Genomic DNA, 144,179 nt, shown 5'->3' with positions numbered 1-144,179 from the left:
CCCTTTCATTACCTGAAATTATCCTGTTTATTTGTTTTTGTTTTGGTTTGTGTTTTTTTGGCTGCATTAGGTCTTCATTGCTGCGCACGGGCTTTCTCTAGTTGGGGCAAGCAGGGGCTACTCTTTGTTGCAGTGCACGGGCTTCTCATTGCGGTGGCTTCTCTTGTTGCAGAGCACAGGCTCTAGGTGTGTGAGCTTCAGTAGTTGCGGCACATGGGCTCAGTAGTTGTGGAACACGGGCTTAGTTGCTCCGTGGCACGTGGGATCTTCCCGGACCAGGGCTCGAAACCGTGTCCCCTGCATTGGCGGACAGATTCTTAACTACTGCACCACCAGGGAAGTCTCTGTTTATTTGTTTGCTTCTTGGTTATCTGTCTCTCCTCGTGAGAATCCACTGGTCCATCTGCTCCTGCTGTGTTAATGCCTGGAACAGTGGGGCACCTACAATTTCCTTCCATTTGTTGGGTCAGGCCTTCTGCATGCCCCTCCTTGGGTCTGACCTCCAAGTGTGAACACTCTTCATCAGCCCCCTTGCCTGTCATCTTATGTTAAACATTAAATAATGTAGAAGCCAGAGGTAGGGTCTGCTTAAATAGGTGCTCATTAAAATGTGTGTTCATAGGTAAAAGCACTTGCCTTTTCACTCACACCCTTTGACACTGGTTTATAATATAGTTACATAGAAGTCTCAGTCTTTAAAGAAGGATTAATTGACTTATGAATTCTGAATTCTGAAGTATGTTTCATCTTGTTTTCTAAATTTATGCTACTTCTCGGGGCTTTCCTGGTGGCGCAGTGGTTAAGAATCTGCCTGCCAATGTAGGGGACATGGGTTCGAGCCCTGGTCCGGGAAGATTCCACATGCTGTAGAGCAACTAAGCCCGTGCGCCACAACTACTGAACCCGTGCTCTAGAGCCCGCGAGCCACGACTACTGAGCCCATGTGCTGTAACTACTGAAGCCTGTGCACCTAGAGTCCGTGCTCCGCAACAAGAGAAACCACCACAATGAGAAGCCCGTGCACCACAAGGAAGAGTAGCCCCTGCTCGCCGCAACTAGAGAAAGCCCGCGCATAGCAACGAAGACCCAACGCAGCCAAAAGTAAATAAATAAATAAAGTAATTAATATTTTTAAAAATAAATTTATGCTACTTCTCAATGACACAAGAAGGCAAGTAGACAAACACGTCCCTTTTTAGCCAGAGACCAACAGAAACTCATCTATAGTTGAGCGGACTGGGTTTTTTACTCATTGCAGTGGGGAAGGACGCACACCATGGAGAATCAAGGGCATGTCGTTAAGAGGGTGTGAGAAAGGAATGACAGGATTTGGGCTTGTGTTCAGCACTATCAGGGAGAGTTTGTGGGAGGGTAGTTTTGCATCACATTGGATGCTGTCAGGAAATGGGGAAATTCTATGGTTGGGTATCTTAATAATTCTTATCTAGAAGGTAGAAAGAACAGAGGAGGCTAGAGCTGTGATTGGTAAAGAAACAGCCTCCACTCATTAGCCAGGACAGGGAGATGTTGGTCATTTTTGTCTAAGCAACGTGGTGGGTACACAGAAGTATCTGTCAAATGAAAGACTGTGACCTTTCTATCACCAAGGGGTCCTGACATGTCTCCCCCTGCCCAGAAGTCCTCTCTGTGCATCCTCCGACAGGTCAGGGCCCAGCCCAGGGCTGGTTGGTGGTTAGTCTCCCTGTTTCTGGGTTCCTACCTTACCTGCTTCTTTCCCAAAGGGCCAGTGGCTGGAGCCTCACAGGTGGGCCCCCAGAATATGTGATTACCTGGATCCTATTTCCAGAGACTTTGTGGCAGCTGCTGACTCTTAGTATGACCAGTAAGAATAAAGAAGAAATTGACAGAGAAAGAAAAATAAAGCTTAGATGATTATTGTGAACAAGACAAAGTGAAGGAGAAAAGGAGTCTATTTACTGTATCAGTGAATAGTGATCGGAAAATTAGATGCGCAAACTCCTGAAAATGACTGGAGATACCTTAACATTCTATAAAGCGGGTCATTAGGCAGTGTGTATTGAATTGGTTTCCTTATAAATACATTCTGAAGTCATGAGTGTTAGAATATAAAACCGAAAACAAACCATGTTGTTGACTCTGCTGGAAGGAATTTGACCTAGGTTATAAAAACTGTCAGAACGGGCTAGTACTACATACTCCCCAAAGTATGTCATTTTCTTTGCTCTTCCCACTTAGGTGAATATTTAAAATCAGGTTGATTGTTTTATTTCTTTACTTGCTCATTTCCATTGTGTCTTAGCTTGGGTTCTGCAGAAAGAAGAGGCTGAATAAAAGTCTTATTTATGTATGAGGATCTTATTGGGGAGTGTGATCCCAGGGAAAGGAGGAAGGTTGTATTATTGAGTTGCTGGCAGCAGTGGTCACTGATTCCTTAATCATGTGGGACCACCTGAGGAGCCATATGAAATACATCTCAGAACTGTCCATCAGGGGAAGAAAGGGGAAAGGATTGTCCGTTAACTTCTGTTGCCTGTAGATCATAGGTTTGTCCTGTAAGTTGTTAACTCTCCCATCTTCCAGATTGGAGATGTGCAGGCACCATGGGTTCCTGAGGCATCCCACTCTGTAGTGTCAACAAAGAGATTCTGGCTTGGGTGGTGAGAGTTTTGAGGTATAGGTGAAACAAGCTAAGCTGTCCCAGAGCTGGTGCCCCTGTGCAGGCTGAAATAAGAGATAAGTGAGGTGGAGGGGATCCAAAATGGTAAATAAGAGATGATGAAGCAGTGACACCACACCCGGTTATTTTTGGGGTCAATATAGCGATAGAGAATGAAAATATTTAGACATTGGCTTCAGCCTTGGTTTGGAATTTTTCCTAGTAGAGATCTTAGTAGAGGATGGTCTTCTCAATATAACTGTTCCAAGCTAGGAAAGAGAATACAAAGCTTCAGTTGTATGAAGATTTACCAGCAGGCCTCACTTTTGAATGCCATCCAGTAGTGCTTTGCAAGGCATGTATTCTCCCCAAGAGATCCTATCTATACTCTGGATATCTGTATGATTCCCAACTCTATATTTCCATCTCAGCCTCTCTTCTGAGATGAGGGTCCATTTATTTTATTACCTTTAAGAATTCTTCCAATAAGAATTTCCAGTATAACCTGCCCAAGACAGAAATCAACACTGAAATCTTCCCCTCTTGCCTTCTCAGTCTTACAGGGTCAGAAAACTGGGTGGGAGTCACCTCTCACTCTTCCCTTTCCTCCTCATGGCCACCAGCTGTGAAACCCTGTCAACTCCACCTCCTTCTAATCTTCCAGTCTGTCCTCTCTTTTCTGTTCACTGGGGTGGCTTAGTTCAGGCCTTCATCTCCTCTTGCCTGGGTTGCAGCCACAAAAGACCTCCTAACTTGTTTCTCTGCCTCTGGTCTTCTCTTCTGCCAATCCTTGGAGAAGACTTCACTGACTGCCCAGAGACTAGGGGATGACATGAGAAGTCAGTGGTCTGGTGATTCTCAACCTACAAAATAAAGAAGTTGTCTAGGTGGGACCTGAGGCTTTTCTATCAATTAACAAAATTGCTCTTCCCATTTTGGACTCCAAGTCCATCAGCAAGTATTATGGGATTCCCGCTCCTCTTCCTGGCCATGGTTTACCCACCTGTAATCTTCCGGGAGCTGGGCTCTTAGACACTCAGTACTGTTCTTAATCTCCCACAAGCAAGTGTTTATGACATGCTGCAGCTGTGGCTGCATTTATGTATTCAGTGGTTGGAGGTCTGGGGGTGACTTTGGACCTACAACACAGAATCTTCACACAAATACCACAGGAAGGTGCATGTCAAGAAGACAGTCACTTTCCAGCAGGGTCTTCCTGACTCATAACCCAGCCTTGGTTTCCTGTCTCGCTTGCTGGTTAGGGAGAAAAAAAAGATGATTTTTGTCAGACTCCCTGGGAGAAGAGGGAAAATTTAATTGAGTGCCTTTTGGAAACCATTGTTTGAAAGTTAGAAAACTGCTGACCTAGAATAGCCCTGTACTTTATAACATATAAACTATCCACTAATGTTGTAGTAATAAAGATTTCCCATGGGCCAGCTCTGTTCAGTCTCGTGAGAGGCATTGTGACAGACTTAAAACATGTAAGATATATCCCTCTCAAAATGTAGGAGGCAACCTATATGCATGGACCATTAATACAAGGTCAGAGAACCAAGTGCTGGATTGTATGGGGCAGAGATGGAGGCTGTTAGAGAAGATTTTACAACATCCTGAAGATCCAAGAATGGAAAAAAATCTATGAAGGAACCACCTGGGCCTTATATTGTATTTTAGAACTGCAGCTCACAACATATCCAGTGTATTTGTTTGGTTTTCATAAAATAGTATGAGAACATATTTGACTTGATTGGGGTTTCACTGAAAGTTTGTAAGGCACCTTTTCTTTTAATTCTAGTTACTGGTTATTTTTCTGTGATGATGAAACATGGGTATGAAGAGAGAAAAATTCAATCATCTGTCTGTTTTTTGCTTACTTTGTAGGATTGAATTTTAAACTGTTCTTTTAAACGTTGGCAGCACGCAGACTGAAACATGGCAAATGATAAGAGATTCTAATCACAGTTAATGAAAGCTGTAAGGAAATAATCATGGACGTGTTGCCTTCTGTCAGTGTTTACTGTATGACATGAAGATTAATTTTATTTTAATTAGGATCGTCACTGTGGCCGCCATTTCTTTAATGAATGCCAGGTTTAATCCATTACTTACTTCACAGCTGTGAATGGGTTCCATTCTTTGTTAATATTTGCATACTCCAGAGGTCAGATTTTTTTCTTTCTTTATGGAAGAGGAATTTTTCCTTTTGTTTCATGTTTAGGATATTTAACTTGTTGGCTCTGAACTGAACAGAAATAACAGTTATGATTGCTGCTTCTCAAGCTGAATGGACTCATTTGACTCAGGGTAAAACTTTCCAACATTTAACAAAAGTAATTTATTCTTAAGACATACCTTAGATGATTCCTTCAGTTGGGACAAACTCAACACATCTGTTATGGGCTGAATTGTGTCCCCACAAATTCTAATGTTGAAGCCTTAATCCTCAGTAGTTCAAAATGTGAAAATCTAGAGATAGACTTTAAAGAGGTTATTAAGTTAAAACGAGGCCATTAGGCTTAGCTTTTATCCAACCTGACTGGTGTCCTTGTAGGAAGAGGAAATTTGGGTACACAAAGAGACACCAGGGATGGGCACAGAGGAAAGACCATGTGAGGACCAGTGAGAAGGCAGCCATCTGTAAGCCAAGGAGAAAGGCCTCAGGAAAAATCAAACCTACTGACACCTTGATCTTGGACTTCTACCCTCCATAACTGTGAGAAAATGAATTCCTATTGTGTAAGCCATCCAATCTTTGGTATGGCAGCCCTAGCAAACTCATACAAGCTAATGCAACATCCAAAGCCAAATTTATTATTTCCCTGTTCAAAGCCATTCATTCTGCAGCAGAGTCATCTACTGCTCACTGAATATCCATGTAATTCCACCTGAAAGACCTGCCCACCCACAGTCAGGAGGGGCCGTACACTAGCTCTGGCCTGTGGGCATCTACAGTCTTATCCCCTGTCCCAGTGACCAAGGAGGCTACTGTTCCACATGATGGGGTTTCCATCAAGTCCCTGGGAGACTGAACGGAGCAAAACCTCGCCCCCTCCAATGGAGGGTATGTCTCCTAGGTGAGAAATAATTCATTACTGTATTAAGCCTGGGATTTGGAGGGTGTAGTTTGTTTCTTCAGCTTAACTTTATCATGAGCAGTACCATCCCCAACCTCTTAGTTCACCAGGAAGTGTAAACTTAGCCACATAATTGCACTCATCATTTCATAGTTTCACATCTGTCTGATTATTAGTCCTTTCCATTCTATCCTTGCAACATCCCACAGACCTGCCTCTCCTTTCCATTCACAGAGCTGCCATAGTTATCTCCCTAAACAAATGATAACAATGATGATAGTGATGATTATGATGATGATGGAGGAACATTGCTCCAGGCACTCTCCTAGTGCTTTACATACATGAAGTCCTTTATTCTCATAACCTATGAAGTAGGTACTATTATCATCCCCTTTTTCCAATGAAGAAATTGAGATACAGGGGGTTTAAGTAACTTGTTCAAGTTCACACAGCTAGTAAGCATTGGCAGATTTGAGCTTGGTAATATGGTTTCCATTGCTTTCAAGTAGTGTCATGGCATTAACAACCCTTCCAGTTCTAGTCCCAGCGTACCCTCTTCATCTCTTCTCCCATCAAGGACAACCCTCTACTCCTGACCACTTCCAACCCTTCACTCCAGTTACAGTCTAGATTATTTCTGTTCTCTAAACAAACCCTGCATTTGCCAACCTCTGTTTCATTGCTCAAACTCTTCTATCTGAATTGCTCTACTATCCATTCTCTTTCCCCATTGGTCCTGCCTATCAACATCTTGTGTATCCTGCAATGCCCCATTTGTTTGCCACCTCTTCTGGGGAGCCTTCCTTAAGTCATCTTCATTCAGCACTCCCACAATCCTTTGCCTCTACTTCCCTGCAGGCACTCATGTTTCACTTACTTATGTGTGTCTATTTTTCTCTCTAAAGTATAAGCTCCCTGAACACTGGGACCGTGTTTTCTTCGTCTTTAGATCTCCTCTGCAAGCAATGAGCACAGTACACACACACACACACACACACACACACACACACAATCTTTGGGTTGTAAAATTTTTTTTTAATTAATTTATTTTATTTATTTATGTTTGGCTGTGTTGGGTCTTCGTTGCTGCGCGTGGGCTTTCTCTAGTTGCGGCGAGTGGGGGCTACTCTTCGTTGCGGTGCATGGGCTTCTCATTGCGGTGGCTTCTCTTGCTGCAGAGCATGGGCTCTAGGCGCACGGGCTTCAGTAGTTGTGCCCCGTGGGCTCAGTAGTTGTGGCTCGTGGGCTCTAGAGCACAGGCTCAGTAGCTGTGGCGCACAGGCTTCGTTGCTCTGTGGCATGTAGCATCTTCTCGGACCAGGGCTCGAACCCGTGTCCCCTGCATTGGCAGGAGAATTCTTAACCACTGGGAAGCCCTGGGTTATAAATCTTGAATGCAATTAAGAGAAAGGAAAGTTTCCTCGAATGCTTTGCTACTTAACCAAAGATGATAATGTTACCCCTGTCACTGTGTCCACCGTGGCTTAGGATCCCCAATCACAGCGTGATGTGTTAACATCAAAGCATTTTGCCTCATCCTCTGTCTGTGCTCCTTTCTCTGAGGTCGATGCTGTCAGTTCTCATCTGTGTCACGTTAGCAAATTGTCCCTTTGATCTTTATATTAGAACTGAATTTCACTGGGTTTCAATGATTTCTTAGCTTTGATTTATTGATTAAGAGCAGTCTTTTATCCTGGTGGCACTTTTCAAGCACGTGGTAATATAGGTTCCAGTGAGCTGCAAGGAAAGAGAAGAATAGTGCTCCTGCCACTTTTCTTCCCCGCAGGTCTCACCTTGGAGCGTTTCATGAAGCCCTTTGTCCTCTTCTCTCAGGGGTGGGCAGAAAGTTGAAAGGAAAGTGGAGTTCAGTCACGTCTGCCACAAGTATTTCTGGTTCAAATGCAGGACAGATTGGAGACTTGAATGCAATTGAATTTTCTGAGGATTTCAGTTCTCATTTTCCCCAAGAATGTATTGGTGTCTGTCGTCTTTACATTGACATGAATTTTCCCTGGTATGGCGGCTAGTCCCCAAGATGGCCTCCAGCGATCCTTACCTCGTGCTAGCCATGCTATTGTCTTGTCCCCTCCCACACAAAATAGGGGAGCATTCCTATGTAAACAGTGGGCTATTGCAGAAGGGATGGGGTGTGTCTTCCAACACTAAACTATAAAAGTCATTGTGGCTTCCGCCGTGAGGCTATGGAGAGGTCCGTGTGGCAGTGAATGGGGCCTCGTGCCAACAGCCGGCACCAACGACAGCCGTGTGAGTGAATCATCTTGAAGGAGATGCTCTATCCTCAGCCAAGCCTTGGGATGTTTGCAGCCCCAGCTTTAACTCATGAGGGACTGGAGCTGGCTCAGCCCAGCCAAGCTGCTCCCCAAGTCCTGACCTACAGAATCTACGTGAGATGATAAATGTTTATATTTGCTTTAAGCCGCCTAGCTTGGAGGTAATTGGTTGTGCAGCAATAAACAATATACATGGCACATGAAATTTCATTTTCCTGGTTCTTTGAGAGTCCACTATCTCATGTTTTCAGTTCTAATAATATTTTTGGCGATATATAGAGTATGATTCTGTCGTTGAAGTGAAAGTCAGTTGTATAAAGAAAACCCACCGTGGTTTGGTCAAATGCTCAACATAGGGAGATTGCCTGTTTCCTGCTTCGGTTGCGCCTGGACCCCTAGAATGGCCCCAAGACATGCTCCCCTTACTTGTTTCGCCCCCCAAGCTCCTCTGCTACCTGCTCCTGGTCCCCTTGACCATTCTCACAGGTGCATTACCACTGCCATCAGGACTCAGAGGCATCCATCAACACCCAGGGCAACCTGGACCTCCAAGCTCCTTCCATCTGCCAGCATCCCCACTACTCTGATGGGGATGCCGTGACTTTGAACTTTGTGAAATATTTTCTTCGTCAACCCCAGAAGGAGAGACGGCATGCTGAGACAAGGATGCAAGCGCATAATCACAGAAGAGGCCAGATCTTCTTCTGGCAACTGGAAGAAAGAGCTGAAGGCACTGAAGTCTGCATTTCACGGGGGGAGAGAACGTGAGTCATTCATTACTTCAACAGAACAAACCAGCCCCAGACACAGGTGACCCCTTTACCTTTATGAGCAAGTAAAACCACCAAAGGTAACTTGCACAAGACGGAGCCTCAGCTACCCACATGACAGCATACCTCTTTGCCAAAGACACCTGGAGACAGCCACAACTGGAGTCCAGTCATGGGCTTGAAAAAAGGTGGCCTTGCCCACTCCCGTCGGTTTCAGAAGGGGCCTCCGGCTGTCTGGGGCTCTCTACACTGCCTGCCTGAGACACTGAACACTTCCCCCTCCTCCCCATCTTCCTCCCTCTACCCTCCTCCTTCTCTATCCTCTTCCACACGGGCACAATGATAAAGTCCATCTTTACCATTCTAAACAGTGCGTTTAAGGCACTTCATTATTTAATGGAAATTCTGCATTGCTTTACAGGCCAGGAGTATGGAAAACATTTGTAAAATTCTGTAAGGATGAATCCTCAAAACTGAAGCAAATATATATTAAGTGTGTACATGTTTCCTGTAAAATGTTTAAGAACACAAGTCATCTCTAACAAATATTTGCCGCAGATCCATACAATTTAGAGAGAAGTGAAAGTTAAAATCTACATGGTTAATGTATTCGGTGCTCAAAGCCACACTGGATAATTTAGGCAAGAAAATATACTTCATCTACTTTGATTACATCTGCAAGACACTGTAGCTGCCAAATTTTCAATTGGCTCCATATCTCACGGATAGATTTTTTGGAAAGATATTCTCAATTCCTGCTTTAGGGACACACACAACACTTGCCACTGCCCACATCAAATCACTTAGGGTTTTAATCTACTGATGCTCATGCTCTGAACAGGTCAAACCTGGCTAAGTGCCCATTGACAGTGGGCTTGGTGGCCCGAGGCAATCCTGACAATTTAGCGAAGCCCCCGGGGCCTAAGGAACGACAGATGATTCTGGTCCTTTCAGGCCTCTTTGGAAGCTCAGGCCTTTCCTGAGGATCACGGTCAATTCCAGGTCTGCCTGTGAGGGCAGGGTCAGCTGTTTGCCCCTCCAGCTCCTGCCCTCTCGTGCCCCCTTGCCCAGGGCTGGCCCACTCAGACCGGCTCCAGGTAACACAGCACATTCCGGGATGGAATGGTGTCCGACTGCCTTTTCCTAGTCACAGTGTCACTCAGGTGCTTTACGCGGTTCTCCCCCACCACCCCACCCCTAGCCAACAAGAACTATTGCGTTACTGAAACTTCCTGGGAACGTGGAATTCATCAAACAGAAACCCACAAAGAGAAGTATGAGCAAATTCTACAAGTGTTTGCTCCCTTCAGGGCTGCCAGGGCAGGAAAGCACTTTGTGATTCTTGCCCTCGGAGAGACGCTGGGGGCCGCCCAGCCAGCTGCCCCTAAATCACAATCATGAGTCTCGTGTGGAAATGTCTGGAAGGGAATGCTGTTCTCCAGGAGGACAATCCATTAACCAGGGCCAGAAGGCCATTATCGTGAGCAGTGCTCCGATGAGGCTGGGCACCAGCCTGGCCAGCTCTGCGGTGGGGGGCTTGTGTCATGGTCTCCCTCCTACGGGCCTCTCTCCCCTGCCACGTCCTCTCCAGTTTCCTCGTCCTCTCCTCTCATTGTCCCTGTTCCACTGGCCACACCCTTCTCACCACTGGCCCCCAACTACCAGGCCAGCTGACTTCATCTCAGGCCAGCCTCCCCTGCCCTGTAAGACACCCCAGGCTTCATCTCCTCACCTTCTCCTCCAGGCCTGTAATCTGATAAGGTCCTGCCCACTCATGCCCCAGTCAGAGACCACGGCACCTTCCAAAGCCTTCTCTGCTTTTGAGGGAGCACGCATACATCCTACGGTGCTCTGTGCACACGAGTGTAACACTCACACCTCTGTAATGCAGTGGTGACCATCCAGGGAGAAAGCGCAGCCTAAAGGAGGGGACATTGCAGTTTTCTTAAATTTTTATTTAGTTGTCAACATTTTAGAATTAGGAGAATTCACATTTAAAAAATTGTATTTCTAGATTCTTTTGAAAAATCGAAGACGTGGCCATATGGGTCCTGAGTAGATCCTGGGGGACTGAGGAATGTACATGAATTTAATATGCAAATGAGGCTGCTGTACTCCCTTCCCAGGGCCCTGAGGGCTGCGGGTCGGGGAAGGTCTTGCTGGTGGGGAAGAGGTGCCACCAGGTCCCTGGGTAATTAGTGCCTGGTGAGAATTTGCAGGAATTCAGAGTCAGGATTCTCTGCTCAGAACCTGTGTGTCTGGAATCAAAAGAAGGTAAGTGACAAACTTGCACCTGAATAAACACGGTTTCACAATGATGCTGATGTCAATACTTCTAACCAATCAGAGGCTGTATTGCTCAGGAAGATCCTCAGAGGTCAAGGAAAATCAGCTCTGGGGAGGTGGAGGGTGGGTATGGGTGGTGGGCTGGAGCTCAGGACTGGCTTCAGGGACTGTGACCTGTGCAGTCACACAGGGCCCGTGCTTGGAAGGGCTGCACGGTTGGTTTAATACTCTGTGGATGTTGTCTTGAAATTAATGATAATATTTGAACCAGGGTCCCACAGTTTCACTTTCACTAAGCCATCTCCCCAAATTACATAGCCAGTCCCTGCAGAGCTTAACCAAAACAGGAACCCCACCTCACCAAGGGGATATTTTTCAGATAAGATGTTTTAAAGAGACTTGAAATGTTGATGGATGCCCGTAGCTCTGGTGTTCTGAGCAGAGAGTGATTTCGTGTAATACTGGGCTAATCAGTGAAAATAGAGAATCCAGTCAATAGATGATAGGGCTTCCCGGAGACTGCGGGAACAAGTTAACACACTGTTACACGAGCAGAAGACTACTGCTGTTTCAACGAGGGTGAAGTTAACATCTTCTCTGCTGTAAGAAATTTTGCAGACTGTTGGATGGGTGGACCCAAGACAGCTAGGACCACATGTGGAGTAATGGTGGTGTGAAGCTACAATGCCTCACAGCCTTCACGTGCAAGTAAATGCTTTGGAAACCTCTGGAGAGTAATCTACTTGGTGTCATGGTATGAAGGCGGGTTGGAAAAGAATTTCCAGACATAAGGCAGAATGTAAAGAAGACAGAATTTATTAGAGGGAAGGGTCGCTGCCAGAACAGAGGGCCGACTTCCTAGTAGTCTGGGAGAGTCGAGCCCAAACATGGGCTGTTTAGCAGTTTTTATAACCAGAAAACAAAGGAATGGTCCGAGGTGAAAATTTCGTTTACTGATTGATTGAAGCACATATACCTTCCTTCTGTAGGGTGGGAGTGGGACAGGGCAGACGCCTTTCCTTATTTGGGACAGGTCCCGTGGCCCAGGTGGGCGTCGCCCAGGTGGGCTCAGGAATTTCATAACCATCGCAACTTGGTGGGGAGGGCAAGTAAGTGTCCGGTAGCGGGTGTAACGCTGACCCTTTTTCAGGCAGGGTTGTCCTTTGTCCTTGAAGCCCCACTGTCCTTGGAGCAGCACACTGGGGGTTGCTACTTTCCTTCCTATGGAGTGCGCATAAATATCAGGATACCGCAGCATTAACTCAACCGAACTATTTCAGAATTTAAACCTCCCAAATGGAATATTTCTGCAAGTGTATTATATTAGAGTCTTTTGTTAAATATGCTAGTTCATACATAGTCCTTATAGCAATTAAAAAGTGAATTGAGGGAATTCCCTGGAGGTCCAGTGGTTGGGACTCGGTGCTTCCACTGCAGGGAGCCCGGGTTTGATCCCTGGTTGGGGAACTAAGATCCTGCAAGCCATGTGGTGAGGCCAAATAAAAAAAAGTGAGGGGCCTCCCTGGTGGCGCAGTGGTTGAGAGTCCGCCTGCCGATGCAGGGGATACGGGTTCGTGCCCCGGTCTGGGAGGATCCCATATGCCGCGGAGCGGCTGGGCCCGTGAGCCATGGCCGCTGAGCCTGTGCGTCCGGAGCCTGTGCTCCGCAACGGGAGAGGCCACAACAGTGAGAGGCCCGCGTACAGCAAAAAAAAAAAAAAAAAAAAAAAAAAAAAGTGAGTTGCTAAGTTGTTATGGGTTGAGTTGTGTCCTCTCCAAGGCATTTGTTGAAGTCCTAACCCCCCGTATCTCAGAATGTGATCTTATTTAGAAATAGGGTCATTTTGGATGTAATTAGTTAAGATGAGGTCACACTGGAGTTGGTGGACCCTTAATCTAATGTGACTGGTGTCCTTATAAGAAGAGGAGAGGACACAGACACACAGGTGAGGCAGCCATGTGATAACGATGAAGGCAGAGGTGAAGGGCTACAGCTGCTGGACGGCGAATGTCAAGGCTTGGCGGTCATCCCAGCACTGGGGAGAGGCCCGGAACGCTGCTTCCCTGCAGATGGCACAGGGCCTGTGGCTCTTGATTTTGGACTCTCCTCTGGAACTGTGAGAGAATACCTTTCTGTTGTTTCAAGCCACCCAGTTTGTGGTATTTTTTTTACAGCAGCCCTAGGAAACTAACCTAGAATATATAGGTATTCTTCAATTATATATTTTTTCTTTTTGGGTAAATCTAGTTCTTCCTAGATATCTAGATTTAGAATTTTAAAAAAAGAGGCACTCCATGTTTTTTGATATCTGGATCTCATTCTAAGCTCCACAAATGTTGGCCTCATAAGTAAACGTCGGTATTTTTAGTGTGTGCTATACTGCTGTACTATAATACTAAGAGGTGATTCTAGTCTATGGGTATCACATTAAAATAAGTAGCTGTCATGAATGAGTGTGTAACTATTACAGTGAATATGCAGGAATCCTCAAATGTAATCACAGGTAGCGGCATTTTTTCTCTCCTTGTCCTTAAGTTTCCCTGTGGGCCTGGTCCTGTCTTTGTTCAAGGTGAAAGAACTAGAAGCTTTTCTGTGTATTTGCAGTTTTTCTGGTCACTTTCAGTTAACCAGTCCCAACCTGGTAATTAGTATGCTCAGGTTGGTATAATATAAAAGCTTGAACTTTCTCTAAAGCTTCCTTCCTTCCTGTTCATCCATCCAGGATTAATATGTGAGCACAGAATGAACTTCTGTAGTGGTGGAGCCGGTACACATTTTGGGCCTTTGCCATAGCAGTGAGCTACTCTAACGAACACACTCTGCGTTAGTGGTACAGAAGCAGGTGCAGAAGCGAAGCGTGCAGCTCACAGGCCAGATGGAAATAAGTGCCACATAAAATCCATGCATGATATTTATTTCCCAGAAAAGTGAATGCACTGATTAAAGTTTTTCTGAATCGCTTCAAGATATCATTTAATGCTAGTAAAGATAGGCTAACTAGCTACAGTCTGGGATGTGTCCTGGGGGTGGTCTAAGGAGTCTATAAATAAACATGATCCAGGTATTACCTTGGCCACATCAGGTAAATGATCCTCACCAGCAAAACTCCCTCATTCCCATTCTAATTTCTCACGTGCACTCAGAAAATTTACTAAAACCTCCAGGAGTTTGGCAAAAGGAAGTCATGAGTCTTGACCTTGCAAACGAATGATCGCTGCTGTCCTCTTGCTCGTCTGTTTAAAATTTAATTTCAATTCTGGCTATTCTAACCATGTCCAGGGGGAATTGTGACATCGGGAGAAAGAGCTATTTAAGCAAACAAATAGTTCAGCTTTTAAAATAGGCTAAAGGAATTTATTTACAAACACTAGCATTCCTCCTTCAGAAGACAAGCCAGAACTCTAGGTCCTACCCAATGAACACACCGTGATTCACACCTTGGTCATAGGGTGTTATATCTGAAAGGATTCTCTATACCTGCCTGACTCGGGGGAGAGAGAGTTGAGTAAGTGAGCGCTTCCGGAGCCTGAACAGCGCTTTATGGAGGAGGCTGTGCAGTGTCCGAATCTCAGGTTTGGAGGAACGTGAGTGGGCCGTGACCCGGAAGAGCTTTCCCGGTAGCGGCTCAGTGGTGCTTCTTCGTCTCAGTGTGATGGCCAGACGTGGCACTCGCATGCAGTGGCTACTTCATAAATGTTTGCTGGAGGAACGACTCCTAATGAGAGGCTGCACTGTGTAGGGGGCTACACTGGCTGGCTCTTCCCCTTACTCGCTGTGTGACTTCGGCAAGTTACTTAGCCTCTCTGTTTCCATTGCCTCATCGGCCAAGTGATGAGTCGTGAGGATTAAACAGTTAGTAGATGTAAAAGAAGTGATTATGATAGTAGTTGGCATTTAGTAGGGTTATGTAAGTGTTGCTGTTGTTAATTACAGTAGAAGTATGAATATTGTCCTTGAACATTGACTTTCAGGATGTTGAAGTGGTTCTCAGCATTTCTCTCTTAATAAGCTCAGTAGAAGAGTATAGAAGCGTTACAGCATATCAAGATGATATTTTCATGTCCAAATAGCATTTGGTATGTAAATATCTTTATTTTTTTTAAAAAAATTAACATATGTAGTCACGTACTTATTCATTCAACTTACTGTTTGCTAATCCCCTGCCAGGTACTAGGGAAGCCAAGCTAGTACCGTAAGCCAGATCATTCTTTGTTTTTCTTCTGAGATTTTATCATCTAAATCCTGTTGGTTAAAAACCATTTTTTCCCAGTCTCACAAAATTTCCGAAACTACTTTGACTTTATATCTTAAATATTTGCACTTACATAAGCTGGTCCTGTCTTGCAGGACCCTTTTTCCTCATTCTTCGGCTTACTAACAAAGCTTCCATTAATGAAGAAATCAACTGACATTCAGTGTATTTGTATAACAATGAATAAGTCCACTTTTGAAAAAAGATCAGATTTATTTGAAACACATATTTGAAAAAAGTTCTAAATGTGTTATTTTGTATTCATTTCCCTATTTTCCCCCATGAAGTGAAAAACAGATAATGTTTCAACATAGTAGGAGAGTGGGGGATTGTGGGAGCTGATAACTAGAATGTGGGTGCCGAGGCTCTGAGTCCTGGGTGGTGCCTCCAGCAAGGCTGGCAGTAGGCTGACATGAGGTGTCACTCCTTCTTCTAGGTATGGACAACACTAGTGCCTGATGGTGATCTCCCTTGTAGAGCCTGGACACCGTCTCACAGCCCAAGTCCAAGAAGAGCACTAAGTGGCCCCCCAGAAGCAATATGAGCTGCCATTTGAGATGAAACGTATTTTCACCCCGAGTCTGCAGGAGACTGTGGTTAGCAGCCAGGTACACACTTAAGGCACTGTATTAGTACCTAGCATTGGGGTAACACAGTACTACAAACTGAGTGGCTTAGACAACAGAAATGTATTCTCTCCCAGTTCTGGAGGCTCCAAGTCCAACCATCAAGGTGTGGCAGGGCCATGCTCTCCCTGAAGGCTCTGGGCGAGGATGCTTCCTTGCCTCTTCTAGCTTCTGGTGGTTCCTGGCATTCCTTGGTTTTATAGGTGCAATCCTGAGATCTTTGCCTGTGTCCTCACATGACGTTCTCTGGCTCTCTTCACACTGTCTTCCTCTGTGTATGTCTGTGCCCTGTGTCTCTTTTCCTCGTAGAAGGACACCAATCATGTTGGACTAGGGGCCCACACTACTTCAGTATGATTTCATCCATTACCTCTGCAATGATCTTATTTCCAAATTAAGTCACATTTGAGGTTTTAAGAAGGATGAGAATTTGGGGGGTGGGGACACTATTCAACCTAGTACAGGCTCTTTGCCTTCTGTCATTATCACACAGCCAGTTTATCCCCATCAGTAGTTGCTGCCTTGGTCCTGGAGGATAAGAAACTGGGCTGGCTGTGGGAGAGAGGAGTGGGACACACGACAGAAGAAAGGCCGTGAGAGGCTCTGTCTGCCAGCAAAGGGTAGCGATGGCGAACAGGGCACTTGGAATATGCACCTGGGGAAGGTGGGGACCTGAAAACTAGGAAAAGGGACACATTTCCTCCACTCACAGCTTGCTTCACAGCTGAAACCGACCCACAACAGCATATCCCAGGATTAGCAACTGCAGACGGCCCAGCTAACCCCCCATGGGTGGGGTCCGGGTTGTTCCTTGCCCAGCCTGACTGATTTTACAGGACAAAATAGGGGATACAGCACAGTTGGTAAGTTAGATTCGACCCTGTTTCCCAGAAAGCCTCCACATTTCTTGGTTCACTAGAATCATGAATTTACTAGAAGTTTTATTTTCGAAAATGATGGCGGCAGTCACAATCGCAGTGTACTGCAACATCTATGGTAACAGATTTGGAAGTACCTTGAGGCTTACCTTCATTTATTATGCTCTGCAGCAGTTCTGGGCTTTTCTGTACAGAACCTCTTTCTAAGGGTTCAGACAGCCAAAGGGCATCTGTGGAATTTTTAATAATTTTCTCTTTCTGTGGGTTGGGCAGTGGAGACAGAGGAGGGTAATGTCACTTATTACTTATGCTATAGCTTATTGCCTTGCAGTCTGTACAAGGACATTATGCACACTTACTGCTTGCATAGTTTTCTGGGCTGTAACATTTTGCTGTACCATGACATACAATGTTATAATTTGGTCTGTTTTTCAAACATGATGTATGCAACATAGTGCAATACATTTTTCTGTTATCTTAAATATGAAAGCTGGAAAGAAATACCATTCTCTACTTCTTCAACATATTATGTTTCCTAGGATCAACATAATTCTCTACCTAGCGTTCTGACAGACCATACTCCTTCAGTTTAAAATTTTTTTTCCAGTTAGGGAATTAGATTTCTTGGTGATATGATCAATTTACTTATTTATACAATTATACAACTATACCTGATCCTTTTATTATTCTATAATTGAGATGTTTTTGTCTGTCCATAAAGATCCACTCTTTTTATATTTCAAAACCGTTGCCAAGTTGCTTCACCAGTTTTGAAATGCACAATGAAATTCACACTGTGACTGAACAGCCATTTCTATAGAAAGTGACATATTTGGTTAAGCACTTATGGAGGATTGGTGATGATGATTCTGAGGTTTTTGTGAAGCAAAGCCAGAGAGAATAGTTAAGAGTGGGAAAGAACGGAAGAAGGCTGAGAACGGAAGGCAGTGTTAGGAGAGTCCGACTGTTATACTTAAGATTGTCCCCAGATGGTCCTGGGTGGTGGCCCTCCTCCCCAGCTGCACAGTGGATTCACCTGGGAACTTTTAGCACAATCTCCAGGGCTAACCCCCAGAGACTTTGACTTAATTGGTGTGGGGTGGACCAGCATCAGATTTGCATCCCATGTGTCAGGGAACAGGGGGGTGCACATCTAGCAGACGCCATGTAGAACTGCCAATTGATTTCAGAATATCTCAGTTCTCAGAGTAGAGAAGGGGAAAGGAAAAACCGCCTTCGCCATTTAAAAACAAAACTTGGCGACTCCAAATTTGGAACCGGACTAGAGATCTCTGTGTGGAGTGGGCTTATGGTCCTGTGAGGCTTCCTGTCCCCTGAGGCTCTGTCACAATGACCCTGGGCTCCACCAAGCCAAGCTCCAATGGAAGAAAAAGGGATGCTGCGTGTCTATAACTCCATGGCTCTGCCCTAAGCTCACAACCCTGCCCTAAAGATCCTGCACAGAATTGAGAGGAGGCTGGAACTTTCAGGTGGGATCTTACTAATGACCAGTGCAGCAGATAAAAAATAAGATCCCAGCTCCACTACCTACAAAACCTCAGGGTGGAGGGAGGGGTCACTTCAACTCTCACAGCTTGGTTTCTTTATCTTTCAAATGAGTGGAATCATCAGCCTTGAAGGTAGGTTGTCTGCAGCGTTGGGGGCCGGAACTTAATGAGACAGCGTTTATAATAAAGCGTCTGACACGTAACAGGTGTCCGTGATGGGGAGCTTTGGGTGTTATAAGACCCAAACTACCGTAAACCTGCGTCATCTGCTCCAGGTAAGACTAGCTCAGGACCTGCCAACCTGGTTGTGGGCCCACTTCCCTGTGGAGGACACCTACAGGCATAGTTAAGTTTAGACATCTCCACACGGTCTAATCACAAAGCCAGTGAAAAATCACTTCTCCCGCCTTCCTCTGCAGCACCTAAGGAGTTCGCCTTCTTAGAAGGACCTTCTACCTCTCCACTGGAAATTGACACTGGGAATGTCAGGCCCTTCATGGACACCCAGCCCCCTTTTCCCTGGGATGGAGCCCATTGTAACACAACGCAACACAACACACAGTACGACACAACACAGTGCAGTGACCCCAACAGTCCTGAGAGACATACAGGAACAGGGATATGGGTTTCTAAAAGGAAGGATTCTCACGCCATCCTCCGCAGCACGTGGCAGGCAGAGTGCGGAGGCCAGGCAGCCTCCTCAGAGGTGAACATCTTTCTGGGTCACTAGGATCAGCTCTCTTTTTAACAAAGATTTGCAGAGGAGGCAATTAAAACCAGCACCTCATTCTCTCAAGCTGGAGGGCAATGCCCCCTTATTATTGCGTCATTACAGCTAGCAGAGTTGATAAGTCATTCATAAAGACAACACAGGACCTTTAGAGTCTTTTGGGGGGCAGTCCCTCAGTGGGTGCCTGCTGATGAACTGTTCTGTTTCCGGGCCGTGGCGAGACAAGTGCAGAATGTGAGAGTGGATGTTTAGAAAGTTTTAGAGACATTTGACATCGTCATGGGACCAGCACAGACTGGTGTCAGAGGACAGGGTTTGGAGCAGTCTGAGTGCTGTCAGACTTGCTTGGTGACACAGCTGCCGATTAGTTGTGTCCTGCAGGACCACGCCTCGGTCCACGATGACCTGGTCCACAGATGGCCTGGGGTGGTGGCCTTTAGAATCATTCCTACTTTTGCAGATGGGAAAACAACCGCTCAGCTGAAGGCAGAGTCAGGTAAGAGGGGAGTTGGAATCACAATTTGATTTCACACCTGATTCTTTAGCCACTGTCTCCTAACAGCCTCAAACCAACAAGGTGTTGAAAAGCTGAAACTAAATACTGGCGAAAAAGGTGTGTGGGACCTTGGGAGAGCAGAGTGACAGTTATTTCCTTTGTCTACTATGGAAACTAAGTAAAAACCCAGGAGCGTCTCTGTAGAGGGGAGAAGTATGATTTCCTTTGATTTAAAAGAACAACCAGGGGCTTCCCTGATGGCGCAGTGGTTGAGAGTCCACCTGCCGATGCAGTGGACATGGGTTCGTGCCCCGGTCCGGGAAGATCCCACATGCCACGGAGCGGCTGGGCCCGTGAGCCATGGCCGCTGAGCCTGCACGTCCTGAGCCTGTGCTCCGCAACGGGAGAGGCCACAACAGTGAGAGACCCGCATACCGCAAAAAAAAAAAAAAAAAAGAAATAAAAGAACAACCACCTCCAGATTGAGCCTATACTGAGGAGAGATGAGAGAGACCTGTATTTCTGTGTATTTATATTGGAGAATCAAGAAAAAAAAGGTGTAAAAGTGTACAGCCGGAAGTGGAGATTAGTTGTACTCATTCCCTATTTCAGGGCACCTACCATGTCGTAAGCACTGTTCGTGGTGCTGAGAATATAAACCCCAATTAGCCACGCCACGTCCACGTCTTCGGGAGTTTACCATCTAGTGGAAGGGACACATGACTTAGACTCCTTCTGTGGACAATGAGACGCCTAGTGCTACGACGGTTTTAGGAAGTGGAGAAAGTGAACAGTGGAGTCCCTGCCCTCATGAAATTTACATTCCGGCGGGAGGGTGAGTCTGTTAACAAAGACATATATGCTCTTCAAGTAGTCTTAAGCATGAGAAGGAGGAAGAAAGAGATCGAGGGGAGGGAGGGTGCAGAGAGAAGGCCTGCTGAGGAGGTGACACCGGAGCAGAGACTCGATCACAAAAAAGGCTTGATGGGTGATGTGACAGATGGTGTCCAACGGGCAAACATGAGAGCAACACCTCGCTGAGACCAAGGAGGTCTCGGAGAGTTTAGTCCAGGAGGTGAGACCCGGAGATGATCCCGGAGGGGGTGAGGGGTCAGCCTGGCACCATAGGGAGCCGGGAAGGGGGTTGTCGGCACAGGTAAAAGTAGCGGGAGGGTTCTGTGTTTGGGAACTCCACGTTCAGTGAGGAATTGGGCGGAGTGAGATGTGTATGGGCGTTCGGGTGGGATGGGGAGTGTTTGAACAGACGCTGGAGCAGAAAGCAAGGGCCAGAGCAAGAAAAGCCTGTGTGCAATGCTACGTTGTTTGGACTTCAGCCTGAAGGGAATGGGCAATAGGGAGGGAATTTTAAGCATAGGATATTGATCACATTTGCTTTCAGAAATCTCCCTGTGGGAGTAGTATAGAGAATGCTTGGAAGGGGGCATGAAGACAAAGTAGGAGAGCATGGGAGAAGCCCACAGGACAGTGTGGGGACCAGAGGAGGAAGCAGGTTTGAGATCCAGACAAACCTGGGACCATTAGGACTTGCTTATTAATTGGACATGGTGGATAAGAGACTGAGGTAGATGGTTCTCAAGTTTCTAGATTGAGCAGAGAAGTGAGTGAATGGTGCTAAACAGTCCTGGCAAAGGGAAGCTAGGAGGTGAAGCAGGTCCGGCCTGGGAAGATGATGATTTCATTTTGAATGTGTTAATTTGAGGTGACTTCAAGGCATCCACGTGGAGGTGCCAACCTCCACGTGGATGCAGTGGGTATAGGTGTTTACCTAAGCCAGCAGTGGGTATAGGTGTGTACCTCCATTTATTGGAACTTGTCAATGGGAACGCTAACTGAATCGTGCTGGGTAATGATTGGAGCAGGTTCCCTACGGAGATTTTTTTTTTTTTTTTTTGCGGTACGCGGGCCTCTCACTGTTGTGGCCTCTCCCATTGCGGAGCACAGGCTCCGGACACGCAGGCTCAGCGGCCATGGCTCACGGGCCCAGCCGCTCTGCGGCATGTGGGATCTTCCCTGACCTGGGCACAAACCCGCGTCCCCTGCATCGGCAGGCGGACTCTCAACCACTGCACCACCAGGGAAGCCCTCTACAGAGATATTTTCCCACTGTTCTCTTCACATACCTCGACATAGGATGTGCCTATGGCAATAATTTCTCTGTGACACGGTTGGACCTGTAGTGAGTTCTCTCTGCTATGTTTATGATCCCTTCACACATAACAGCAGGCACTGTTCTAGGTGCTTTTTCCCTAGTAACTAATTTTCTCTCAGAACAACCTGTGAGACAAGTGCTACTGATCATTTTGTAGATGGAGAAATGGAGGCACAGAGAGGTTAAGTAATGTGCCAAGGTCACACAGTGCCTAAGTGGCAGAGTCTCGATTCAATCCAGGCACTTGGGATCTGGGGCTTGTGCTGGTAACCATCACCATATACTTGTCTTGAGGCTGGAGGCTCTACCAATCCCTGATGACCTTTGATCTTTACCATCCAGGCCCTCCACCATTTCCTGAGGGAATGTGGGTGTCCAGCAAAGGCCCATCTTCATGTCCAGAATATTTTTCTTTAGTTCTTTTGTGGCATTGCCAGGAGGATCACACGTATGTTCTGTATCAGCCATTTGGGGTCAAAATTGTTGACCAGAACACTTAAGTTAAGAATGACAGAAAAAGAGTGCCAGGGGAATAAATAACCAGCCATGAAGAGTGAGGAGAGCCAGGACTGGCACTCGTAGGCATAGTTCTGGCCAATAGCAGCGCTTTTCCAGTTCTGGGTTGCAACCCTTTAGTGGGTTTAGTAGATTGTGAACAGCATTCTTTAAAAATAATAAAACAGAACAGAATAGAATAGGACGTGTCAGAGTGTATTACGTGTAACCTGGGTAAGTTATGTGTGTGGATATCTATTTAGGTCATGCCAGAAATGTATTTCTTATTGTGGTTTGTGGTAAAAAAATCTTACTGTGCTGACCATCCACGACGAAAACAATATTCACTGTACTGTTTTGTTTCTAATGAATTGAGATGGGTGTATATTTGTGAACTTTAACTATAAACGTATTTGCATGCATGGGCACTAAAGGTGATGTACCTGTAGATCTGAAGCTCGGACTAGGAATCCGCTGGAGGTCATGATATGGGGAACCTGTGGCAGGTAGATGGTAGGTTGTCAAACTGGAATCTTCATCAGGAGACAAAGTCACCTGGAGTGAACTTGTGAATTAACAAAGAGGAGCTGACAGTAGAATCCTGGAGAACTGCTTACCTTTAAGGCAGAGATGTAGGAAAAGGAGTTCGCTGGAATCACTGTGATGGAACAGACAGAGGTGGGAGCAAAACCAGGAGGGTGTTGGCAAAAAGAGGTTCAAGATTGTCAGATGTGGCGGGAGGTCAAGGCAGATAAGAGCTGAAAAAGCACAGACAGAATTGAGCAACATGGAGTTTGGGGGGGACCTCAGTTGGCAGTGGTGGTAGCGGCACTGCAGAGGGCGGAGCGTGAGAGGGGAAGACACAGACCTGGGGGAATGGAACACTCTTCCAGAACACTGGACGGTCTTCCAGAACACTGGACGGTGAAAGGGGGAGGGCAGGAGGCCTTTGGCTGGACAGGGGATAACTGGCTCCTCTCGAAACAAATTTGACCTTAGTTTTACAGAAAGAGACAAACTATTCCACAGGCTAGGCTTACAAGAAGGCGCAGGGATACTTAATCCTTGTGAGAAGGGAAGAGCTGAAGCTATGGATTTTCCCCCCTGCTTTTCATCATCTCTGAACTGTCAGGTAAGAACTTCTGTTAATTGCCAAGACAAAAGTTTAGAATTGTGACAGTGATTGTTATTGGCTCTGGTTATTTATGCAAATAGTGGCTAAGTTTATTTTGGAATTATGATTCCAAATTGTAGTACATGATACAATCAAAGGCCCAGAATTAGGAAGGAAAAAAAAAAGGGGTGGCGGCAGGGTGGGGAGAAGAGACAGGAGCCAGAGGAAAGCTACACTGATATACTGTTAACAACAACGCTGCTCTCACCCCATAAAGAATAACGAAATAATGGACTGTATTCTGCAAACTGAAAATCCTGTGAGCAACTGATAGAATCCTCAGATGATAGAAGCTCATCTCTTGTGTTCTAGAAAACTCTCAGACCATTTAATTCACTAAAAACTATTCATTGTTTTTGATTAACTACCATTTTAAAAAACTTGTTTGCAGTAGAAATGAAGGGGTTTGCCCTGGACAAATTTACATTTTAATCTCAGACATGAGAAATACCTTTGGTTTTGCTGAATTTAAATATTCATCTGTGTAAACGGTTTCTGGCCCGAGAATAATTCCCTTGTTCCCAAATATTTTGTCTTCAGTATTTGAATTCTGCAAAAACGGTAATTCTATTCTCCGTCAAGATTTGAACACTGAGTTTTGATTATTCAAACACTGAGTTGTGTGTGTGTGTGTGTGTGTACTTGTGGCAAGAGTGGGGCTGTGGAGTTCACTTCAATTGTAAATTATATCCTGGGTGGAGCTACTGGATTTATAGGAAGAGGAACTCTTGTTTACGTCAACTCGTAATTCCAAGTCAAGGTGACTCATTTGTGCATCTGAAGGTCAGTGTACCCCTAGAAAGAGCCTGACTCTTCCCTGGCTATTTTTCTACAAGTTAGGATGCCTAAGACTCTAAATTTCTTCTTATATGTACTTAGTACTTGTCATTTTTGAAGTCATGTAAGTGAAAGCTGAATTTTAAGCATAAAGGAACAAATCTTATGCAGTGAGAAAAAAACTGACACAAGAAATTCTCAGAAAGAAATTTGTGAATTTCTATAAATCCTTTGAAGTTATTATTGAATGACTGAATTCATTGTCCAAAGACTCAAAGTAAGGAGTTGGAATTTTCCACTTTTTGCCACGTTCCTGGAATCCAGGCACAGTTTTCAAAATAATTGGTATGGCCAGTCCCCAACATCAGAATGAGGCCAAGATTTTATATAGTTTGTCCTTCATTAACTACAATTTTAGCTGTTTTTTGGTTTTGAATGAAATTCTCCTGGTTAGTCCAGCTGGTTAAAACTGGTGCTAGGTAACTTGGATAAGCGCCGGATGTCTAGAGGGGGTAATGTGGCGAACTGTCATCCATCTCTAGGAGTGGGCTTCCCTGGTGTCGCAGTGGTTAAGAGTCCGCCTACCAATGCAGGGGACACGGGTTCGAGCCGTGGTCCAGGAAGATCCCACATGCCACGGAGCAACTAAGCCCGTGTGCCACAACTACTGAGCCCACGCACCACAACTACTGAAATCCGCACGCCTAGAGCCCGTGCTCTGCAACAAGAGAGGCCACCGCAGTGAGAAGCCCGTGCACCGCAACGAAGAGTAGCCCCCACTCACCGCAACTAGAGAAAGTCCATGCACAGCAGCGAAGACCCAACGCAGCCAAAAATAAGTAAATAAATAAATTTATTAAACAAAAAAAAATCTCTAGGAGCCAATCAGGGTAGTTTTGTCTCCCTTCTCCATGAAAGGTTGGGTGGGAAACCTACCACCTTAAGGACAGCTGGCCTCTTCTAGGGGGCAGGGATTTTTAGCCTTGACCCCCTCTAATTACAAGAAGAGTCCAAGACGCACACCAGCCACCTTATTTCACACAATCCCCACTAGATCTTTCCTTTCACTCTTCAAGGCCAGACCTGTCCCGATGATGAACATTAGGCATGGAACACTTGGGAAAATCCCTTCGCAGTCATGTTCTGGCTGGAAAACCCCAAGTGAAGGAATAAAGCAGACACAAATCTGGATAGAGCAGACCAGGGCACCAGCCAGAAGAGTCAGGACAAACCTGCTGGCTACCTTTATTTTCAGTGTCTCTATAGCTGTGAGTCTAGGAGCCCACCCAGAATCCTCTCCATCATAGAAAGTGTTCAGAGGAAATCGACTCGATTCTTTATCTCTGAGAAACTTACTTGAGTAGCTGCCAGTAACCTTTACTAGGTTTTAAAAAAGTTCATAAAAGCTACTTACTTGTGTTTGAACATCTTTATGGTTTCTTTCAGTTGCCTGAACAGAAATGTATTGTTATGTACAACAGAGACATATGTGTCTCCCTATAATTTTACACGCATACACGTGCAGTTTTCTGTTTAGAACTTTCCTCCCCATCTCCTTGCCCTAAACCGCATAATAAGCTCATTCATTTGTAACCCTTCTTGGCTGCCTGATGTTTTAAAAGTAGTCAGTCAGTGCTGTTACTTTGCTAGCTTCAAAGACGTTGTTTGGAAATGGTATTAAGAAAGCGGACTATGCAGGGAATACAATACTAGAAATGTAAGACCAGTAACCAGCACTGACTCTGAGAGAAATATTTGCTGTCAGGATATCCCCAGTCCCTTGCCCAAGTGACATCAAGCCTTCTGCCCTTTAGATACAAAGATATCTGCATGCACTGTCTTTGAGGTAACAAGACACTGTGTAAGGGGGGAAAAACGGGTCTGAAGAGAATTTCTCAGGCGCGGTGATTGCCTGATTGCACAAACATCGCCTCGTCAGTTTTTCACACTCTCCGAGAGAGCAAGTGGCACGGATAGGAACGGGTGTTTGGAGCGGCGGGATGGGCCCGGGAGGGGAGGAGACACCGCCCCGCCCTCAGAGGAGGCGGCAGGGAGAGGGAAACCTCAGCGAGGAACCTGCACCTCGGCCCCTTCCCGCGTCCCCTGCCCCAGGCGGTCGCCTGCGCAGTCCCCGGCAGCGCCGGCCGAGGCGGCGGGAGAAGCGCAATCCCCGTGTCCTGGAGGGCAGCACACGGCCACCCGCGCAGAAGACCATCCCTGACCCCAGACCCACGCCGGTCGCCCGTGCGCGTCTGCGCGCCCACGCCACCTTCGCCGCGCGCAACTCCCACGCCCCGGGCCCGCTGCCTGCCGGGCGCCGGATCCGCCTCCGGGGCTCGACCCAGAGGGTCCTCGGCGGAGTCCCTAGGGCTGCGGCCCCCGTCCCTCCCTCCTCCCCGCCCTCCCCCGCCCGCGCTCCTCCCGGTCGCCGCGGCTCCTCCTCCAGAGCTCCCCGCGAGCCGGCGGCGGCGCGGAGCAGGTGCTGACGAAGCCCGCGCATGCCGCTGCCCGGCCCGAGGCGGTAGCGGCGCCGGGCGCTCCGCCCGCCCCTCCTCCGGGCCGCACTCGGTCTCCGGCGCGCGCGGGGACATGTCGGTGGCGACGGGCAGCAGTGAGGCGGCCGGCGGGGCCGGCGGCGGCGGCGGTGGCGGCGGCGGCGCGCGGGTTTTCTTCCAGAGCCCCCGGGGCGGCGCCGGCGGCAGCCCGGGCTCGAGCAGCGGTTCGGGCTCCTCCCGGGAGGACTCGGCGCCCGTGGCCACGGCGTCCGCTGCCGGGCACGTTCAGCCGCAGCCGCGGCGCCACCAGCAGGGAAAAGTGACAGTAAAATACGATCGCAAGGAGCTTCGGAAGCGGCTCGTGCTGGAGGAATGGATCGTGGAGCAGCTGGGACAGCTTTACGGCTGCGAGGTACCTGGACGCGGGGCCGGGAGGGTCGGGGGCCTCCCTGGTCCCGCTGCGCAAACATAGGAATTCTCCAGGGCTCTGGCTCCCAGGCGCGCACCGCCCTGGCTCCTGGGGACCCAGGGCTGGGAGCGAGGCGCGGCGTGTTCTCTCTCCAGAGTGCCCTCTGGTGCCGGGGCGCAGCGATGGGGACGCCCCTCCTGGGTTCAGCTGCCGGGTGCCCGGAGAGCTGGGGGCCCCCTTGATGGCCGTGCCGAGGGCTGGGTCTTGCTCGGCGCCCTGCGTTTCTGCCAGCCCCGGGCTCTTCTCGGCTCCAGCTGCAGCTCCCCGAAGTGGGGCTCGGAGGGGATCACCCCGGCTGCGCGCAAACCCACGAGAACAGCGCTCACTGCTGGGACCCAGGCAGACCCGGTTTCTGTGGAGGGGGAGCAGGGAAAAGACTGAAAGCTGCTTAACGGAGAGGAGAGGTTCTGGGTACCTTAGAGACCACCTCGGTTTCTGAAATATACAACAAAATCATAAGCTGAACGCTTTCCCTTTTCCAGCCAGCCCCGACGCACGTCCTCATAATTCGGCCTTGCATTACCAAAGCTGCACACGTTGGGCTTTGTTGAAGCAGCTTGCTTTCTTCCTGCCCAGTTTCAGTTACTCCCGTTGACGGGCGCAGAATGAGAGCCTTGGGCAACCTGGAAGGGTGCCTGGGTGGAAGGAAGGGAGCCTGCGGGTGGTGTGCGGGATGCCCGGAATCGCCCAGCTCCCCCTGCGCCGCGACATTTACTTCCCACAGTTCAGGGGCTAAGCTGATACGCAAATCTGACTGCCGCGTCAGAAGAAATAGTTGATGTAAGGAGAAATATTTAGAATAAGCTGTAACAAAAGTATGGCAGAAAAATGACCGAAGCCAAAATGATCGCCCATGAGAGTCTGTAATAACAGTACTTGTAAATGAAGTCTTCTACGTCTCTTAAGGGAGTGGAGTTTGGAAAGGGTGGAAGAATGGAGAGGGTTAATAATTAAGGATATGGTTTCTAAGTTAAAGCTAGGTTTGTGTCTATAGGGCTGTTACCCTCTACAGCAAAAATGAAAGCCAGATGAACCCACTGGCTTTTCCTCCTGTTTAGATTTCACACATTTTATGGCCTATTGTGAAAACATATTTTCCCTAACATTCTCATCGGCGCAAGGAAACAGCATTCTCATTACAGACGCCTGATGAATGATTGTGATATAATGAAGCTTGACTATATGACTAATGGGCTTGTAAAAATATATTGTTTCTCCAGCCCAGCTCTTAGAAAAAGCCATTTTAGTTGCATAAATAAAACTGGCCAAAATAGGAAGTGTTTATGTTTTTTTTTTAAAATAGGAAGTTGGCAAAACTCTTTAAAGAAACAATATATTTGATTTAGCTGGGATTACTGTGGGCTGGATGGATGTGCACAGTCTGTAGAATCCAATTACTTTTTTCACTTATTTCATACTGGTCTTTATACTCCATTTTGGGTTTGGAGAAGATTTGGGTTAATAGAGAAACTGTTGCTGAAATTAAGAATGATTGAGCAATGTTCTTTTTATGGGAGACTAAATAGATGTAGCTTTGGGAAGAGTTCCAGCCTCTCATCAGGTTGGCAAATCATATATTTTAAAGGTTCTTCTGAATAATTGGAAAAAAATGAAAGATTGAATACTCACTGTATTAAACATGTAGGTTAGGGACCTATTTTAAAGGGTAAATATGACCTTGAATCTTTTCCTTGTACTTCTCCCATTTCAGACCTCAACGTATAGCAAACAGCTAGAGAGTTGAGAGGTTTTGTGGTGAAATGACACAAGATGCTATAGGCTGCCCACATGTCATTAAAATGGGGCAAATATTCCTCTTCAAGTTGTTCTGTCATTTTAGGTCGAAGGAATATAAGTCATTGAAAGGGTTGTTGGCAATTTGTAAATACTATATTGATGCTATACCTTCGGTGAGTAATAAAAAGGCTGTGGACTAATAAGTAGCCACGTAAGGGATTGTCTTCTGCCATCTATTTTTCCACTGGTAGGGCTCTATTTTTAGCTTCATTTCTCTGGTCTGGTAGCCTTTCCTTGCTGATAGCTTCAAGTATTTCAGCCTCTGGTTTGTGAATCGAGAAGGACCTACCTGGCTTGTAGCTCTGAATCTCATAATATGAAGGTTAGGAAATGTCCTTTTTTACACTTAAAATTGGTAATGTCTCCAAATGTTTAGCCCAAGAAATTGACACAGAAAGCCAGCTTGCCAGACTTCGAACCAGCCAGAGGCCTGAGCTATCTGCCAGGTTGGGGGTCTTCCAGATGAACGTGTATTTAATTTCAGAAGAACTTGCATCAGGCCGGTCAGCAGTTAGATGACTTGTCCTTTTCAGAATAGAAAATAGTGGTCTTTTAGAGTGACATAAAGTATGATATTTAAAATTAGAAAGGAGTGGGAGAGAAGAAATACACAGAATAACTTCCTGGCTATGGTTTTATCGAGAAGTTTTCAGTGGCCAATCGGTTTTATACAGAGAATAATACAAAGACAGAATTTATGGAGTACTTATATTATGCACTGCGTGTTGTTCCAGGCACTGATTCATTTAGTCATTACAACAACCCATATGAAGAGAGTGCTGTTATCATCTCTGTTTTACAGATGAGGAAACTGAGACACAGAGGGATTAAGAGGCTTTCGCAAGTTCACATAGCTGGTGAATGTCACTGGGTGAGGTGGGGTAAGAGCCCAGCAGTGTGGCTCTGGTCCATGTTCTAAGCACCGAGCCTGCTTATAACTCTGCAGGGTCCTGTGCAAGAGAACAGATGGAGGCCCTCACAGCATGTGTCGAAATGTTTAAAAGTTATGAATCAAGCTAATGAGCATTCATATATATTCTATCCTCCTACCTTGGCAAAGATATCTTCATAATGGCCTGGAAAGCTAGGCTTGAACTTTGAATTCTCAGATTTCCCAGAGCTCAGAGCTGGTTGGGAGAATCTTCCCCTGGGCCAGGACCTGCTTCCCTCGGTTCTTCACCTGTGATACCTTCAATGAGGTAAAGGGCATCGTGTCCACTCGCATGTCCAGTCTGTCCACACTGCCTGCCCCCCACCCCCAACTGTGCCTCTGGCTCCAACCAGTGGCAAAGTCCCCCTTTGGGAGGCCAGACCTGGAAGGAGCCTGTTCATGCCCTGGAAATGTCCTGGTATTTGATCAGGGAATTCTGGGGACTCAGAGTGTAGGCTAAAACCAGATGGAGGGTTACCGGCTCTGGATGGGTAAGTCCACCTGGTCCCAGGAACTCTGCAGGAAGATGAGTGGGGCCCAGGGCTGTGGCCCCTCCTACACAGTCTAAGTGTGGTATTGTTAAACACCACATCATACCTACAGCAGAAACTAACACAACATTGTAAAGCAACTATACGCCAATAAAAATTAATAACCCCCCCTCCACATCATACAGCCATTTGGATACATAAATAAATGTCTTTATAGATTCTAAAATGATTATTTACGTTTATAGTTATTTTCCATTTCATCTTCTTGTACAGTTAGTTACATTTTCACCTAGGAATTTGCTTATAACAGAACTGCTAGGTTAAATCTACATCCACATGTAAGAATTTCTGTTTTAAGACATTTTCATATCTCTCCCAAACCCTGATAGTTTTTAAGAGCATTTTTTTAATAACAAATTTAATCAGTTATACATATACATATGTTCCCATATCCCCTCCCTTTTGCGTCTCCCTCCCACCCTCCCTATCCCACCCCTCCAGGCGGTCACAAAGCACCGAGCTGATCTCCCTGTGCTATGCGGCTGCTTCCCACTAGCTATCTACCTTACGTTTGGTACTGTATATATGTCCATGTCTCTCTTTCGCTTTGTCACAGCTTACCCTTCCCCCTCCCCATATCCTCAAGTCCATTCTCTAGTAGGTCTGTGTCTTTATTCCTGTCTTACCCCTATGTTCTTCATGACATTTTTTTCCCTTAAATTCCATATATATGTGTCAGCATACAGTATTTGTCTTTCTCTTTCTGACTTACTTCACTCTGTATGACAGACTCTAGGTCCATCCACCTCATTACAAATAGCTCAATTTCGTTTCTTTTTATGGCTGAGTAATATTCTTAAGAGCATTTGATATCTGGCATAGTGTCTACTTTGACGAGTATTGCAAGAGGACTTAACTGGATAAGTCATGTCAATTTTTCCCATCTTGCCCAGCATCAAGATAACATCTGTACTTCCAGTTTTGCAGTTTGATTTGCTTTGGAAATAAAAGCCTGTAGTTAACCTCAGATTACTGAAATGCCTGCAGCAGCCTAGCCATTAACAGACTTGTATACTGAGGGTATCTCCTGGGTTATCCTGAATGTCCATTTAGGGGGGCTTTCCTTTTGCTGCAGCTGTCTGCATTTTAAAAAGTGGTTTCTGGCACGTTACACTCTTTCATCTTCCCTTACTCCCTACCATCCTCATTCTGTAAGTCAGTGGTTCTCAAATTGTTTTGACTGTGGCCCTAGAAAGAAACACTTGCTGCCTGATACACATACTGACACATGGATGGATGAAAACAGAGATTCACAAAGCGCCGCTTAAAGTTACCATGTACGTGAAAGAAAAATTACAAAGTTAATATTAAATATGACTTTATTAATGTTGAAATACAATATTCTGTTCTATTTAATTTACCACAATTGCTGGTTGTGACCCTCTAAATTGATTTCATAACACATTTTGGGGTTGTAACCTGCCATTAAAAAAATAACTGCTCCTGAAGGGGAAAAGCTTAAACATATATAAGATAATCAGCTAAAATTTATTGAGTGCTTTCTGTGTATCAGGTATGGTTCATGGAATCCTAGTAACAACCTCTGATAGTCCCATTTCATGGATGTGGAAACTGAGGCACAGAGAAGTCAAGAGGTTGCCCCAGGCCCCTCAGCTGGGACACAGCAGAGCAGGGCTGTGTCCAGAAAGTCAGCTGTACCTTAATCACTGCTTCTTGAGGTGGGGCAGTGCCTGGCACCTTCTTGAACCCCTGTAGGTTGCCTCCTCCCCTGATGCAGCTGTTGTAACTTCTGAGCTGACTGATGTTGCATGTAGGGGGACACCAGTGTCCATGGATTTGTTCTTGGATCAGGCCTCCTGTTTTTGGTTCAGGTCGTTGCTTTGTTCTCGATTCCTACTCTGCAACACCAAATTAGCCTGCTTTGCTGCTTTGTTAGTCCCTCAGCTGGAAGGTAGAAAGTGCTATCTAGAAGATGGTTTGTGGATTATGTGGTGAATCCCCATTTGTGTAGGTATTTGAGAATGAATAGACTTTTAAACAAAACTGCTTAAAAAAAAAAACCTCCATAAACTCAATCTGTAAAATATTAAGGAATAAATTAAACATGTTAAAAGTCCATGAATAAAACAATTCTAAATTGCCAAAGGATGAAATGAAAACTGTACTTAACAGGTTTCCCTTTGGAACAATGGTTAGGGAAATTTGGTGTGGAGGCAGTGATTAAAAGAGTAAATGCTTCGAAGCGAGGTGAACCTGAAAGGTACATTGGCCCCAGCATTTAGTAGTGCTTAGAGATTGGGCAATTTCCTTAACCTCTCTGAGCCCCACTTTCCCCCTGCGTTTAAGGGAATAGTCCTGGCCGCTTTGTGGTGGTGTTATGAGGACCGAATGGGTCCGACCGTGGAGCTGGACCTTAGTCGGTGTTGTAGTTTGAATCATAACCAGCCACTAACTGTTGGTCGTTCTCTGTGATGTGGGAGAGGAGGAGGGGGGAAGATAAAAGAAGTATTCGTACCTATTTGGTGGTAGAATTTGGAGACGGATGTGAGGTCAGAGGCGTTGGTGTATTTTTGAACTTGAACATGGGCAAATATTCGCTCTGTCATTCCCTTTTTTCCTAGAGCCTTCCTCGTTCTGGAAGTTCCTGTGGATTTTCATATATGTGGAGAGAAGTTATGCATCAACAATTTGAAGGCAGGATTGGTCTTAATTTTCTTTGTCTGTGTTCCTTGTAGGGCACAGTTCTTCAGCCCTTAAGCATTTATTTGAGTGAATGAAAAACGGTCAACCTTCCGAAAACCTTTTAAAAGTCATTCATCTTTTAGTACCGGCTTATTTGGTGGTGCTCCTTTATCATGCTCATGGCTATGGAAAAAAACTGATGCAGGGTTTGGTTACAATCATCTATGTCAAGCTCTTGCATCATTACTGTTTTATTTTAGCATTTTTGGATATACACCTACCTCCATTGACCTATTTTGCTCAAAACAGGAATTGAAAGACAGTAGTCGCAGCTAATTGATTTTTAAGCTTAGACTGAGAGAATTCTTTTGAAAACTGAATCTTCCTCATGTCTCCCGTCCACTCTTTTCCTTTGCTTCTACTGTTCCCCTTGCCACACTAGCCTACCTGCCCTTCTCATCTCTGACACCTGTTTGTTTCCAGTATCTTCCATTTTTCTCTCACCTTTGAAACAACCTGGCTTCATAGGATACCCTTGCCCAGCTCATAGTCTCCTCAAAGACATCATCTCTTTCTAGATGAGGGAACAACTGAGTCTGTTTCATTTTCCATGTGGTGTGTGCACCATGTGCATAATTGCATTTTGTAGTTTACTCTCTTGTCTCCCGTTTCCTGCACTTGTCTATTTCAAACCTTCACCTGTCTTTTAAAAAATTATTATTTTTTTATTTTGTTTTTGGCTGTGTTGGGTTTTTGTTGCTGCACACGGGCTTTCTCTGGTTGCGGCGAGCGGGGGCTACTACTCTTCGTTGCGGTGCGCGGGCTTCTCATTGTCGTGGCTTCTCTTGTTGCGGAGCCCGAGCTCTAGGCGTGCAGGCTTCAGTAGTTGTGGCTCGCGGGCCCTAGAGCGCAGGCTCAGTAGTTGTGGCGCACGGGCTTAGTTGCTCCACGGCATGTGGGATCTTCCCAGACCAGGGCTTGAACCCGTGTCCTGTGCATTGGCAGGCGGATTCTTAACCACTGCGCCACCAGGGAAGTCCCCACCTGTCTTTTCAAGGCACCCTTTCTGTTACCTGCCCTGCCCCTTGCAGCCTCCCGCTGTTCTAGCCAATCCATCCACCCTCCCGGGCACTTCCTTCTCTTAAGTACCTTCTTACCTGGGCTGCTTTTCAACCTCCTCCTTTCACCCCAGCACATACACAAGTTGCAGTGTTTCTTTCCGTTACCACAACCTCCTACCACAGAAATGCTTCCCTTTCTCAATCCTGTACTCCCTCTGGTTGCTGCCCTATCTTCTCCGTCCCTTGCTATTTTTCCAGATCTTTCTCCCCCCATGACACCCACTGTTTATCCACTGCAATCTGATGTTGGCTCCCCCATGGCTTCCCTGAGGATCTTCTTGCTTTTCAGTCCAGTGGTTGGTTTGGGTCTTTATTTTACTTGACCTTCTGAGGCATTACGTGCCCTTCACCATTTCCTAGGGAAGCTTTGAGCAGTCCTCGCCTGGCTCTCCTACTCTCTAGCTACCCTTCCAGCCTCCTTTCTGGCTTTTCGTCCTCTGCCCGCCTCTTCAGTGCTGTCATACTGGCTCTGTCTTTGGGCCTCTGCTCTGTTTTTTCTGTTTCTTCCCCACTCCTGCATCCTCTTTCTGGTTGAGATGAATACTCCTGTGGCCTCAGGTGCTGTCCATATGCTGACAACCCTTCGATCTGTATATCTAGCCCTGATCTGTCTTCTGAGTACCAGACATACTCAGATGCCCCGTGGGAGCCTCAGCTTTAGCTGCTCTGAAAGTGAGGTTCTCATTTTCCTCTGCAGCCTGCCCCTCTTCCTCAGTTCCCTGGGTGAACGGGAGGCACGCTGTCCACAGGTGTCCCAGCCGAGAGCATGCTGGCCTCCTCCTCTGACCTCTCCCTGCGGGTCACACCCAGCGGTCTGGAGGTCTTGTGGACGCCTCCTCAGAGCTCTGATTCTTCGGCTTCTCAGTGCCCCCGCTTTAGTCCCGCGCCCTATAATTTCTCACCTGTATCATAGAAGAGACACGTCGGCCTCGTGCCCCTCACAGTACCGCCACGACCGGCACCAGTACTGCTGCCAACCCTCTGCTGTTGCTGCTCTTATTCCTGCTTCTGCTCCTCGAGTAGCTCTCGGGCCAGGGCCAGGTCATGCATGCATTTTATCTCCTGCAGTCGATCCTGACAGTAACGTTATAAGGTGGGCGGTATTATCTTAATTTCTTCTCGTTATAGAGGAAGAAACTGAGGTCAGAGAAGTTGGTCCTTGTCCTTGTCCAGGGTCACGCTGACTCCCCAAGTCACACAGCCTCGATGCTACCGTTGCTCCCAGCAGCTGCGTTTATTAAGTTCTTACTGCATAGCCCGTCCTTCCTGAGTCCTCGTTCATTCCCTACAGTAACTCTGCAAGGGAGGTAGAGAGACTGAGGTACAGAGAGCTTGAGCGACAGGTCCCAGTCAGAGGCCACGTCATTCTCCAGTGGCAGAGGCCGGAGCGAAGCCCTGTCTCTGGTTCCTGGGCTGGAGTCTTCTCCTCTAGTCCTTCATCTCCAGCTCTCCCTCACCACGGGAGCTTCGGAGCCCCCTCCACACGGCCGGCTGGAGTGTTTCTAAAATCCTGACCGGATCTAGTCCCTCCACAGTCTTCAGGATACGGCCTGCGACAAGGCTCAGGGCTCTGCTGCTGGTCCCTCTCCGGTCTCATCTCCTTCCCCCAGCCCACCCTTGCTTCTTCAGTTATCGACCGAGATCCTAGTGCAGGTCAGGCAGGAGCCCCTTCCCGTTTGTCTCTCTCTGCCAGAATCACCTCTCCCTCCCTCCCTCCTCCTCCTCACCTGCCTGCCTCTTACCTGTTCTCCTCCAGGAAACCTCTGTCACAGGTGTCGTCACTGGCAGGCTGGCTGATAGGCCTTTGCTGGCTTGTGCTCACCCCTGTCTCGGCCCCTTTCTATAATCTTGTCTCTTGCAGCTTCTGAGGGCAAAATCTTGTGGTCCCTGCAGCCCTAGTGGCCTCTTGCATCCTGGCTGCACTCAGGGGTCCAGGACCTGGCTGTCAGGTGAGTGACGCAGAAACTGGTCCCCTAGACCAGATGGTAGCATCTTCCGGTGCCGTGCATTTCAGAAATACATACCCCAAATTGAGTGCATTAATGTAATTTGGCTCTGCCTGTATTAAAAATCTGCTCTTCATGGGACTTCCTTGGCAGTCCAGTGGTTAAGACCCCGAGCTTCCACTGCAGGGAGCGCGGGTTTGATCCCTGGTTGGGGAACTAAGATCCCGCATGCTGCACGCAGAGCAGCCAAAAAAAAAATCTGCTCTTCTGTCGTTGACCTGAAGTTTCAGTTCTTTTTCATGCTTAGGAATTATATACATGTGTTTTTTTTTGAAACTGTGAGCTAAAAGGACATTATGATGGAATAAGGCACAGAGGCCCAGGTGATGAAAGTCTTCAAAGGAAGTAATCACTCATTACCGCCATTCTTCTCTGTAATTTTAACTTTTCAGTGTGTACGAGAATATTATTTTGTTTGCACAGTAATCGTTCATTTCCTTGGAAGTGGAGATGCTTGCTGTGCTGGGAAGGGGTGAGGGCTTTTCCGTTAGAAGATAAGATTCGGAGCAACAGGCTCACACAGTCTTGATAGAACAAGGAATGAAAGCCAGGATTCCTGCCTCTGCTTAAAAGTTTGGGCCAATAAATTCTCACCAGGTTTTTCTTAGTCACCACTGGCATTTTGGAAATCTGTTGCACTGAGTAAAAGCTTAGAAAAAAGAAGAGACCAGAGTGTGAATTAGTCTGTAAAGCATCACTTTATGGTTGAGGAAAAAATGATCACAGAAGGGCTTTTCCTTTTTGAAAGAATCTTTAGGTCAAACTGTGGAAAGACCTGTGGAGGGAAGGAATATTCATTCATTCCAACAGGTATTTACATAGATGGGGAAAGAGGAAGAAGATGCCTTCATTCATTTAAACTGTATAAGAGAAAAAAGAGAAAGTAAAGGGACCCTTCCTGTTATAGGGGAAGAATGGAGGTGTCCATATGATTGGAAGCCCCTTGAGGGTGGCAACTATTTCCTGTTCACGGTTGTATTAGTGTTTTCAATACATTTATTTACCACATAGTGGTTGTGTATTTCTTCCTTTACTCAAAGCCTATTTTCGGGAAAGATTATCTTAAATTCATTGACATTATAATGTAAATGACTAAAAACACTTTATCGTTCAGGTTAATAGGAAGTAAGGTCTTAAGTAAGAGAAAGTCGTCAGTTAATAGCTGACCTTCAGGAGTGAATACACAGCGCAGGCTGTATCATCTGTGGGCTGTGGGACCATGGTGGCATCTATGAGATCTATGACTCGAAAGGTGTTCTCAGTATGATGTCGTGGGAAGGGTCCTGGCCTCTGTTCTAGCAGGGCTGCCACTTGCCAGATGACCTTGGCAAGTCATTTTCACATAGCCTTTTGTTTTCAGGTTTTCTTTCCTCATCTGAAAAAAAAAAAAAAAAAAAGGAAGTCTAGGGCTTTCAAGCTCTGATCTTTATAGAGATTCTATAATAAAGCTGACCGTGCCTTGGAGAAAATGAGATTTATTAAAGAGAGGGTGATATTTAAAGCAGTAATAGAGGGTCTTTCCTCTCAAGGCAAACCTGAGACAGTTAGACTAGTTCACCAAAGGATCATCTGATTTACATAGTCATTTCAGTAGCTAAAGTGAGTGTCTCCAGCCTTCCCTTGCATGATGTCTTATGTGATGCCACTTGGACGGGAAGGATCCAGCTGAGAAGGCTTTTTAAAAGAACCCTCTTTCCCCCTCCAGCACTTCCTCCCCACTGTTGATTTCCAAGTTAAATTTGAAATCTAACAGTGCAGATACTCAGAGCTACCCTATCTGCCTATTTTTTTTTTTTGCATTTAATTGGGTTAACCTTTAAGAAGAGCTGGCATATTTGACTTAAAGCTTTTAGGCATATAAGTTATAATATTGCCTGTTGGAGACCTTTCCTGTTATTATTTGTCCATTATCTTGGCAGCTTATAATTAACTAATGGTGGTATTTATTTTAACTTGAGGAAGAATTGTGTTGAGATATAAAACGAGCATCTGAGAGAGAAAAGTGCAGCACCTTTAGGAAATAATTTTTTTAAAAGGCAGAGTACAAATTAGCCTAAATAAGAGTCTGAATAAATCTGTACTAAACAAATTAATTTTCACTGGGGAATTTATTCCTGGAATGTCACTTTATAGTTAGTTTTAGAACATGATGGGATAGAAAAAAGAAAGTAAGATTTTTCATAGGCAGTTCTGGTAGGAAGTGAAAAGCAGAATTGATTGATCTTTATAATATTTGTTTATTTTGTTTCATGATAGAATCCATAAAGCACCATCAGATAATCCCATTCCTCCACACAAAAGCTCTGTGATGTGAGTAGTTATCCTATTTTTAAAATGTGAACATTGAGACTCAGAGGGGCTTAGTAACATGCCCACGTTGAAATTGCCAGTAAGACGAAAAGGAAGACTCAGAGTTGGAAACATGGAACATGTTTCTTGGAAACCATGAACATCAGTTTCACCTTCACCCCCTGATCATTTCCATGGATTCTAGCATTTTTGACCGATACACTGGGCAAGCCTTTTCTGCTTAATTTCTTCGACATATTTTCAAATATACTGCATCTTAGTTGAACAATTTACAGTATTCTATTATTTTTTAGATGAACCATTTAGAGGATTCAGCTGTTTCTTTAGAAAAATTCAAATCTATTAGTTCTCAAGTATACATCACAGTTGAGTGTGCTACTTATTTCTGATTGCCGGGTTTGCGTGAGCAGTTAGTATTGGAGTCCTTATGTTCTCTATTCTATTTATCCACTTAGATGGAATTTTGAGGTAAAAAGTTGGAAACTCACTTTAAATAAGCCATTTTATCCTACATGTTTGAAAGTACCAAATATTACCTTTGACATGGTTGAAGTAAAGAAATAATGCTTCTTCTAAATAAAATGTGAAAAACCCTTAACAACATCCTTTGCTTCTGCCTAAGGATGTTTTTGTCCTGAGCTGCTATGGTCCACCATCTATTAATATCTTTTATGTTTTCTATGTCAGTAGTACAACTGACAGAGCTGCTTCATTCGTTTCTGCAAATGTTAATGGAATCAAATCTGTTTTAAGCCAAGCAAGTAAGATGTTGAGTTTTTGGATTGGTAAAGATAGCTTCTCTGCTTGGTTCTTAGGAGCTAGTACTCCACGTAACAATTCTAATTAGTCAACTGGTTTTTCTCCTCTTTGTGATGGGGTGTGGAAGCTCGCTAACAAGTCGGAAGAAAGTGAGTCATTGATTTGGTGCTCAAACATGATTATGCTTGCTATAATGAAAACACTCTACAAATATTACAACTAAAAAAAAATAACATGTACTGTCTCTGGTAGACAAGGGCCTTTTGTTAAGCTAAAATATTCCATTTCTTCATCGAACCCCAGATGGTTCAGTATTTAGTAAGCTTATGCCAGAAGCAGTTTATATGCATGGATGTTTAGATAGTGAAAGTGTGTGTGTGTGTGTGTGTGTGGTGTGCGTGTGTATGTGTGTGTGTATCTAGGTAAACAGACAGACCATCACCCAAACTAGCCTGAGTCTTTAAAAGCATTTAGTTGCCAGTCACGTCTCAAACTTCTGCAATATTCCCATGTTAAATTTCAGAGAGGGATAGTGGGCTGCATTTAATACGTGGAAGATCCTTGGGTTGAGTTAACTCATTATTCTGAAGAAGAAGAAAATGAGGAACTAGTTTATTTATCCTTGACACCTTACTCTAAATTTCTCTTGCATAAAGCAATTTAAACCAATCAAGGAGGGCAAAGAATGAGATACAGAGAACATATAAAACAGTAAAGTGAAATCCAAATTCTCAAGCCAGTCGTTATGACTAAGACACTGACCCCCTCGGCTGCCTCCGCGGGTGCAAGGCCAACCTCTGAGCAGTCCTGGAGGGCGTGAGTGTGGACCTGGCCTTCCTCGGAAGGAATTCAGGCTATCTTTTCCCTTTCACTAATCAAAACAAACTGAAAAGTTTTTAGAGACGGCTTCTTACTGGTGATAGGAAATAGGCTGTCTTATCTCGGGATCCCTGCAGGTTGGGATCACGGTTCTTCTTCCATCCTTTTTGCCGGGATGCAGGGCATGGAGTTCTAAGATAGCCCCTCCCACCTCTCTGGGGTAGGAGTGGGCGTGGTCTTCCAGAAGGAGGAGGCAGGCTCCCCCGGCCCGACCTGCCTTTTTTTGCAGACTGGGTGTGACTGGGTGTGAGCCGTCACCCTCGGCTTCCTTTAATTTCTCCCTTTAAATGATAGAGCCCTCTCGGGGATGTTTTGAGGATGAATAAGGTTAAAAATCATCGCAGGAAAAGTCAAGGATACTTATGAAAGTACTACTTGCAACATCTGTGATCTTTTTTTCCATAGTTAATTCTGCCCTTGTTAATACATATATTAGGTACGTCCATTGGTCAAAAAGAGAGAAGAGGCTTTTGGAGTTTTTTTATTTTGAATAATTTTTGGTGGAGTTTACACCTTGATTGAAAATTTTGGTCACACACCAGGTTTTGTGGATATAGAATAATCTAGTTAGTGTCCCAATGAAAAGTCTTCTTGTTGGGTTGCTTCAAGAAAATTACCTTTTTAATTCAAGAGACTTATCACATTTGAGTTAAGTGATGATGGATAATGTGCATTCTGGATACAAATCGTTTTCATAGGATGTCTTTGTGCTTAGAAAAAAGACTGCAAAGATATAATAAAAAGTGCTTTTTAGTATCATTATGGGTACTTTTAAAAAATTTTTATTTATTTATTTATTTATTTTTGGTTGTGTTGGGTCTTCGTTTCTGTGTGACGGCTTTCTCTAGTTGTGGCAAGAGGGGGCCACTCTTAATCATGGTGCGCGGGCCTCTCACTAGCACGGCCTCTCCTGTTGTGGAGCACAGGCTCCAGATGGGCAGGCTCAGTAGTTGTAGCTCACGGGCCCAGTTGCTCCGCGGCATGTGGGATCCTCCCGGAGCAGGGCTCGAACCCGTGTCCCCTGCATCGGCAGGCAGATTCTCAACCACTGCGCCACCAGGGAAGCCCTATGGGTACTTTTAATTTTATTTATGCTTTGTATGATGAATGTGTATTCCTTTCATAAGAGAAATCTAGGTTATTTAGAAAAAGAGGTGGGGGTGGGTATCATACCTGCTCTGCTGTCATCGTAAGAAAAGGCTTCCTTTCTCTTCCATGATCAATCTCTCTCCTGTCACAGGGCTTGATAATGTTCAGAGCAATTTTGGGGTGTTTTGCCTTCTCTTCTCAGGCAGTGTTTTTTTTTAATTGCAAACAATTAAGGGGAAAATGAACCAACAAGTGTGTTCGTATTAAATTCTTTCCATTTTCAGAATAACTAGTGATAAGGCTTTTGGAAAGTAGGGTGTCTTTATCTTTTTGGGTGGAAAGACCATCTGTGGAGAGGATGGTGCTACCAACCACGGGACCGAAGGAAGATTAGAAGGAAGATGGGATCACCCTTTACCTTCTCTGAGGAGCCCATCCCCATCCCCCTACTCAAAAGGAGCTTTCTTCTTCATCTTCAGCCTTTCCTTCAAGAGTCATAGAGCTGTACACTTAAGATCTGTGCATTTCATGGTATGTAAATAATGCCTCAATAAAGTGCTAGACACGCAGACACAAGATTCTCTCCCTGTTTCCTCCTCTCTTTGCCCAGATCTAACAGGGAGCTTGTCTGTACCTTTTGTCCTCATTTTATCACCTTCTGCTCCCCCCTGGCAAAAAAAAAAAAAAAAACCTCCTGTGCTTCACTCATTCAACCTTCCCCGCTTCCCCCTGAGCCCCTGACCACCACTGATCTTTTTACCATTGCCATAGTTTTGCCTTTTCTAGAATGTCATACAATTGGAACCATGTAATATGTAACCTTTTTGGACTGTCGTCTTTCACTTAGCAATATGCATTTAAGATTCATCTATGTCTTTTCATGACTTGATAGCTCATTTCTTTTTATAGCTGAATAATACTCTGTTGTTTATTGGCATGTACCACACTTTTTCCATTCAGCTATTGAAGGACATCTTGGTTGCTTCCAGTTTCGGGGCAATTATAAATAAACCTGGCATAAACATTTGCACACACGCTCTTGTGTGGTTATAAATTTCAAATCATTTGGGTAAATAGGCCAGATGTAAGTGCTAGGGGTGTGGTGCTAGGGAAACAGCAGTGAACCAGAGAGGTAGAGTCCCTGTGCTCTGAAAGCAAATACACATGAGTAAAACAAAATGGTTCCAGCTTGTGAGAAGTTCTGTGAAAGAAATAAAACAGAGCAATGGAATAAAGTATGAAAGACTGTGCCTAGGTTGCTAGGACCAGGGACGGCCTCTCTGAGGAAGTTCGTTTCATTTGAACCAGGACCTACATGGTGAGAAATGACACCAGCTATGCAAAGATGGGGGAGGATGAGCTTTCTCCTGGTGGGCTCAGTTAATGCTGAGACCCCAAGGCAGGATGGACCTTGACGTGGTCAAGGGACTAGGGACGGAAAAAAATGTGAGCTGAGATCATGAGTGAGAGTACTTTAAAAAAAAAAAAACTTTTTCCTGTAGTATGGCATACAGAGAACACAAATCCTAAGTGTGCGTGCGGGTTGATGAATTGTCTAGAATTGAACCCACCGCGTAACCACCATCCAGATCAAGAAAGGGAACATTGCTAACACCACAGGAGTCCCTGCTGTGCCCTCTTTCCATCATTAGCATCACCCCACCCCCCACACCCCTGCCTGCAAGGTAATCTGGTTGCCTTTTAAAATAACTTTTATGGGCTTCCCTGGTGGCGCAGTGGTTGAGAGTCCGCCTGCCGATACAGTGGACTCGGGTTCAAGCCCCGGTCTGGGAAGATCCCACATGCCGCAGAGCAGCTGGGCCCATGAGCCATGGCCGCTGGGCCTGCGCATCCGGAGCCTGTGCTCCGCAACGGGAGAGGCCACAACAATGAGACCCACGTAGCGCACAAAAAAAAAAATTAAAAAATAAATAAATAAAATAAAATAACTTTTATGTCTGTTTCTTTTGTTCAACATTGTGTGAGATACACCCAAGTCGTTGCATGCCATTGAGGTTTGTCCATTTTAGTTGCCATGTAGTGTTCCCTGTATGAATACATCACAATTGTTTTTTAATCTGTTCTGCTTTCGATGGGCATTGGGGAGGTTTCCAGTTTGGGATTATTCTGAAGTGAGCCGCTGTGAACATTATTGCACGTGTCTTTTGGTGAACATATGTCTGCATTTTTGCTGGGTTGCATACATAGTGGAGAAACTGCTGGCTTATAGGGTATACATATGTTCAGCTTTGCTAGATATTCCCAGACAAATTTCCAGAGTAACTATAGTAACTTACATTCCCACTACAGTATCTGAAAGTTCCAGTTGTTTCACATCTTTGTCAACACTTGGTGTTTTCTCTTTCATTTTAACCATCAGTTAGGTATATATTGTTGTTGCATTGTGGTTTTGATTTGCATTTATCATGAAGTTCAGTCCTCTTTCATATTTACTGGCCCGCTGGGTATCCTCTTTGTGAGGTGCCTGTTCAACTCTTTTGCCCATTAAAAAATAAAACTTTAGGGGCTTCCCTGATGGCGCAGTGGTTGAGAGTCCGCCTGCTGATGCAAGGGACGCGGGTTCATGCCCCGGTCTGGGAAGATCCCACATGCCACGGAGCAGCTGGGCCTGTGAGCCATGGCCGCTGGGCCTGCACGTCCAGAGCCTGTGCTCCACAATGGGAGAGGCCATAATGGTGAGAGGCCTGTGTACCGCAAAATAATAATAATAATAATAAATAAATAATAAAACTTTAGGTTGGGTTGTCTGTCTTACTGATTTTTGTATATCCTGGATGCTAATCTTTTATACATCCTAGATATCAGTCATTTGTCAGAAATAGGTATTGTATGTATTTTCTCCCACTTTTTGAGTTGCCTTTTTTACTCTTTTAATGTTTGTTTTTAGATAAACAGAAGTTCTTAATGTTAATATTTTCCAGTTTACCAGTTTTTTTTCTTAATAGTGCCTTCTGCGTCCTGTCTAAAAAATCTTTGTCTGCTCCAAGCTCATGAAGGTGTCCTCCAGTGTTATCTTTTGGATGCTTCATTGTTTTACCTTTTATAATTAGATCTGTAATCTATTTGAAATTGATGTTTGTGTATGGTATACTGCAGGGATCAAGATTCGTTTTTTTCCGTGGGGACATCCAGTTGACCCAGCACTATTCATTGAAAAGATCATCCTCTTCCCCACTGTTCTGTAGTCACAAAACAGAGGACCTTGTATGTATGGGTCTATTATAGATTCTGTTGAGTGTGTTTTCATGCTGGATGGGACCTTCCTGTCGTGCTCACTGTACTCCATCTCCAAGTCTTGGCACAACGGCCCATGCACTGTAAATGGTCAGTAGGTATTAGCTAGTTGATGATCAGGTCTGAACGTGCCTTTTTGGCAAGAGTACGTAAAATCCCTAGGTTCAGGCTCAAAGAAAAGATACTCAGATTTCATTTTAGAGATGACTTTGCTGACTACTTAACTATATTTCTTCAACAGGCCCAAATATGGTTTTGGAAGAGTCCTGCTGGCCACAGTCCTAGGGAAGGTCAGTTAACTTCAGACGAGTCGGTAGGGCCGTGTCTATTCAACCATCCAGTCAGCCACCCAATAAATAGCTGTTAAGGGCCTACTATGTGCCAGGTGTAAAGTAGAACTATGAAACAATGGGATTCTTTCCAGAGTTTCTGTTTTTCTTATTTGTTTGTTTGTTTATTTATTTATTATATCCTTATTGGAGTTTAATTGCTTTACAATATTGTGTTAGTTTCTGCTGTACAACAAAGGGATCAGCTATATGTATACATATATCCACATATCCCCTCCCTCTTGCATCTCCCTCCCTCCCACCCTCCCTATCCCACCCCTTTAGGTGGTCACAAAGCACTGAGCTGATCTCCCTGTGCTATTCGGCTGCTTCCCACTATCTATCTACCTTACATTTGGTGGTGTATATATGTCCATGCCACTCTCTCACTTCGTCCCAGCTTCCCCTTCCTCCTCCCCATGTCCTCAAGTCCATTCTCTATGTCTGCATCTTTATTCCTGTCCTGCCACTAGGTTTATCAGTACTGTTTTTTTAGATTCCATATATATGCGTTAGCATGCAGTATTTGTTTTTCTCTTTCTGACTTACTTCCAGAGTTTCTATTTTTGATTTTAGAACATTTGTTGTTTCTTTCTTTACAAGTTAAACGTTCAGTGTGAGGAGGGTAATTTTTGGAATTTTCTTCTGTTTCAGAGATAGTTTTGTTGTTCTATTATAGTTATTTAAAATTTTTGTGTGTGACAGTCTGGGTAAACAGGCAACAAGCCTAAGAATTAGGGCTTTTATGTTGCTATCAGAATATTTTAAAACAAAACCCTACAAAAGAAAAGAGATTAAACATTTTTTTAGAGCACATTATTTCCTCCAGTGAATTTAGTGAGCAGTGAAATACTTTTTTTATTTTCAGAATTTAGTGCCGGCCCAAAGACCACATTCAGAGGAATAGAGACGTGCATTTTCAGGAGGTTGGCACTGTGCCTAGGAAAAGAGTCGGTGTTGTTACCTCAGATTGCACTGCAAGGGGGTCTCATGTTGGTGCCGCTCCTGGTACTTGTCCATGGCGGGACCTGTCGGTTGATGGCTTCTCTGTGGCCGCCATCTTGCTCCATGTTGCTAGGGCTCTATTCATGTCCCAGGGCCCCGCTCCTTGCCTCTCTCCAGGGATGTGAATGAGGAGGACTGGGTTGGGCAGATGCCCTAAGCTGGAGCCAGCCCCCAGCATTAGCTGCTGGAAGGTGGGGTTGCCCCCGCCAGCACTTCCTTGCCCACTGTTGCCTGTTTCTGGTGGTTTCCAGCACTCAGAGCCCTTTGTTCACACCGGGAGAGGCAGCCCTGGAGCTGGGCCATGGCCGGTTCTGCCCTCTGCCTCAGGAAAGGGACAGAGACTGGCAAGGGAACAGGGTTTCATTCCTTCAACTATCACTTACATGCAGGACTTTGATTCACTTTCTTATTTAGTGAATGTTGGCCCTTTATTTTCTCTCTCTCTTTTTTTTTTAAGTTTGTCTCAATTGAATGTTTCTATATGCTGAGTTAAACCTCACCTATCCAGAGGTCACTCATTGGGACACAGAGAAGAACCTAAAAGAAAGCAGAATGGGAAACTTTGGGAGCTGAAGGAGCTGTCCTGGAGTGTTTGTTCTTTCTTTCCTGGAGAAGGCCTGAGGCTTTGGGGAGAGCTTGTTTCCTCCTACTTTAGCCGTGGTTCTAACAAGCTTGATTTCCTGTCTTCTTAGTTCATTCTGATTTAGAAGCAACAAAGTAGGCTGCTAGATATAAGTACGGGGAGAACATCTTCAAGACGGCTGACAGCCTGACAGTAGGGGGTTGACAGGGAATCTATAAAAAGCTCAGGAGATTGGAGCCATCTTTGCAGAAGACAAAGTGGCTTGGAGGGTTGCAATGCAGTGCAGTAGGACGTCTGACCGGAGTTATTAAGAGAATATGCAATTCTGTTGGTAACCTCTGCTTCAGAAGGCAGGCACATTTAGAGCAAATTTCAGAAAAAAAAATTGTAAATATTGGTTATCTGGAATCATTTGCTTACACATATAGAGCCATTATTTTCCTCAGAATACTGAATAGAGAAAACAATTCTTTCCTCTCTGTCTTCCCATCTCTCCTCCTCCTCTCTCCCCTCTTCCTCTGCTCTCCCCTCTTGCTCTCTTCCTGCCCTTCCTCTCTCCCTTTCCCCTCCCCACTCTCCTCCCCTGTCCCCCTCCTCCCACCTCCCCATCTCCCCTTACTGCTTTCTCTGCCCTTCCACTTTCTCTCCTCTCTCCCCATCACCTTCCCCTCCCCAACACAATACAGTTTCCCATTTGCATTGTCTTTGAAGGACACAGATGTCCAGTGGGTTGATGGTAAATGTATAACAACCAGCTCTCAGAAGAAAACTCCCCTGATTTATAGCATTTGCCCATGGCCTTGGTGTAAACACTCCCTCCATGGTTGATTTCAGGCTACCACTGTGAAGTCACAAACTCAGAGCAGGGAACTCACCTCAAGAGCGTAGATAATAGTGCAATTAATAAAATCATTAGAAAGTGATGAGTTTTGAGGGCTTCCCTGGTGGTGCAGTGGTTGAGAATCCGCCTGCCAATGCAGGGGACATGGGTTCGTGCCCCGGTCCGGGAAGATCCCACATACCACGGAGCGGCTGAACCCGTGAGCCATGGCCGCTGAGCCTGCGCGTCTGGAGACTGTGCTCCGCAACGGGAGAGGCCACGGCGTTGGGAGGCCCACGTACCACAAAAAAAATAGATAAATAAAAGAAAATGATGGGGCTTCCCTGGTGGCGCAGTGGTTGAGAGTCCGCCTGCCGATGCAGGGGACACGGGTTCGTGCCCCGGTCCGGGAAGATCCCACATGTGGCTAGGCTCGTGAGCCATGGCCGCTGAGCCTGCGCATCTGGAGCCTGTGCTCATCAGCGGGAGAGGCCACAACAGTGAGAGGCCCGCGTACCACAAAAAAAAAAAAAAAAGAAAAAAAAAAGAAAAGAAAATGATGAGTTTTGAATATTTACTAACTTTGTTTTAAGTATAATTAATTTACTTGTATGTCTATAAAATTTAATTTTTAATGATTGTTTACTAGCTGTCTTGTAAAATTCCTGAAAAGCTACCAGTTGTCTCTGGTGAGCTGGTATAAGCCGGCTCCAGCACCCCATTGCACATATCTAACTCCTTAGAGCTGAGGGATACTGTGTAACCTAGTTTGACCATAACAACAAACTAAACTCTGTGAAAGAATCCCAGAAACTCAGATCTAAAAGAGACCCTAGAGATCATCTCTTCCGCCCTCTCTTCCTGACACATTAATTCCATCTACAGTCGGGTAAAAGGATATTCCAGGGCTTCTGCTGCTCAGATTTCTCATGTCCCTGTACAGACCCCATAACTGACATACACATTTGAAAGTTAAGGGACTTTCTTCAGGCTCCAAACCAGGACAGGAGTTTAATCTCTTTCTCCTGTTGCTCTCTCATTTCACTCTTATGGAAACAACCGGATTCCTGATTTCATAATTTAGCAGAAGATATATTTTATTTGTAAGGATTAATTTAAAGACCACCAAACCATGTCATTAAGTAAAATCAATGAATGTTTATTAGCATTTATTATGTGGTAGGTATTCAGAATCTCTCTTGTTTTTTACTGAAGAATTTACTGATTCATCACTCATGTTTTAAAGGATATTCATTATATAGGTTTTATTTAACCTATATATGTTCATTATATGGTATATTCACTCACAGGTATATATATATGATACATATTTTGTATACATATATATTCAGTCTATGCTACTTTCAACATTCAGAACTGATGGTTCAAGTTGTATAGGTAGGAAATATTTGATTCTCTCAAGCCAGTGAGACTAGACAACTTTCTAGAAGATCTCTCTAACCCTGGGGTGTTGGTGCTTTTGTGAGATGGTGAAGCTCTTTTGTGAAAGTGCATTTCTGTGTGTGTTTGGCAATACAGCAGACCATACATGACCTTCTGTACGAGGCCGCATGGAGTGGTGGGGAGAACAGTTGCAGAGCAAGGCAGATCTGAGTTATTGAGAGCTGCTGCTAGGGATATATTTTCCTTAAGAAGCCTTGGTTTATTATGGACCTCAAAATAGAAGCTTCTTGGTCTGAAGATAAAGTTCTCTGGAAATGCTATCTGACACGGCTCCTGCTGGGCAAAATTGCTGTAACAGGAAGCAGCGTGCGTGTAGGGGGATGCTCTACGTAACTGGGCTGGGGAGGTAGCTTCCTGACGAGGACTGTGAACATGGTGACGAGGACCGTGAAGATGGTGACTGGAGAGGATAGTCCTGCCATCCCACATCCCTGAGAGGCCAGATTTGTCCAGATCTGACTGAGGCCAGATTTGTCCAGATCTGACTGAGGACCTCTGAGGAGGACACCAGTCTCTCCTCTCAGATTTAAGATGGCCCAGTATTCCCCTTCCCCAAACCCTCCTTCTCCCTCGTTTAGGATCCTATCCATACTCTGAAGCCCAACTCAGATCTCATCTCCATGATGTTTTTCATCTTAGGCAGAAATCAATCAGCTTACCCAGCACTTCTTAGCACATTTATAAGTCAATTAAAAATAAATGTGATAGGGCTTCCCTGGTGGCACAGTGGTTGAGAGTCCGCTTGCCGATGCAGGGGACGTGGGTTCATGCCCAGGTCCGGGAAGATCCCACATGCCACGGAGCGGCTGGGCCCGTGAGCCATGGCCGCTGAGTCTGCGGCGTCTGGAGCCTGTGCTCCGTCCGCAACGGGAGAGGCCACAACAGCGAGAGGCCCGTGTACAGCAAAAAAAAAAAATAAATAAAAAAAAATAAATGTGATAGCATCGCTCAGCTGGTTCTTCCTGTATGCTGCCTGTGGTTTCTTATGTGTATGTGTCTTATCTTCCTAATTCTTCTGTAAGCTCCTAGAGGGTAGGAACTTTGGTTTAGAGTATGTTGTGTCCTCTGAAAAGTCCAGCAGATGTTCCCTGTTTAATGGATGTGGGCATGAGGTCATGCTCTCCCATGTCAGGCTTGCATATCTCCTTGGTCTCCCAGCAACCGTATTGCTGTCTAAGTTGGTCAATCAACTCATTACCTGAACTCCAAACCAGTACTTGCCGTGGCTTCCCTCTTTTTATTGATGATGTGATGACTCACCCAAAAAGACCTGGAGGTTTTTTTGCTTTGTTTTTGAAATAATTTTGGATTTACAGAAGAATTGCAAAGATAGTATTCAGTTTTCCCATATCCCCATTCACCCAGCTTCCTCTAATGCCAACATCTTATCATCTGGTCCATGTATCAAAACTCAGAAATCAACATCAGTACAATACTGTTAGCTAAACTACAGTCTTTATTCAGATTTCCTTGTTGTTGTTGTTTTTCCCACTAATGTCCTTTTTCTCTTCCAGGACCTAATCTAGAACATCCCAGTGCATCTAGTGGTGTTTGTTCTTGACCCCTTCTCTCCTAGCCCAGCCATTCTTGGAGCCACCTGATCTGGCCCCTTACACCTGCCTGTCTTTCCCATTCCTGGGACAAGTGCCTGGATGCAGCTCCAGCCCCTTAGCACTCACATGTGGACCCTGGCCCATTATTATCAGACTCCTGCCCCCAATTCTCCCACCTTCTTGTGAGATGCCCAGAGATGCCAAGTGGACCATCATAAAGTGACTCTTCCCAGGTGGCTCAGATCTCTCCCTGAGTGAAAGCTGGGCTCTCCACAGCCTCCTTTCTCACCTTCCAGCTTCGTCTTGTACCACATTCCAGCTTTGACTTTGGCCTCTTCTGCAGAGAAGAAGCAGCCTCCCTAACACCACTTCATGTCTCACAATGACTGACCTCGGCTCCTACTGTGCGCCAGGAACTGTGCTAAGCTCCTGAGATGCTTTATCTTAGTCTTCAGGACAGTACCTATGAGGGGGACCGATTAGGAAACTGAGGCACAGAGAAGGTTAAGTAACTAACTGCCCACAGTCCCACAGCTAGTATGTGGTTGAGCAGGGGTTTGGACAGGGGCCGTCTGACTCAGGACCTTAAGTTCTTAAACACACCAGTCTGTCGTCTCAAATTTAAGACGGGCCAATATTACCCTTCCTCAAACCCTCCCTCTCTCTCTCAGTTAGGCTCCTATCCATGCTCCGAAGCCCAACTCAGATTCCACCTCCACGATGTTTTTCACTTTAGGCTGAAATCAGTCAGCTTACACAGCACTTCTTAGTATTTATAAATCAATTGAAAATAAATGCTAAGGCATCGTTCAGCTGGCACTTCCCATAGGCTGCCTGTGGTGTGGTTTCTTACGTGTACGTGTTTTATGTTCTTAATTCATCTGTAAATTCCTTGAGGGTGGGAACTTTGGTTTATAGTATATTGTGTCCTCCGAAGAGTCCAGCAGATGTTCCCTGATAAATGTGTTTTAACGAGTAAGTGTGATTTCCTGGGATGTCATGTGATAATAAACAATGAAGATTGTGTCTTTTTTGGTCTCATTCTACTTGAAGGATACTATGAGTGGCTTGAATGTTGCTAATGGTGCTCTTATGGCTTCTAATCCCCGCTGAGCAAATAATAAAACCCAAACAACAGTTAACCTTCCCCATATTAACTCTTTATGCTCTTAACAAACCTATGAGGTGGGTGCTATCACTGGTCCCAGTTTAAAAAGGTGGAAACCAGGCACAGAGAGCTTCAGTAACTCACCGAGGGCTGCAGAGAGGCTGGTGGGGCAGGAAGGATTGTTCCCCATGGACCTCTTGGATCTGATTCAGTGGGGTCCTTGCCTGCAGAGGTCACAGACGGATACGGAACCCACCTTCTCTTTTTGTGAAATCAGAGTGGTCATTTACTAAGGATACAGAACTTTGACACATTGAGCGTATTTTGGAGAAAGTGAGTTTGTCAATATTGTGAGTCTTTATAAGTATTTAACTCCTTGCCCTTTATGACTGCTCAGTAATTTCCTTTGTAAAATATTACTTCAACAATAAAAAGCACAAATAAAGGTGAGCTCCCTAGCTTGGCGCTTGTGAGGGCATTCCTCACTGCAAGGAAGTTGCTCTGACATTTCCTGGGTGGTGGCTTGGTTCCCCCAGGACGAAGGTAGGTAATGACCAGGACTCTTACTTTGTGTGGTTTGTCTGTTGCAACGCTTAATCATATGACAGCGTCCGACCCTGTGTTAGTGGATAACCATAACACATGGCTTTTGACTCTGCTAGGTCCCAGGCTGGTGTTTATCTCAGCAGAATCGGTTAAAGTGAAACGCGGATGTCATACTACACGTGTATTTTGGGAAGTGCAGTTTGTACCACAGGTTCAGAAAATAACCTGTGGTGTTTTTAACCACCATGTGGTTTGCTGCAGTGGGTCCTGAACTTTCTGAAGTTCTCTGTTTGGTAACAAGATTTCTAAACCAGTCACACCTAAGTCTCAAGTTACTCTAAGAAAGAATTCAGAGCTCCGCTGGGAGTATTTTGGAACTCTGGCCAGACATGGTCTGTGGGTTTGTTTTTTTTTCCCCCCTTTCTTGTGGGTTTATCCTTTGATTGGTTACCTGGTTTGGGGGTGGGGAGGGAGAAGTTCTCATGACTGGGGTCACAGGAGGGTTGTAGATGGTCACCACTAGGTGAGGCAGTGTGGGCTTGGGGGCGGAACCCGTGTGACACTTGCAGCCATCCAGCTGGCTAGTCTGGAAAGGCCACCCTGGAGGCCGTCTCTGGGACACCCATGGCCTTCTTTTTTTTTTTTTTTTTTTTTTTTTAATTAGTTTCTGCTTTATAACAAAGTGAATCAGTCATACATATACATCTGTTCCCACATCCCTTCCCTCATGCATCTCCCTCCCTCCCACCCTCCATGGCCTTCTTGAGTTACAAAGCCAGGAATGGCTCCTAAAAATCTAGCTTGAAGCAGAATGCTTATGGTACAGTTTGTGTCTGATGCCCTTGGGGCAATTACCTCTTGTTTTGTTTCCTGTTTCAAGGCAATATCTTTTGGTTTAAACTGAACTTTCTCCTTGATTGCAAGTCTTTTTTTTTTTTTTTGCGCTCCGCGGGCCTCTCACTGGTGTGGCCTCTCCCGTTGCGGAGCACAGGCTCCGGACGTGCAGGCTCAGCAGCCATGGCTCACGGGCCCAGCCGCTCCGTGGCATGTGGGATCTTCCCGGACCGGGGCACGAACCTGTGTCCCCTGCATCGGCAGGCGGACTCTCAACCACTGCGCCACCAGGGAAGCCCTGTGCTGACATTCAAGTACCAAATGAGTTCAAGCTCAATAAATGTGAGCACTGCGGTAGTTCATCTGAAGGAACTGTTCTCTAATCCACGTTCTGCTTCTTTATATGGGTATTTCGGTGGATTCGTGGGTTAGTGTGCTGGGAACCAGCAGAGCTTTTACGATCATCTTCAACTAGTCCACGTTCAGACAAATCCCTTTCAGGTCATAGAAGCGAGATTTTTTCTTTTAAGCTGCTCTTGGGGGTGAGGCCCGTGTCAGGTAGGTCCCTGCCATCGCGCAGATGTGTGGTTTCAGCAGAGGGCTTGGAGGAGTGACTGAATCAGGAGAATCCTGTTCGCTGTTGGGGGGACCCTGGGGGTGAGGCGGTGGGTTTCATACTGACGGATGAGGCCCCTCAGGGAAGTGGGACGAAAGATCTGCAGGCACAGCCAATTATTTAAGGCAGGTGTCCCCGGGCACAAGTGACCTGGCCTTGCCCTGTGTGTCAGCTGGCCTGTCTCTCTACCTTCTGGCTTCCCAAGCTCATGACTCCATGTCCTGTTTGCTGCCTTCCTCTGACCAGAAGTTCTAATATCCGTGTTCCCAGCCTGCAAACTGGGCCCTCGTTCCCGACAGGTGACTTGCTGGGTGGTTTTGTTGTAGATGCCCTGGGCCCTGTATTGTCCTCTGTACACAGTTAAGCCCAGTCTCAACAGGCAGCAGAGAGAATGCAGGCCTTTCCCCTGCACTGTGGGTTGGCCAAGAGGAAAGGGGCGTCTGCTTCAGGAGAAGCATCCCAACAGTTCCAGAGGAACAAAGACACACCACTTTGTACCTGTCGCTTCTGTGAAGGGATCTGGGGAGAAGAGATGGAAAATGAAGTGACAGTTTGGGCCCAGATATGGGTCTCACTTAATGGGGCTTTCAGGCCAAGTCTATATGGGGAAGGGAACTATCTCGGCAGATAGGACGTGAAAATCCTTGCCCGTGTGACCGAGGACTGGACCCTGTCTGTTGACAACAAAGAAGGGAAACAGGGTCATGTGAGGTGTATCCGAGGGGCTGTGGAGATGCAGTGATTCCCTTTCCATCTGCACGCCTGTCTTCCTCTCCCATGGACGGAGGCAGAGGACCGATGGGGGGAGAGTTACTTTAATTGGGCCCGTTGGTCCTGCATCAGAACCCAGCGGCCAGGGCTGCCCAGTGATCCTCCCAGCGAGTAGACGGGACAGACCTCATCGCCAAGGCCCTGTCTCGGGCGAGGAAGATGGGCTTCTTTGCTGTCTGTGTCCTTCTTTGCAGTTAGCCCTGGCCGTGGAACAAACATTGTTCAATTGCTTATTGGTTTAATGTTTTACCTCGATCATGAACACGCTTTCCCCACTTGGCTGTGGGCTGTGACATCATTTCCCAGCGGGCTTTGTATGTGTGTCCTGGCACCCGGGGCCCCTCACCACCACCCACAGTTTCCCTGAGGAGGCTTCCTAGTCCATCTGCGTCCTGGGATCAGGGGCTGGCACCACACTGGAAAGGCGTGTGGTGACCTGTCTCGGGCCCACCTGGGAGCAGTAGTGGGAGGTCTGGCGAAGGGTCTGGTCTGTCTGATAACCCAGCCCATGCGGGAGACTGGAGGAAACCCCAAGTGTGGGCAGAGGAGCATGTTGGGGGCCACGAGGACGGTGGAAGTCCTACGGGGGCTGACAGGGAGGGAGGGGCAAGACCAGCTGGAGGCTCTCAGGAGACTCCGGGCTCTGATTGGAGGGGAAGGGGTTAGAGCAGGTGAAGATGTGTTGTTCTCCTTTTATGCCCGGCCAGCCCTTGAAGTTCAGTTCTTCATGTTAGTAAATTGATGATTGATATAGAGACCTGCTGGAAAAGTATCTCAACCCAAGAGATGACTGTGCGTCTGAGCAAAGCACAGTCATAGACGCATTACCGCAACGGCTTGGTTTCGGCTTTCCTTTTTTGGAATCAAAGGTACACCTGGCTTTCGGAATAGTCACGGTGCTACAGAATACTGTATCAGGAACACTGAAGAGGATTTCTTTTCTGTTGGTGGTTGTATTACTGCGTCTGATCTGAGATGAAGAGCCGGCAGACTCTGACTTGGCGTGAGGAGATATGGAGGCGTGTAGGCACGCTCCCTGAGATGGGGATTTTCACATCTCACAGCTGACTCATTTCTTCATCCACAGAGAAGGAGGGAAGATGAGATCCGTGCTCCTCTTGGATGCCGCAGACACAGCAAGCTCTCCAAGGAAGGCCAGCCAGCTGTGCTTGTTAGCTTTCTAGACTCTCTGTCACTTCTGAGTGCAGAAGTCCCTTTCAAAGCTCTGTTCTACTTCCTAAATTACCCTCCCAGCCCACTTCCCCCTGGGAGGAAGGGAGGCCTGTGGTGTCAGCTGTCCTGAGAGTGGACCCAGTGTGGGGAAGCCTGGGGAGGGGCGCAGGGAGGGAAGAGACTTCCAGGCCCAGAGGTCTTCATCCTCAGTGAAGGGAACGGCCCCCCAGGGCCGAGGGTCCCAGTAAGTGTCCGGACTTGGGGGCCTGTCTTTTAAGGGGAAACTAATCCAGCCGATTTGCCCTTAATTAGAATCTGAATCCCCAAATACGCATCTCACGTTAAAACTCTATTGTTGGTTCATGAGCTATTAAAATAACGGCCATTATTCAGGATGATGATGTTATATATGTTCGATGAAACATCCTTCTGATTTTTTTTTTTTTTTTTTTTTTGCGGTACGCGGGCCTCTCACTGCTGTGGCCTCTCCCGTTGCGGAGCACAGGCTCCGGACATGCAGGCCCAGCGGCCATGGCTCACGGGCCCAGCCGCTCCGCGGCACGTGGGATCCTCCTGGACTGGGGCACGAACCTGCGTCCCCTGCATCGGCAGGCGTACTCTCATCCACTGCGCCACCAGGGAAGCCCCTGATTATTTTTTAATGTGGTTGTGATGAAACTGAAGGATAATAGCATGCAAAGAATGAGTGAGGAAGAGGAACGTTTGAGTACCAGCTGTGCCACATAGTGACTGTGCGACCTTGGGGAAATTACTTAGCCTTTCTGTTCCTCGGTTTCCTCATCTGTAAAATTGGGGGTCACGAAAGGGATGTTGTGAGATTGAATTGAGGTGATCCAGGTGATAAAGCGTTTAGCTCGGTGTCTGGTAGATACTAGGCTCTTGGTCAATGTTAGCTATTATAATGTTTGAGGCAGAATAGTGTAGACTGATACAAGGCTCTGGTTTTGTGACTGTGGGCAAGTAACTGAACCTCTTTCTCTGAGCCTCAGTTTCTTCATTCGTAAAACGGGGAGATTAGTTCACCTATATGAAAAGACTGTCACAAGAGCGACCATGATAGTGTTTGGGGAAAGTGCTTTCACGAAATATAAGTACTTTGGACCGTCATACATGGTTGTTTTTTATTTCTCCAGCATTGCATAAAGAACTCTACACATGTAGATAAATCTCGAGAGCTCCTCAGTTTGCCTTTGCTTGTTTTCTCTGATGTAAACATGTCACAGCCATACAAGTGATGCTTTAAGCGTGTGTCTGGAGGACCTCCCTGGGGTCACTTCAGTGGGAGTCACAGGAGAAGCCATTTGTGTGAGCTCCTTGAGCACATGTGATGTGGAGATCAGAGTGACACCAGAGTGATTTGGCAGAGATTTAGGACTGTCACCAAACAACGTGATGGGGGAAGGGGTGGGTGAGTGTGAAAACTACAGGTATGAACTTGAAGGAAGCCTGGGTGTGGTTTTTACTGCTGAATGCTAATCCTGAACCATATCATCAGGTTTCAGAGGGGCTCTTCTTGAAATAAGAAATGACTCAGTTGGGACTTCCCTGGTGGTGCAGTGGTTAAGAATCCGTCTGCCAATGCAGGGGGCACAGGTTCAAGCCATGGTCCGGGAAGATCCCACATGCCGCAGAGCAGCTGAGCCCATGCGCCACAACTACTGAGCCTGCGCTCTAGATCCTGCGAGCCACAGCTACTGAGCCCACTTGCCACAACTACTGAAGCCCACGCGCCTAGAGCCCACGCTCCACAAGAGAAGCCACCGCAATGAGAAGCCCGCGCACAACGAAGAGTAGCCCCCGCTCGCCGCAACTAGAGAAAGCATGCGCACAGCAATGAAGACCCAACGCAGCCAAAAATAAATAAATTAATTAATTTAAAAAAAAGAAATGACTTAGTGCCAATCTGCATTGTCACTAGAAAAATGAATGTCCATGTTCTTATCGCAGTGCATCTGAAATAAGGACAGACAGTCAGAGTTTAGGTTTATTTGGGTGAGAGCAAGGTAGACAAACTATAGCTTCTCCCTTAGGAACTAATGGTCAGATTTAAATTTAGTAGTAAATGATATGTATCTTTTTTAAGGTGAAATCAACTAAGCCTGTCTTCAGAAGTGCAAGTTTTCTTCGCTCTGCTTCCTTGTCTGTTTTTCTGTAAGGGGCTGACTGCTTCCGGTGAGGCTGGCAGTCATGGAGATAGTCTTGATGAGGATTGCCCAGCCCGGTGGGGAATCACCTCCTCACCTGGAGTTATCATCGGAGGGTACTTTTCAGGGAGGGGAGGCACCGGTGGGCATTTTCCCTTCCTTTCTGCTTTAGGATTCAGATTGTCCTGAGAGGAGAAATGTTAACAGTATGGTAGAACCTTTAAAAACTCTTGTCTGGAATATTTAACTGTTAGTTATTCATGTTCTTCTCTGTTATGCCAGCTCTTCACTTTTACTCCTTCCTGTTTCCCCAGGTGTCACACTTCTCAAATGAAAAAAAGGTCTCTTACACATAATGGTTTTCTTTCTTATACCTTAATTAGGGAAAGTGTCACATAGGACATAGGAGCCTAGACTTCTTGTTTCTAAACATAAGAAAATGCTTTGTCCTTTGCCTTAATTGTAGCACACTGGAGAGAGAGGTTGCCCAGTCTGTGTGAGCCATCTACCTGACAAACATGGCACACTTTGTGGGTATCTTTGTTAAGATTTTTCATTAATGTGATGATTTATTTATTTATTGTTAAAATTTATTTATTTTTGCCTGCGTTGGGTCTTCGTTGCTGCGCGCAGGCTTTCTCTAGTTGCAGTGAGTGGGGGCTACTCTTCGTTGCGGTGCGTGGACTTCTCATCCCAGTGGCTTCTCTCGTTGCAGAGCACGGGCTCTAGGCACGTGAGCTTCAGTAGTTGTGGCTTGTGGGCTCAGTAGTTGTGGCTCATGGGCTCAGTAGTTGTGGCTCATGGGCTCTAGAGCACAGGCTCAGTAGTTGTGGCTCATGGGCTTAGTTGCTCCGTGGCATGTGGGATCTTCCCAGACCAGGGATTGAACCTGTGTCCCCCATTGGCAGGCGGATTCTTTTTTTTTTTTTTTTTTTTTTTTTTTAGCGATATGCGGGCCTCTCACTGTTGTGGCCTCTCCTCTTGTGGAGCACAGGCTTCGGACGTGCAGGCTCAGTGGCCATGGCTTACGGGCTCAGCCGCTCAGCAGCATGTGGGATCCTCCCGGACTGGGGCACGAACCCGTGTCCCCTGCATCAGCAGGCGAACTCTCAACCACTGCGCCACCAGGGAAGTCCCGATGATTTATTTTTGATTTGGATCTCTGACTGGTTTTCTTTTTCATTGCTCCTCTAATTTGAGACTTGAAATAAAATTACCTTGTGTGGTAAATGGTTTGTCTCTTTCTTCCTTTTCTTCCATAGCAGCTGCTGGATGAAGTGGGGAATTGGATGCCGGGGTAGAATTAAGAATCTGTTTTTTGGAAATGCTGAGCTTGATGTGGACTATACAGCTAACTAACTTGGGTGTCAACAATATTAAAGAAAAATAGAACTTAATCTTGTCATTGGATTAAATTGAACCATTTTTATCAAATTGGTTAGGGTCAGTCACAGAAGCACTTTTAGTTTAGTATGGCCAAGGGCACATATTCAACATTCAGACCTGCTGGGTTTGAATCTGGCTTGGTCACTTCCAAGCTGTGTGCCTTGGGGCAAGTAACTTAGCCTCTGTTTGCTCAACTATAAATGAGGATAATAAAGGTGTATACCTACTTTATAGGGTCAGCATGAGGATTAAATGAAATGATACATGTAAGGTACACTGTACTGTCACCAAGTAAGCACGCTATAACTCTAGAAATTCATAAATGCCCATTTAAAGTGCACATATTCTGCTGGCTTGTGGATTGTCTTTTTCATAATTGCTGTGGTAACTTAGACTTTCCACATTTGAAAGAGAGTGATTTTTTAAAATGAATTATCTTAGACTATTAGCAAGCAATTCTAGCTAATGTTAGTCATAAATTTCAATTGAGTTTTCTATAGTACAGTTAGCTATAGAATTATAAAAAGGAAAACAATTTGGTGAAATGGGTTTATAAATTCAACTTTATCTCCACAGAATGGAAGTAGAATGGAAAATAAAATGTATTTTGTCTTAGGACCTCAGGGAAGTTTAGCGTTCAGAAAAACCCTTCCCCATGTCTTAGGACATGGAGAGTTATTACAAACCTATGGCCGAATATCTGAGTGTCGTTTTCTACCTTTCTAAACTGGGAAGTTTCTTGAGATGAGCGAGTAAAACATAGAAAAGTTTCAGTGATTTATGTAAAATCTCACCCTGATGCCAACATTAACAAGTCTTTATTTTAAACATCTTAGAAAAGCAGAGGAGATGTGCTCTGGTGTAATGCTCTCCTTTTGACCGTTCACATATTTCTCAAGTTTTGTGTCGTCACTTTGGGTGTCAGGTCAGTGATTCATCTGGCTTTTGAAGAAGGATTGGTTGTCAAAACTTGATGAGCAACCAAATCGGGCAGGTTAAATATCATTTTCTTCTTTGTCATAGATGGACTCAGAAGTTAATGTCTGGGCTGTCCATTGACTAATCTGCAGGTGTAGTCATGCATCTGAGTACAGTAGATACTGCACCTGGTGAGCATGTATCCCAGGTAGCCTGTGATGCTCTCACAGCAGGGGCTCAGCCCTGGGCCTGTCACGTCTTTGAGCCGAGGTGGCACTTGTGTGGAGCACCGAGGGGCTGTCTTCCTCACTGCCACCTCCTCCTGGTAGCAGGCAAGCTGCCTTCTCTTTGATGAGCACATCCAGCCCCCTCCGGGTATACATGGCTGCCTGTTTCTTTGTCCCCTTCCCCACTGCTCCCCCTTTATGGCCATGTGCTGTGATTCTCCATTGCTTGCAGTTTGGGGGATATTGCTTTTTAGGCACGTTTAGAGCTTCTCTTGGCCAAAGATATAGATAAGTGACCCCTGGTTTGCCCAGGGGGGTCCACACTCGCAGTTTGTCTGTTTTCTTCATTGGATAAAAGGCTCCTGGAGTTCAGCCACTGCATGGGCTCATTAACGATTGTATCCTTGAATGTACAATAAATAGTACCTTGCATGTGGCAGGCGCCCCAAAAGATTTGTGAATGAGTCAGTGAATGAATGAATTTATGTCTTTGAGCAAACCAAAGCTGGCACACGTGGCCTGGCTGAGATACAATCAAGGGGTTTTGGTCTTGACTCCTCCACCGGGGGAGGGAATGACTGATTCCCCGCTTCTTGCCCTTGATTCCTGGCCGGGCAGCCAGGACCTTCTCTCTGCTAACCATACCATCTGTTGTTGGACCTTGGCTATCACATTCTGTTACAGATCTTTCCCCGTTTTAATTTCATATTATTATGAAGAGACCTAATGTCTAATGTCTGCATTCTCACATCCCTACCTCTCAGCTTAGCTGGGTTGCTTTGGGTGAGTTATTATTGAACTTCTTTCCTTATCACTTTCCTTATCCATGAAATGACAACCGTGGTCCTGCCCATAGGCTGGCTGCGAGGAGGGGAGGAGTTAATGGTGTGATGTGTCAATACTTAGAAAGTGCCTGGCACTAGTCAGCTCTGATCACTGACAGTCACTCTCAGTGTCGTGTGCACATGCAGAGCCGTCTCCACTCAGGCCCTGGGCCATCTCTGCTTTTCTCTTACCCCCGCCAGCTACCTCACTAGTTTCCGAACTTTGTTCAACTTGCCCTGGGGACACCCCTTACAGCCACCAGAAAATGAACTGGAATGTTCCAGTTACAGTCCACTGTATCCCTAGCACTTAGCCCAGGATCTGCAAGTAATGCATATCAATAAGTAACTGTTGATTGGAGGATGCTGAGGTTCCCTGCCTAGGCCCTTGCCAGGTGTGAGGCTCAGGCCCCCACAGTCTGAAGGCCTCTACTACATAACAGATCTGCAGACTCCTAGTCTGTAATAGGAAACTGATGATGATTTTTTTTTTTTTTTTTTTTTTTTTTTTTGCGGTACGCCGGCCTCTCACTGTTGTGGCCTCTCCCGTTGCGGAGCACAGGCTCTGGACGCGCAGGCTCAGTGGCCATGGCCACTGTGCCACCAGGGAAACCCTGATGATGATTTTTTATTACAACAATCAGTGACAAATCAGCTCAGGGTTGTCAGTCAAGATAGGTTAAGTTATGTTGCAATCAGGTGTGACCCCAAATTTCAGTGGTCTGAAACAACAAAATCATAATTCTCACTCGTGCCGTGTATCCAGTGTGGGCTGATGCGGGGGGTTCTGTTCCTCATCGCCACCCAGGGGCCCAGGCCGACGGGGCTCCCTCTAGACACGTGTTTCCACGATTAGCAAAGCAGATCAAGTGGCATGTGAGACACCCACGGGCTCTTAAAGCTTCTACCAGGAAGGGCACACAGCACTTCCGCTCCCAGTTTATTGGCCAAAGCAAGTCACTTGCCACATCTAACTTCAGAGGGAGCGGCAAAGCACAGACCCGCCCTGTACCCGGACGGAGCCACCAGAATATTTGCCACCAGAGAGATTTTGCTGAAAAATGGAGCGTTACTGTCACTAAAGGGATTGTTCCCTGCCACGTCTCTGCCCTCATATTAATCATTATTTTATTTAGTCAAGGAGACAAATTAATCCCAGGAAGCTTAACAAATGGGGTTTTCCTTTTTGAGGGTCTTCCAAAGCCCCCCCGGAACAGGCTTCCCGTCCACGTTGAAGGAAATAACCGCTGTCTGTCTGAAGACCACATGTCCTATGCAATCTAGAGCCGGGCCTCAAAGGGGAGTGTTTTACAAGAAAAGCCCCTCAGTTATTTTATCAGGCTGTTGCCAGGGATTTATACAGCCTTGCATCCTGATGACTGGGCGGGCCTGTCATTGTATGGTTAAGGTCCACATCCAGTAAGCCTGCTTTGATGATCTCGTAAATAACCCTTTGGGGGGGTAATCTCCCTGTGCCCAGCACTGTGCTGGGAGCTGGGGTGCTGTGGTCATGCGGTTAATAAACACAGCGATGGTGGCTTGAGAGAAGAAGCAAAGGGAAATATTGGGCTGAAGAATGAAGGGAGGGTCAGGCAGGCGCTGACCAGGTGGTGGAGCTGTCGGCAGTCAGCTGGCCTGCAGTGGAAGGCGGGGGGCACTGCAGGACACGCTCGCAGGCCTACATGGCTGCCTCAGGCACAAAATGAGGCTGGTAGAGTCAGATCAGGAGACCCTTGTGGGCAAACTGAGGAGTCAGAATTTTGAGTTTAGTCCGACGCGATGGAAGCAGGGGAGCGAGGTGTTCAGATTTGATTTTTTTTAAAGTTATTCTTGATTTAGTCATAATTTTTTGTTTCCCATGCTTTACTTCTTGGTATGATTTATACTTCCACAACTAATGACTCTCTGCAAAATTTCTGTCTTAAACCTAAAGCTATATATTTTACACTGAATAACCACATTTAAACTCATCTTTTCCAGTATTTTTCACTCACACAGAAAATTCAACAAAAAACCGAGGGAGAATATTGTTCTCTCGCATAGATTCAGTCACTGTGGAGAGGGATCTGTTTATTATCAGGGTTTATTTCTCTCATTAGGTGGTTGCTACCATTTGTTGTTTTGTCAAAATTTAACATTGTATGTGTGTGCTTAAAGCATTAAGTGTTTCTAATTTCAACAGATTAATCTACATACTTCTGGCTTTGCTGGTTTTATGGTGAGATGATCTATTTACTTGAATCGTTCTTCTTTTGGTAAGAGCTTAATTAGATGGTCAGACAGAAGCTTATCCAGCACATTCTAAAACTATAAGTTTTGTTTCTCAGTGTTCGAAGACAGATCAGAATTTGGAGAAAACCCATGTGGTTGCTGTGTGTAGACAGTGCCAAGGTCGAGAGAGAGTTAGGAGGCTGGAGGGGGCCTGTAGCCTGGACCAAGGGGGTGAGGCTGGGGGGAGGCGGTGGGTGCAGGTGCTCCTTGGAGGTGAGATTGACAGGACTTGCCAGTGGATGGATGTCATGTCTAGCAGGAAGGCGACAGTGGTCATTTGCTCAGGGCAGCTGTCCTGCAAGGCAGGGGCACCAGGGTACTGAGAAGGGAGATCAAAAGATTGGTGGTGAACAGAACAAAGGGAGCTGCCTTTGTAGGAGGTATTTTCATTTCCCTTTGTTCACTCCCTAAATTCCCCCTCCTTTGGGTTATGTTTTCTGGATCTGACTGAAATCAATCCTTGAGAGGCAGTGGGATCTCCCTCCCCCCAAAGTGCCAGATAAAGAGTGACACATTTTAAATGTTTGCATCCATGCCTCATCCCTCACCGGCTGTGCTTCTTAACGTATTTCCTTCTGTTGACACAGTGCCAGCTCAGACGGAGGTCAGAATGCAATAGAGCCGATTGCAGTGTTCTTTCTTGACTTAATTGACATCCTCGTCCCATTTTTCATGGTCACTGTTATTGGATTTGAGGGAGACTCTGGACTCTTGATTTGATAAGGAAGACACCTGCGTGTCCCTGATTGAATTTGGCAGATGTTTTGGTCGCCTTGTGGAGGACTAAGGAAATACCCAAGTCTCATCCGCAATATGTTATCAAGCCATCTTTTACCTTGGAGGGATTCTGGTGACGGCCAAGCTCATCATGTGGATGTTGATTGTTTTAGCTTTTCTTTCAGTGAGAACATTTGTCTGACCTTACATTCTAGGGCTGCTCCCATTTGGAAGCTTTAAAACCTTTATTCAGACTGATATGGAATGTTTTATTATAAGCATACCTCTCGGTAGAGTTTGAAAGCCGTAGACATCTTAACACCGACAACTACTGTTTGGAATCTTAATCCTGGCTGGTTCTGTACTGAATCCAACCCCCTTCTTCCTAGTCTTCTGAATCGATGGAGTCACACAGATCTGTTCTGGGTTGTAACTTCCCACTGCCCCCAACACAGACCAACTCCTGGAAGGGGAAGGTCAGGTAGGTCACTGCCCACCAAGGCCTTCCCAGCTCTTAGCCTGGCTTTGATTCTCCATCTCACTTGCAGGTTAAAGGAGGGAAAAGATGTTTTTGGTCAGATCACCTTTGGGTCAAGCTGCCTGATGGAGGACAAATCATGGAACCTCTAGAAGTCTACGTTTCCTCACTTGTTATACTAGTACCTACAATTAGGTTGAGATGAGAAGTAATTAAACGCTTGATTGTAAAAGTTACAGGCACAATGCCTGGCACAGAGGTGTTGATAAATATTAGCTATTATTATTTTGAAAAACAGAGGACTGCCTTATTTACTTTTGCACTATTTGACCAGACCTACGCCTGTGCTTTGTGATGGTTTGTGTTTTACACAGATTTCTTAGAGAAAATAAACACATAAGCTCTAAGTCACTGATTCATAGCTGATTATGGTTCAGGACTTTGCCTTTTTATTACTAATCAGTGGATATTATAGTCTCTACTCTGGGGCTTTCCTGATTCTCAGAGGCTGTAGATCTCGTGGTTGCTAAGCGGTCTTCTGGACAGAGGCCAGTCGCCCTAAAAAGCTGCGTAATAAAATATTCTGAGCTCGGTAAACAAAGGCATCACTCAGATATGATAAAGAATTTGAATCAAGACTAACCTTTTCTCTGGCCTGGGTCTACCTTTGACTTCCTCAGATTTACAGAAGCTCTCATTGGTGAGCACTTACTATAAGGCCGGCACAGTGTTAAGCAAAAGGTGTGCTATTTAATCCTTGAAACAGCCCAGTGAGGTAGGCTGTCTTATTCTTATTCCCATTTTTATAGACGAGGAAATGGAGCTGCAGAGGGGTTAGGTTGCACAGCCTATAACTGACAGGGCTGGGACCCAAACCCTGGTCTGCTCGGCTCTAGTGTCTATGTTCTGAAATACTGTTACGGCTTGAAGACGCAGGTGATGTTGGGTTTGAGAATATTCCTTCGGGAGCAAATATTGAATGGAGTGTCAACAGTGTGCAAGGTGATGTGAGAGGTCCACTAAAAAGGAACCTGCTTTACCTGTGTTCAACCCTGGGTTCTCCCCAGCACTACACCAAGGTCATTCTTGTCAGGGAGCTGTCACGTCCACGGTGCTCAGTCCAGTGGCCCATCTCACTTGCAGGATCTGATGCAGCTGATTGGCCCCTCCTCCTTAAAACTTGTTCTTCTACATCTGGCTTCCCAGGCACCACACTCTTCCCATTCCCTTTGCTGGTCCTCCCACATCTTTCTTTTTTTTTTTTCTCTTTAAACATCTTTATTGGAGTATAATTGCTTTACAGTGTTGTGTTAGTTTCTGCTGTATAACAAAGTGAATCAGTTATATGCATACGTATATCCCCATATCCCCTCCCTCTTATGTCTCCCTCCCACCCTCCCTATCCCACCCCTCTAGGTGGTCACAAAGCACCGAGCTGATCTCCCTGTGCCATGAAGCTGCTTCCCACTAGCTAGCTATTTTACAGTTGGTACTGTATATATGTCCATGCCACTCTCATTTCGTCCCAGCTTACCCTTCCCGCTTCCCATGTCCTCAAGTCCATTCTCTTCATCTATGTCTTTATTCCTGTCCTGCCCCTAGGTTCATCAGAACCATTTTTTTCTTTAGATTCCATGTATATGTGTTAGCATATGGTATTTGTTTTTCTCTTCCTGACTTACTTTGCTCTGTATGACAGACTCTAGGTCCATCCACCTCACTACAAATAACTCAAGTTTCATTTCTTTTTATGGCCGAGTAATATTCCATTGTGTATATGTGCCACATCTTCTTTATCCATTTATCTGTGGATGAACACTTAGGTTGCTTCCATGTCCTGGCTATTGTAAATAGAGCTGCAGTGAACATTGTGGTACATGTCTTTTTGAATTATGGTTTTCTCAGGCTATATGCCCAGTAGTAGGATTGCTGGGTTGTATGGTAGTTCTATTTTTAGTTTTTTTAAGGAACCTCCATACTGTTCTCCATACTGGATGTACCAATTCACATTCCCACCAGCAGTGCAAGAGGGTTCCCTTTTCTCCACACCCTCTCCGGCATTTATTGTTTGTAGATTTTTTGATGATGGCCATTCTGACTGGTGTGAGGTGATACCTCATTTAGTTTTTGATTCGCATTTCTCTAATGATTAGTGATGTTGAGCATCTTTTCATGTGTTTGTTGGCAATCTGTATATCTTCTTTGGAGAAATGTCTATTTAGGTCTCCTGCCCATTTTTGGATTGGGTTGTTTGTTGTTTTGATATTGAGCTGCATGAGCTGCTTGTATATTTTGAAGATTAACCCTTTGTAAGTTGCTTCATTTGCAAGATATGGCCTATCCTGGATAGTGTTCCATGAGCACTTGAGAAGAAAGTGTATTCTCTTGTTTTTGGATGGAATGTCCTATAAATATCAATTAAATCCGTCTTGCTTAAAGTGTCATTTAAAGCTTGTGTTTCCTTATTTATTTTCATGTTGGATGATCTGTCCATTGGTGAAAGTGGGGTGTTAACATCCCCTACTATTATTGTGTTACTGTCGATTTCCCTTTTTATGGCTGTTAGCATTTGCCTTATATATTGAGGTACTTCTATGTTGGGTGCATTAATATTTACAATTGTTATATCTTCTTCTTGGATTGATCCCTTGATCATTATGTAGTGTCCTTCTTTGTCTCTTGTAATAGTCTTTATTTTAAAGTCTATTTTGTCTGATATGAGAATTGCTACTCCAGCTTTCTTCTGATTTCCATTTGCATGGAATATCTTTTTCCATTCCCTCACTTTCAGTCTGTATGTGTCCCTAGGTCTGAAGTCTCTTGTAGACAGCATATGTATGGGTCTTGTTTTTGTATCCATTCAGCCAGTCTATGTCTTTTGGTTGGAGCATTTAATCCATTTACATTTAAGGTAATTATTGATATGTATGTTCCTATTACCATTTTTTAAATTGTTTTGGGTTCGTTTTTGTAGGTCTTTTCCTTCTCTTGTGTTTCCTGCCTAGAGAAGTTCCTTTAGCATTTGTTGTAAAGCTGGTTTGGTGGTGCTGAATTCCCTTAACTTTTGCTTATCTGTAAGGCTTTTAATTTCTCTGTGGAATCTGAATGAGATCCTTGCTGGGTAGAGTAATCTTTGTTGTAGGTTTTTCCCTTTCATCACTTTAAATATGTCCTGCCACACCCTTCTGGCTTGCCGAGTTTCTGCTGAAAGATCAGCTGTTAACCTTATGGGGATTCCCTTGTATGTTATTTGTTGCTTTTCTCTTGCTGCTTTTAATATTTTTTCTTTGTATTTAATTTTTGATAGTTTGATTAATATGTGTCTTGGCATGTTTCTCTTTGGGTTTATCCTGTATGGTACTCTCTGTGCTTCCTGGAGTTGATTGACTATTTCCTTTCCCATGTTAGGGAAGTTTTCGACTATAATCTCTTCAAATATTTTCTCAGACCTTTTCTTTTTCTCTTCTTCTGGGACCCCTATACTTTGAATGTTGGTGCATTTAATGTTGTCCTAGAGGTATTCTGCTCCCTGGCAGTTATTTTCACCATTTTATCTTCCAGCTCATATATCCATTATTCTGCCTCAGTTATTCTGTTATTGATTCCTTCTAGAGTATTTTTAATTTCAGTAATTGTGTTGTTCATCACTGTTTGTTTGCTAGTTCTTCTAGATCCTGGTTAAATGTTTCTTGTATTTTTTCCATTCTGTTTACGAGGTTTTGGATCATCTTTACTATCATTACTCTGAATTCTTTTTCAGGTAGGTTGCCTATTTTGTCTTCATTTATTTGGTCCTGTAGGTTTTTACCTTGCTCCTTTGTCTGTAACAAATTTTTTTGTCGTTTCTTTCTTTCTTTTTTTTTTGATGGATGGTGCTGTATTCCTGCCTTACTGGTTGTTTGGCCTGAGATGTCCAGCACTGGAGTTTCCAGACAGTTGGATAGAGCTGGGTCTTGGTGCTGAGATGAGGACCTCCGGGAGGCCTCACTCTGATTGATATTCCCTGGGGTCTGAGGTTCTCTGTTAGTCCAGCAGTTTGGACTCGGAAGTTCCCACCACAGGAGCTCGGGCCCAACCTCTGGCCTGGGAACCAAGATCCCGCAAGCTTCATGGTGCAGTAAAAAAAAAAAAAAAAAAAAGGAAGAAAAAATGGAGCAGTACAATACCAAAGAATAAAACACCAAATAAAATTAGACAGATAAAAAGTATATTAGAAAAATAAAACTATATTTGAAACAACTGCAACAGGTAAAATAAAACCACAACAGAAAAAAGGAAAAAAAAAGGGTGGGGGGAGGAAACAAGCCAAAAGGAGAGATCACTAACAAAGTAAAAAGAATAAAATAAAATCAGAAAAATAAAAGATTTATCCGGAAAAATAAAAATATAAAAGAATCAACAACAATGAATCAACAAGGTAAAACAGGACCCCAATCCAGAAGAGGAAAAAAGAAGAGAAAAATAAAAGCCTTGGCCATGGGGGCAGAGTTTAGGTAGGGGCAGGGTTTAGGGTTTAGGGTGGAGCGGGACCTAGGCAGGTGGGGAGGTGACTTTTGAATGTAGGGCACAGCCTAGGTGGGGCGACGTTCAAGCGTGTGGCGGGGCCTCTGCTTAGGACCTGCACAGAAGGGAAGACGCAGCACGTGGAAAGGAGTGGGGAGTTCTGGAGCTTGGAGGCAGGGCCCTGAGGAGGGTGTGTGGGTGCGGTTTAGGCCCAGGTCGGGGTCTCCAAGTGTAGAGGTGGGGCCCTGGGGGCGGGGGTGTAGGGGCGGGGCTTGGGCTGTGCGCAGCAGGAGGGAGGTTCGGAGGGCAGAGGATTAGGCCCGGGAACCCAAGAGGCTTCCCGGTGCCTAAGTGGACAGGGAAAGCGCTGGCCCCGTTCCCTTCCCGCTCCTCCCCCACTGTCTCCCCCAGGGTCTCCCCTGTCCCCGCTGGACCCCTAACCGTGGGTGGGTCCCACTGGGTGTAGGAACTCCTCCCCTCCCCCAGCCGCCCCTCAGGGTTGCCGTCCCCGAGGTCCAGCCTTTACTTTTACTCCCCCTTCCCTCCCTCCCGCTCCCTCAGGACCCGCATGGCTGGAGGGGGCCTTGGCGGGCCGAGGATCAGGCCCGGGGTCTCAGCAGGTTCCTGGGGGCCCAAGTGGGCGGGGGAAACCTGGCCACGCTCCCTTTTGATCCTCTGCCTTCCCAGTGGTTCCTCCGTTTCCCCCTTCAGGCGTGGGATCCCTCCCGGTCCCCCAGCCGCCCTACGGGGTGCCAGTCCCATCCCACTTCCCCTCCCCCTTCACTCCCCCCCACGCCCCACGTCCTACCCGGTCGCTGGGGGTTCCTCCCGTCCCCTTAGGTGTCTGTGGTCCCCCTCTAGTGCCTGGTAGGTGCCCTAGTTGTGAGGAGACGCGAATTCCACGTCCTCCTAGTCCACCATCTTGACTCCCTGCCTTGTTATTTTTGTTGTGAGGATTTCCACATCTGAAGAATCAGCAAATTCTCCCAGACTTTGTGGTCTGGTTTCCTTCAGGGAATACCTTCCAAACACCCTCCCACATCTTTCTAACTTCTACACATAAGAGGTCTCAAGGATTAGCCCTCAGACCTTTTCTCTTTTCTTTCTACATTCCATCTCTTGGGGGTTCTTATTTGGTTTCATAGCTTAAAATGTCATCTATACACTTGTGAAATTTATGTCTCTAGCCTGGACCTGTCCATCAAACTTCATCCTTACATATCCAGCAGCATCCTCTATATCTCCACTTAGATACCTAGAATGCGGCTGAGCCTCAGTACGTCCAGAACCAAGCTCTGATCTGTAGCTCCATCCCTCCCCCAACTGCTCTTCCAGCCCATCTTGCTCATCTCAGAAATGGCAGCCCCATCCTAATGGTTCCTCAAGTCAGAAACCTTGGAGCCGTCCTCTCCTTGCATCCTGTATGCCAGCGGTCAGCAAATCCCATTGGCTCTACCTTCAAAGTATAACCAGAGTCTGACCGCCTCTACCGTGATCTGTATCACCTCCTTCTCTTGCCTGGATTATTTTAGCTCTACCTGTTCTCCTTGTTTCCTCCTTTGCCTCCTACCCCTTTATTCTCAACACAGGAGCTAGAGTGATCCTGTTACTGTAAGTCAAGTCATGTGTATGTCTTTCCTCTGATCTACAGGGTCTGCCTGATCTGACCCTCACCCCCACCCCATTACCTCTCTGATCTTCCGCTTCTTTTCCCTTCACTGACTCTGCTCTGCACACTGGCCTGCTCTTTTCCTGAACAAGCCATGTGTGTTTCCTCTCCAGGGCTTTGCAACTTGCTGTTCCTCTACCTGGGACATTCTTCCCCTGGACACCTGCCTGTTTCACTCCCTCACATCCTTCAGCACTTTACTCACAGTGAAGCTTCCACAGTCAACATTTTTGGTTTTGCAATACCTCAACCCCTCCTATATCCCTTTCTTGCTCTAATTTTCCTTATAGTACTTATCTCCATTTAACATTATTTTTTGCATACCTAAATAAGTTCCAGGAGGACAAGGATTTTGTCTATTTTGTTTCCTACTCTATTCCTAGTACCTAGAACAATGCCTTGCATATAGTAGGCACTCAATAAATATCTGTGGAATGAATTTATCTGACAAATGTTTACGTGTGGTCACTATGCACAAAGAATGGTGCTTAGAATGGGGAGGGACACAAAAATAAATTAGACTGTGTAACGCTCTCAGAGTGTTCTCGATAGCATGACAGAAAAGTCATGTGCATAACACCTATCTTTAGAATCATTATTTAAGTGCCATCCCGATATGAGGCATTAAAAGAGAGAGATCTTACCCTGCCATCTGTTCTACAAGGAAGTGGTTTCAGTCCCCAGAGTGGTCTTAAGCTGGGAGTGAGGTGTAGATGGGGACGGAAGAGCATTCCAGGTGTGGACGCCCATGTCTGTGGAGGCGGGAGCTTTCAGACTCGTGCAGAATGAGTCACTTGGTTTGCAGTTCCATGTTGTCTGTCTCTAAGCTGCCTGTAGGAGATAGGCCCTGGAATATTCTGAGTGTTCAGTTCCCTTTCTGCATGTCTCCTCTCTTAATCTCTTGTTTAACTGCAAAGTAAAAATCCATTGTGTGGGCTACCCCTGGACCACAGGTAGGGGCCAGGCCTTGATTCATGGAGGGAAAAGCTTAGAGGTTATCAAGTCCCGTGTTTCCCAAGCTTACTGCTTATCAGAGTCATCAGTGGAGTTTTCTAAAGCCACTCCAGGCCTACTTCATCTGCATCTCCGGAGAAAGGGCCCAAGAATCAACACTGAAAACCAAAAGGAGACTATAGTCTGGAGGAGGGATGGCGCCCTCCATCCGCCTCTGCTGGGTCATTCAGGTCTGGAATGGCCTTCCAGTGCAGCCCATTCTGGTTTTGAACAGCTGGGCTTGATCATAGCTCATTCCCCGTTTCCTTCAACGTCGTTCCTATGATGTGGCTCCTGACACCACTGTCCTAAGCCTCCTTACCCTGCCTCTCATCCAGTTCTCTGGCAGACATTCATTGAATGCCTGATGTGGGCATGGTTTTCTTAGCTCTTTTTCCCCCAAATCCCTCTTCCAGTTTGATTACCCTTCTCTTATCCCAAGAAATGGTTACTCAACTGGTCCATAACCCTTCTGAGGATTCGGACACAGCTTGAGCCAAGATTTATCTTTGTATTGCACACCTCTGTTTGTTTTCTTTTTAAAGAATGTGTACAGAAGGATACAGTCCACAGGACTTTTAAGTGGTGTGTGTAACTTAGTGAGGAGAACCAAATGATGTCGCACCATGATTTACATGTCAATTACAAATCATTCTTTTTCCATTAATTAAAGGAAGAACTCTCCAGTTGTCTACCAAGTAACAATTTATTATCCTAGGTTGGTTTTTTGAATGTTATTTTGAAGTGATGAAAAAACTTCTCGTTTAAAATACTTTACTTTGTATTGAGTTACATCGGCCTCGCCTCATTCTGACATTACAAACCCTTTTACTTGGTAAGGGGCTGGCTGCTCTTGCTTCATTTCACCGTTAGCGCCAGCAGTTCTGGCATTTGTTAACTTGATTAAATGCCCGCCTTGGCCGACTACAAAATGTAAAAGATGCTCTTATAATTTGTTCCATAATTTAAAACCCTGTTTCATTTATTTAAACTCCTTGGCAGTAGATGTTTTCTATTCTATAGCATCTCAGTGAGTCAAGGGGAAATCCTCTTGTTTAAGTACTGATGCTTATTGAATTTAATCACTGATACTGAATTTAAAGGTGAGATTGAGCTAGTTCATAAATATAACAATAGATCCAAGAGGGTCTCTGATTAAATGCCCGCCTTGGCCGACTACAAAATGTAAAAGATGCTCTTATAATTTGTTCCATAATTTAAAACCCTGTTTCATTTATTTAAACTCCTTGGCAGTAGATGTTTTCTATTCTATAGCATCTCAGTGAGTCAAGGGGAAATCCTCTTGTTTAAGTACTGATGCTTATTGAATTTAATCACTGATACTGAATTTAAAGGTGAGATTGAGCTAGTTCATAAATATAACAATAGATCCAAGAGGGTCTCTGATTAAATGCCTGCCTTGGCCGACTACAAAATGTAAAAGATGCTCTTATAATTTGTTCCATAATTTAAAACCCTGTTTCATTTATTTAAACTCCTTGGCAGTAGATGTTTTCTATTCTATAGCATCTCAGTGAGTCAAGGGGAAATCCTCTTGTTTAAGTACTGATGCTTATTGAATTTAATCACTGATACTGAATTTAAAGGTGAGATTGAGCTAGTTCATAAATATAACAATAGATCCAAGAGGGTCTCTGTCTGGGTTGAATGAATCAACAAAGGCAAGAATTATAAAAAGAATGTATGCCCACTTTCTCTTTGGACTATCTTTACTTACATACCTAGAGCAGTTACTATTTACAGCCTCTCTTATATAACCTGCGTGATGATCTTATCTCCAATTCTGGGTCAATTTCAAGAGGAAATTAAGTACCCATGCGATTATAGGGCTTCCTCATTCTTGACTTGAATAGTCTAGAAAGCGTGTTTAATGGTGAAGCTTTAGGCCTAAGCATTTTATTTGGGAGAGGGTTTCATTTATTCACTCAATAAAAATTTCACTGTGCGGGTATGTGGGTTGGATACCATGTTATACATGAGGGTTACTAAAATAAACGAAGCACAGCCCCCGCCCTCCTGGAGCTCTGAGTTTGCTGGTGGAGACGGCAGATATACATCTTGATGAGTTTTAATGTGCTCGTGACCGTGATGAGATTTAATATGGCAATGACCGCAGAGTGCGGGCTGCTGGAGACTCCAGGTGCTAACACAGTGTCCGCTTGTGGGCAGTGGTTGCCCTGAATGGCTGGCACCCCATCTACCGATGCTCACTGGATACTGAGGGGAGAAGGCCCGAGACCCTTTGGCCTGGTCACTGTCTGGGCAGAAGAACCTGTCTCAGTGAGGGAGAAACGGGGTTCTCCTGTCCTGTGTCATAGACTCTGAGGACTATAGTCCTAGTAGACCCTCCCTTTCCAAGTAGGAATAACAACAGGGTTTTCAGAAGGGAATCATCACAATACACTGTCATTATGCCCGCTGAGTGCTAGCTGGGCTGCTTCAGACAGCCTAGAGGCTGGCGAAGATTTATGGTCATGGGGGAAACTGGGCCATCATAAATCTTCAACCCTGCTTGCCTTTGTAACAGCAGAGTTAGCTCGTTGGTGCAAAGGCCCATCGGGACTCAGACTAAATCATTCAGGCAGTCGCTCACAGGTAATTATGGAGTGTCCACTAGGTGTGAGGCCTTCTGTTGCCCCGTTTATGTCAATATTTAGCAGAGTAGGAGCAGGCATCGGATTCTTGAATCTAATTTCTGTTCTAAGGACTTTTTGAAAAAATTGGTAAGGTGGTTTTGAGTGTATCGTCTTCAATCCAAATAGTTCTCTGCTCAGGACAAAATAAATAAAGCTTTGGGGAAAGATTAGACCATTCAGCACCTTTCTGGGAATAAAAACATAGTAGATGCAAGAAACTTGCCCCCCTTGTTATTTGTCACCATTTTTTCCTTTGAAAAATAAATCTGTAGTTCAATCCATTCACTTGTTAAAATGAAGAAGTGTGGCACCCCCGCTCTTGTTCCACCTGCCAACATTTGTGATCTCAAATGAGTGTCTGTTCCAGTAGCAAAAGTCACAGATGGAGGTGAGGTGACAACCTGTTGCCTCACTAGTTGAAGTTTCCTTTGTGACTGAATCAGAAGAACAGAATTGGAGTTTGGGGGATTACTGGAATTGTATGTGACTTGCCCAGGGTCTAAGTTACAACGCTGTTATTGTAAAGGGGAAGCTCTATCATAATCAGGGCTGACAGCATTTATGGAGGACAGATGAGAATTCCCAGGTTTCGGGAAGGCCTGGGTGTCCTCCCCTCCCCTCCCCGCGGTGTCACATAAACCTAGTAACCTTCCATCCACCACTGACTAAGCCTTGAACTTCTGCCGCTTGCTTCACCCCTTTAGTTCCCAGACACGTAGCCTGGGGGAACGATTCAAACTCTGTCCTAGAAGGACTGCCGGGGGGGTTCCGAGGATTATCAGCTGAACTTGCCTTCCTCCGGCCACGGCCACGTACAAGTGGAGGATGGGGGAGCATTTCTGTGGGAGAGAGAAAGTCAGGAGAGGAGTCCAGGGTGAGACCTCAGCCCCGCCTGAGAATTTAAACTGGACCCGCTGCAGGTTCAGTTCAGGTGAAGACTGCTTTCTATTCCCTATCGTTTGTCTAGGAGGTTCCACTGTGGACCTCTTCTCACCAGCACCCGCTTCCAGAAGCTACTCCAGCAGACCTGTGGCTCTGGAGGGCACTTGGCTTGCATGTAAAAGGCACCAACTGTTTGAATTGAATTTGATGTTAGCCCCGTCCCTGGGGTCTGTGAAGTGAGGGAGAAGGGGGCCAGTGGCCCAAAAGTTAAAGGGCTGCTTTGTAGGTTGGCAGATTGCTGAATTCCAGGCAGTTATGGGATGTCTGGTGGTAGGTATCGCTTTCCAGCGTGGAAGCAATCTGCCTGTGACATCGGTCCCCTGACTGCCACGGTCGATGCGGAGGAGGCCCTGGACTAGGCCCTGCTCTGGCTGCGCTGTTGTCAGATGACCTCCGTCCCCCACGGGCGGAGGGCAGCTCCTTGGTGAGGGCTGGTGGATGGCTCAAGTCCCCCTGCGGCAGCTTCCTTTATCCTGGGCATTTTCCTGTGTTTAAGACCTGCACAATTACAAAAGCTATGGAAGATGGCTTTTGGGGGACTCATTTCCAAAACAGAGGCCCCGGCAGGAGTTGGGAAACACTCAGGTGATCACAGCAGTGCCAGCTGTTTGCAGAGGGTCCTGAGCAGCAGCAGAGCAGCGGTGGCCTTGGGCCTGGAGAGAACCTCCCGGGCCCCTGATTGGGTCGGGACAGGGCAGCCGGCTCCCACTCACTTAGCTGAGCTTTGCTGCCACGCCAAGCAGCAGCATGCCTTTGAGTAGTGGCCACCTGCCTCCGTCAGCATCCTCTGTACACAGGTGTGGGTCTCCTGTCTTGTTCATGCTCTAGTCCTCAGCACCCAGCCTCTGCCCAGCCCCTGGTAGGCAGCCAGTGCAGAATGAAGGTTTTTAAAGGGCTGTGGAAATCAGCCACCACGGACAAGGAAAGGCTTTTCCTTTTTTTGTTGTCACTATCTTAGTAGACACTCAGAACCTCCTGAAGCAGTGGTTTGCAAGCTGTACTTGGCCTCAGTTCCCCTGGGCTCCGGTTACCTGTGGGGCTTCTGAGTTCCTCCCTACACATTAGGGTCCAGATGACCCTGAGGGGGGTGCCCAGGAATCTGCATCTCCACAGGGGGCTTTGGGGGCAGGTATTCTATGCATCATGACTTGAGAAAGAGACCTTCAAGTTTCTAGCTGAGAAGTGCTCTGGAAAAATCTCTCCAAGTGGGGAATCATCAGTTGGAGAAGGAAGCTCCTGCCCGTTCCCCCTGCTTTCATCGTGCACCTGGGGTTTCCCAACCTTTGATTTCTTTTGCCATCCCACATTGAGTCTCCGAGGCACACTTTAAAATTCTCTTCAAGTACACTTTAAATCTTCAGTGGCATGGTTGCAACCCGCTGACACTTTAAAAATTGAGTACTTTTGTAGGAGAACAATAATAAACAATTACTGGACATACATTTTAAAACCACGTAAGTTTCCAAATAAAAGATCTTAAAGAAACTCGATTTTAGCCCCAGGAGACTTGGCGATACATCACAACCGTCCCTCCTGGTGTCAGGGTCCTAATTACTTGCTTCTACAGAACAGTTGAGGGTTTTTTTTTCTCGGTAACCTTGAACCCTTCTCTACCCAAGTCTCCAGACTTAGGCTTATCCTATGCACCCTAAAGAAATCCATCCAGTTCCAGCTTCCAGCCTGGGGAGCACTCCTTTCTCACTACTGAGTGGAGGGTAGTGGGGACTGGCCCAGCCCCTGGCTCCCGCCCTTTGGACAGTCCCCTCAGGTGCAGATGCAACAGGCTCAGAGAACAGCAATGTCTAAATCAAAAAACCTCCATAGGATTTGTAACAGGTGAGGCCCAGGCCTCCAGCATGTTCTCTGGAAATGGTTAGTCATTCCCAGACTTGCCCTAAAACCCTGAGTCCATTTGCTTCTATCTCACAAAGGGTGTGGTCCATGGAAATTTAGAGTTGCTTCCAGATTGCCGTGGGTGCCCTGGCTGCTTCTGATGTGCCGAGTGCCTGGAGGGCTCCCTGGCTGCCGGCCCCGACCACTGACAAGTCTCTGCCTTTCTCCCTCTATGCTCCAAAAGTCCCGGAAATCAAAGGGAGAGAGCTTTTCCCCAACAGTGCCTCATCCTGAAAGACATAGAGCACACATGTTGGGTCAGGTTGTCTGGGTTTGAAACTAAACCTATCAGCCCCATTGGTCAAGACGCTGACACACTCCATCTATAAACTAGAGATGATAATAATACCCACCTCCGGGAATTGTTCACTGTTTGACTCAAAAAATGATTCTCAAGGGTTTACTATGTGCCAGGCCCTGTGCAAGGCGCGCTGCTCTACGGACTTGGAGTTTAGGGAGGGAGACCAACAGATGTAAATTTTATCTGTTGGTAAGTGCACAAAGGAGAGATGCATGATGTTAGGAACGCACTTTTCAGGGGTGGGGAGGGGGACCTCGTTACAAGGGGGACCAAGGAAGTAATTGCTGAGCTAATGAGTATTGCATACCACATATGCACGCAGCATGTGCAAAGGCCCTGTGGAGGCCTAAGTGGGGAGTGTGAGGAGGAATTAAATGAGGCTGGAGAGGAGGCCAGGGGCCCGGCATCCAGAGCCTGGTAGGCTGTGTTAAGAATTTGGGTTTTAAGAACCATGGGAAACTGCTAAAGGTTCTCAGCAGGACAATGACAGATTTGTGTTCTCAAAGTTGGAAACTATTTGGAGGGGGAATGAGAGTGGATGTGTGGAGGCCATTAAGAGAGTCCTGGAATAATTCAGGTAAGAGATGATTTAGCTTAGACTTGGGAGGTGGTACAAGTGCAGGTTCAGGAGACAGTTAAGCCGTGGAATTGATAGACTTGGTGATGATTTGATGGTGGGGACAGAGGGAGAGGAGGGGTCGGGGGCAAGGTATCCTTGAAGAGTCACATTGCCTACACAGAGTAAGCCCTCATTAAATGTAAATTATTATGCTAATCATAAAGCAGCTCTCCCTTTGGTCTGCTGAGTTCTCTCAGAAGCTCTCGTTCAATGACTTTTAAGGGGGGACGAGAGGGCTGGCCTGTCTCCCTGAGACTGGTGTTTGACCAATGGCAGTTAGGCCCATGTACCCTCTGACGCCGATGCGGCCCTTTCAGCATGAAGTCGAACCCTCCACTCAGGCCGAGCAGGCTCCTTTCAGTCTGCCCCCAGGGTCCTCATCCTACACCCTCATCCTGGTCCGTGGTGGAGCTTAGTGCCTGGATGCACCTAAGTTGGCTGAATGTCATAGTTTGACTCACACTTGGGACCTTTTACACCTCTGTATACTGTAATAAGGATTCACATGGCCATTAACGGGAGGGTCAGCCTCTCCCACTGCTATGTGTTGTCACCACCCAACAGTAGTCTTTCTCTCTCTTTTTTAATCCGTAGGCTTTATTTTTAGAACAGCTTTGCATTAATAGAAAAACTGAGCGGGAAGTGCAGAACTCCCATACGCCGCTCACAGTCCCCACCCCTCCCTCTGTTTCCCCAACAACTGGTATCTAGTCTGGTATATTTGTTAAATTGATGAGCCAATATTGATACGTTATTATTAACTGAAGTCCATAGTTTACATTAGGGTTCACGCTGCGTGTTGTACATTCTGTGGGATTTGAAGTAATGACATGGATCCACCATGACAGTTTCATACAGAATGATGTCACTGCTCTAAACATGCCCCGTGCTCCACCCATTCAACCCCCCTTTCCTGTGAGCCTTTGACACCCACTGATCTTTTTACCGTCTCCGTGGTTTTGCCTTTTCTAGAATGTCGTACAGTATGACATACATATACAGTAGGTAGTCCTTTCAGATGGGCTTCTTTCACTTAGTGATATGCATGAAGTTTCCTCCACATCTTCTCGTGATTTGATAGCTCCTTTCACCAAGTCTTTCGAATTCCATCTGCACCGTGGCTACCGGTCCACACCTGGAAGTCTCCATGTGGAAATCACAATTTCTGTTCGGTGCCTGGCGTCTCTTCCAAGTGGCATTTCCACATCACCTTCTCAGTCCTGCTCTTCTCCGCACCTGTCAGTCCTGAAGACATTTGGCTGATTTAGGAGCCTTCCCAAGGTAGGAGCTGGAAAATGACTGGATTCAGTGTTCTGTGTTCAGGAAATCTGATACCACAGTGACTCCATATTCCCGTCGGAATGATTCAGTGAAAGTTTTGGTAGCTGGGAGGACTGCCTTCTCTAAGAATTGGGCTGTACCAGACTTTGAGTCATGATTGCCTTTGTGACACCCTGGGGGGTAAATTGAGGGTTTCCAGCCTAAAAAGTTTTGCTTGGTCCCTAAGCAGTTCTACTGCAAAGGTGAGTGTATACCATCTTCTATCAGAAGACATTCCTGGCCAGATCACTGAATGGATGGGAAGCGGGTCAGAGCCAAGTGTGACTTCTTGGAGACAGGCTGCACGGCCATTGCCTCTTGCTCTCCTTGGACGACATCAGCCCTGTCCTCTGGCACGCTACTTTATTCTTCCCCAGTGTCCTCATTCATCGCCTGCAGTCCAGGGCCAATTTGAGATCATTGCTGAGTTGCCTTGTTCGTGTTATATTTTGGAGCTGCCCAGTCCCTCCTGTCTTTTCATGGTGTCCTAATGTCCGTGTCCTCCACTCCCTCGGTACCCACCTGGGAGCTTACCTGTGGTGTTCCTCATGATGTAGGTGCTGCCATGGAGATCAGAGGGTCAGAGGCCAGGCACTGCTCTCAGCCCAGGGAGCACGAGGATGGTGGTTGTCCATCTGCTGTAGCTAGAGCCTTTAGGATGTCCTGTCCCCACTGTCCTCAGGTATGCCATGGCTAAGAAGGTTGTCCCTGTCATCCTTGTGATCTGCCTTAGCCATCCCTTATTTTCAAATACCTTATTAGGGACAACCTCCCAGTTTTCTTGTCACTTTGGCATTGTTAGCAACCAGTTGTGCATCTTTAATGTTCATATGCAGAAATGCAGAACCAAGTGTTATTGTTTCCAGAAAGCTCTGCATCTGGGGATTTTTGCTTACATTTTCTTTTTTCTTTTTTCTCCTCTTAATCCTTATGTTTTTGAACAAGTTGTCAATGTTCTAGGTCTTTACTTACCATTTTCAGGCATCGGGAATGAAAGAGTTCTTGGAAGAGACATTTACATTGAACTTTCTTTACTTATTTTTAAAGAGGAATGAAGTGATCAAAAGTGCCCAGTCAACTGAGCACCTTCTGAGGTCATCTTACCATTTGCTAGTTTGCACTACCTGGCCAGGCACCTTCAGGCCAGCTTCTTACCCTGCCCTGAGAATTCCAGGTGTGGGAGATAGGGCCAGGGAGGTGAGTTATCTTGCCCCGCTCACGCCAGTTGTAAGGGGGAGGGACAGCATTTAAACCTGGGCCTGTCTCTCTCCAAACTCCGTGCACTGGGCCCACCACCATGTGTCCCCTGCCGGAGGGGGGTATCATATGTGCTGAGAAGCAGAGCCACCTGAGGCCTGTGTGGGAACATGCAGGTTCTGACCCAGATCTCCCTGGTGTCCTTTTATCACAGAAGGATGTGGCCTCGTGAGCTCCTGGGACCGAGGATGGGACGTATAACCCTTTCTGCCCTGACTCTGAGTCCTTTTTTAAAAACCTTGTTTGGAGAGTTATGATTCTCTCTCCAGAGACAATCGTTTGTTCAAACGAATTGCTAAATGTTTTAGGAAGGGCACAGATTTGGGGGTGGAGGAGGCCCACGCTGGCTGCCCTGTGGAGGGAGAGCAGCGTGCATGGAGGGTAGGGAAGGAAACCGGGGTGCAGCCTGGGGGGAGCCCCTCAGCTGGCTCCACGCTTTCCCAGGCAGCATCTAGGTCGTCTCCCCTAACATTTGGCCTGGGCACCCTCGCCAGGTGCCCTCCCTCACTGCCAATGGCTCACACCCACCGTCGCACCCACCCGAGCTCAACAGGGGGCCTTGGGCCTACTCCTCGCAAAACGCTCCAGCTCAGCCCGCCTTGTTAACCGGTGCAGCTGCACATAGAGGAGTTTGCTCTTTGAGGTTTGGATTAGCGGTGACCCAAATAAGAGCAGAATACATTTTGTGCAGTCACCTGGTCTAAGCCAGTGTCATCTCTTACCCGGTTATTTCTGTGGCCGTGTAAGTGGTCCTGCCTATGCCCTCAACCCTTTCTTCACAAAGCAGCCAGGGCAAGCCTTTGTAAAAGGTAAATCAGAGGGGATATGGGAACATATGTATACGTATAGCTGATTCACTTTGTTATACAGCAGAAACGAACACACCATTGTAAAGCAATTATACTCCAATAAAAATGTTAAAAAAAAAAAAAAAAGAAAATCAGATCACGCCATGCCCTGCTCAAACCCCCAGAGGCTTCTGTCTCAGTCGGCGTCCAAGTCAGAGTCTTTACAGGGGCCCCACCCCAAGTCCACTGCAGTGACCCTGGGAACCTTGCTTCTCAGACTCACCTGGGCACCTGCTCTATTCCCCTTCCGTGCTCTTCCCTCAGATTTCAGCACGGTCCTTCTTCAGGTCTGTTCTTCAGATCTTTCTCTCACTACTCTGACCACCCTATTAAAATTCCAGCCACCGTATTAGTCCCTGTCCCTCTCCTCTGCTGTTTTTTCTTGAAAATATGTATCACCATTTGCTACATCATATATTGTACTTAGGTGTTTATTGTCTGTCTTTCCCATCGGGGTTTTTTTTTTTAATAAATTTATTTATTTTATTTATTTATTTTTGGCTGCATTGGGTCTTCGTTGCTGTGCGCAGGCATTCTCTAATTGTGGTGAGCGGGGGCTACTCTTCGTTGCGGTGCGCGGGCTTCTCATTGCAGTGGCTTCTCTTGTTGCGGAGCACGGGCTCTAGGCGTGCGGCCTTCAGTAGTTGTGGCACATGGGCTCAGTAGTTCTGGCTCGAGGGCTCTAGAGCACAGGCTCAGTAGTTGTGACGCACAGGCTTAGTTGCTCCGCGGTATGTGGGATCTTCCCGGACCAGGGTTCGAACCTGTGTCCCCTGCATTGGCAGGCGGATTCTTAACCACTGTGCCACCAGGGAAGTCCCCCCCATCAGGGTTTAATCTCCATGACAGCAAGTATTTTTGTCACTTGTTCATTCTTTACCTCCGGCGTCTAGAAAGTTTCTGGAATATAGCAGGTCCTCAGTAAATAGATGTCACATGGATTTTCACGTGACCAGTAGTGTGGATCTTTATATCTCTGAGCTGGCGTTTGTTTTATATTGTTGATTGTTAGGGCGACAGTCCTCAACTGGGCTGCTGTGACACGAGGTTGTGTCCCGAGTGATTGGTTCAATGATAATAGTGAAAGTACCAAATAAAGGTAGTGAACCATCAAAAAATTAAAACATATTCTGGGTGTTTGTAAAATAATGTCAGTGTTGCTCACTGGTATTACAGTGTATTTTCTTAAGCAGGAGGAAAGGGGGGTGCTCGGGACAGGGCGTGCCCTGTAGCTTTTCTGCTTTCTGCTGCAGCCGTCATTTGTATGTGCTGATGCCCCAGAAATGAACCTTAGCTGCGGGGAGTGTGGTATAAAGGGGCGTCCAGACCTGCTCCGCTGGGCAGCAGGGACAGCAGCCTCTCTGCATACTATTTAAACTATCCCTTCACTTCATCATAGGATGAAGTTCAGTCAGGATACTTTAATCTTTTTAGAGGGGGAGTTTGGGGGATTTTGCTGTTTGAGCAAGCTTCAGCCTTTGAAGGTTATTTAACTTCTAAAACAAGTGTGTATTAGGGACGTGTTAGTAACACGGGATGGTACCATTCGCCAGTGTTGAAGTTGGAATGACCGACAATTGTTTACCTCATTTTAGTTCCATTTAAGAGTTTTCGTTTTAAGTGGTACATATCTAAATAGTATCGTATTACACCTTTAAGTCAGCCCTGGAATCTTCAAGAAATTTTTTCTAGTTAAAAAGGAGCCCAGGGCTTCCCTGGTGGCGCAGTGGTTGAGGGTTGAGGGTCCGCCTGCCGATGCAGGGGACATGGGTTCGTGCCCTGGTCCAGGAGGATCCCACATGCTGCGGAGCGGCTGGGCCCGTGAGCCATGGCCGCTGAGGCTGCGCGTCCGGAGGCTGTGCTCCGCAACGGGAGAGGCCACAACAGTGAGAGGCCTGCGTACCACCAAAAAAAAAAAAAAAAAAAACATGAAATGTAAATATTTTCACAGAGAAAATAATAATACTCACAGTCCCTGGGAGCCCGTGTGCCTCTGTTCTTCTTAGGTTCTTCCTACACCAGTTTCCCCGTAGGCCTGTGGAGGGGAGCCCTGGGGAGTGTGGGCTGTCAGAATAGGCCAGTGCCCCCCGACCCCGACCCCTGCTGCCCACGTTTCTCCCTTACTGCCATGGTGTCCACTGCACTCTAATCTCACGGTCCTTCACGTCCTTATCTTGGGACAGAGATGCAGAGAGCTGTGAGCCACTGTCACTTTCGGGGAGCCCTTAAGCTCTGTGTTGTGGAGCGTGAAAACCATCATCCATTTTCAAGCTGCTTTAGCATCAGCATTCCTGCCCCCTTCACTGTTGTGGAGATCAGCGAGCATTTGTATTTTTTTAACAGCTGACGCCACACTTGACAGGGCTCGTGGTGTGAATTTTCTGGCGAGTTGGACGTGTGTGTGAGTGTGCATGTGTGTTTTCACTGCAGGCCGTCTGTTTCGGGAACACAATACTCGTTGCATCAGTGCATCCTGGTGCCTGAGCCCCCGGTGGTCGCAGGCTCGGCTGAGGTCCTGCTTGCGCGGGGCTGTGCCTCTGGCCCTCGGCGCTACAACGTGTCCCCGTGCAGTGGCAGCGTGGGGTCCCCCTTCTTCATAGGGCTGGTGGCTGCTGGAGGTGGCTTCCCTCTGAACTGCCTGTTGGTTTGTGAGTGTCTTCGAGGTCCCAGGCGTGCTCTCTGTCACGGCATGTTTCTCCAAAACCTCACAGGCTCAAAACCTGCATCTTCCTTTTACCTTTCCCTTCTCCCTCCTCCAACATCCAGTTCATCTCCAAATTCCATCCCTTTTCCAAATTCCATCCCTTTTCCCTTCCTGTTTAAAATCTTTCCAGGGCTTCCCTGGTGGCGCAGTGGTTGAAAGTCCACCTGCCGATGCAGGGAACACGGGTTCGTGCCCTGGTCCGGGAAGATCCCACATGCCGCAGAGCGGCTGGGCCCGTGAGCCATGGCCGCTGAGCCTGCGCGTCCGGAGCCTGTGCTCCGCAACGGGAGAGGCCACAGCAGTGAGAGGCCCGCGTACCGCAAAAAAAAAAAAAAAACTTTCCATTCTTGCCACCGCTGGCATCCAGGCCGTGATACCTCCCACGGGACGGCCACCTCTCAGCAGCCTCCCCTACCCCCTCCTCGTTCCTGGGGCCCTGCTGCTGGGCCAGCTCTCCCAGCATTTCCCACCCTTGCTCTGGAGCCCTCATTGGCTACAGTCTCTGCAGGCTGAGGACAAACTGGCAGCATGAAGGCTGATGGATTTTGTTTGTCTTTCACAATATTTTAAAGAGTTGTAAACCAACTTAAAAAAAAGATATTTTAATATTAAAACTCTGTATTTTCAGCTTTTCTGAAAACTTGGAAAATCTGGCAGCATAGAGTACATGTTCCTAAAAGGTTACAATAGTTGGAAATGGAGGGGTTTTTTTGTTTGTTTGTTTTTGGGGTTTTTTTTGCGGTACGCAGGCCCCTCACTGTTGTGGCCTCTCCCGTTGCGGAGCACAGGCGCCGGACGCGCAGGCTCAGCGGCCATGGCTCACGGGCCCAGCCGCTCCGCGGCATGTGGGATCTTCCCGGACCAGGGCACGAACCCGCGTCCCCTGCATCGGCAGGCGGACTCTCAGCCACTGCGCCACCAGGGAAACCCTGGAGGGTTGCTTTGTTTTGCTTTTTGCTGCCTTTCCCTGGGGCATGCTTTCTCTTGTTTGCCACACTCTTCACTACTCCTTATTGCACCCCACCTGCCTCAGCTCTCATTCTGGCTTTCATAGTCATTAATATTCATAGCCCAGAGCTCTCTGACCCCCAGGCCAAGGACCTTTCTACACCCTGTGCTTAGAACAACCCTTGTATTTTGCCTTCTGTGTGTACCATTCTGCCTCTTTTGGGGGCTCTCTCTCCCCCTCTAAACCTATCCAAATCCTGCCGTTCCACAAGGCCAGCCTACATGCTCTCTCCTCTGTGAAGCCCTCCCCACCTGCCCCAGGAGGGAGCTTTCCCCTCCTTAATGAGAAAGCATTTTTGGTTTGTCTCTGTCTTTTGGTGCCGTTGGATATCATTTGTTTCTATGCTTCGGCTGCCCCTCCAGAGCAGGGCCTCACGGTGTTGATACCGTGCTCGTGTATGGTGGATGCTCAGTGACGTACAACCAGATAGATGCACAGACATGGTCAAGGGCCTCATTCTGTGGGTATCGACAAGAAGGTGAATATAGGATGCTGTTAGCTGGTGACTTACCCCGGCCACTCCTAAGAGGTTGTTTCGTTTTTGTCACCAGAGGCCCTGTTTGCAGATCTATTTTTAACGTGGGGAAATCCCCCAAACACAGGTAGGTTCTGGCAAACCAGAGTAGGCTGTGGGTGTAGTCAGTCCCTGGTAAGTGATTTTATCTATCACCAAGGTTACTCAGTGATACTGCTTTATACAGAAGGTAGAGCTCCAGAGAACAATTGAATTTGGACTATTGCTACACTCATTAAAAATATTTAATACCAAATATACACAGGATTCTATGCTTGATACTAGATCGGTCTTTTCTGCCTACATGTACCTCCATGGCCCCCATCTCCATGTCCTCAGTGGGGCTTTGGTTTCAGTATCGCCGACCTTCAGAACCCACCCTGCTCCACACTCCTGGTACGTGTGCTGAGCCTGACCTCCTCCTGGCCTCTGAGAGAAGTGGGTGGGGGTAATGAGAAGCTCAGAGGTTGGGAGAAAATGCCGATGTCTAGTGATTTGTTGTAATTACTCAGCCAGTGAATACTTGTTTTGCATCAAGCCTAGCCCAGGGTTTCCCAGCCACATGCCCTTGGGGCCTGGTAGTGACCTTGCGGTGCTAGCTGTTTTCTTTATTCCTGTCAAGCTCCTTTGAGACAGGAGGAGGCTTCGCTTTGTCTGGGCCAGAGGGTGAGTTGGACTCAAGGGCCCTCCCGTCCAGCGGTGTGAAAGGCCCCATGTCTGCACTGTCTGGTGCAGCAGTCACTCGCCACGTGTGGCAACTGAGCCCTGAAATGTGGCTAAGGTGACTGAGGAACTGGATTCTTAACTGTATTTCATCTTAGCAAATTTAAACTGAAATACGGCCCAGACCTCAAGGGTTGGGAAAAATGGGTCAGATGTGGTCAGCGCCTGCGGGAGAGCCCAGTGCAGTCGTGCTGAGAGGACACCTAATTGCAGATGCTGCTGTGTGGGTGCGACTCTACTTTGCTATACAAGTAAAAGCCTGTTTGACCAAATTTGGCAGGGCTTCAAAGCTGAACAGTGTTTGCAGGGAAACCCATGGCTGTGCTGTTCTGCTGGGGGCATTGTTCGCTTATTCTTTAATTTCCTTTCAGAACAGCAGACACAGAGCTCCCCTTAGCTGTGATTACTTGAACAGTTTCTACAACCTGCTTCCTCTGCTTGATTTCATTAAACTGTGACATAAATACATACTTGGTGCCCAGACCACGTCTAAATGCTGAACCCAAATGACGGTTTTGGGGGAGGAGTGGGGGAACTTAGGGGGAGGCTGTATATAGACTGTTACACAGATTGATACTTGTGGGTTTATCGCTTTTGCTTGGCTTTTCTTGAACAGAGTCAGCTGAAATCAGCTCTGGGTATTTTGACCTTACACGGTGGCTATTAAAGCCACGCCAAGCCGTGGACGTAGGTGAATTAATCTTGAGCCACATTTGCTAGAATACACACACAACGTGTGCCCGGCGCTGCTCCAGAGGCTGGATTGCCGTGGCTTCAGCATTTTTTGGCCTGGGGAGGGTCCACGTGGTCCATGTGTGATTTATCCACACTGCAGCTTGCCAGCTGCAATCTGTGTTCATGGGCTGCCAGTTGTTCTGTAATCCAGTGAGTTTCTTTGTTGGTGTTTCAGTTTCCATTGGTCCTTTCACTGTGGAAAGTCTGGCAGACCCTTGAGAGCTGTACCACTATTGGTGGCTCCCCAAATGACTCCCCTCTCCCCCTGCAGTCTTACTTTCAGCCACAATTCCAAATATACACAAAATCGGAAGTCGGGCACAGGCAGCATTGGGGCAAGAGAATGCCAGGGTGGAGGGGACGCGGTCGCCAGGGAGGCTGGTACCCATACAGGGAAGCTGTGTGCACGTCCAGTACTGAGCAGTGCTTAGCATCCTGACTGAATAGAGTACAGCCTTGGGATCCTCCAGCAAATATTCCCATAGGCAGATACACCTCCACCCCTGTACCGTTTTCCTGACATCCTCGGAAGCCAGGTGATTATGTTTTAATTTTACTCCTATCCCTACTCTCCAGTAAGAAGTGTTCTTTCCTAGTTCTAAGGTCATTTGGATTTTCTAAGGAGATATGCTTTTTTCCCCCCATTTTTTGTTAGTATTATTATTAAAACTTTTAAAAGAGATTTTAACCTTAATAAGACTAAGATGTTAGACTTGCCCCTCTGCTTTGGGTTCAGTTTTTCTTCTGCTTTATCTGCGCTTTCCAGTATGGATTGCATATCCCACCGTAGTAAAGAAACAAAAGTCAGCACCCCTATTTACAAGGGTTTTAGGAGCTCTGTGTCAGGAACTGGAGGCAGAGACCAATATACATATTTCTTATTATTATTCACAGTGGTGTATAATATTCCTCAGTTTCCTCAAAACACTTGGGTCGTCACTTTTGTGCTGGAGCAGGAAAAAGAATGGTTGAGCACTATTAGTAAATGCATTTTACTAGAAAGGAAGTTCTCAGAAGGTCAGCCTTGCCCCTGAAGACCAGACAACACAGCTGGCACAGAGCGGCTAAGCCCAGGAGTCTGCACAGGTGTCCCCCACACAGGTTTCTCCATGGCTTCTGCAGACACTCCTCGGCCATCCCTGTGGCTGGGACGAGTTGGCCTGCAGGTGACTCCTCGTGGGAAGGGGAAATGCAAAATTACAGCCCTCTCCTCAATGCGATCTTCTCTCAGCGTTCTCAGAGATGTGGGGAAGATCAGGTAACAGACAGAATGAGAGGTAGCCAAGATCTGCTGTGGGTTGGAGCTGCAGATTCCAAATCAGTGAGGTCTGTCACCGCATTGCAGCTGGACTTTCCTGCCCCCTGTTATGGACTGGATGTCTTTGGCTGCAGGAATATGAAACTTGACTCACAATAATGGGGCTTTACTAGAATGTCGGTGGGCTTCAGAAGTGGTTTGACGCGGTGATGTCATCCAGAACCCTCTTTTTCCGTATTTCTCTCCACTCTGCCCACCGTGAGTCAGGCTCTCCCTTCGTGGTTGCACGGTTGTTGCCGGCAGTTTCTAGGTTACAGGCTTCCTCAGCCGGCTCACCAGCGGGGACGCTTCACTTGAAAGAGCTTCTGTTCCCAGAACCCCCATTAGTCTCGGTTGAGTCTGTAACTGGGGTTGGGGTGATATGGACCCAAGAGTCCTGCCTCAGAAGTGCGCGGCACACTCAGGTTTTCCCAGACCCAGAGCTAGGAAGGGAGATGCGGACCTCCCCCCACCCCCCAAAAAAAGAGCAGGGAAGGGTAGGTGTTGGATAGGAAACTGCAAGTCTCACTACTCTTCCTATAATCTGCCAATCCCCCATTACATACTCAGAAGTGCAGTTTTTTTGCCAGAAAGTAGAAAATCGTCATTTTTGAAATAGCACTACTTTCTATGCTTTGTGACCCTTACGTCTCCTTTGCTCCCTCCTCCTCCCTCGGTTCCCTTTCCCTCCTCCCCCTTCCTGCCTCGTCTCCCTTTTTTCTACTGTTTCCGCCTTTCTCTCTATCTCCTACTTCCCATTCCTTCTTCTTTTCCTCCCCTTCCTCCTAGTCTCTTCTCTCCTCCCCCCTTTAATTGTCAACGCATCGATATAACTGAACTGAATTGGTTCCATACAATGTAGTATCTCACTAAATAGAATGCTTTCACATTTGCCCCCCAGGAAGAAGAAATGCCAGATGTGGAAATTGACATTGACGACCTTCTTGATGCAGACAGTGAGGAAGAGAGAGCTTCAAAATTACGGGTAAGCAGCATTCAAAATCTAGAACCTTTGATGGATGCTTGAATCCACGTGGGTCTCCTGAGCGTGGCTTGCACTGATTCTGCCCCGGGGCGGCACTCGGGCAATGGCCGTTTGTAGAGAGAAAGCAATGGGATGCTGAGTATTCACCCTCACAAACTGCATCTCTGGTGATAAGGCAGGTCTTGACTATAGTCAGTTCTTAAAGCACCTTACAGATATGAGTTTCTCCAGCCTTAACTTCTTGGGAGAAACATGGTTCTTCCTTTCTTCTCTCCAAAGATCCGTTTGCCAGAGAAGGAAGTGACGTCCCATAGTTATATGAGAAGGAGAGGGACTGAGCTAGACCTGGAGTATCTAAGCTCAGGCTTCTGGTCTTGCAGTTGTGGATTATATCATTCATGAAATTAATTTCTAGATAAGATTGTTTACTATATAATTCTGTTTAATAAAATATCCTTTATTGGAGTATGCTCACCTGATACCATGGATGTTGAGATGCCCCATGTCTCCTTTCTCCAGAGCAATAAAATATTTGTTTCCCTTCCCGCAGGAAGTCAAATGTATCATTTTTAAGTCTGCATTTGGGAGTTTCTAAAACCAATTAACCTTTGACCTGCCATTGCTCTTAATGTTCACTGATAATTACTGTGAATGGCTGTTAGTTATCACTGATGGCAAATGATCAGTAAAGGCAAGTAAAGGGCACATTTGAATGTGTTTAATGTGTTAGTAATTGCCAGTGTCTCTTGAGTGGCGAACAGTCTCAATTTAATGTTTATCTCTTATTGGTAGATTTAGCTGGGAGGAGATAGCATCCTAGTTCTGACAGTTACAATACAGAAAACACAAAAACAAAAAACCAGATCTATAACAAATGTCATGACAGAAAATTTTTTTCTTAAAAGTAAGAACTTGAAAGGGGCTTTGGCTGCCATCAGGTCACTCCCTTTGGTTCCCAGGGGAGGACAACCAAAGCCTGCTGAGGTGCGACAGGCTACTCTGTGGTTACATCACAGCCAGGCCCTCCCTCTCCACATCCAGTGTGATTGTCACCATCTCTTACAGGCTGTCTCAACTTAAGTGTATCCAGTTCATTATTAACCACATTGGCAGCCAGAAGGACGGGTATGTGTGTGTGCTTCTGTGTGTGTGTGTGTGTGTGTGTATTCTGAAGAGTGCAAGGCATTCCTGCAAAGGAAGGGTACAACTTTTTGTATCTTCAGAGGACCAACAAATGCTGAAATAAAGTGTGGTTCTTAGTAGTCAATATGAAAAATTGATTTACCATGTTAAGAATAATACTATAAAGATGAAATGATTTTTGACTTCACTTTTAAAATGATACTGAGTTTTAAAATAAAACCTCTGTGTATTTCATTCTAGGAAGCTCTCGTAGACTGCTACAAACCAACAGAGGTAAACAAATTACTTTTCCTAAATGCCAAGTTTGAATTGGTTTTTATTAAATCAATTTGTCTATTTTTAAAGCTAAACCATAATAAGCGCGGTGATTATGTGTATATTAAGTAGCCATTATTATCCATAAGTGAAAGGCATGTGTTTGTTTTTAATTAATTAATTAATTTTTGGCTGCATTGGGTCTTTGTTGCTGCGCGTGGGTTTTCTCCAGTTGCAGCGAGCGGGGGCTACTCTTGGTTGCGGCGCGCGGGCTTCTCATTGTCGTGGCTTCTCTTGTTGCGGAGCACGGGCCCTAGGCGGGCGGGCTTCGGTAGTTGTGGCTCGCGGGCTCTAGAGCACAGGCTCGGTAGTTGTGGCGCACAGGCTTAGTTGCTCCGGGGCATGTGGGATCTTCCCAGACCAGGGATCAAACCGTGTCCCCTGCATTGGCAGGCAGATTCTTAACCACTGCGCCACCAGGGAAGCCCTCAGGGGTTTGAATAGTACTAACTTGCTTATTTGTAAACCTCAGAACATCTGGTTCTGGAAGACTTAAAACTAATGGAATTGGGTGTGTTGCCTGCTTTTATATAAAAGCCAGACTTCAAAGGAAATTGTGAGAGGGTTTGGAATCATTTTAGTAGAAGTTTTAGGTTTATAACTGGAGAATACATTCTATTAGTGTATAGGTATGTATTTTTTAAAAGCTTAAAGCTGATTCTGTCATTCATAATTGAGTGATTGCCTTTATTGGAAGGATAAATTTTATGCTTTGTTTGGATATTTATCAAGTGTGTAAGTATTAATGTAAAAAACAATAGATGTTAGTTTGATTAGACCAAAGCATTTAATGTATATGCTAATGACCAAAAGCTTGAACAGTGTACAAATTAAGAATTTGATCAGTTATGAATATATTGGTAAAAGAGGTACTTACAGTTTGTTCCTGTGATAAATCAGACAAATTAGAAGATGTTTTGTAGTCTGTTTGCAATATCAAAGCAATGATGGTAGGACTTCTGTTTTTTTGAAGTGGTTTAATTACAAAGTGAGAGGAAAGCGTGCTTTTAAGAGTGCATAACATTTAAATGAGTGTGTGGGGTTTTAGGGTAATTTGGTTTGAGGTCAGTTACTTATTTGAGCTTTATTCTTACAATCTCCAGTTTTCCTTTATATTGATTTCATTCTGTATTCATAGAGATTTTTTCATTTTAATTTTAGCTATTAAAATATATATATTTGGGGCTTCCCTGGTGGCGCAGTGGTTGGGAGTCCGCCTGCCGATGCGGGGGGTGCAGGTTCATGTCCCGGTCTGGGAGGATCCCACGTGCCGTGGAGCGGCTGGGCCCGTGAGCCATGGCCGCTAGGCCTGCGCGTCCGGAGACTGTGCTCCGCGGCGGGAGAGGCCACAGCAGTGAGAGGCCCGCGTACCGCAAAAAAAAATAATAATAATAAAATAAAATAAAATAAAATAAAATAAAAAATATATATTTTAATCAATGTAATACACATACATAATTTTGAAAGCCTAAAATACTATTAGGCTTATGAAGAAAAAGTAGGAGTGTCTTTCCCACTCCTTAGTCCCCTTCCCTAGAGGTGTATATTTTATATTTACATACTATATTTATATATTTTTATACAACAACAATTTTGGCTGTTTCTCTGCTATTTACTCTTTTATTCCTAAATATACATTTACTACTTTTTTTTTCACTTCTTGACTTAAGAGGAAATATGATAGATCCCTCACTCTCCACACAATTCATTTCCCTCCATCCCCTCAATAAAGTTATATAACAGTATTAATTTAAATCAGTAGTCAAGGTTCATAATATTATGATTTAAACAGATTTTTTCACTGCTAAGTCAAACAGTGAAATATGGCCACTGCTCCTTCCTTGTGTAGTCATTTGTTTTTCCTAGAGTTGATAACTACCTTGTCATTTATTTTTGTCTAATGCCTATTGGTATTTTTTGTTAAACTCTCCAGGATCTTTGACAAACTTGTCATATATTTTTTTGTATGCTCCAACATATAATTACTATTCCTCCATGCCAGGCTTTCTTCCTGGAGCCCCTATGCAACAATCGGGAGACGTTATTCTCTGGGTTTACTGAGTAGCTACTGTCCTGAAAGTTCTGTTCAGATGCTTTGTTTCTTAAATCCCAGTCTTCCTCATTTTAGTTGGAGTATATCATCCAGTAGCTTTTTGAGAAAGGATGCATAAAAGGTAAATTTTTCCATCCTTGCATATATGAAAATGTATCTTGATCAATAGTTTGGATGGTGTAGAATAAAATTCATTTTTAAAACTCAGTTTTAAAGGCATTATTCAACTATTGTATTACTTCTGTTGTTAAGAAGTCTGATGCCTTTTCCATTCTCAGACCTTTGTAGGTGAACTGTTCTTTTCCCTTCGGTTAACTTTTAGGATTATCTCCATATTTTGAAATTTTACAGTGATATGCTCTAGTGTGGGTCCTTTTCTCTTCATATGCTGGGTACTTTGTAAGCTCTTTTATTTATTTTTTAAATTAAGTTTTATTGGAATATAGTTGCTTTACAATGTTGTGTTAATTTCTACTGCACAGCAAAATGAATCAGCTGTACATACGCATATATCCCCTCTCTCTTGTCCTTCCTTCCTATTTAGGTCACCACAGTGCATTAAATAGAGTTCCCTGTGCAATACAGTATGTTCTCATAGTTGTCTATTTTATACATAGTATCAATAGTGTAGATGTGTCAATCCCAATTTCCCAATTCCTCCCACCCTTGTAAACTCTTTCAGTCTGAAGATTTATGCCTTTCAGTTCTTCAAAACTTGCCTTTTATTATCTATTACTTTTTCCCTCAGTATTCTATATTTTTGGCTCTCCTGTTATTTAGATGTTTTACCTTCTGGATGGGACCTCTAATTTCTTATCTTTTCCCTTCTGTGTTTCATCTCCTTGATCTTTTGTTCTACTTTCTGAAAGATTTCCCTGACTTTATCTTCTAGCCTTTTTACTGATATTTTTAAATTTCAGCTATCTTATTTTTAATATCTAAGAACCCTTTTTTTAAATCACTGTCTACTATTTCATTTTAGTATTTCTTCTTATATTATGGATGCACTCGTTTCTTTTTTTTTTTCCCCCTTTGAGAATATCAGTCAAATGTTTTATTTTCTTTGTTTTTGTTTTCAAGATTATTCTGCCCTCTGCATTTTCTCAGAATCACCTTTTTTTCTGTCTGTTTTTGTCTGTCTTTAGTGATTCTGGGGAGTGTACCCATGTTTGAATGTTAGGACCCAGTACACTGATTGGAATCTGTGTGAGCACAGCTTGTCCATTGAGACCCATTGGTGGGTCTCACAATGGAGTGACCAGGTTGCAAATCAGATTTTTTTCAGTGTGTGTGTGTATGGAGCAGGGGGATTCCTCATACTGTCACTATTTGGACATCTTTTTTTTTCTGGAGTTTTTTTTTTTTTTTTTTAAGAGTTTGATCCTGTTAACTCCTATCTGAGGGCTGATCATCGGATTTCAGCCTCTTTGGAAGTAAGGATGGGAAGGTGGCAGAAGACCTCACCATTTAATTCTTTGGGGACTAGAACTCCTTTATTTATAGTTAGTCGGGAAATTAATGTAAGAGTTAAAACAGTTAGGTATTTGGAGAGCAGTAGCAAATTGTTGTGAAGGGTTAGACAAGCTTAGTGGGATTGTAGTCAGGAAAAGTGATAGATTATGCTGATGAATTAACACGTGATGAGGGGGTGGGGGATTGCTGCTGAGAGTAGATCCGGACTGGTGGGTATAGACGTGCCATTTACTCACTTTATCATTCCCTTTTTCTTCAGTTCTTCTGGGTGGAGAAGTTCATGTTTTGGTGTTTAGGTGAGAAAGGTTGGATATGCATGAGTCCCCCTCTCCCTCGAGGTTTTGCAGTGTCTAGGGAGAAAAATATTTACACTCATTCACAACAGTTAGATGAAATGCAAGGTCTTGTCATCCTGTAACAAAAGCGTCCCTCATCCGGTCTCTGTAAGGAGGCTTATGAGATGAAAGGATATGGTATTTGAATGCTCTCAGAGTTCCAAAGGAAGAAAGAAGAAAAAAGCGCTGGAATTTACGAATGAGCCTCTCTTGTTCCTTGTTTAGCTCATGGTTTCTAGGAATGGAAATGGTGTCAAATGCTGGGGAATTTCAGTCAAGCTCATTGATCTATTAAAGAATCATTTCAGAGAAGTTTGGGTAGTTTTGCCCTTGAGCTTAGGTGCATAAGAAACAGATTTTACTGGCCCCCGGATTGTGATGATAAACATACTAGCTTGTGTTTCCCCAGAGCTCTAGAGTTCAGATTGCGGGAACAAGCATTATCTTATTTAATCCTCACAACCATCACTTGAAGTAGAGAACTTGCGTACCTTGTCTAAGACCTCATAGCAGTGAGCAGAGAGGCCAGGACTCATCCCCGAGTTTCTGACACCTGATCTTGTGCTCTTTCTTTCCATCCTGCCAGTCTTCCTAAGCTGCTTGACTCGGCAAGACCTTTAGGACATTAAAGGACTTTGTCTTATCTCAGCTAAATGCCTAACAAATTAATGATGTTCTTTTTCAAGTCGTCTTCTCTGGAGGTGCTATTTTTTTGATCAAAAGCATTTTACATACAGTTATTATGCCACTTGGAAGTTAGAAATGTAAGGAAGCCATCTTTGCTGAATCAGACACGTCTATTTATAGTCTCATTGCAGAGGCTGGGGTGGGGAGTGAGGGGTGGAAAGAAGGCTGGGCTTTGAATCAAGAGTCTTACACCGGCACCGGCACCAAACGTGTGTGTGACTTTAAGCAGTTTTCTCAACCTCTCCGAGCCTCCATTTCCTCCTTTATAAAAATGGAGGTAATCCTAACCACCTCCCTGGGTTTTAGTAAGGGCTGTTTGCAATGATAATTCTCTTAGTGATATCAACAAAAACAATGATAATAACAGCTCAGTCATTACTGAGCACATGCCAGGCACTGACCTAATCACATGTATTAATTCATTTCACCTTCGCAACAGAGCTGTGAGGTTGGCACTATGATCATCAGCTAGACAAGGTGAGACACAGAAGGCTGCATAATTTGCCTCAGGTGACACAGCAAATAAGTGGAGAAGTCAGGGTACATAGGAAAGCAAATAACATGGGGCTTGACACATGCTAGTTGAATCTGGTTCCATATAAGGCAGTGCTACTCCATTACATATTAAATACGCAAAATGCCCAAATTCACTGATCATGATATCCATTTTGAAGAGCCGACTTTAAAGAAGCTGCTGATTTCACAGAAGTGATATTGTTTTGCAGTGTCACTTTCTGTCACAGACTTTGGCTCCATGGTTTCATCCTGTGTGGGTCCCTGGCTAATAAGAAAGGGACTCACGTGTCCCCATTTTGATTCATATTCCAAACTGTGGACCCTTGACATTTAAACCTTTCCTGACTTAGACCCTTTAGAAAACACAGCACTATAATTGTGGTCACCACACTAACAGATTAGTGGTTAACTAGTAAGAATGGTGTTTTCATTTTTTCCCCTTGAGCAAATGCCATTTCTGATGTAGTTGATATTAAAATAGAGCTGACTTAAAGGTAGAAGAAAGATGTTTCTAGATAACGCATGAAGAAAAGGAGTAATTTTGTTCTGGTTATTACTTGGATTTGAAGGATCCTAGTGGACCTTGTAGAAATCAGGGAGAAGGATGTCGAGGCCAGCTAGCCAGGCTAGAGAGGAGCTTCTTTTCTTATTTCTCACTCTTACTTTGCATGGTTTTCAAATCTCAGGATCACAGAGGAGCGCTTCCATTGTACTGGGATGGTGGACAGAAAAATGCACTTAGTATGGGCTTGAGGGCACCTCTCTTACCACCTGTTAAGGGAATTGCCAGTTCTCTCTGTGGACTTCTAGAAACCTCTTTTTATAGTTAAAGGTGGTTGTGCCGTTGCTCTCTGGTAAACATCAGAGTTTTCTTTCTGATTTATTTCCTTTCTGTTATATGGAGGTGGAGGTACTACCTATCATCTTAGCGATCAAAGCCTGTAAACTGATATGCATCAGAGGTTCAGTCAGGATGACTCAGCCTGTGGGTAGGTGGTGAAAGGCACCTTTGCATCCCAGTAGTCAGCTGGGTCATGGAAATGTCATGCCATGTGACGGTACAGAAGAAGGACGGCTAATTATTGTTTGCGCATAGGAATTGACCAGAGCTTTCAAAAAGGCTGGCCTGCTCTGTTGTTCGTCCTGTGTTGGTGGTAGGAAGGCAGGTTCTCCTTCTTTGCTTTGGTGTCACAGTGACTGCATCTTACTTTTCTGACGGGCTTTGGTGACGGCCACTGTCAGCTCATCCTACTCACATCAGTCCTCTATCCATTTAACATCTTAACCTGTCGTTTAAAACATTGTTCAGTTTATGTGTACATGGAAGTACTCCCAGCCCCTGATCACTGAGCTGACTGCAGCAGAGAGAAAATATAAACTGGGAGAGGCTGGGTCAGTGACTGGAGGAGGCATGGCTTGGCATTTTGCTATGTTCTCTTTATTCATTTGCTCAACAAATGTTTATTGAAACCTGTGTGCCCGTAAGTAATCTAAGGACTTAGGGTAGTGAGTATGTGATTGTTAGAAACAATCTCTTAGAAGGACACAGCCAACTATGGTGAGAATGTCAATGCTCAAAGAATATTAAAATAGGAATAAAAGGACAGAAATGCCAGGGTGTCAGCTTATCCCATGGTTCTCTAAGTTAGGAACCAGTTGCTTAATGGAGAGTGATTTTAGGGGATCTGTACTTTGCTAGAAAAAGCAGAAGAGGCGGGCTACATGCAGGGAAATCTTTTCATCTGGCCTCTCACGGGGTTTCCTCAAAAAACGACTGAAGTTTTGGGCTGGGATGAGCAACAGAACTTAAATGTGAGATTAATGAGTTGAAATCTACCCTTTGAAAGCTGTCACCTTCAGAACGATGTTTCTGAAAAGTGAGAATTGGGAAATTGCAAAGAAAGACCCAACTCAATGAGAATGATATTCTAATGGGTGGAGCTATTGGTGATGAGAGCCTAATTATGTCTTAGTGTAATTAGACAGGTAAATAATAAAGAGTTGGGATTTATTAGCCAGAAACATGGGAAGCTTTACCTATGGCCCAAAGGATTTTAGTCCCAGTATGTCAGTTGCTCACACACGTTCATTAGGCCTCCTCTGACCAGGGAAGAAGAGCCAGGATGTGCTGGAGCTGCCATTTGGACACATTTTGAGTCGACATCCTGTGCTCTGTCTACTTCTCACTGCCTTTCTCTTAATTCTTACTAGGTGAGCACAAGCTCTACTTTGGACTTTGGAGTATTTATAAATCTGATTATGATTATCTTTAATGAGGAAAAATCAACCCTGAAATATTAGGAAAGCTTGCCAAAGACATGTAATCATGGAGCAAAACTCCACATTTATTTCCTGGTCTTATTCAGCACTCTGCAGTGTTAGGGAATGGTCCACAAGACCATCCTCACTTCTGACACCAATTGCATGCAAGCTCCAAGGTCCCCAAGACCATACTCATGTTTGACTATTTGCTAGAAGGACCCACAGAACTCACTTAAAGTTGTCATACTCACAGTTAAGTTTTATTACAGTGAAAGGCTACAGATTAAAATCAGCCAAGGGGAGAGATATGTGGGACAGAATCCAGGAAATTCAAATGCAGAGCCTCAGGCTGTTCTCTCCCAGTGGTGTCATGGACAGTGTTGATTCCCTCAGCTGTGATGTGTGTGTTATGCACAGAGTAGCCAATGAGGGAAGCTCACCTGAGCCTGGGGGTCCAGTGTTTTTACTGGGACCTGGTCACGTAGACATGGTTGACGGTGCATGTAGCTAACCTCAGTCTCCAGACCCTGGGGATATAGAGCTGATACCACATGACCTGAAGTGTCCCCACCACGGAAATCACACTGTTAGACTCTCTTGCATGGCCCAAGGTCCCCGGGTAAACAAAGGCACTTTTATCAGGGAGGCATTCCAAGGATTTAGAGCTTGCCACCTGGGATTCTAGGGCAAAGACCAGACCTCCTTTTGGGCAAGGTTAAATTCTTTACTACACTCTTAGAAGCAGGATGACCATGAGAATAATGATAATGATGATGACAACAGTAATTGCAATAAAACATTAGGAAAGAAGAAAGAGATGCCATTATAGGAAGAACCACATGCATCTTGCCTTTTTGGAGGCTTCCCCCCTCTGACCTCTCCCCCCCAAGAAATTAATGATTGTTATTTTATAAAAGACTTGGTGGAGGAGGTACAGGCTTTGAAGGGCAGTGGACCTTTAAATGGTTGGCATTTTCCAGTGATTGATTGTGATTTTATGGCCTTTTCTTTTTCCATTAAATTCAGAATGAATGATCATGTTTTAAAAGCTGATCAACCCTATATTAAAAAGAGCTTTACATTCTTTTGTGTTTAGACTTAAATGGACAGAAGAAAAAATATGTGTTAAAGCCAATTTGACACATGACTTTTGGATTTCTATATCTTTAGCAAAGGGAGTCACAATCAAAGAAGCAAGTCTCAAACAGTTTAGACATGGGTTTCTTTCATTTAGACAAGATTCAAGTATTTGTAGTAAATAATATTGTTCTTCATTGATAATGGGACCCATGATGAAAGTAGTTTCTTTAGTGATTATAAAGTGGGAGATTATAATTTTGCTGAATTTGCTCCATTGATTATTTACTGTGGTTGGATTACTTATGCGGACCTTATGTTGAGGGAATTGCAAGTGTACGGATTGTGAGAAACCCATTAGTAAGTGAAGGAAGAATTAAATGCCAGTAAGGTTGAATCTGGTGAGGGCAAATGAACTGTTCTGCTGCATATAAACCAAGGTTAGAATTTGGATACAAAATAAATTAATCTAAAAGCAGTGGTCTGAATCTCTAAAATAGATTAATGGGGCTGCTCTCACCACCAGAACAAATGAATCTTTAATAGTGGGTAGTCAAGAAAATAAATAGAAAAGTGTCAGTGGTTTGAAGTTGAAGGCGGGGGAACCAGGATACAGGTAAGACCTTCAGGAATTCATGTTGGCAGAAGTCATTATAAGCACAGCAGGCACAAACCCTCACCCAAAGCAGATTCATAAACCTCTTTTCAGATAATGAAAAACAGGATGAGTTCTGGTGTGCCCTGTCAGCAAACGAACCTCTCTAAAGATAAACCCTCTCCCTTCGCCCCCAAAAAGCAGGGGAAGTGAAGTATTTCAGTGACGAGGGTACCTGTGGTGCTGAATAATGCCAGTGGCTGCGGGGAGCAAATCCCAGCATCACACAGGGATGGGGTCGCCCCGAAGCTGTGTTCATCAGGGCTGATTCACTGCGTGCCCCTTTGTCCTCCTGTGGGACCCCGATATTCAAGCCAATGAAAGTTAACGGTGTGATTTTTAAATGCTTGGCCTGTTCTCCGGGTGAGAACATTTTGCCATTTGGAACAGTTTTCACGTGTCGCCATCACGTTTGAAAAGAGGTACGTACTAACTACCCTTTCATTGTTCTCACGTATCTAATCTTTGTTGGATCTAGAAATTCTTCTAGAGCCTGGTGACTCTAGTTCACAATACTGTATTGTATGTTTGAAAGCTGGTAAGAGAGTAGATCTTAAAAGTGTTCATCGTGGGCTTCCCTGGTGGCGCAGTGGTTGAGAGTCCTCCTGTTGATGCAGGGGACGCGGGTTCGTGCCCCGGTCCGGGAAGATCCCACATGCCGCGGAGCGCCTGGGCCCGTGAGCCATGGCCGCTGGGCCTGCGCGTCCGGAGCCTGTGCTCCGCAACGGGAGAGGCCACAACGGTGAGAGGCCCGCATACCACAAAAAAAAAAAAAAAAAAGTGTTCATCGTAAGAAAAAAATTGTAACTCTTTGTGGTGATAGATGTTAACTAGAGTTACCGTCATGGTTATTTCGCAGTATATACATATGTTGAATCATCGCGTTGTACTCCTGAAAATAGTATAATGCTATATGTCAACTACATCTCAATTTGAAAAAAAAGAAATTCTTCGTTCTCCACCCGATCACTGCTTGCCTGATTCCCACGTCATCTGTTGAATGTCAAGCTTTTGGGAAGAAGCGTCGGGTAGCTATGTAGAACGGGCGCGAAGTGACTTAATTTGCGGTCGTTTGACAGTGAGGCTCAGGGCCAGCTGTGAATGTGCATTTTTAGGAAATGACTAATGCATGGATAGGGGTGACAAAGAGGAGGCAGTACACGGGGAAGCTGCTGACCCCCCTGCATCCCAGCCTTCAGAACCCTCCCCTGCTGTTTCTCTTCACCCAGTCGGTACTCCGTGTAAGGGGTGGGTGGTGTTTTTCTGGCAGGTAGGTAGAGCATCCAGCGTTCTGCTAGGTGCCGATATTCGGAGCTTGCAGGATCTACACAATCACTGTGGTTGGTGGCACCATTCACCGAGCTGCGGTTTTAAGCATTTCTTTGGAAAGTCCTTTTGTCAGGAAATACTTCGAATCAAAGGGCTACTGCGTAATATCCATTTATCTTGTTTATCTTTTCCAATGACTTGAAATGCTTGAAAGAACATGAGTGCAGTTTAATCATGCACAGAGCAGCGACTTGCAGTGATACCCTGGTTTCTCCTTTTCCCCCTTTCCGTTGGACCCACCTTCCTTAAAGCAGAGCAGTGGCATCACTGAGTGTAACAGATGAATCACTTCACTGTGAGCGACTAGCGAAGGTCCCAGACGCCTGCCTATGGTGTTAATTACAAATGCTCATCCATCTGCCGCCGCTGGCGCAGACCCCAGCAGGCAGGAGGCGGTGGCAGCTGAAAGCCACGGGACCCAGGAGGGATCCAGGACAAGAGCTCAGACAGAGTGTGGCCACTGCGAGGCCATGCCCTATGCCAGCGCCACACGGCCAAAACTCCAGAGCGAGGAGGGACCTTGTGTGCTCATGATACTGCCAGCTCCCTTCAGAAGTGTACTTTGGCTTCTCTCTCTTAGGAGTCTCTCCGTAAATCAGGTGGCTGCATGTCATATAAAGTCAGGTTTCCAGGGTCACTGGAAATGTTCCTTTTCTTTCTGTTGCTTCTTTGATCTCTTCTGTAGGTGTGTGCGCGCGCACATGCCTCCCTGACCCCTCCACCCCCAGCATCCTAGGCTCCGCTCTTCTCCAAGTGCTTTTCCTTTTCCCTAACTCCCCCAGGTGACCTAATGTTCCAGGGCTGAAAGGAGAACCTCTAGAACCTTCCTCCATGGTAGCTGGAGCCAGTTGATACTTTGTACAATTCCACCCTCCCCCATTGATATACAAAGATTCTCGGGTTGCCTCTCTCTGCTACTTCACTTTAATGCCTCAGCTGTATGAATTAATTGCTTCATACACACATTTCTTTACTTTGCAAACCTTTGCTGAGCACCTCCTGTGTATTAAGCTCCACGCTAGGAAAACAAAGAGGAGTTGGATCCTTGCAACCAAGTAGGAGTGACAAGTGTGCACGTGAATTATCTTGCATGCTTTTTAACTATATAAATGATACTTTGCAAGTTTTCTCCTTCAGCCTGCTTATTGTGCCCAGCATAAGATTTGTGAGATTTGTCCATGTTGATACAGGAGGCTCTAGTTTATTCATTTTTATTGCATTCCTCTGCAGTAACATTTTTAAAAGTGTGTATAGTCATCTTTATTATAATTCATGAATACATTAGAAACCGCCATGGATCTCTTTAGTAAGACGTCTAGATTCTCATGGGCATCTGCTTTCCACTCGTTAGAAAGTCCTCTGTTTGTTTGAGAATGGTAAAAAAGGCCAATATCTTAGTGTCATTATGACAAGTCTTCACCTCATAGGAAACCTGAAAGGGTCGCCGGGCCTCCCAGGCCCTGAGACTATACTGTCTTAGCAGACCTGCCCACACTCAAGTGTCTTCTGGAATTCCTTATAAATTTCAGTGGGCGGGCTTCCCTGGTGGCGCAGTGGTTGAGAGTTCTCCTGCCGATGCAGGGGACGCGGGTTCGTGCCCCGGTCCGGGAAGATCCCATGTGCCGCGGAGCGGCTGGGCCCGTGAGCCATGGCCGCTGAGTCTGCGCATCCGGAGCCTGTGCTCCGCAGCGGGAGAGGCCGCAACAGTGAGAGGCCCGCATACCGCAAAAAAAAAAAAAAAAAAAAAAAAAAAAAAAAAATTTCAGTGAGCACCTGGGCAACAGAACATTCTGTTACTCTGCTGTCTTTTAAGGTGCAGTTCCAAGGTTAAATAATTGTACCCAAACTTAACATTTTCAAACTGTCCAGGCTTATCTTCCAAAAATAGTGTATTACTCACTTTACCAACTCTCCTTGCCAAGTAAAGGACCCCAAAGCATTAAGTGTTAACTGCAAAGAAGTTAGGCGAGGCTTCTCTTCTCTCCCCAAATCAAGTTTTTTGGAATCCCAGGAGAATGCAAGTACTGCAAATGCAGGGCAACAGTCTTTCCTGAAAAAAGCAATAACATTCTTATGTATTAATATACTATAATACACTTATCCTCTCTTCTGCTGATACTCACTTAGGCTGTCTTTATTCACAGACAACATGATTGTCTATGTAGAAAATCCAATAGAGTGTACAAAAAAGTTACTAGAACTAATAAGTGAGTTCAGCAAGCTTGCAAGATACAAGATAAATATTTTAAAATCTATTGTATTTCTATATACTAGCAGCAAACAATGTAAAATTGAAATAAATGGATACCAGTCACAATAACATAAATATTAAATATTGAATACTTAGGAATAAATCTGACAGGAGATGTGTAATATTTGTACACTGAAAACCACAAAATGTTGCTTAAACCAGACTTAGATGGGTGTAGAGATATACCATTTTCATGGGTGAGAGGATTCATTATTGTTAAGATGTCAGTTCTCTCCAAACTGATCTATAGATTTAATGCAGTCTCAGTGAGAACCCTGCAGGTTTTTATTGGTAGGCATTTACAAGCTAAATAATTCTAAAATTATTAAGGAAATTTAAAGGACCTAGAATAGTTTTGAAAAAGATTAATAAATTTGGCTGATTAACATTACCTGATTTTAGGACTTCTTGTAAAAATCTATACTTATCAAGACTGTGGTATTGGTGTAAGGACAGACACATAAATAGATCAATGACCCAGCCATTCCACTCCTAGGTATTTACCCAAAATAAATGGAAGCATATCTCATACAAAGACTTGTACATGATGTTTTAGCAACTTTATCTGTAATAGCCCCAAACTGGGAGTAACTCAAATTTCCATCAACAGGTGAATGGGTAAACAAATTGTGATACTTCTCTAAAGTGGCATGCCACTTGGCAGTAAAAAAGAAATGAACTATTAATACATGCAACAGTATCACTGATCCTCAAAACAATTTTGCTGAGCTAAAGAAGCCAGACTAAAAAGTATATAGTGTTACAATTCAGTTTATAGAAAACTCAAGAAAAATGCAAACTCATCTACAGTGACAGAAAACAGATCAGTGTTTTCCTGGGGTAGGAGGAATAGGGGGAGGAGGGAAGGATTGCCAAGGGAAATGAAGAAACTGCTGGAGGTATTGGATAGGTCCATTATGTTCACTGTACAGATGGTATGCTCATAGTAATTTTTTTTTTTTTTTTTTTTTTTGCTGTGGGCCTCTCACTGTTGCGGCCTCTCCCGTTGCGGAGCACAGGCTCCGGACGCACAGGCTCAGCGGCCATGGCTCACGGGCCCAGCCGCTCCATGGCATGTGGGATCTTCCCGGACCGGGGCACGAACCCGTGTCCCCTGCATCGGCAGGCGGACTCCCAACCACTGCGCCACCAGGGAAGCTTCACTCATAGTAATTTTATACTTTAAATATGTCTCTAATTTATGGCATAACAATTATATTTTAATAAAGCTGTTTACAGAAAAGTCCCTGGAATCCTGAGAGCTTCTATCCCAACCATTCTACTAAAACTTCTCTCCTCCAGGACACAGTGGCCCCTTTCTTGCCTAATCCAATAGCTCTGTCTTTGACTGATTCAACCTCTCATCAGCAATTCCTTCTGTTGGCTTTAACCGCACACTTTCTTCACAATATTGTAAATCAACTATACTTCAATTTAAACAAAATTTTAAACATTTTAAAAATAAAGTAAAACAGCACAGTTTCTTGAGTTCTCCCCTATGTCATTGGTTCTTCTTTTTCTGGTGTCCTTTGCTGGCTCCAACTCTTTTGCCAGATCTCACTTGTTAGAGGGCCTCTGGCCTTGGTTTTGGCCTTTTCTTCCTCTCTATGTACACTTTCCTCTAAAGTTTTCTCAGCTGGTTTTGTGATCCCAAGTATTGTCATCTTGTGCTGTTCGATAGAATTTTCCGAGATGATGGAAAAATCCTATATCTGTATTGTCCAATGTGGTAGCCACTAGATGTATATGGTTATCCAGTACTTGAAATGTGGCTACTGTGACCAAGGAAGTGAATTTTAATTTTTATTTATTTTAATTAGTTTAAATCGAAATAGCCACATGTGGTTAGGGGCTGCTGTATTGAATAGCCTGGGTCTAGATCGTTGTGTTTACAAACTGTGGGTGGTAACCATTAAGTGGTCTTGACCTGTATTTTTTTCAAAATATGAAATAGGATAGAAAATATCTTACATGTAGTAAGAGTTATGTTTTTACATAAAACTTGTTTCCTTCTTGCATCTCTGTGTACTAGGTTGCTATAACCATGGATAGATCACATAGAGATTTTTAGGGTTTTTTGTTTGTTTTTGTTTTTAGGTGAAAGCCACTGATCTAGATGCTGGTGATGCCCCTATTTATGTCTTCAGCCATGAGCTGAGACCTGAAGTTACATTTATCTGACTTCTTGACATTTACCCTCAGGTACCTACTAGGCAACTCAAGTCTGTAAACTTGTTGTTTTTTTCCTCCAGTTATCCCCCATCTCAGTAATCATCACCACCCTTCCGCCAGTGTTCTGCTAAGGATCCGTGACCTTAATTTCCTTTGTTCCTGTTCCTGTTCCCTGCACCTACTCCCACTTTCAGTCCAGCAGCAAGGTCTAGGCTCTGCCTCTGAAATGGATCTCAGATCTACCCATTTATTTCCACTTTGGCTTCCATGGACTTACTCTAAGCCACTGGCATCCCTTGCCTGGACCATTGCAACAGCTCCAAACTGATCTCTCTTTCACTCTTGTCTTCATAAAACTCATTCTCCACATAGCAGCCAAAGGGGTCTTTTAAAACCCTAAACCAGACGATGTTGCTTCTCTACTTAAAGCCTCTAGTGGTCTTCCATTACACCGAGGAGACTCCCTCGTGGCCTTACTGTGGCCTACAAGGCCCTGGTGAGCTAACCCTCGCACCTCCAGCGTGGCGCCCATCATGCTCACCTGGCCTTTCTGCACCAGGAACACCCACTTCCTTGCCTGCTTCTCTGCAATGACTGCACACGTGCCATGACCCAGACCCCAGATCTTCTTCAAGCTGGCTCTCTTTATTAATTCAAGTTTCAACTCAGAAGTCATTTCTTCAGAGGGGCAGTCCTTCTTTGACTAAATTAGTGTCCCCAGCCCAAGTCCAAGTGATCTGTTTTGGAAGTGAAGGAGATGTGTTGTTACGTATATGAAGTCTTTTTGAGTAATATAAGCCAAGACCCATCAGTCAGTATTTTTGATTGGAGATCCTTGAATCTTCTTTGAGAATCATCTGTGATCAACAGACTCCTTCTGTGCAACCGGTGTTGTCCAGTTTCTCTCTGAAGAATCAATATTGGTCTTGCTATTGTTTAACTTAGCTGAGCATCTCATTATGCAAATTTATGGAGTGCTTTAAAATATGTACAATACAGTTATATTCAGTTCTAGACATATAAATTGCATTAATATAAAACTTAAAATTAGAGTGTTTCATTAATGTCAATATATCATAAATATAAGCTGCATTATTTAAACTTTTTAATCACTGAATTTATGTACAGCATGACCCATTTTTGGAGAAAATTTGAATTTGATTTAGATTACCAAATCGCTTTTCTCTTGAAGAAGAAAGGTCTGTAGTTTAGGGTACATTATTCCATATGTGATTTTAGTCTTTATTTTTATAATGGTCTTTATGAAAAATATGTTATTAAAATAGTGCAGAAATATGACCAGAGTTAAGATAAATGATAAGGTTTGTGATTTTGACCTTTGCTTCAAAAAAAAAAAAAAAAAAAAGGAAAGGAAAACTACACTCCAGTGCTGAAATTTTCACAGTAGTCATTTGAGTAACAGATCGCAAAAACAATGAAATTAAAACTGTATGCTCAGTATCCTATGTATTGTTTAAACCACATGGTAAAGGGGGCAACAGGAAATGCATTTAACTTTACAAAATGAACATTGAATATTAGTGGGGAAAATATAAGTGGGGAAATTTGACATTATTTCATCCTAGAAAGTTCTTAAATTAGATAAAAGTAGTGTTCAGAAAACTAAAATAGGGTGTCATTTCACCTCCCGTGTATTCCATTGTGTCCAAGTTCAGAAACAGTGGTGATTAAAATGTTTATGTCCTTTGACCTACTACTGGTTAGCTCTCCAAAGGGAATAATCCAAATTGCAGAGAGAGATTTATACACAAAGATGTTAACTGTGGCATTATTTATAATTTTGAAAAGCCAGGAACCAACCAAATATCCAGTGATGGAGGAATTAAGCAGACTGTAGAACGTCCATATAATAAAGGACCGTATAACCATTAAAATTAATTTTTAAAAAGACTAATGTTGTGGGAAAAAGCCTTGACATAATGCTAAGTGAAAAAAAGATATATTTATACAGTATGATCTTAATTAGGTAAAAATAATTTCCATAGAAGAAAATATGTTAGTAGTGGTTCATTCTGCAGAGTAATTGTTGCTGGTTTGTATTTTCTAGGTTTTCTAGAAAAAGCACATGTTATTTTTATAATAGCAAAAAGATTTTTAAAAAAAGAAATCGTGGTGGCTAATAAAAATACTAACTATTTAAGCATATTGTGTTTTAAAGCTGGAGAGAAGCGCAGGGATCATTTAGTCTGGGTGCTATGACTAGGGGCTGTAATTGGTAGGCGAGATTGTCTGAGAGCTGTTTTTCAGAGGCCGAGAAGGAGAGGAAGTCTCCTTAGTGTTTTTGCTCTGGGATGCCCCTACTGTGCACAGTTCCGTTGTGCACTGGCTGTCCTTTGCTGATCAGAAAGTCTGACTGGCTGTCAGCTTTGCTTCAACAAATATAAAAAAGGAGGACAAAGTAATTGTTATCTAATAAATGTGACATTTGGTAGGCAAAAACTTTAATACATGAGGCAACAATGAAAGATTGCTGAGGGTTTAAAGTGGGAAGCATTCTAGGTTGTCCTTTATTTAATCTTTGGGTTTTCATCCATGAATAGTCACGACATCATTTTAGTGGGTCCCCCCCAGCATTACCTTTTAAATGAAATTAGAACAGAATAGGAACGATAGGGTGCATGGCATATAGTAAGTATTCATTCTTTAAATTCTTACTTCAGGTATGTTTTTGTACGTACTGGGTTGTAAATGTAAACGTGTCTGTTTTTCTTTTCAAACTGTGATTTGTAGTCAAATAAAGTCAAGAGACTCTTACTGTGATCTAGACCAGTGGTTCTCAGTAATATTCTGAGACCAGAAGCATAGGTGTCACCTGGGAGCTAGTTAGAAATGCAAATTCTCAGGCCGCACCCCAGACCTACTGAGTCAGTAACTCTGGGAGTGGGCCCAGCACTCTTTGGTTTATATACTAAGGTCCCCCCCAACCGGTGATTCTGATGTGCACTCAAATTTGAAGACCACTGGTCTAGCCTTGCTATTTCAGGTGTGGTCCAGAGACTAACGCTGGCATCACTTGGCAGCCAGTTGGAAATGCAAAATCTTCAGCCCCAACCAGACCTACTCATTCAGAGTCTACATGCTCCCCAGGTGATTTGTATGCACGGATGAAAGATTTAGTAAAGGTTGGGAGGAATTGATCTAAACCACATAGGCCTTCAGGGGCCAAGTGGTTAATGTCAGTGAGTAAAGGCAGCTTGGTTTTCTCTCTAAAGCGTACAACAGTGAGAAAGCAGGATGGTGTGAAGGTTAAGCATCTGCATTTGTTTTAAAATGTCCTATATTGTACCAGTTGAGTTAACACACCCAACTAAGCTCATCAACCGTTAACTGCAGTTGACATCAAAGACTTCAAGGAGATGTTAAACCCAAATGTTAATAGTGTGACCCCCTCATAATAACTTCTTCTGATCTCTTAGGAATTTATCAAGGAGCTCCTCTCCCGGATAAGAGGCATGAGGAGACTGAGCCCCCCACAGAAGAAGACTGTATAATTCCGGACCAGGTGGAGCTCTCCTGGAGACCCAAGAAGGGATTTCGACTTCACGAAGACTTTTATTAAAGAATAGTTGTCCTTATGAGCAACTTTTTTGGGGGTAGGGAGGGGTGGTATCTATTAGACATTTATTCAAGAACGTTACTTTTTTGTTGTTGTTTTTAAAGGTTTTGTTGGTGTAATATTTTAATAGCGAAGACATCACCACTCTGGTTTCAGCCCAATCAGGGATTAACATACCAGAAAGACACACAGGGCTGGGCTGGGCCAGACATCTTCTTGGAGAAACCAGATGTTTAGGACCTAGCTATACAGGGATGATGGTTTTCTTAGACGTTTTTCTTAAGTTGTACATTTGACTCAGAAGTTGAATTTCTCGTGCTTGTATATATCTTCAGGCAACTAAGTTAACATATTGATGTGAGTTTTATTTCACATTGATGGAATAAACTTGTGGTTGTCCTTTCATTGGAGGTCACGGCATGTGTGTTTTCAAGAGGCCACGAGGTATTCTTTGTGTGAGTGCTAGAGACCTACAACATTCACTTTATGCACCAAAGTGAAAGAATTCAGTGTATCCGTTATTTTAAAGAGCTACACTACAACAACGTGGAGTTGGTCAAGGGCTTAATTTATGGACTCTGTGTCATTTTGTTAATCGGATGCTTTGCCAGGTTATGTACTTATTGCCTCATTTGTGGTATTATTCAAGTTTTCTGAACCCTTTCTTTGAATGTTTATTCAGATTTCTAGAGAAATGCCCACGCTACCTGAGTGGTGTTTTGCAGTGGAACAAGGAAGCGCCCTGTAGCAATTCATTCTCTGCTTTCAGCCAAATACTATGTATTATTCTCTCTCCATGAAAGCAGGTCATAAGGAAGTGAGCAGATTAAGTTTCTTCCTCCTTAGAAGTAGTTCTGGTCACTTCAGTTCCCCCGGCAGCATCAGACCAGGGCGGGGTAAGCTGAGTGATGAGCAGGTGTAAAAGGGAGAAAGCCTCACCTCCTCTCAAGAAAGTGGATACAGGAGCATTTGCTGGTTTGGAAGTGTGGTGGAGATTTCATTTCTGGCTTCTCTCAGTGGCATGTGGTGAGGACTCTGGCCCTAATTGTGCACCCTGATCCCTTTGCTTGGAGCGGAGCCTGGGATGCCTGCCCTGCCCCTCTCAGTTCTATACCAGCTCCTGGGAGAAGGATCAAAATGCAGATGGATGTGGGCGGGGTCAAAGGTCAGAGGAGAAACTCTTGCTTTCCTCCAGGAGGTCCCCACAGAAACCCCCCATACTGTAAGGTGTCTCTAGGTGGCCCTGTCAGAGGACAGGGGTCAGGCATTTTCTATCAAGGGTGCTCTGAACATATTTTATTTTTTAAAAGAACTATGTTTGTGAATTTTATGTACACTGGCAAGCTTTTGAAAATGTATTTAATTTTGTAATGTTTACCAATGATTTATTTACAAGCTATTTACGCAAATAAATGAAGCTGCTTACAATTCTGCTTACGTGTTTGCCTTGGAAAAAACAACATTGACATGATGATTTCACTTTGTCAGATGCTCTGCAGACAAGGGTACCAAGCACCTATATCTAGCTTTTCATTTTCAGGTCTTTTGTCATTTGATCCTAGACCTCACCTGAGGTGTCTCCAGATCAGGCAGTGAAAGCAAAGGGGCCGGGACACATCCCCGGCTTGAGAAGGAAACAGAAAGTGACTCTGTGCCCTTGGCCCTGCCTGCCTTCTAGTCCAACCCTCTCTCAGGCCATGCCCCTTGCATTTCACTAAAACTCCCTTTTACCCATCTGGTGTAAATCCTCAAGATTTCAGATTACTCAGATATTCCAATTATTGTTAAAAAGCCATGCACCCTGTGAGTACAGAAAAATCAGAATTTGCAGGACTTCTGTTAGGCTTGACCAGCCCAAGTTACGGTCTTCAGAGGAAATAAGGATTAACTTTTCCTCCAAAGGCCTCTGACGCTCCCACATCACACGTTGCCTGCCTTTCCTCCCTGCCCTTGCTCAGGGGCTGGCATCCCCTGACTCCCCTGAGCGCTCAAGCCACAAGCTTGGGGTGTCTGGAAGGTTCTCTGTATTTTTTTCCTCCAAAGCTTTGCTAAAACTATCGCCTGGGTCTGGAACACACTCTCCACCAACAGGCTCTCTCTGGAGAGCTGGATTGGACCCCTCCTAAGTGTGTGCGCAGCTTCGTGGCATGTCTCCACGGTATTACTACTGGCTATTCCCCTGTTATCTCTTCTGTTCGACTCTAGGATCCTTGAGGTTAGAACTGGGTCTTATAAATCAAGCCCCTGGTGTTTGCCAACTGAATAAATATGATAAAAAATTCTTCAAGAAAACTCAAACTCAACTCAGCTAGGAGAGTGATTCTTAGACCTGAGTGTACGTTTGAATCACCTGGGAAGCTTTAAAAACAGCGGATGCCTAGACCCCAGTCCTGACCAACTTAATCAGAATTTGTACGAGCAGAGCTTAGGCATTTTTTAAGGTCCCCAGGTTGAGCGGCCCTGGGCCACTGGGTCATTCTTGTGTAGTCTGATCACATGGCATCCTGCTTGTGCTGTCACGGCAGGTGGCAGCTGTGACGTGAGCACATTATCTATTTCTCCTTGTGTTTTCTACTGGAGGGAATTAAAGCACAGCACTAGGGAAATGACTCCAAAGTATCTGACTTCTGGCCCAGTGATCGCTGGAACACTGGGGAATCTAAGTTTAAACTTTACGGAGTGGTGTCCATTTACAACAATCATAATAGTTCCCATTTCTTGATCATTGTGCCAAGTGCTTACCTGCCTTATCTCATTAAATCTCGACATTAATCTCATGAGGTGCATTGCATTATCCTCACTTCACAGATAAGAAAATCAACGCAGAAAGGTTAAGCAGCTTACCTGAGGTCACACAGTTACAGAGCTGAGATTCAAACCCTTTGACCATTAGGCTTATCTGCCTCTTACAGGGGTTACTCTCATTGCCATGCACAGGAGTGAAAGCTGGGAACTCCATCTACAGTGAGCCGGGCCCCTGAGCTGGCTGGGGCGCGTGGGGAGGCTCTGTGGTCGGAGGGGTCCTCGGCCACCTGCCGGTTCTCTCTCAGTCCTGAGAACCAAGGGCTCCCGAGCTGCAGGGCAGCCAGGCTCTGTACTGTGGTCCCTCTGTTTCCGGGCTCTTATGCCTTCTCCCCTAACAGAAAGCTCCTGGGCTTGGCCTTAGCAGCTTGGCATGGAGCACCCTTTCATCAGTTTCCTGAGAGAACAAAATTAGGAGAAAGAGCAGCCCAGGGTAATGTGGTTTCCAATTCTTGTAACACACAGATATTTGATTTTCATTTACAACCTGGAGTCCCCAGGAAGGACTGTGTGCTGCGTGGAATCAGTTTGTCAACAGTAGGGGAGTATGTGGTTACATCTGGCTCTTTCCGAGAAGACTAAATGGTTGGGAACATGAGCCCTTTTTGAGACATGACTACCATTTCATGGAGGGGTACAGAGAAGGGGCCACAGCCAAGAGATAGCCAGCCAAGCACTAGGCCCACACCTGGAGATGCAGGTTGGAGAGCATCTGGGAGATGAGCTTTTCCCTTTCCACGGTCAGAATGGGAGCCAGATGTTTGCCCTGTGGCTGAGTGCTGCTCCGGGCATTGCTCCACGCCCAGCCCACTGGGATTGAGCTTGTTCTTTTTGCTGCCCCTCGGGTGTTGCTCGGTGAGACGCCCAGGCCCAGAGCCACCTGTTCATGTGACTGCTGATCGACACTCCCCTGCTCCCACCTCATTTTTGCTTCTGAGTCAAAGGTGCTGGGGTTTCCCTCTGCTTCTCGGGGACCTTCCCTGAGTGTAGGCGCTTTGCGGGAGCTTCCTCCCACCCCTGTCATCCCCCTCCTTTCACTCCTGCTTTGGGCACTAGCCTCAGGACCCTTTGATGGCTCAAATGGCTTAAGGTGGCTTGGCGGGGAAGTACTGTGGGTGGGGAGGACCCCTTGTCTGTGGTCTGTCCAAAAACACAGAAGAACTCAGTGTATTTGGTAATTGGAACTTTGGGAAAGCCAGTTTCAAATTGGACACAGAGAAGACCGGTCATTTTCCACATTGCTGTTTTCTTCTTCCTTGAATTTATTTCAACCCAAAGGATCCTGGAGAGTTACTACTGAGAGCTAGTGCCATTACCTTTGGGATTCGGGATGGAACTAGCTATGTGTTTGTAACTTGCCTGTGAAAATCGGGTCTTCTGTGAGCAAGAAAGAACAATCCAGACTTCATGGAGTGCCCTTCCACCCCGACTCAGACACAAGGACTGGAAATGCTTCACTTCTTAAGGGTTCTGATGCCACTGTGGTATTGCTTGCCTGGGGATGAATTGTTTGTGTAAGACTGGATTGTTCTCCACCTCTCTCGGCTGTGGATGTTCTCACCACAGCACACCAGACGGGCATCTCAGTAGAGTACTGATATGAGAACGACTGCAAATTAGGTCCTGGAAATCTGTTTTTCTGGTGCTTTTATTGGCTCCATTGAATAAATAAGGCCAGATTTATCTCTGATACATATTGCCTTTGGCTTTAGGCTCTTCAAGTAGGGTGTATTAAATGACCTTGCTGGTTGGGGTTCACCTTGTTTTGGTGGATTCTAGAGGTAGGAAGTCCTATCAAACACGGGGATTTTAAAAAGGGCAGTTTTAATGTTAGTGCTGTTGATCACATTTATACACACACACACACACACACACACACACACACACACACACACACACATATATATTCAGTGTTATCCTTGTAAGGAGACAGTTCTACACAGTCTCTCATGTTTCTGCATGTTTGTGGGCAGACATTGCCTTAGTTATGGACAAATGTTTTCAATATGTTTGTATGTGCAGCAAACAGCCTTGGAGGATAGAGATTGTTTCTCCCTCTAAAGCAAAAAGCACATGAGTTTACTGCCCATTATAAAAGATGCAGGTTCTGGGGACTTCCTTGGTGGTCCAGTGGTTGAGACTCCACGCTTCCAATGCAGGGGGCGCGGGTTCGATCCCTGGTCGGGGAACTAAGGGAAGCCAGTGGGGCTGGTCCCGTCTCACTCACACACTGGCTCGTTCGGGAGGTGGGTTCCACGTCCCTTTCCTCTTCTGCTTTTTGTGGTGAGTTCCACCCATAGGTTCTGAGGATCACAAGCCTTTGGTGTAGATTTAGCTTCAACAGGCTCAGCTTCACAGGTCTGCTTCAATGGCCAAAGCCCTTTGCCTAATCTGTGCATACCCAGGGCAGACAGAACACCTGGAGAAATACCTTTCCTCCTCCTTCCTCTCCTATCCCTTCTAGCATCTTGTTTAGGTCATCAAACAAGCAAACACGTGAAAGACAAGCATGTGAACACTGGTGTGCAGTGCAGAGCAAGGAGTGGAAGAAAAGTCCACACTTTATCATCCTGTCCCTGGGAAAAAAAACCAAGGGAAGGGCTTCCCTGGTGGCGCAGTGGTTGAGAGTCCGCCTGCCGATGCAGGGAACGCGGGTTCGTGCCCCGGTTCGGGAGGATCCCACATGCCGCGGAGCGGCTGGGCCCGTGAGCCATGGCCGCTGGGCCTGCGCGTCCGGAGCCTGTGCTCCGCAACGGGAGAGGCCACAACAGTGAGAGGCCCGCATACCGCAAAAAAAAAAAAAAAAAAAAAACCGAGGGAAGAAAGGATAAGAATGATGCCCTGGCCCTCAACAAACCACTTTTCTGTACATTCTTCTGTTGTTTCCTAGGTGTGCAAAGAAAGTTACTGTGTTATATTTGGGCCGGGAATTAAAATTCCATAAAATATTTTATAACTTCTAGGAGGAAGCTCTTTTTTTTTTTCCTTTTAAATAAATAAATAAATTTATTTATTTTTGACTGTGTTGGGTCTTCGTTTCTGTGCGAGGGCTTTCTCCAGTTGTGGCAGGCGGGGGCCACTCTTCATTGCGGTGCGCGGGCCTCTCACTATCGCGGCCTCTGTTGTTGCGGAGCACAGCCTCCAGACGCGCAAGCTCAGTAGTTGTGGCTCACGGGCCTAGTTGCTCCGCGGCATGTGGGATCTTCCCAGACCAGGCCTCGAACCCGTGTCCCCTGCATTAGCAGGCATATTCTCAACCACTGCGCCACCAGGGAAGCCCAGGAGAGAGCTCTTAATTGCTCTTTTTGCTCGTGTTTTATCATGAGTCCCATGTAATCCAAGGTGCTGCTTTGTGATTTATGATCTTTATGTGGAGGAAATGTGAAAGATACTTCATGAAGCCACTCTACAAGCAGGCTGCACATTTAATGTTCGGAACAGAAATTACCCTTACTTAAGCAGTCTCCCACCCTTCCACCTCCCTGATATCAAGAATGACTCATCCATGTATAGGATGAACCAGACAAAGCAATATTTCTAATGAGCTGCAGACCCTGAAGGCAGAAACCCTTTAAGAGTTGAAACTCCCATTTTATTGCCAACAACAAATAGCAAACTGAATGTTAATTCAGTGGTGATCGTCTGGGGGAAAATGAGCAGAAATGAAGAGGTTTTAAACTGATAACCAATCATTAATCCAGTCAGCTCCCTCAAATACTAACTTCATTACTAAGGGGGTCATTACTTTTATGTTGTCAGTTTCAGTGAAAAGTCCTTGGGGTTATTTATGAGTAATTGGGAAAGTAAATGTTGATGTCTGCCATGGATGTTTTATGACTAACTCTTCAGATCTTTATACGGGATTGGTTGAGTCTGGAAATTGCATTGGTTTTCCACCCAAGGCTTTGCAAGAGCTTTTATTTATTGTTTGTTTGTTTGTTTTTGTTTTTGTTTTATTGGAGTATAGCCGCTTTACACTGCTGTGTCATTTTATGCTGTACAGCAAAGTGAATCAGTTATATGTATACATATATCCCCTGTTTTTTGGATTTCCTTCCCATTTAGATCACCACAGAGCACTGAGTAGAGTTCCCTGTGCTATACAGTAGATTCTCATGACACAAGAGCTTTTAAATTACCTGTAATTGTCAGCTGGGATCTGTCTCCTCAGGAAAGTGGGTGGAGCTTGCCCACCCCACTGTGCATTTCAGGTTTTTAAAACAATGTTGCTGCCGCCTCTGGTCTCCCCCTTTCAGTTTAAATGGTGGCCCTGAGGCCAAGCTATAGTGCCGCTAATTTTATTTTCTTTAATGGAAATATAGTTGATTTACGATTTTGTGTTAATTTCTGCTGTACAGCAAAGTGATTCAGTCATACATATATATACACATTCTTTTTAAAATTTAAAAATTTTAAAATTTTAAAATTCTTTTTAAAATTCTTTTCCAGTATGAGTTATCACATGATATTGAATATAGTTCCCTTAGTGCCACTTATTTCATAAGAAAGACTCCTATAGGAAGCAAGCTTAGGTTATTATAAGGGGTAGGGTTAGCAGCACCTACTAGAAGAGTTTTCAGCAGCCGTAGGGGGGCCCCTGGGCCCCCGCCCTCCTCCACCACATTCATCAGAGACCCAACCATCAGACATTTGTTCTCCTTCAAGTTAACCAGCACATACGCTTGGTAGTGATCTTAAACTTTAATCATCTTTGCTTTTGTCAGATTCCTTATTGAGGGGGAGGGTCTGGGTGTGTGAGGGCTGTGTATGGGCCATCACGTCTTTTGGCTCCCATTTTGTGATAGAAGCCTCCCCAAACAAAGTAAGGGCATCTCTCATAATTAAAAATTTTAAAATAGCAAAACTAAATATGCATAGAGGCAGGCCCTCCCTTGGTGCTAGATGAAACAGTCTGTGATTCTGGTACATCGATCTGCATATTTCCTCCACAGAAAATTTCATGCAATACAAATATCAGAAAGGTCTAGCTCAGAACAGTACCCGAGGGGCCATGAGATGGAAGTTTGCAAGGAGGTGGGTGGGGCAGGCGCGGTCTTCACTGTGATAAGGTCCACGGTGGGCCTCACGTGAGCTCTAGGAGGTTGGCAGAGTGAAAAAAGCACTTGGATCTCTCACACCCCAGCCTGGGGTCTTTGGGCAACTGATTCTGTCTGGGCTTCTGTTTCCTCCTCTTAAAATTAAGAATATTTGCCTTAACTATCTTGTGGAGTAGAAAGGTGCAAATGAACAATAAATGTAAAAGGTTGGGAACAGCATAAACATCGACCAGAAGCAGGGGAATTCCCTGGTGGTCCGGTGGTTAGGGCTCCGCACTCTCACTGTTAAGGACCCACGTTCGATCCCTGGTCAGAGAACTAAGATCCCGCAAGCCGCAAGGCGTGGCCAAAAAAAAAAAAAAAAAAAAAAAACCATCTACCAGAAGCAAGTAAGTATGGTAACTATGTTCATCAGATCGGAAGCTTGAGTAGTTGCAAAGACATGGTACCAGTCAATCAATCAGTAGCATTGGGCTTGGAATCAGCCCCAGCTCTGCTGCTTACTATCTATGTGATTTCAGGTGCTGCCTTAAGTGTCTGCCCCTTGCTTTCTTTACCTGTAAAGTGGGAAAGCAACAGGATTAGAGTTTATATGTATATTAGCATACATAAACATACAGCACCCTACTATTATATAATTAGAGACATACTGCATGTAGTTACTTAGAATACTTCTCGTGCTCATTTTCAGTTTTAAAAATGATGATCTCTACCCTTAAGGCCCTTGCTTTTTCTCCTCCCTCTTCCTTCTTGATCTGTTCCCATCGTTGATCTGATTCTGCTCGACCACAGGTGTGAAACCAGGGGGAGTTCAGTGGAGTTGACAACACACCTTAAGTCTGCAAGGCCACCATCAGGACTCTCTAGAAGCAAGACTGGAGCACCTGCCTGTGAGGGACAATTGTCTGTACCCCACAGTTCTCAAGCTCTCCAATTCCATAGTTAGAAACTTGGAGGACCTGAAAGAACTTTTTTTTTTTTTTTTTTTTTTTTTTTTGCGGTACGCGGGCCTCTCACTGTTGTGGCCTCTCCTGTTGCGGAGCACAGGCTCCGGACGTGCAGGCTCAGCGGCCATGGCTCACGGGCCCAGCTGCTCCGCGGCATGTGGGATCGTCCCGGACCGGGGCACGAACCCGTGTCCCCTGCATCGGCAGGCGGACTCTCAACCACTGCGCCACCAGCGAAGCCCATGAAAGAACTTTTGATTTGATCTTTGTTGTCTGTGTATGACACTTTCTACTCCTTAGTATTGAAATGTGTTTGTATCATTTCTCCCTCTTGGGGTCATACTTGGCTGGGGGTGGAGGTGGCCATTGAGTAAGTACCCTAAATCCAGTAGCCATCCCCATGGGGGAAAATTATGGGTAGGACAATGGACGTCCATAGCTAAGTTTCAAAGAAGGAGAAATCTGTCTAACAAGGCACACATGTTTTTTTTCCAGCATTTCTCGGGGCCGATGTTTTTTAAATCAAGGACAAGGCTATGGAAAATCATCTTTAATTAAACCTGCAGTCAGTCCCTCTAGGGCTTTGTACTGTGTTCACCTCTTAAATTATACACTCCAATTAGCAGAATCCTTTCTCCTAGCCCCGAGGTTTTATTTGCAGGTCTCACCGTACTCTGGCAGCTCCAATCTGTTTCATTCTGTCTGGAAGCATCATCTGTACGATTTCTTCCCTGGCTGCCTTAGGCTGCATTCTTTTTCTCTCCCAATGTGTCTTTGTTGTAAGCCCGGCTGAGAACACAGCCTGTTAAACCGCCATCCCCTGCCTATCCCTACCCCACTGACTTTCACTCCTGGCTCTTCCCCAAATCAGTCTCCACCTGTCCATGTATTTAATAAAGATGTTGACCAGCATTCTTTGCTGCTTTCAGAAAGAAGCTTACAGAAGTTATGTTCCGGGCTTTCCTGGTGGCGCAGTGGTTGAGAATCTGCCCGCCAATGCAGGGGACACGGGTTCGAGCCCTGGTCTGGGAAGATCCCACATGCCGCGGAGCAACTGGGCCCGTGAGCCACAATTACTGAGCCTGCGCGTCTGGAGCCTGTGCTCCGCAACAAGAGAGGCCGCGATAGTGAGAGGCCCGCGCACCGCGATGAAGAGTGGCCCCCGCTTGCCACAACTAGAGAAAGCCTGCGCACAGAAACGAAGACCCAACACAGCCATAAATAAATAAATAAATAAATAAAGCAAACTGTCAACAAGTAAAAAACAAAGAAGTTATGTTCCCTCCTTCAACCAGAAAACCCAAAGTGTAAAAGGAATTCCAGGGGAAGAAATGGAGGAGCCTCCTTAATCAAGCATCAACCCAGCTGACATCACGCCCTAAAATGATTAGAAAAAGTCACTTGATGTTTTAAATCTTCATCACTTGATAAATTAATCTAAAAAGGGAACAGAGACTGTGCATTTTCTTTCATGTAATCCATATATTGACCCTAAAAGACTTCAGCTTCTTGGAATATCTATTAAGAGCTATAAATGACTGAGCAGTAATTTTAAAGAGAAATTATTACAACAAAATATTTCTAGTGTACAAAAAAATCCAAGGAACAATATCAAAATATCTATATCTGGGGAATCCCCTGGTGGTCCAGTGGTTAGGAATCCGCCTTCCAGTGCAGGGGACTCAAGTTCAATCCCTGGCTGGGAAACAAAGATCCCATATGCTGCGGGGCAACTAAGCCCTCATGCCGCAGCGAAGAGCCCGTGTGCTATAACTAGGACCTGAAGCAGCCAAATAAATAAATTAAAAAATAAAAAAAAAGAAATATCTATCTATATCCATGTAAATATCTGTATCTATTTATCACCTATTTATCTACTAGTCATAAGCTTAAGAAGGGAAACAGATAAAACTGAAGCCCTCTTTATATGTCTCACTGACCCATCCCTCTCTCTCTGCAGCTGTAAATATGAACCTGAATTTGGTGTGTATCCTTGCCATGCATGTCTTCATACTTTCACTACTTATGTAGGATCCATAAACAATACTACATTAAAAACTTCATGTAAATAGCATCATATTCCATGTATCTGTCTGTAACCTGGTTTTTACATGTGAGAATTTCCTGTGCGATAATTTGGCCACTTCACTTATTCTACAGGAGGTGTCCATTCTCTCCTGGATGGATGTTTAGGCCCCGACTTTTAGTGATTATGAACAATGCTATGATGGACTCATCATTACAGGGGATCTATGCGTGTGACTGTCTTCACAGGTGAGTCTTAAAATGATCAGGCTAGTTTGGGAAACTCCAGAGCAAACTTTTCCTGTAAAGGGCCAGATCATAAAAATTTTCAGCCTTGTGTCCACAAAGCTTTTGACAGCCTCTGTCAATTCTCTCCCTACACCCCACCCTCCAGCCCAACTTCTCCACAATCCTGTAAAAATATAAAAACCAATCTTGCTTTGAGTTCTGTACACAGTACGCTGGCAGATTTGGTCAACTAGCTAGTGCATGGTCCTGCTCTGAGTATCACCGGGATGAGGCTACCTGTGTCTCTAAGCCTATTAGATACTGTCAAATGCTCCTGAGATGATTTTGGAGAGTCACAAAATCTGTCACCTCCCCTTTCTCCCTGATAGTCCATGACTCCCTCCCTCCTTCCCTCCCTTCCTTCCTTCCATCCAATATGCTGCTTGCACGTTTTATCATTTTTATGGGAACCTCTTGCTTGAACTCAGATTTTTTTTAAAAAATAAATTTATTTATTTATTTTTGGCTGAGTGGGTCTTTGTTGCTGTGTGCAGGCTTCCTCTAGTTGTGGCGAGTGGGGGCTACTCTTCGTTGCAGTGCGCAGGCTTCTCATTACGGTGGTTTCTTTTGTTGCGGAGCACGGGCTCTAGGCGCGCAGGCTCAGTAGTTGTGGCACGCAGGCTTCAGTAGTTGTGGCTCGCGGGCTCTAGAGGGCAGGCTCAGTAGTTGTGGTGCACAGGCTGACTTGCTCCGCGGCATGTGGGATCTTACAGGACCAGGGCTTGAACCCGTGTCCCCTGCATTGACAGGCGGATTCTTAACCACTGCGCCACCAGGGAAGCCCTGAACTCAGATGTTTAGCAATTACCTTTGAGGAGCAGAGTGCCAGAGTCACTCTTCTCCATAAATTTCTTACCGAATGAGGCTTATCCCACTTCTGGAAACCGGTGTGTGGCCCGAGCAGGCGGTACAACGTGGAAACGCTTCCTGCCTCTCGGAGCTAGAGCCCCAGAACAGATGCTGCTTGGGGACACAGGGTGGTCCAGGCAGTGTTCAGTGGACGCATAGCCATAAATGTGCTTGGATTACTTGGCATCCTTAATGATGCATACTAATGAAGGCTTTTAATTTTTATGATTATCTAGGGAAGAAAATATATGGGGAATGGCGGTAATCCTGGAAGACAGAGATTACATTAACACAGAACAGTCTTGAAAATACAAAAGAAAAATATGACACGTCTTGAGGGCTGAGTGTGAAATCAATATTTGTAATGAAAAGTGTATGGTAAGGAGCTTTGAGAAAGTGGAGAAATTCCAGACCACAGGCTGCAGGGCTTCAAACAAGCTCACACCAGTCACACGACACGTTTTAAGTTCGAACTATGATATTAGAGGAATGGGTTGACTCTGTTGCATTTGAGAAGAAAGCATTTTGTTCTCAGAATTAATTGGTTGGCCTGGATCAAACCTGGAAGACCATGGAAATACTCAGTGGCCCTGTGTCCCTACAGGTGGGGTGTCGTTTGGCTTTTGGTGTCATTGGCTTAAAGAGGAGTAAGGAGAAGGGCTTGGATGGAGGTTGCTCCCCGAACACCTGAGATGCTGACTGCTGAGCGCTCTGTAATGCAGAGGCGGAAGCACACGGACTCACCCGGGGGCTCCTGGAGGAACTCAGCTAAACCAGCAGCTTGGCCTCCGTGCTGTGTAGACCGGGAGGTAACAGCAGGGCGTCCCAGTGACAGGGGTTCTGCTGGGTGGTTTGGTGGCTGACTTGCCCACACCCTTCTACACGCAGCACACTCACTGGGTTCCCCGGCATTCTGCGCCCCACGTCTTGTGCCCTTCCCACGTGCAACCTACAACGAGGCACCCCTCCCATGGGACACTGCTCCTAACCCAGCCAAAGGCTGTACATCTCCAAAGGCCTATTTCTGGCCCACTGGTGGGTCGAGGGGTTCCCTCCCCACCTCTCAAATCACAGGGGGCTGCTCAGCCGGAGCTCAGGGACATCCTGACCCAAGATCCCAAGGCTTCGGCCAGTAGTTTCACTGCACGGCTTGGAGCAGGCACGCTGCCTGTTGGTTTTTGTGGTCATGCTGTTACGGAGTCCAAGCTCACTCTGCTCACCGCATGCCCGGCCAGTAAATCGGGAGACGAGGTGTTGAGGCAAGGAATATGACTTGATTTGGAAAGCTGGACCGAGGAGGTGGTGGACTAATGTCTCCAAAAAACCATCTCATCGGGGTTTGGATGCCAGTTTCTTTTATGGAACAGAGAGGGGGAGGAGGTGGGGAAGTAAAGTAAAAAGGCCACAGGTCTTGCAAATATCCCCCGGAATGGCCAGCCTGGGGGTGGTGATGTGTTGATTTCTTCTTTCTTGCAGCCATCCACAGGTGGACAGGGTCAGGATACTTCCCTGAACAAAGGCACTTTGGTTTAACATTCAGGCAGAGGGGCGGGGTTCCCCGAGGCAGGCCATTATATATAGACAGTATCCATTTAGTGAACAAAAGCAACAGGAAGCAAAGGTTAAAGTGAAAGAAACAGGTCCAACATGGAGTCAGGATTGGCTGTTCACTGTTACAACGTGTCCCCTAAGGAGATTGCAGCATTGATGGAAAATACCTTCTTTCCTCTGTCTCCATGCCAACAGAGCGCACACAGGTCCTCCCCGGTGCCCTGCAGCATGTGTTGATCACCTCCTGGCCCTGACTCGCCGTGACCTCCAGCTGTTCTTCTTCATTCATTCCCTCTGACGCCCAGCACCGTCTTTTATTGTCCCACTTTGAGGCCAGTTGTGCAATGTTGGAAAGGAAAAGAAATAGTCACATATCACCTGTAAGAAATATGCCCTTGGAATTTAATAACTGATACTGGTGTGGCATTTTGTTTAAAAAGTATTTTCATCTGTATTATTTGATGCTCATCACATCAACTCTATGAAATAGGTGAGGCAAATATTATCATTCAAAAAATTTTTATTGTCACTTTATAAATAAGGAATTGAAAGCTTGAAGAGAATTTCTGAAGGTAATTTTTATGTCTTCCAGAAATTTCTGAAGTTTCCAGAGCTGGTATGTGATGGATCTAGGACTCATACCCAAATCTTCAACTCTTAATCTTGAGATTTTTAAACAAAACTATTGTTCCCTCAGGGTTCGTCAGAGAAACAGAACCAATAGAATACACACATACATACACACATATGCATATATCGATACAAATGTGTATGTGTATATATGTGTGTGTATAAAATTTATTTTTTAAATTGCAGAATTATCAATAGAATATTATTTATTAATATTATCATATTATTATTATCTTAAGGATTATTTTATGTGATTGCAGCAGCTGGCAAGTTTAAAACCTTTTGGGCAGACTGGCAGGCCAGAACTCAGATGAGAGTTAATGCTTCAGTTTTGCAGCAGAATTTCTCTTCTCTGGGAAACTTCAGTTTTTGTTCCTAAAGACTTGAACTGATTGAATGAGGCCCAGCCACACTATCGAGCTTAATCTCCTTATTTACTATCAACTGCTTTTAGAAATTACCCACATCTACAAAATACCTTCTCAGCAACACCTAGATTACTATTGGATGAAATCACTGGGTACCACAGTCTAGCCAAGTTGACACATAAAACTAACCATCACAACTATATCATAGAAATCCCCCTAGTATAAGTCTCAATTCTGTGGTAAGCAGAAATAAGAGTTAGCACAGAGGGATGAAAATGAGATTGAGGATTTATGCCCTGGCCTCTGTTCCATGGATGCTGTGTCCCCTGCAGGCAGGGTCTGCATCAAGTTCAGCTTTGCTTCCCCAGTGTCCAGAATGATGCCTGGTCATGAGAGGCCATCAGTGAATATGGACTGAAGGGATATATGTGAACCTTCCTTAATATCTCAGAGGCGCTGATCACGGAATTAATTTTATCTTATAAAATTGGTGGCTTCCAGGTCTTTCTAGCCATAAGAGATGTGCTCTTGTGCCTGACTGCCAAGGATCGAATCACAGCATTCCCATTTACTAGCTGTACCACCTTAGGCAAGTAACTAAACCTGTCTGGCTGTCTTCCTCATTTCAAAAATGGGGGTGATAATTGTATTTACTACGTAAGGTTGTTGTGCAAGTTAAATGAGTTAATACATGTGAAGGGCTCAACTCAGTGCCTGGCACATAGAAATAGCCAATAAATATTAGCTATTATTCCCAATATTATTTACACATCTATCCTCGACTCTTTTGCTTTGAGCCCCACGTTCTTCACTTGTAGGAAGGCCAGAGTTCTACAGATTCTTCTTTCTTGAACATTTCGTAGATTCCTAGGTTACCACTGCTAATTGTGCACACTGGAAGCAGTATGCTATTTAATAATTTAAAAGATATTACCTTATGGGAGAGAGCCCCTCCACGTTAAAATAATCAAGGATAGCTTAGTATATTAGTTTGCTAATATACTAGCAATATACTGCTAAGATGGAGTGCCACAAACTGGGTGGCTTAAACAGAAATTTATACTCTCATTGTTCATTAGGTCAGAAGTTCAAGATCAAGTTGTTGGCAGGGTTGGTTTCTTCTGAGGGCTGCAGAGAGAATCTGTTCCATGTCTCTTTCCTAGGTTCTTGTAGCTTAGCCTCAGGTGTTCCTTGGCTTGTAGAAGGCTGGCTTCTCCCTGTGTCTTTACATGGTCACTGTCTTCTTTCTATGTGTGTCTGTCTCTATGTCCAATTTCCCCCTTCTTGTAAGGACACCAGTTATATTGGGTTAGGGTCTGTCCTAATGACTTCATCTTAACTTGATCTTCTGCGAAGGCCCTATTTCCAAATAAGATCGTATTCACAGGTACTGGGGTTAGGATTTCAAGGTCTTTTGGAGGGGATACACACACCCATGGCACCCAGCTTTCATACTGGGCCCAGTGAACTGTAAACAGCTTATGCTCTGGCCTCAGGCAGTGCCCTTTAGCTGATGAGTAAATACCCAATTCCAAACAGCTCTGTGGTAAGTGCTGAGGAACCCCAGCCAGAGTGCTGTTGGGGGCCATTGTGCTGTTAACATTCACTGTTGTTATATTTTAGCATCTTTTTTTGGTATCTCACAATAAACAGTCATTTAGTTGGTGGTTGTAGTGCTGAAAGATGGGTTGGAATGATTTAGAAATAAAAAGCTATGGCGGGGGCTTCCCTGGGGGCGCAGTGGTAGTGAAGTAAGTCACAAAGAGAAAGACAAATACCACATGATACGACTTATTTGTGGAATCTAAAATATGACACAAGTGAACCTGTCTATGGAACAGAAACAGACTCAGGGACATAGAGAACAGACTGGTGGTTGCCAAGGGGGAGGGGGAGGAATGGAGTGGCAAATTGGGGTTAGCAGATGTAAGCTCTTATATATGGAATGGATAAACAACAAGGACCTAGTAATAGCACAGAGGAATATATTCAGCATCCTATGATAAACCATAATGGAAAAGAACATTAAAAAAAGAATGTATATATATATATATATGTATAACTGAATCACTTTGCTGCAGAGCAGAAATTAACACAACATTGTAAATCAACTATACTTCAATTAAAAAAAAAAAAACTACACAAAAGACTTGTTCCAAATCTCCCAGAAAGACAGGAGAACCCTTAATGATGGGAAAAGGTGAAATTGCACAATGTTGATTCATTCCCCTGGGCACTGTTTCTCCTTGAAGTGGAAATCAAATACCGGACAACCAGTTGTCCTGAGGTCTCCACCTTTTGAAGGTGATCGGCCAAAAATCAATTGTCCAATTGAAGTCGGTCCTGCTGTTAACTGAAGGTCAAGCCTGGCGGCTCTGGTCACTAAAGACAACGGTTCGTCAGCTGTTAGGAATAGTTCTCGGTACAGCTGCTCCAGGCACTTAGAGACTTTCACAAATATCCATACTGTCATCACCTTCCTTCCGACAACAGCAGACACTTCCCTTCCCGCTGCGCCTGTCTCGGGGGATGCTAGCAGCCTTCTGTGAGAACAAGGCCCTGAGATGCTCGTGGGCACAGACACAACTGCTGGCAGGACAGGAAAGGGAGTCAGGTGGCGCCGTGCAGGTCTAAACAGGAGCCTGTCATGGGCTGGAAGTTCAACAGAGGATGATACTAAGAGCTGCTGTTTTCTGGGGACCTACCATGTGCCAGCAGGCACGCAGCATATTCCATGTATTACTTCATTTAATCCTCTCAACATTCCTGTGAGGCTGGTAATACTATCCTGTTTTATAGATAAGAAAACTGAGGCTTGGGCTTCCCTGGTAGCACAGTGGTTAAGAATCTGCCTGCCAATGCAGGGGACATGGGATAGAACCCTGGTCCGGGAAGATCCCACATGCTGCGGAGCAACTAAGCCTGTGCGCCACAACTACTGAGCCTGCGTGCCTAAAGCCCGTGCTCCACAGCAAGAGAAGCCACCACAATGAGAAGCCTGTGCACCACAAAGAAGAGTAGCCCCTGCTCGCTGCAACTAGAGAAAGCCCGTGAGCAGCAACAAAGACCCAGTGCAGCCAAAAATAAATAAATTAATTAATTTAAAAAAAAAAAGAAGAGGGCTTCCCTGGTGGCGCAGTGGGTGAGAGTCCGCCTGCCGATGCAGGGGACACGGGTTCGTGCCCCGGTCCGGGAAGATCCCACATGCCGCAGAGCGACTGGGTCCGTGAGCCATGGCCGCTGAGCCTGTGGTCCGCAACGGGAGAGGCCACAACAGTGAGAGGCCCGCGTACCATAAAAAAAAAAAAAAAGAAAGAAAGAAAACTGAGGCTCAGAGTGGTTAGAAACCTTGCCCAGGTATACAGCTAAAAGTAAGAGAGTCAGGAAGTTAGCCTAGTTGGTCTGACTTCAGAGCAAGGTCTTAGCATTTTAAAAACATCAAGGAGTTTATGGTCTAGAGGGAGAGACTGGCAAGCCCACAGGAATTATGATAAGGAGTGTAGTGGGGGCTGTGGGAACAGAGAGAAGGGACCCTGAATGGAGTCTTGGCAGGGATCATGGAAGCACTTCCAGAGTTGGGGGTCTGGCTATGTGTCCCCATGGCACCCTGTGATGGTTAATTTTATGTGTCAAGTTGGCTGGGCCACAGGAAAATTAGGTCAAACATTATTCTGGGTGTTTCTGTGAAGGTGTTTTGGATGAGATTAGCATTTAAATGGCTAGACCAGCTAAAGCAGATTGCCCTCCCTACTGTGGGTGGGCCTCATCCAGTCAGCTGAAGGCCTGAAGAGAACAAAAAAGCTGCCCCTCCCCCAAATGAGGGCGAATTCCTCCTGCCTTTGTGCTGGGACATCAGATCTTTTTCTGCTTTTGGACTAGAATTGAAACCTTGTTGCTTCCTGGATCTTCAGCCTGCTGGCCTTTGGACTGGAACTCCACCACTGGTTTTCCTAGTACTCAAGCTTTTGGACATGGACTGGAGCTAAACCATTGACTCTCCTGGGTCTCAGCTTGACGACTCACCCTGCAGGGCTTGAGACTTGCCCACCTTTGTGATCACACGAGCCAGTTATTTATAATAAATCTCTATATCTCTATCTACACACATACACACATACACACACACACAGTCTCTTGCCCACTGGCTCTGTTTCTCCAGAGAACCCTGAATACACACCCTGTTCTTATCCTGTCACACCATCTCCTCCCAGCATCTTATCACTGCCTGTTTAATTATGTCCCTTCACTGGGCTATGAACTCTGGGTGGCAGGTGTAAGTTCGGATCTTAACAAACGGCACCGCGAAACAGAGGAAAGCTTCAAGTGAGCTTTATTAGGGGGTGCTCCCGGGCGAGGTTTACTGGTCCGAGAGAAAGGGGCCAGAGAAGTCGCACCCGGGCGAGGGTTGGGCAGGATTTTATAGGGGAAGAAGGGAAAGCGGTGTGGTGAATCTGGGAGGGCGCAGGGTATTCCTTATTTGGTGGTCTCTTCGGGTATCGTGGCAATATCTGGTGCCGGTTACATCAGTCTTGGGACCGTTGGTCCTGCCCCTCGAAAGGCAGGAAGGCTGGGCCAGGTGGAAAGCCCCCAGGTCAGTTCCTGGAACTGGGTGGTCCGGAATGTCTCCAGGTCAGTTTCTGGAACTGGGTGGTCCGGAGAGTTTCGGTCTGATGCAACCTGTGAATCTGATTGCGTTCCCCTGCCTCGGGCCAGTTGGCCTTACAGCAGGGACCAGGTCTGTTGGTTCCTTGCTGTACCCTCAGTGCTAGGTACCAACACGTAGGGAAAGACCTAGCAGAGTGCCTGTGGGTTGACTGACTGACAGGATGAATGAGGTGCCGGGACCCGAAGGAGGAGTGGGAATGAGCCGGGAGGAGGCGTCCTAGGTGGCGGGTTGGTGGCTGGAGAAGGATGTTCCAGCAGCGGTAATGGCACGGCTCAAGCATCTGGCTGAGAACGGCCACCAGGCGTCTCGGAGGTCAGTGATTTCAGCTGGGCTGGAGGCTGTAGCGCGAGGCCAGGAGAGGTGAAGCCGACAGCCGTTCACAAGGGGCTTCGTACATGTGCTGAGCAGTTTGGACTTTATTGGCTCAAGGAGCCATTGAAGAGCTTGAGGATTCGGAATCTATCTTGCAGTGTGACCTTGGCCAAGGTATTAACACCACCTGGACCTGGGTTTTGCTGTTGTTTGTTTTGTTTGCTCCTTTTCATCGTTGGACACATGACAGAAATATCTGCCTTGAGAGGTTGTGAGGCTGCCGTGGAAGCGTCGGGGCTGTGTGAGGGGAGGCCTGCCGAGGGGTCGGAAGGGGCCGGGGCCCAGCGTGCCTGTGCGGAGGGGTCCCACCTCACCCTTGGCCCATGGATGCAACTGCACCACATCCTTCTGCTCTGAGGGGGGCCGGTCAGCAGTCTGGGATGAATGAGTGTCCAGGGGCGTCGCAGAGTTACCGTGCCTGCCCTGAGTGCCCCACACCAGGGGAGTAATTTCTCTCTTGGGAGCATCTAGATGAATAAATGGTGTCTTGAAGAGTCCCTGGGGAAGAATCACAGCAGCATGAGGGAGAGTCTCTGTGATCAAAGCAAGGGCCGTTGAGTTAAAAGTTTAAAGAAACGTTGGATCCATTTAAGGGCCAAGTACCTCGATGTGATGGTTTTGTATTTATCCATGCTCATAGAATGTTCAGCGCAGCTGCTGACGAGCCTTTTCATTGGTCAAATGTACGACCCTATATGTGGACATGTGGAAGGTGAGTAGATTAACTAAATACTGCAAAGCCTTCCAAAGCCGGTTTGCTCCCAGGTAAACTCTTGTTATAGCACTGGCTGGTTGTAACTATTGTTTTGTTTAGCCAAAGGTAATCATCAATAAGGTCTTGAAGGGAAAGGATATCAGAGTGATCCGTGGCACATAAGAGGTGCTCAATACAGATGAATGAATGCTTACACTCTCATCTGCAGATAAATATGTGGAAATAAATATTACAAAGGCTTCCAAATCTTAGTTTGCTCCCAGGAGAAGTATTTTACTTTTCTGAGCTCAGTAGAGGAAGAGAGGCAGATCGGTTTTCCCAGCAGTGTGGTGGACAGGAGAGGATGGATAGGATTTTGTGTTTGGTACCGGGACGATGGAAATACAGTAAGGACTTAGGAAATGCCAGTGCTTTGCACCACCTCAGCTGATGCGGATTGTGAATGGCAGGCTAGGGTCATTATTAAGAACTCGGCCTCTGTTGTCACATTCATGAGCATCAGGAGAATCCAACATGATTCATATCATCTGAACAGGCACTCAGGAAGTCAAACAGGTACCAGCTAGGATGGAGATGCCACCCAGGGAAGACAGAAAAGTATTGTCTAGCCCAAGGGCGAAGTACTTTTTCCCTTCCTTCTTTCATTTGCTTTCTTGTGTAATACCCTCCCTTTTCCCTGTCTTTCTTGTCCTCTCTTCACTAATTTTTGTTTGTTTGTTTGTTTTTTGTTGTTGTTTTTGTGGCACGTAGGCCTCTCACTGTTGTGGCCTCTCCTGCTGCGGAGCACAGGCTCTGGACGTGCAGGCTCAGCGGCCATGGCTCACGGGCCCAGCCGCTCCGTGGCATGTGGGATCTTCCTGGACCGGGGCACAAACCCGCGTCCCCTGCATCGGCAGGCGGACTCTCAACCACTGTGCGACCAGGGAAGCCCCTCTCTTCACTCTTAAACTGAGTGTACCCCGCCCTCTGCTTCCTTGAATTCCTATTTGCGCTGATCTCACTTCCGGACAGCAAGGGTGAGGGCCATGTGGATAAACAGATGAATCACACAGCAGAGGCTGTTCACACATCAAATGTATCTAGCGACTGTCATGTGCTTAGTGCCTAGTCCCTTGCTTATCCATAGCAGGAGAAGCAGATGGGTGACCATCACAAACTATACAGACCCCACACGAGGAAGACTGAGCTCAAAGCAGTGAGTGTGGCCCCCAAGTGCTGTAGGAATCCAGAGAAAGTAGAGATGAGTGAGGAGTCAGGTTTTGATGGACAAAGAAGAACACTCAAGGTACGAGGGTTAAAATGAGCAAAGATGATGAGGTGAGAGATCACGAGAAGACCAACCTGGCTGGAGGGAAAGTGTTGAGCCCAGCAGGCAGGCAGACAACCAGAAAAGGAAGCAGGATTTTGGAGAAGCCTAAGAGCAGTTAATAGCAGTGTTACATTTAGGGGGCACGGAACCCCACTTTTGAAAGCTTATCTAACTCTTGGTCTCTGTCTTCTCTGCTCCTCCATAATTCTAGATCTCCTGTTATCCACTAACTGGTTGTATCATAACGTACCGTTTGTAATTATTTTTGTTTATCCAAATGTAATTTTATCATAAATAAGGTCTTGAAGGGAAAGAATAGCAGAGTGATCCGTGGCACATAAGAGGTGCTCAATACAGGTGACTTAATGTCTATGCTCTCATCAGGTAGCACAGGGCCTGGCATATGGGACATTCAGCACATCTTTGCTGAAAGTCAGGGTTCAGTTGCAGATAACAAAGTCCACTGTAGTTACTTTGCTTAGAAAATTGTTGGAAGGGCTAAAGGCGTGGGATTTTAGGCTGAGTCCCCAGGAATGATTTGCAGGAGAACATGATTGCAGGACCAACCGGCCAAGGGTCTGGGAAATTCCATTTTTAATCCTTCAAAGTGACTGCAATATATGAAAGCTCTTAGAAGAAGGTTGGAATAGATAAAGAGCTACCAAGCTATCATCTCCACAGCACTGAGGAAGTATCTGAATATTCCTTTGTCCAGCGTATGCCATCAAAAATCAATGCCGGGAGTTGGCGAGAGGGGAAATTCTCATTGTTTCCTATTTTTAATATACTTACCTAGAAAGGTCTAAACACTTACCCTCTTCCCTGATCCCAATTTGTGCTTAAGCTCTCCGCAGTTTGGAGAAATGATTTGCTAAACCAGGCTGGGGCAAGCTCCAAGAGAATTGCTGACAATGGTCACTTTTATGGGCCAGAGACACAGAATCAGATGGGTCAGAGGCAGCCCATTCATCTCCCTTTCTTTCTCTTCTAATTTTGTTCCTGGACCCCTTAGCCAAGACTGGATGGCTAATGGTAGCTCTCATTATAGTTGAGGTTCTCAAATTCATAAGGAAGTTTCTGGAAGCCTGAATTTAACTGGTTTTATAAATGTGGCTGGGAGATACCTCACCAGTCTCTGCTTCCACATCTAACCCCAGAGCTGGGTGGGTTTGGGCATGTTCCTGAAGGAGGGTAGCTCCGCCCACGTGGAATACTTGATGCTGGATTCCAACTGCATGATTCACGGAAATGATGCACCGTGCCCGCCCTCCCCCACCCCCATGAAGCATCTGCCACTAGGTTAATTCATTTGCATAGTACAGCCTATACCTGTCCAAGCGCCAGGACAGTGTCTCCCCCTTCTTTCTGATTACAAAGGTAATAAAAGCTTGTGCTGCAACGTTAGAAAATACATCCAATAGGAAGAAAGGGAAACCTAAGCTATAACTGTACCACACACTGTTTGCCACACATTTTGGCACTTTTCCCGTCTTTTTTTTTTTTTCGAAGTCACAGGATTTTAAAAGCAATCCAAGAAAACAAGTTAGTCTGTGCATATCTACCTACGTATAGCTGAGCAAGGTCTTCGTCACGTGGCTGGGGCTCACTCCTCTTGTAGGGACATAACCAGGGAGACATCACCACTTCCCATTGCAATATTCGCCACTCCATCAGAAAAGTCTTTTTTTTTTTTTTTTTTTTGCGGTACGTGGGCCTCTCACTGTTGTGGCCTCTCCCGTTGCAGAGCACAGGCTCTGGACACGCAGGCCCATTGGCCATGGCTCACGGGCCCAGCTGCTCCGCGGCATGTGGGATCCCCCCGGACCGGGGCACGAACCTGTGTCCCCTGCATCGGCAGGCGGACTCTCAACCACTGTGCCACCAGGGAAGCCCCGAAGTCTTTTTTTATAGTTAACTTAAAAAATTGGTGTGCTCATAGCCCATTTTTTCAGGCCCCCGGTGATAGATGACATTAGGCCGTCACTATCTGGAAGATATGAAGAAAGACCCACAACCTTCTTCAGACAACAAAAAAACTGCTCGGTAGAATTGTCAAGGGGCTGACAGATGTCTGGGGAGGAGGGATATGTGAGGGGTGCATTGAATTAATAAGGGCTTTTGTTCTAGAAAGTGTGTGGACAAAGGCTGCACTAAATGGGCAGTATCTCCACAACTCCCTAGACATATGTTCTGATTCTGCTACTTAAGCACGTAGAAAGTTAGCAGATGGCTTTCCTCCTCTGTCGGCCGTGGAACCCAACAGGCCAGGGCGTGTCCATCTAGTCTGCGGCAGCCCTCGCTCTGGAAAAGGAGTGTCTGTAGATCGGCTGTCAGTGCATGATCCTTCTTAGAGGGCTCCCGGCAGGCCTGGCCCGGTGAGTGAGGGGTGGGTGAGAGCAAAGTCCAGTCTGGCCGGTTCCTGGTGGTGCAACCAGCCCTCACAGCAGCAGAAGTTCAGATTTGGGTTTGAAGTTAAATATAGCTTCACACACCTTCTAGAGTTGCACTTGGGTAGCTTAAAAGGGCAAATCAGTCGTAAAATGATTCTCTCAGGAGAAACACTTGTCCATTCAGGTTGCAGGGATGAATGGCCTTGATCTTTCAAGGAGAATGACCTGAAGTGAAATGACCCAGCTGGCGAAACAGTCACCTCAGCACTTGCCTTCTGTCTCCTTCCCTCAACCCGGATTCCGCCCCCAGCTTCTCCTTTTCATTGCTGACACATCAGAAGCATCCAGAAAACATGGCAAGGGCTGGGAGAAATTAACTGGGAAAGAAAGAAAGAAAGCCAGGGGAGAGGAGAGGGCCTGGATGGGAGGTTTTCAGATCAGATTAGTGCTGCGAGCTTCAGCCTTTTCTGAAAGGAAGCATAATCTTCCATCTGTTCCTGGTGATAAGCCAGTCCTGTATAGATTGTCGGACTTTGCCAGAAACACGTGGATCTGACAATGTTGCATCCTCTTCCCACTCAATTGCAAGCAAGCTGAAAGCACTCCCCCACACCCCAAATTAACCTGTGAAGAGAAGGTGTGGTATTGTGCTTTATAATTAAAGTAAGATGTGTATTTGGTCTTAGCCCCAGTTCCTGGCACAGAGCTACCCTTGGAGTTTTTTCTAAGTGATGAGAAGGATAAAGGTGTCTTTTGTTATGTTAGTGACGCCACTTTTGGAAAGCCCCTAGGTCACCTAAGGAGGGGAGGTGGTTGCCAGGGGAACCAAGGGGGTGATTAGAGGGTTCAACTTTCAGTCCTGCCCCCTGATCTGGGAGGAGAGGAGGAGACTAGAGGTTGAGTCAATCAACAATGGCCAATGATTTAAAGGATCGTGCCTATATAATGAAGCCTCCATAAAAACGCAAAAGGACGGGTTCAGAGAGCTTTCAGGTGGGTGAACACGAGGGACTTTGGGGAGAGTGGAGCACCTGGAGAGGGCACAGAAGCTCTGAGCCCCTTCCCCATGTCTTGCCCTAAGCGTCTCTTCCGTCTGGCTGTTCCTGAGTTACATCCTTTCATAATAAACCAGTGATCTAGTAAGTAAAATGTTTCTGAGTTCTGTGAGCCACTTTAACAAATGCATCGAAGCCAAGGAGGGGGGTCCTTGGAACCTCTGGTCTATAGCTGGTCAGTCAGAAGCACAGGTGACAACCTGGGCTTGTGACTGGCATCTGAAGCAGGGTGAGGGGGCCTTCCTATAGGACTGAGCTCTTCACCTGTGAGATCTGACGCTGTCTCCTGGTAGGTAGGGTCAGAATTGAGTTGAATTGTGTAACACCCTGCTGGTGTGGGAGAATTTGTGGGTGGGGGGAATCCATACCACACGTACAGCCACGCGTATTAGATCTGAGTGCGCAATCACTAGAAGACTACTAGACATGTTTGTTGGGCAGTAATTATAGTGCTTCCCAATCTTTTTCACCTCACAAGATGCATAGAAAGAGATATTTGATGGCATCGTGCAGCAAACGGAGAAGCTGGCCTCTGAGGGATCAGGCCTGTAACCCACCCCACAAAACGGGGCATATTCTGGATTAACGAGCCCAGTCACGCTGCATTATCTGGGGAGGAGAGGGCAGGGGGCCTTCAGCACAGAGCAGCTGGAAGCTCTTCTAGAGACGGAGGTTCACAGGATTCATTCCTCTCCTCTTTCTCCCTTTGCCCCTCTGATTGATTGACTGGTTCTTTCTCTCATCAGAATCCGTCTTTGGAGATCTCACCTTCAGTGCTAGGAAAAAGGCCTGTGAAGCCACCACAAGGCAGCGTAAAAGGTAGGAAGAGAGAAGAATGGTCAGAGTATATTTATTGAAACATGCTTCTAAACCCCAGCATGTGGTGCCTATTGGGATCGTCTGGAGTCTTCTTTGTAGATGCAACCTCCCACCTCGTCCTCTGATTCCCTGCGGGAGGGAGGTCAGGAATCTTCATTCTACCAGGCCCGTCAGGGGGCCCTCAGGTCACATTTTGGGAAACCTGCTCAAAATAGTGTCCCTCCCCCGCCTGCCTTCCTTTATGAACTGCTCATCTGGATGATTAGTCGCACTGTTTCTTTGGCCCATTTGGTGTTTACCTCCAACTCCCTTCTGTCTAGACTTCGGTACTTGTTTTTCAACACTCAGTAAGCATTTCTCAGCTTTCTGTTTCCCAGAGGGCACCCAACTTCAAAGCCGTACCTTCCAGGGTGAGAAGGTTTGCTGGAGCTTCGGTGTGGCTGCTCTGCCGGGAGAGTCAGGAGGGGCCAGGGTTGTTCCGAGGGGCGGGGGCAGGTGTGCTGCAAGGCGGTGTCTGCACCGACCTGCTTCTGCTCTTGAACTTGTCGGTTTGCGTGCGTGAAGAAAATGACGACAGAGTGTGCTTTTACCTAATGTCCTTGTTCTGTTCTGATCCCATCCAGGACACCCCATTGCATTTTTTGGTCACGTCTCTGTAGGCTCCTCTTGGCTATGGCAGTTTTTCAGAGTTTCCTTGTTTTTGATGACCTTGAAAGTTTTGAAGAGTACTCGTCGGGTATTTTGTAGAAAATTCCTCATTTGGAATTTGAGTTTTTTCTGATGACTAGACTGGAGTTACACATTTTGGGGAGGAAGGCCTTGGAGGTAAAGTGTTATTCTCATCATATCATATCAAGGGCACTTGGTATCAACATGATTTACAACTGTCAATATTGACCTTGATCATATGGTTGAGATAGCATCTGTCAGGTTTCTCCACTGTAAAGTTACTCTTTTTGGACATGCTTTTTTGGCCACATGTCTAAAGCCGTGTTCTCCAATTGGTTTTCTCAGCAATAAAGCTGACGTGGTTTTCTTTGGGGTTTTTTTGCGGTACGCGGGCCTCTCACTGTTGTGGCCTCTCCCGTTGCGGAGCACAGGCTCTGGATGCACAGGCTCAGTGGCCATGGCTCATGGGCCCAGCCGCTCCGCGGCATGTGGGATCTTCCCAGACCGGGGCACGAACCCGTGTCCCCTGCATCGGCAGGCGGACTCTCAACCACTGCACCACCAGGGAAGCCCAAAGCTGACGTTTTGATCTCCATTTGTCTACCTCTTGTATCTCAACTGAAGAAGGGAGAAGGGAAAAATTAAATGGATATTATATAGTGAACCCCTAAGACCTTAATATGATCAGTCTGGCAAAATACCGCTCATCCTTTAAGGCCCATCCAAGCATCACTTCCTCTTTGAAGCCTTCCTTCATCTCCCCAGGCAGTCAATGTGTCCTCCTAGGTGCCGCCACAACCTCCACCTACAACTCTTGTGGGACTTTCACTTTGCTGTGATGATTCATGCACCCTGTTGTTTCTTCCACAGGACTGTCAGCTGCTCAAGGGTACTGGCCATGTTCTATGAATCTCTACATCCCCGAAACCCGGTTCAGAGTGGAATTTAGAAGACACTTAGTAAATAAATGTTTGCAGAATGAAGAACCATTCCCTCCAATTCTCCTATCAGTGAGAGTTGCCTGAGTCCTCCAGGATGGAGGCCTAGTGGGACTCCTCTTGATGGTTTGAGGGAGCTGAGAATCAGTTCTATTCTCTTTACAGCTCCTTGGTAAGGAAACAGGGCTGCCTAGCTGGTACAGCTAGAATAACACATGGGTCCAGGGCCTATGTTCTGTTTTGGACAGTTATTACTGAATGAACAGCAGGAGGAAGGTAGTCTTCCCTGGGTATTAGGCTTTCACTTGGTGGAGGTTTAAAAAAAAAATCTCAGGGCTTCCCTGGTGGCGCAGTGGTTAAGAGTTTGCCTGCAGATGCAGGGGACATGGGATCGTGCCCTGGTCTGGGAAGATCCCACATGCCACGGAGCGGCTGGGCCTGTGAGCCATGGCCGCTGAGCCTGCCCTGCGTGTCCGGAGCCTGTGCTCCGCAACGGGAGAGGCCACAACAGTGAGAGGCCTGCGTACCGCAAAAAAAAAAAAAAAAAAAAAAATCTCAGAAAAAGAGTGTAGTCTTAGAAACTGATAAATATATAGTAATCATAATAATAGCTATCATTGTTGAGCAAATATGCTAAGCACTGTGTTTCACACAAGTGATAGTTAATTCTTACACCTCTGTAAAGTAAATCATTGCCTGGGCCTTACCTGAAGTCATATGACTGGAGACTCAGAGAGGGAAAGCCATTTGTTCATGATCCCACAACTATAAAGACCGGCACCAAAGTGGGTCTCATTCAAAGTTCACTCTATTTCTATTGATTCTACATTGATTCCCTTCATGAACTTTCTGCTTCTCTTCATTTTCTGCTTCTGTAATTAGCTGAGTCTAAGAAAATGATATGAGAAAGGACAAAGTATTGGCCAAGAGAACACAGCAGATGGACCACGGTTCTGTTCTTTTTTTCAAAAATAAGGCTCCATTTATGTAATTTTGCCTTAAAGAAGGCTGACTCTAAACCATTTCTGTACATTTTACCCAAATCCTCACTGAGATAACTTACTGTGTTTTCTTGATTTTAAGATGCACATTTTCCCATATTTTAACATCCTCTAAAATTTGAATGTCTCTTCAGTTGCATTCAACCTGGATTGAAATCAAGTTTCTTAAGAGGGGATCTGAGATTCTATTGATATTTAAAGCTGTCTCAGTCTGGGAGGGAATATTTTTTCCCCACCTTCACTCAGTGCAAGTTGAGACTTGCAAGTCTTCTGCTGTTTCTTTTTGTGGGGTGAATTTATTCTCATTTACCCCAAAACAGAAGGTGTAGCTTTGGTGGACTAGCTTTATTTGGAGAGTCTCCCAATATTGGCCATTTTTTCTTTCTTACTGCTACATAAAATAAAGATGTATCTTACAGTCAGTGGTATTTAAGATCCAATTAAATGTGTGTTTACTGAGGTCTGATGTTCATTTCAAGCAGTGTGGAAGCCAGTCTCCACGATGCCCTCCCTGTGCACCATGGTTCTTTCTTTTTTTTTTTTTTTTTTTTTTGCGGTACGTGGGCCTCTCACTGTTGTGGCCTCTCCCATTGCGGAGCACAGGCTCCGGACACGCAGGGCAGGCTCAGCGGCCATGGCTCACGGGCCCAGCTGCTCCGCGGCATGTGGGATCTTCCCAGACCGGGGCACGAACCCATGTCCCCTGCATTGGCAGGCGGACGCTCAACCACTGCACCACCAGGGAAGCCCTCCACCATGGTTCTTGCTCCTGATACCTACGCCCTTGTGTGTCCCTTCTCATACTGAATAAGACTGACCTGTGCAGCCAGCAAGATATTATGGAAATGACTGAGCATGACTTCCAATGCTGGGTCATAAAAGACCTTGCTGCTGCTGTCTTGTTCTCTTTTGGATCACTCATTTTGGAAGAAGCCAGCTGCCATGTTGTAAGGACGCTAAGCAGTCCCACGGAGAGGTTGGTGCAAGGGATGAGGAGCTTTGTCAACAGTCAGCACTAACTTGTCAGGCATGTGAGTGAGCCACCTTGAAAGAAGATCTTTCAGCCCTAGTCGAGCCTTCAGATGACTACAGCCCTGGACGTGACTGTGACCTCATGAAAGGCTCCAAGCGAGAACCACCCAGTTAAGTTACTTCCAGATTTGTGATTCACAGGAACTGTGAGACTGTAAATGTGTATTATTTTAAGTCACCAAATTTTGGTGCAATTTACAACATAGCAATGACAACTAATATAAAAGCTAGAAGAATCTATTTTGAAACAAAAAAATTGGACTTTTCAAAAGCAGTTTTCAATTCTTTGTTTTCTAATGATCCCTTTTCCACATTAATGAGAGAATTTCTATTATTTTCAGGATAACTGAGATCTAAAGAAACTATGAATGTTTGCTGTGTCTAACATAAAGGTAAAGACTTGCAAGTGACTTCATACTTTATACTGCACACTTTATGCTTCAAACTTCTTAGTTTCATTGAAGAGATTTTTCTTGTAATACTGTAAGGAGGGATAAAATATGTACTGCCTTTTTTTTTTAATGGGAAAGTATGGGTTGTATTATTTTTAATCCAGAAGGAATACTTTACTTGCAAAGATGTCCTTAATTACCCTAAAATGGCTTATTTTGAGGCACCAGCTCTTATATATTAAAGAGACCTTGCCCTGTAAAGAGACCAAACCCCTGTTTGCTAGTCTCAGCTATGTATTTAGGGATACTGTGGCTGCCCTTTGGGCTTGCTAAACTTCCATTTTAATGAGCATTTAATCAACATATCCTTTGGGGAGCCTCTTGGTTTTTTATATCATCTTTGGAAAAAGCCAGTTTGTGTTGTCTTGTGCCCTAGACATCGACTACAGCTATTGAAATAACTGAATATTACTTTTCCTCTTTGATATCCAGTCGATTGTTTTAACCTGTGTTTTGGTTATTACCGTGGATTGTCACAAAAATCCAGTGGTTTCTAAACTTTGTTGTTCATCAAAATCACCTTTGGAGGTGTTTGTTTTATTTTTTAAAATGTAGGTACTGGACCTCGTGCCTGATTTTCTAACTTAGAATCTTCAGGAATGGGCCTTGGGAACTTGTATTTTTTTAGTTAACAAACTCTCCAGTTGATTCTTTTAGAATCATTCCAAAGTACCACTAACAGGTATGTTAGAATCCACTGGGTTTACTCCCTACCCCTCCTCCCCAGCCTCTAAGTCTACAGGGAAGAGAAGACACAGCATGGTATTGACCAGAAGAAATCTTAGGGATCAGCTGCTTTGCAATCCCTCATTTTTCAGATGAGGGACCCTACTTCATGAGAGAAGTGAAGTGACTTGCTTTCTTGGGAATTTTGGTTATCCCATTAAGCATTATGACAGTGTCATTGGAAATAAAAAGTTAGTTAAAACAAATACAACAATGATTTCTACAAATCTCTGTTCTAGGGAAGGGTTGTCATTTATCTTTAGGACACCAAAGCTTGCACATGACTTCATGATTGTTTTCTTGAGATTTTCTAATAATGAATATCTGTAGGAATAAAAATACATCTCATTTTTAGGTTGGGTAAAGAATTGGTTAGAATATTTTTAATCCAGAAGGAAATACATTACTTGCCTGGATGCAAAAATCTTAAAAAAAGAACCAACATTTTCTATGTTACAAGTAGCAGGATTTCTGGGTTAGGGTCTCACAGCCTGGGAGAGAGGACGTACTTGGTAGGAACATGAAGGTAAGTAGAAATCCATAGGATCCCTGTGAACGTAGGCAGGCAGGAGCCCTGAAAGGAAGGAGCGCCTATGAGAAAGTCTCTATGGCGGGGGTGGCTGGGGAGATGAGGACTGTGGTGTCGAAAGCTCAATTTGATGTCATATGATCTGTGCTGTAATTCTCTCTCTATGATCTCAACCTTCACTAAACCGTCTTCTTGTATTGGTGGTGCTTTGGGGAATGACGGAAGAGGGACAGCATAGGGTGGAGTGATATTGCATGAGAACAGAGCATTCAGTGGAAAAGGAAGAGGAGAGAGAGAGAGAGAGGGAGAGGGAGAAAGAAAGTGAAGGGGGAAGGGAAGGGAGTGGGGGGAGAGAGAGAAAGAGAAAGACAACACTGCAAGCAATGTAATCCCTCTGAGACTTCCAGGAGACATGGGGGTACTGGGCTTCATAAAGAATGTGGCATGGACTCAAGGTTTTGTTTTGTTTTTTTCTTGTTTTTGGAAGTTAAAGGAAAGAGTGACCTCTCAGAAGAAAGACTTGGGGACTGACATCCCAAGCAGACACTTGGATTGCATCGTAAGTTTTCTATGCAATGGAAGCATTTCTATCATGCCACACACATTCCTGCCACACAGAAGCCTCGGGTCCTGATGGACATTCCCTCCAGAGGCCGAGACTGCCCTCTTTATCATATATCCAGCTGTTCTTTAGACAGTGTCTCTGTGCTCCCCAAAGAATAAAGCCACAAGTACTCCATCATAAGGAAGACAGGTTTACAATAGCTGGGGCAAAAAGCTTAATTTAGCCCCCAAGAAAGAGCCAGAGTTGTGAAGGGAGAACTGAGGGCCACCCCACAGGTCTTCCCAGCCTTTGTATTCTGTGATTCTTAGGAAGAGAGGGGTCAAACCCTGGTTTTGTGCCATGATGAATAAAATGGCCTGGCTGGGTGTCAGCTGGCCTGCCAAATCTGGCAGCTGGCAAGGAAGAAACAGAGAAATTCCAAGGAACTAACTCAATTTGCATGTGTAATGTGTTCATATATGCTGTCTGCATATAGATTGTATAACATTCATGACATACAGAGGAGGACTTTGGGTTCCTGGGGGAAAAAGGCTCAGAAATAGACATTTCTACGGTAGCACAAGTCAGGATATAGATTCTGGTCTCACATGTGGGGTGATCTCAGCCACCAGAGGACATTTAAAAGGCAGGAAGGCACACATGAGGACAAAGGAAGTCATTCCCACAGTCAGGGCCCTGAAGCTCAGGGAGGCAGGGGGGTTGCCTGGCAACAGCAGAGAACTCAGAGGGATGCTGGGAGGATCATTTCTCATGGGGAAGCTGAGCCCTAAGAAACCAAATCCCGTTTCACTGAAGCATTTGGTTGCACATAATGGGTTTGCCAACTCGTACTGTGGGCAAAATGTGATGACAAAAGCTCACAGCTAGGAGAAGAGAGGTGATGTGGTCCTGAATGCCTGCAGAAACAGCAAATAATGGATCCACTACTTTGTATGATTATTCCTACTGTAGGCCATCCCAAGAATCAGGCGTTAGCTTCTCGTCTAAGATTCATCCCTGGCAGTTCATGGTCATTTTCCCTCTCTGGGCCTTGCAGTCTCAGCCTTTAGAGGAAATAGACTGCCACCTGCCCCTGGTGTGGTGTTGTTTTGAGACCTGGCGTGAGGGCAAAAGAAAATTCACTGGGTTATAAAAGATCTTGAAGATGGGACCAACACTTTTTAATCTCTATGTATTTTATAGGCTCCTAGCATTGAGTTTTTAACATAATAGGTCCTCAAAAAAAAACATTCATTTTGTTGAGTAATCAGAAGCAGCTATATTTCCTTGGGGCTACATGGCATCTGGCCTTTTCAATTACACTGTGCCATTTTGCTTGGATATTAAAGGCAAGGATGAGCCCCAGGAGAAAGGCTTGGAATGTAATATCTCAATAGCAAACAGTTGGATTACATTATAAAATATTTTCTGTGAAATGGAAGAGTTGGAATCATAGCACAGGTACACTTGTGTAGCTGGAGGAATCCAGATATGCCCTCACCCAGTGTATTTCTGCTGGTGGAATACTGAAGGGGTTAAATGGGATTCAATACTCCTGGTTGCTTCAAGTTTTATGGCAAAAGGAGTTTATTGTACTTTTGTGTGTCAGGTCAGATCTCCCCAGGATTATTTCATGGGAAAGAGAAGTTCTTCATTTCCTTAAAGCTTTGAGTTTTTGGATTGGGGATAAGAGTAGAACTTTCCTGGGGAGAGAAGTGATGCAGCTGGCTGCTGGGCCTCTCCTGAGAAGAAACAGCAAACAAAGGACAGGAGGCCCTGTGGGAAGCATCGAACTTGGAACTGAGTGAGTGAGTCTGTGGGATTGGATGGGGACCCTAAGCTATTGTTGAGGGACTCTTGCATTAAGCCTTCTAGTTTTTATTTCTAGTAGTGTGACCCAGCAACTTTTAAAAATCTCTCTCTCTTTTTTTTCTTGTTTTACATTATGATTTCTTTCTCCTGCTAGATCTGAACCATTGAAAAAAAAGAGTGAGCATGTAGCCTTTACATGCACCTTTGGTTTCTGAGTCTTGTGAAAACTCTTTTTAAATGAAGCTAGAGTAAAAATAAAGATGCCACTCACTTCCTCCCCAAAGTGGACCAACTTCATCCCAGGACCCATACATGCCAGGATGCCCAGGCAGGGTCAGAGGTTAGCCTCAGGCAGTTGAGCCAATTCCCCATCTTTGTTCATTCTGATGAGAACAAAGAAATTCTCTAGTTTGTTGTTTTCTTTTGGGGTGATGGTGTTGGTGGTGGCTGTCAATTTTGTGAGTTTGGAAGTGGTTTTTCTAAGGTTTTCTCTGATCATTCTAAGTCTTGAGCTTCAAGAAAAGTTATGTAATGCTGACTTATGTAAAGCACACTTCTCTGTTTTTTTCTCCAAAAGGCTGACAGTACCATGTCTAAATTTATGAAAGCTGAACCTTGTAAAGAACTAACTTATCTCTTTATAAAAACTAAATGTTGATTCTTTAAAATTACCGCAGAACATTCAGGTGCTTTTCCAAGGAAAAGAGAAAGTAGTAATAACATGGAAGGCCACTGGTCAGTCCTGGTAATCTACTGGTAAAATGGCAGAATCATTTCTAAATGTGTAGGGAGATGTAGCGGGTATGTGATCAAGCTGGTGAGTGAGCTAAGCACATTCAGAGGTGAGACTACTGAAATATTGCTGGGTCCCAAATAAATACTAAAATCATGATATTGTTATTTCTATACTTTATTCTATTTTTTCAGGTTCACTGAAGTATAATTGACCAAAAAAACTGTAATATGTTTAAAGTGTGAAACATAGTGATTTGATATACATTCATATTGTGAAAGGATTCCCACCATCGAGTGAATTAACACATCTATCATCTCACATATTAATCTTTTAAATTTTTTTGGTGAGAATACTTGAGTTCTACTCTCTTAGCAAGTTTTAATTATACAAGGCAGTGTTATCCACTAGAGTGGCCACGTTATACATTAGACCCTCAGACCTTATTTATCTTATAACTGGAGGTTTGTACTCTTACCAGCCTCAGCTTATTTTCCCCACTTTCAGCCCACAGTAACCACCATAATACTCTGTTTCTATGAGTTCTACTTATTTAAATTTTTTTTATTTTTAGATTTTACACACATGATACCATGCAATATTTGTCTTTCTCTGTCTGCTAATTTCACTTACATTATGTGCTCCAGGTTTTCCCACATTGTGGCAATTGGCAGGACTTCCTTCTTTTTATGGCTGAGTAATATCACATTGTACATATGCACCACATTTTCTTTTTTTTCACATCTTTATTGGAGTATAATTGCTTTACAATGGTGTGTTAGTTTCTGCTGTATAACCAAGTGAATCAGTTATACATATACATAT

General features: G+C 45.3%; 1 protein-coding gene across 1 annotated transcript; it reads left to right on the top strand.

Annotated features, from left to right (window-relative positions):
• Positions 1-26,757: 26,757 nt before the first annotated feature.
• On the top strand, positions 26,758-109,029 carry PPP1R14C (protein phosphatase 1 regulatory inhibitor subunit 14C; the record flags this gene model as incomplete). The annotated part of the gene is made up of 4 exons (XM_082633459.1): positions 26,758-27,075; positions 89,147-89,230; positions 90,614-90,646; positions 108,936-109,029. 4 exons carry the CDS (start codon positions 26,758-26,760, stop codon positions 109,008-109,010), a joined length of 510 nt encoding a protein of 169 aa, XP_082489585.1. The 3' UTR covers positions 109,011-109,029.
• Between the last annotated feature and the right edge of the window lie 35,150 nt (positions 109,030-144,179).

Source organism: Mesoplodon mirus, assembly GCF_964341445.2.
Source record: "Mesoplodon mirus genome assembly, chromosome: 10".
Lineage (NCBI taxonomy): Eukaryota > Metazoa > Chordata > Mammalia > Artiodactyla > Ziphiidae > Mesoplodon > Mesoplodon mirus.
Note: the sequence above shows the minus strand (reverse complement) of the source record. Positions and strands in the feature narration are given on the sequence as shown.